At 42.3% G+C, this 144,179-nt stretch overlaps 1 long non-coding RNA gene across 2 annotated transcripts; it reads right to left on the bottom strand.

The window, feature by feature from the left end:
- Positions 1–83,004: 83,004 nt before the first annotated feature.
- Positions 83,005–119,072, bottom strand: LOC142827234 (uncharacterized). Of its 2 annotated transcripts, none has more exons than XR_012901830.1 (4): positions 118,713–119,072; positions 113,137–113,251; positions 96,416–96,490; positions 83,005–83,317 (listed from the first exon to the last, which is right to left on the bottom strand). It is a non-coding gene; the product is annotated as an uncharacterized LOC142827234 (long non-coding RNA). The 2 variants fall into 2 exon arrangements; XR_012901831.1 differs by lacking the exon at positions 83,005–83,317 and adding an exon at positions 92,624–96,286.
- Positions 119,073–144,179: the final 25,107 nt, after the last annotated feature.

Here is a 144,179-nt window from a genome sequence, read left to right as displayed (position 1 = left end):
TCGGGTCTCTACTTATCTGAGGATTGGTCCTTGGAAAAAAAAACTGGTGCTACAGTAGCTGTAATGATAGTTCAAGGAAAGCAAATTCTTAGCCCAGTCAGTTATTCTTTCCAAGGAAATTATATCAAAATTCTCAGTAGCGTGAGCTACTAACATATGAAACTGCTTGATTCATTTGGAGACACAGACTTATAAACATGTTTCCCAGCCACCAGTAGGCTGGTGTTTCACTCATAGAAAAGTAATTTGGTGGTTTTCTTTGCATAAATCTGTTATTTCTATTTTTAAAAACTTGGGTGGCATTTCAGTCTTATAGATACGAAGGCCATATAATTATGTAGAACTCTGTTATGTTCTTCCAGTACTTGTAGTGCTATGCTAATCAGCTAAGATCTTATAAATTCTATTTTTAAAAGGAGTTACTATAGTGACTTCATAATAAATCTGTGAGGTAGTTTTCATTGTGAGCCTGATTTTTGCCCTGCCCTCCTTTTTAAACTTTCTATACCATGTTCCCATGTGAAGTCTTCACTTGGAGGAGAGTTCTGGAAAATTCTACAATGAAGGTAAGAATTGTAAGAACCTTTGGCATATTGAAAACTGACAGTGAGAAGAGAGCATAAAAGAAATGGAACTTTATAGTAAAGAAACATGATAGGGGCTTTTGTACTGTCTGCCCTGCATTATTCATTCTGATATTTATTTAAATAAATATCGTTTTAAAATTTAAATGGAGCTGCAGCGGAATTTGCATTTTGCTGTACTGTATTACCGCAGAGTCCAGAAACTCTGCCAACAGAATGTAGATCCAATTTGTGGTGGAGTCCGTGGGGTTTTGACTACCAGCCGTGATAAACATAGGGTGTGTCTAGACTACTGAGTTTTGTCGACAAAAAGTGTTATTGCCTGTAGGGTTGCGTCTAGACTACAGGGTTCTGTCGACAAAGCAGCTTGCAGCAGATACTGTCGACAAAACTTCTGTCGACAAAACCCGGTAGTCTAGACGTACCCTTAGGTATGACCATATTGCAGTACTAGAAAGATCCTTGACATGTGGATGCATGATATGGAATGTAGAACAGGAACTACAATACATTATTATTGTTATTATTAGTTTTGACTTTAAATTGTTTTTTCCAATAGATGATTATGTGAAATTGATAAAATAAATCTATAATAAAATCTATAATAAAAGTGGATGGCTGGGGAAGAGACTACATGATCACTAGTGCTCATGCTAGAAAAAAAACAACACAATTTCACAGAAATCTTTTAACAAAATAAAGAGACATGGATGTCAAGCTTGATCAAGTTTCATGCTTAAGATCCAAAAAAAGAAAGCGTCAGAGTGGTAGCCGAGTTAGTCTGTAACTGGAAAAACTTAAAAAACAATTAATAGTCTTCCAGTACCTTAGAGACTAACAAAACATATAGATGGTTTCATGAGCTTCGTGTTGTACCCACGGAAGCTCATGATACCATCTACATGTTTTTTTAGTCTTTAAAATGCTGCTAGACATCACTTGTTCACACAACACAAAGGGATGAGCTCCTGTTTACAGGCAATGAATCTAGACACCCTGCAGAACAGGACGTGAGCAAGAGTTCTCAAATGTGGCTGTAGCCAACACCATTTAAGGCTTTAAAAACCAAAACAACCAAATTAAAGTCACCCTGTCACTGTATGTGAAGACAGTAGAGTGGGTGTATTACATTCACTTGCTGCTGCATTCTGAACTCACAGCATTCAATGAAGATCTACCACTCTCAGCTTCACTGGAATGGAATTACAAATCATCAGAGCTCATGTGCCCCTAGGCGGTTTTCCAGATGTCACAGAGGAAATAAGGGTGAAACTCTGTACATTGCAGAACTGAAATCAAACACTTTCAGATCACATATCCAATGCATGGCTTTCCCATGGAACAAGATTGAGGCCAAAACCTTGAAGGGTTCCCTAAGTAAACAGGGATGCAGAGGAAAGGAGAGAATCCTCACAACAATAGCATTTACCTTCTAGCAAGGCTTCTGTTTCACATTATTGAGGCTGTAATAGCTCTGATGCATTCAGCAAACAATATTGTCTAACTATCACTCCAGAGCAGAGACCAACCTTGAAAATTCTACAGAGTAAGGATTGCTACAAGACAATATGGAGGCAAAGAGCTTAGTATAATTTTAAAAAGGGATTAAGCCATCATATGAATAACATCCACAATTACACTAGCTATCTATGAGGGATCCATCAATCCTTATGCTTCAGAGTATAAGCCAACCTTTGATTACCTGGGAGGTAGAACACATTCCCCATATCCGTGTTAGTGTATAATTGTCCATAATAGTGGTTTTTGCAACTTCCTCTGAACCATGTGGCACTGACTACTGCTAGAAATACGACATTAGTCAAAAAGGACCATTGATCTGATCCAGTATGGCAATGCCCATGTTCTTTTTAGTGCTTGATATCTATGTTCATGATTATTTTTTACTGAGTATTTTTATAGGATTGAATTTCTCTAAGTAAAATCTCCGTTGTCATTTTCTGGCCATGTTTTTAATCTCACTAGGCCTTCAGTGAAGTCTGGCAATCTTCTCAAGTGTGGAATCTTCCCAAAGTTGTTGAACTGGAGCTTTTTGGGATAACAAATACTATATTTTAGGCCTGAGACGTGTCTCACCATGTTTCAGTTACACCCACTAAATTAGGCTATCATTGAGTAAAACGGCTAGTTCTTATCTTTGTATAGACAGTTTAATACATTTATACTTTCCTTTTTCTTCAAAATCCTTTCTTTCAGATGCACTTCATTTCCTGTCTAACTTTGTATGTTAGAAATACACACCACATCATCTGAGTTAAACTAAAAAAATCCCCTATTTTTCTTCCGATGCATATAGTTAGAAATTTATGTAAGAAGCCCTTGCCAGTTTTGAAATTGGAAGGTTGTTAATTTTTTTGCTTATGTGGAGACCATTTATTCCAAACTGCTCTCATTACAAAAAGCATTTTGAGCATCATAAATCTAAAACCTTCCCGTACTGACACATTCACCCTTTAGTCTCTATTGCCTCTTCTCTTTTCTTGCACTTCAGCATTTTGATTACTTTTGATCCCATGCTTAGAAATGATCTGTTTCATATATAAACTGAGCACATGAGCACTTGGAAAGCCATTGTGACGACAACAGGTGACCGACACTGCTTTCAAACCAGCATGAGATCCTTTATGGCCATGACAAATGTATTGTCAACTTCACAGGAAGGCCAGAACGGAACCTGCCCAAGGTGTCACGGGTCTAATAATGAAATAATCATTGCCTTCTTAATCATGGTCCCCAAAAGAGGCAAGATATAGACTGAGATGTAATTGTCAAACAGTGCAATGCGGAGACAGAATACCTCTGCATGTCTTAAGATGGTTGGCATCATTGTGGCTTTCAGTGAGGTATGAATACTGACTGCCAATCATCTGTGTAGGTCAGTGTTTCTCAAAGTGGTCCATGAAACCACTTTAAGAAACCTGTTAACTGGCTGCACCAGTTTGTTTACTTACCAGCACCACGGCCATGGAGCTTCGTGGCTCTTATTGGCTCCATTTCGCCATTTGCAGCCAAGAGAAGCCACGAGCCAATAGGGGCTTCGACACTCTGTAGAAACCATTTCATATTTAGCTAGAAGCCATTCTGTATAACAAAAGCCATTTTAGTTTCTTGTGTCTGCACGTATACTAGAGGGAGTGAGCTGGCCTTCACCGAGGTGGGGAGAGGCCAGAAGGATGCGCTGTTGGAATGTGTTAATAAACTATTTGGAGCTGAAGCTCAAACTCCCTCTAAACCTGTTTCTTTCTCTGCTGATAATAATTCCTCTTTAAAGTTCTCTTTAATTTCTTGCCCTAACGTCAAACTTGTTTGGTTAAGAGTATAAAATACTAGGATTGATTGTATTAGCCAGCCTTACCGGGCCCGACTTTTTTGGGACCACGTTTGGCTCACTTTGCTTTTATTGGCCAATAAAACTGTCTGTTTAGCCGCGTAAACTGAGTGAGGCTTTTGCTTCGACAACTCCGTGATTGCAGAGCTGGTAAGTAAACAAACTGGCATGGCCAGTTAACTGGTTTCTCAAAGTGGTTTTGCGGACCACTTTGAGAAACCTGTTGTCTAGGTAGATAACATGGGAAATCTGTTTGGATGCTACATCTCCGTTCTTACTCTCAGTTCTCTTCTGCTGGGAAAATCACAATTTGACTCAGCTACCTTTGGTTCTTATTTAGTAGGTACACTTCTGTGTCTGAAATGTCAGAATTTGGGTGTGTGGTATCATTTAAGTCATCTCCCCTGTGAGGTCTGCACCTTTCATTCATTTATGGCAATGTAGTAATGCAGCTGCCTACTCAGAATGAGGAGGAGATAAAGCTGGCCAAGGGAAGCCTCCGCAGAGCCCTCCAATTAATAAAGGCCTTGTTGGAGGCCAATCAAGAAGTGTCTTGCTGAGGCAGCCAATCAGAGCTGGGGTAGGTGATATTAAAAAGGGCTGCTCAGCAGAATCGGGGGCAGTCTTTCCCTGGAGCTGGAGGGAGATGGCCTGGCTGCCCAGGAGCATCTAGGTAAAATAGTGCTGGGAAGGGCAATAGTAGCTGAGGGAGCACTAGCCTGACAACCACCAGATTGGAACGCTGATGTAGAAGGCCTAGAAGGTGCTGGAGCTACGGGGAAGTGGCCCAAGGGAGAAGGCAGTGGGGGAGAGTAGGAAGAAGGCTGTAGATGGCTGCTGCTAGAGGTTCCCTGGGTCGGGGCCCAGAGGAGTGGGCAGATCTGGACACCTTCCCCCTTTGCCAGGGATAAGAGTGGCCAAATAAGACTTTAGTATGTTCCTGGAGCAAGGGGTTAGACTGGGCACTGCAATGGGCCACTGAGGCAAGTGATTAGGCTAAGTACTGCCAGGCCCAGGAGAGGACACCTCCCATGGAGGGAGTAGCCCAGGGGCTGAAAAAGAGCTAATTCCCAAACCATCATCAGGAGGTGCCGAGGGAGTGAGAACCCGCTGTGCTACAGGCACAATCAAATATTCAGATTTACAACTGCAATTCTGTGTTGCTGGTATAAACATGTGGGTGTAAGATCTGTAGGCTAATTACCCTAGCAGAAAGGAAAAGAACCCTCACCCTGGCTGGAAAGACATTTCTTTATTTCTTCACTTTATGCCTCAGAGTATTTTGCAAGCCACTTCCTTAATGGCCTCCAACAAGCAGGGTCCTCCTGGCCTGCTTTAGCCCCTCCTCCTTTTGAGTGGGCAGCTGCGCCACTGCATTGTCACAAATGAACAACAGGTGCAGACCTTTCTCTTTCACCAAAGGCATGGTTAGCTAGTATGCAGCAAACCCAGGTGTGAGCAGAAGAGCGTACTACCTTGCTGTGCACTAACTAGCTATATGGACCATGCACTGGTACACTGCAAATTCTGATTGAAATGGCATTTGGTTAAAGCGCACCACAGAAAATCTAAATCTGTGCAGTGAGGTCCACGTAGCTGGTTAGTGCATGGTTAACTAGTGCACTGCAGGGTCACGCCCTGGTTTGCCAGGCACTGCCTTGCCGCATAGACAAGCCCTCAGTCAAAGGGAAACAGATCCACAGTTTACAAGTGAGCTGAGACTTAGACTGTTTTTACACCAGCATATCTGCACTGGCTTAATGAGGTTACACCGGACTTCCCCGTTCTGCACGTGTGAGGAGAATCAGGCCTTTGAAACCAAAATAAAAAAATATTTTTCTGTGTAACTATTTGCTGAAGATTGAGACTAGATTACTGTGACTCATAAACTGGATTAAACTGGAAATCTCATCAGAATGCACACCTTGAAATGGCCTCCACCTTTTTTGAACCCCTTTGAAAACAGTGGATGTTGAACTGTATGTACAGAAGAAGGTCAGAAAACAAAATACATATGCTTCAGAAAAAAAGTTGTGGTTCTCAGAGAGGGACAGTCCCTTCTGCTGAAGGGACTCTCAAGGCAGCTGCACACCCAAGCACACCCATTACACTTTGTGTAGGAAGCGTTCATGTTTCCTGTCTGAGGAGCAGAAGGATAATGTGACAAAGCCACAATGACATTTTACATTTTTTTTTCAGTTTCTCTTTTCACGGCCAGACTCTGTGATTCACCAGGGTGCTTTGTGAAAGCAGGAGTGGTGTGAAGAGGAAACACATAAAGCTCAGCATTGAGAGAGTGGCCCTAGGCACTCTTACCCCACAAGTCACCATGGCTCGCAGGCAAAGCGATACAGATGCCGATTAACACACGGATGGCACAAGACTCATGTTGAAGATGATCAGCTATAAAATAAACAGTTTGCTCCATGTTCTCCCCGCCTTGTACCATTCTGCTGCAGTTTCTCCTTTTCCCTGAACCCCAAACTCCTAGCAAAGACAAAATGTGTTTGCACAAGGCATAAGGGATCGGTTGGAAAAGGCGTTCCTTGTCAACCAATCCCCGTCTAGATTGCTGCTTTTTGTTGGCAAAGTGCCATGTCGGCAAAAAGCGGTGTCCATTTCTATTCAAATGAAGTGCGGGATATTTAAATCTCCACTTCATTTGCAATAGCGATGTGCCTAATCTACCTCCCTCTGTCGGCAGAGGGGTGTAGTTTAGACATACCCTAAGGTGCTGCAAGACTATTTGTTGTGTTTTAAGTTTTTCCAGTTACAGACTAACCCCAAACATGTAGATGTCTCAATAAAGACAGTCTCACAGCTGACCACTAGCTAATCCTCCATTCTTGGTTAACGTTACGGCAAGGCAATGGTGAATGCCTCTACCTTCCTTGATTTTTGCCAGGTGGGGACCAACTTGGGTGTGACGCCATCATGCTGTCTCATTATCTTATCCTGACAATAAATAGAGATCAATGCCCTGTTTCTCTGTTCTGATCCAACTGTTCTTTGGCTGTCTGGTTCAACGAGTAAGTTACAACAACCTCCAGCTATGCTCCCTTCCTTCCAAACCCTAAAATATGGTGATGCCAGGCAAAGTTGTGGCTGAAGGAAGAAATGGCAATATTTCTTCCTGGATCCAGGTGGTAAATGCTCACACCAGTGCCCTTTTTCACATATGAAACTGCAAAGCGGAGACAGGTAGTGCTGCTCATATAGCCGTAGTGGACACTCTCTTCAAAGAGCCAAAGAGAGACTACAAGATTGGTCGCACATGTACTGGAGAGATGAAAGATGCTTACAAGCATTACACACAGTGTTTCTGAAGTCACAAATAATACGTTGACATGTGTGACAAACTTCAATTAGCTCTGGCCTATTATGAAATTAAACCATAATCTGAGCACAGAGCTCAGATGTTATGATGATGAGGATCACGTAAATGCCTAGATAAAGGGCATTTCAAACATTTTTTTAAAAGCTATTCAAGATTGCCATTCACCTATCATACATTTTCAATTTATTTATGTTTTAATAGGCTAAGGGATAGACATTAAGATGTTACAAGTGAGTGATACAAGTCATGCATGTCTGGAAACGAGCATATATCTTGTCCAGAAAGCTTTGAAACTGCCATGCTGTATTTACAAGTAATATTGCCCCAGAAAGCTGTATGTAAGTGCTGTAGAAAGCACTCATTGATGAGACTATGTGCAAGCAACGTACCATCCCAGTTACTTGTCGTTTAGTATTGGGCCACTAGCTTTTTCTTCCTATACTCTGCCCTTTGAAAATCATCTCTTCCACAAGACTATGAATCAATGGATCTGTCAACTCTATGGGCAGGTATAAAGCCCTAATCACCATGGTGGTATATCAAAGCATTGTACAGGGATTAAAAAAAACCAACAAACCAAACAACAACAACAAAACCAAACCAAAAAACCGACAACAACCACCCAACAGAGAAGCTGCCAAATCTGCCTATAAAATTTTACTGCTGTTTTGAGTTTTGTGACTGAATGTAAATGTATTGTGCTGACAGAGAGGCACAAAGAAATGTCAGACTTCTTACAAAAATTTCAAATATATCAGTTAAAGCATTTAGGTTTAAAATGTATTTCATTTACTTGTACTATATTCTTGTTTTCAGTGAGAGCTAGCCTTAAATGTTTGGAGGTCAGTATAGGGCACAACGGGAGTCCTACATGTTCTGCTTTCATGTTGTCCCCTTCTCCCCCCCAGAAGCAGCATCCCAAAACAGGATCCCATGAACTTTTGGATTGGCATCTGATTAATACCCCATCTCCAGGCCAGTTCAGAAGTCTGAATCTTCCATCCATATGATCAAGTTGTGTGAAAAAAAACCTGTAGTTTTGCCACATCTCTAACAGGAAGCAATAAAAATGTATTAGGGTTAGCATTTAGGGAAATTATATAACTTCTTTAGATGTCTGTGATCAGATGATTGCAACTAAGTAACAGTAAAACAATAGCCCTTCAAAGCCCAGAGCCTCTAGAGTCTTTGGGTGTGTCTAGACTACATGCCTCCTTCGACGGAGGCATGTAGATTAGCCAGATCGGAAGAGGGAAATGAAGCCGCGATTAAAATAATCGCGGCTTCATTTAAATTTAAATGGCTGCCCCGATCTGCCGATCAGCTGTTTGTCGGCAGATCGGGGCAGTCTGGACGCGATGCGCCGACAAAGAAGCCTTTCTTGATCGACACAGGTAAACCTGGTTTCACGAGGCTTACCTGTGCCGATGAAGAAAGGCTTCTTTGTCGGCGCGTCGCGTCCAGACTGCCCCGATCTGCCGACAAACAGCTGATCGGCAGATCGGGGCAGCCATTTAAATTTAAATGAAGCCGCGATTATTTTAATCGCGGCTTCATTTCCCTCTTCCGATCTGGCTAATCTACATGCCTCCGTCGAAGGAGGCATGTAGTCTAGACACACCCTATGTCTATACGGGGCAATTTAGCAGCAGAAAGATACTGGCATAACTATACTTCTGTGGTTTTACCAGTACAACTGCCAGTGTGGAGGTTTTATTCTGGTATAAGAGGGCCATTTTTGTATCGCTTACAACATGACATAAGCCACATCAGGAAAAAGGAACTTTTATTCCCAAATAAGAGTGTTTCCATGTGGGCAGTTATACTGCCATAACCAGAGCGGGGTGATTATACCAGTAGGCTACGTCTACACTGGCCCCTTCTCCGGAAGAGGCATGCTAATTTCGAACTTTGGAATAGGGAAATCCGCGGGGGATTTAAATATCCCCCGCGGGATTTAAATAATGTTTATTTAAACATTTATTTAAACATTTAAACATTATTTAAATCCCGCGGGGGATATTTAAATCCCCCGCGGATTTCCCTATTCCAAAGTTCGAAATTAGCATGCCTCTTCCGGAGAAGGGGCCAGTGTAGACGTAGCCTACTGGTATAATCACCCCGCTCTGGTTATGGCAGTATAACTGCCCACATGGAAACACTTGAAAGTAAGGAATAAGAGATCCTCCGGAAAAGGGCTTTATTCCAGAGGATCGCGCCAGTCTAGACGCTCTTTTCCGGCTTTTCCCCAAGCCGGAAAAAAGCCGCGGCCATGTTTATTTAAATCCCGCGGGGGATATTTAAATCCCCCGCGGATTTCCCTATTCCAAAGTTCGAAATTAGCATGCCTCTTCCGGAGAAGGGGCCAGTGTAGACGTAGCCATAGAGTTTGGTCTGTAAATGTTCCCGTGAAGACCAGCCTGAGAGTTTTTCTCTGACCATATAGTGGGCAAGTGTGAAGGGAGCTTCCCACAGTTTTCAGTTGTAAAGGACTGAAAGAAGGAAGTGGATTGTTTAATGTGTCCCTTGTTATCTCAGTACCCAGAATGCTCCTCTAGATCAGCCATTTTATAACAGTGCTGGGGAGTTCATTCCAAGGTTTGGATGGGCTTGTAGGAATGCAGAGTCCTGCTCTCTCTTGTTTGCTCAAAACCAAAACCTGTTTTGTGGGTGAGAAAAGCAACCCAGAGTTGGTTAACAGGTTTATTATTAAATAATATTTAAATATAAACACTAATGTCTGAAGTTGGCAAATGAGATTTTCAGACTAAGTGTGTTTCTAAGTTGGAATTGATCTGCATAAGGAATCATAGCTCTTACACAATAGTGGGAAAAAGGAATTACTGCCCTGAATCTCTTTCACATTGAGATCTATTGTCAGTTTATTAAATTCAGATTTATTGCTGACTTCCTAGCCAAAAAATAGCTGTTAGCACACTATAACATGGAGCATAAATTTGAGTTCACTGAATCAAAGACATTATTAAAGAAAAAATGACTTAATGACCTGTCTGTTCTAATAAATCTTGCTGTCTACATAAAACAAGACAAGAATTTATGTCTACTAAATGTGTAGGACTAATGCAGTCATGGTGGTTAGCAGCTAAAGTGATTTCTTTAACAATCTGGTACTTAACCACAGGCTCTCATAATTATTTTAATTACCAATAAAGTATCTACATAAGAAAATATTTGCACAGAAATACTTTCTTATATGGAATTAAAAATTAAAGTAGCCAGATGGTATGAGATGTCTGAAATTGTAATTAAACTACCAGATTTCACAACTGGTAGATGGAATGTCCTTGGAATAAGGATCTGTATTTAAGCTGCAAGCTTGCAATGCAAAGGAAAACTATACTTTGTCTGTGTTAGAAAAGTCCCTGTTGTAACTTTCTTAGGGTACATCTACACTAGCTCCCTAGTTCAAACTAGGGAGGCTAATGAGGGCTACTGAAATTGAAAATGAAGCGCAGGATTTAAATATCCTGTGCTTCATTAGCATATTCCTGGCCAGTCGCCATTTTGGAAATTGACTAGCCCAGAAGAACTGCCCACGTCTACATGCGGCAGAGAAGCGCGATTCCGAGATAAACCCCTTAGTTCGAATTAACAGTTAAACCACCATGGAATGGTGTGTTTCATTTTCAATTTCAGTCACCCTCATTAGCCTCCCTAGTTCTAACTAGTGGGCTAGTGTAGACATACCCTTAGGGTACATCTACACTACAGCATTCTTTTGAAATAGTTAATTAGAAATAAAATATTTTGAAATAATGCATCTGCACACAAAATGCATTTTGAAATAGTGTTTTACTATTTCGAAATAGCATATCTACACTGATTGGACGCTGAGTCACATTTAAGGGCAGCTGAAACTGATTCCAGCAGGGCATCAGGTCAGTCGTTGCTTTGTGCGGCTGAGGCTTGTGCTTATATGGACCCCTCTGGACAGCTGGTTCTCAACTTTCCCTGCTTGTTTGCCTACCTTGCTGAGGGACAGCAAAGCATTTTTGTCTCTGTCTGCTTTGGTTGCCCTGACTCAGGATACCACAGCACTCGGCACCATGGAGCCAGATCTGCTCCTGGGCACTCTGGTGCTCATTTTGGATGTCTTGCTGCAAGACTGGCAGCAATTGCTGGAGACTGCCTGGCAGCATCTGCTGCAGCCCAACCCCCAGGCCCTCTTCCAGACTGCCCTGTGGGCCATGGAGGAGTAGCAGAAGCACTTGGATGCCAGCATGCCCCGCCGCATCTGGCATCTGGACACCAGCAGAGACTGGTGGGACCACATCATCCTGGAGCGCTGGGGAGACCAAAAATGGACTCAGAACTTCAGGATGAAGAAGGACACCTTCCTTGAGCGCTGTGAATGGCTCGCCCCTGCTCTGCAGTGACGGGACATGCACATGAGGCCCGCCATTCCCCTCCACAAGCGTGTGGCCATCGCCCTCTGGAAGCTCTCCACGTCGGATAGCTACCGATCTGTGGCAAACAAGTTCGGCATGTGGAGATCCACTGTCGGAGCAGTGCTCATGCAGGTATGGCAGTCTCCAGCCACTGTGCCAGGCGGGGCGGGGGGGGGGGGCGGGGAGAGAGCGTGCAAGGAGGGAATGGGCTGCCCTAGGGAAAAGGAGGGGAGAGGGTGCAAGTCCCCTCCCTTGGAGGGTTTGTTCTGTCCAAGCCACATTACAGACTGCCCGTGGTGGCCAGGATTGCAAGGGGGTTGCTCCTGAGGAGTGGGGGTGCGGGGCAGTGGCAGGGAAAGAGCACTCTCAGCCACCCTGGCACCCCAGTGACTCTCGGTTTTGTGTGTCCCTCTGCAGGTGGTCAAGGCCATCAACAGAGTGCTGCTCCACAGAGTCATCCGCCTTACTGATTTGGATGCGGTGATTGAGGGGTTTGGCGCCCTGGGCTTCCCCAACTGCGGGGGGCAATCAATGGGACGCACATCCCCATCCGTGCCCTGGAACACCAGGCCTCCCTGTACATCAACTGGAAGGGGTACTTTTCAGTCATCCTGCAGGTTGTGTCTGACCACCGGGGCCAGTTCATGGACATTAATGTGGGATGGTCTGGCAAAGCACACGACGCGCGGGTGTACCGCAACTCCTCCGTGCACCAAAGGCTGCATGCCGGGATTTTCTTCCCCGACCTGTGTGCCTGGTGGGGGATGCGGCCTATCTCCTGCAACCCTGGCTGATGAAACCCTACACGGGACACCTCAACCCCTCCTGACAGGCCTTTAATGCCAAGCTCAGCAGGGCCCGCACCATCATGGAGGGGGCATTCAGCTGGTTGAAGGCCCTTTTTAGATGCCTCTTCACCCGCCTGGACTTATCTGAGCAGAATAATCCACACGTGGTGGCAGCGTATTGTGTGCTGCATAATTTGTGCAAGAGGAAGGGGGAGGCTTTCCTGCCAGCCTGGATAGCAGAGGCCGACCACTTGGCTGGCCTCTATGAGCAGCCCCGCATGGCTGCCAGCCGGGAAGCCCATCGGGGGGCTGGCCGTATCTGGGATGCCCTGTGGGAGAGCTTCCACCCAGAGGAGGAGTGAAGTCTCCCTGGCATGCCCCACTGGGGCCTTGTGCCTTATCCACCTGTCCTTTCCACCCTGGGTTCCCTCTCCCTCCACCCCCTGCCCCCATAAAGGGACAGTGATGGCACTCACATGTCGAGGCCTCCCTGGCCTCGAAAGACAGTGGTGACATGGCTGCTGAGATGGCTCGGGGGTCCTGGTTGAGTGCCATGCTCCCTCCAGGCTTCTACGACTCCTGACCATCATCGTTGTCCTCCTTCTCCTCCTCCGTGCCCTGGTCAGGGCCCTCTGCCCCAGGGGTTGATGACCACCTAGGGGGCATGGACCATTTGGCCCCCCCAGGATACAGTCCAGAGCATCAAAATAGGGACAAGGGTCTGGGTCTGCCCCTAGTTGGGAGCTGCCCCTTGTGGCCCTGGCATAGGCCTACCTCAGCTCCTGGGTGCGCATGTGGCCTTTGGTGGCCAGGCTGTCAGCCATCTCTCTGTAGATAGCCGTGTTCTTCCATCTAGTTGCAGAGATCATAGACGTTGGAGGATTCCCCCCAAACCTGAATGAGGTCCATGATCTCTGCACTGGACCAGGAAGGTGCCCACCTTTTCTGGCCCCTGGCAGGCTCCTGGGAGCTTCCAGACTTCTCCTGGGGAGTGGTGGAGGGCTGGCTGGCACTGCCTGGCTGGATCATGCTGGCAACTGGGTCGGGGCAGTGCCTGCGGGCTCTGAGCTGGCAGGCCTGGAGCTGGCACAGGCCCTGTGGCCAAACAGACTCTACCCCTTTAATGGCTCCAGGGCTGAGAGGGAGGAGAGGAGTTTTCCTGGTTTGGCCAGAGTGGCCACCAGGGCACCCTGAGAAGGGTTGGAGGCCCCCTATTTTGAAATAAGCATCTACACAGCACTTAATTTGATGTAGCTATTTCGAATTTGGCATTATTCCTCATAGAATGAGGTTTACCAAATTCAAAATAAGCGCTCCGCTATTTCGAATTAATTTCAAAATAGCGGTTTGGCTATATAGACGCTAGGAAAGTTATTTCGAAATAACTTTGCTGTGTAGACATACCCTTAGACTTCCTGAATAGTAGTTCCAAATTCTAGAGAAGCTGTAAAGTGATATCTCTGGGTATGTCTACACTACCCCCCTAGTTCAAACTAGGGGGGTAGTGTATGCATACCGAACTTGCTAATGAAGCCCGAGGCGTACAGATAGTTCGGATTAGAAGCCTAATCCGAACTATCTAGTCCATGCCGCGTGTAGCCACGCAGCACGGGGTTCGCACTAGCCGGCTTTTAAAAATGGCGGCGCCGGCTTTATGCTAATGAAGCCCGGGAAATTCAAATCCCGGGCTTCATTAGCAAGTTCGGTATGCATACATTACCCCCCTAGTTCGAACTAGGGGGGTAGTGTAGACATACCTTCTCTATCTAAGGGTGGGTCTACTCTGTACCATTATTTCAAGATAACTACAGGCAGTCCCCGGGTTACGTACAAGATAGGGACTGTAGGTTTGTTCTTAAGTTGAATCTGTATGTAAGTCGGAACTGGCATCCAGATTCAGCCGCTGAATCTGGACACCAGTTCTGACTTACATACAGATTCAACTTAAGAACCCCAGGCGTTCCCAAGTCAGCTGCTGCTGAAACTGATCAGCAGCTGATTCCAGGAAGCCCGGGGCAGAGCAACTCTGCCTCGGGCTTCCTGTAGTCAGCCGCTGGTCAGTTTCAGCAGCGGCTAACCTGGAGACGCCTGGGGCAGAGCAGCTCGGGTGCTGCTGGGTTGGTCCAGTAGCGCGGCCACTCCTCGGCGCTACTGGACCAACCCAGCAGCACCCCAGCTGCTCTGCCCCAGGCGTCCTGATTCAGCCACTGCTGAAACTGATCAGCAGCGGCTGAATCAGGACTCCTGGGGCAGAGTAGCTGGGGTGCTGCCAGGTTGGTCCAGTAGCGCCAAGGAGCGGTGCTGCGGGACCAACTGGCAGCGCCCCACCTGCTCTACCACAGGCCCCGGGCTTTGCTCCACATCTTCCTGGTCTGCTGAGGGGGGCACTAGCTGCATCCCCCCCAGCAGACCAGAGACACGCGGAGCAAAGCGGCGGAGGACCCAGGCCGGACCCGCGTGGCCACTTCCAGATTAGCTGGAAGCGCCGGGTCCGGCCAGTCCTCCGCGGCTTTGCTCAGCGTCTCCCTGCTCTGCAGACCAGGGAGACGCTGAGCAAAGCCGCGGAGGACCCGGACCGGACCCGCGGCGCTTCCAGATCAGCTGGAAGCGCCGCGGTCCGGCCCGGGTCCTGCGCCGCTTTGCTCAGCGTCTCCCTGGTCTGCAGACCAGAGAGACGCTGAGCAAAGCGGCGCAGGACCCGGGGCGCTTCCAGATCAGCTGGAAGCGCCGCGGGTCCAGCCCCGGGTCCTGCGCCGCTTTGCTCCCGTCTCCCTGGTCTGCTGGCTCCCGCAGCAGACCAGGGAGACGGGGAGCAGCTTTTCTCGCCCCGGAGAAGAAAATCCCTGTTCCTCCGGGGCGAGAAAATCCCTGTTCGTATCTGCGGAAAGTCGGATCCGCGTAACTCGGGGACTGCCTGTAGTGTTATTTCAGTATAACTCGAGCATCTAAACAGCTTTTATGTTATTTCAAAATAATGGGCAGCTTATTTCAAAATCTGTAAATCTCATTCTAGGAGGAATAACACCTATTCCAAAATACCTATTTCAAAATAAGGTGTGTGTAGATGCTCCACTGCTGCTATTTTGAAATAGTCCCTCACCAGAGCCATTCTAAGTTATTCCTTCACAGTGCCCTCTGGGGCTCTAAATCGAGATAGCACATCTACATTAGGGAAGCCTGCCTTGGACTCATTTTGAGGCTTCCCTGCAGTGTAGACATGCTATTTTGAAATAAGCTATTTTGGAATAACTATTCTGGAATAGTTTATTTCAAAATAGCCGTGCAGTGTAGATGTATCCTAATATCCCGCATGAGTCCCAGAAATATCCTCTCTCTGAACACTGTCCAACTCAAATGTATCCACCGAGTTGCTGGGTCATGTCTGGCAAAATGGACCCTTTCAAGTGACTATTACTAGAGTAATTTAATGTCTGACTGAAGATTTTAGTGTTGCACAGTTCCGATGACCACCAAACACAAGTTCCATAAGCTTTGCAGTTCCTACTTGTCCCTAATGAGGTCTCTCATTTTTCATGGACCCTGAGTCTGTCCAGTGGAATGAACAGTGGGGTGTATGCATAAAACCTTCACCTGCGCTGCACACTTAAAGTAACTCTCATTAGCAACTATTGTGACATACACAACAGTTCCTTCCAGATGTGTTACTGACATGGATAATGATGCTCTCCTCTTAGCATATGTGCAACGGGCCTCTGGTTGCATGTGGCCAGGATTCAGGTTCATATAATCATGAATAGAGTTGGTCAAAAAACAAGTTTTTGACTTTTTGTAAAAACTAGAGATACTCTCCCTCCAACAACAATTTTTATTTCAGTTTTTGGCAACAAAAATAGAAAAAAGTGGTCTGAAAACTTTTCTATTATGAAGTCCAAACAAGAGAATGCCTCTGCATCTGTCAGATTCTTTCACCGTTTGTAGGTCAAATGATAACTATATTTTTAGAGTTTCACTATGAATTTTTGTTTATGTGGAGATGATATTGACACTCTTTTTAAAAAAAACTGCTGTTAAAGGTTTGTGATCTGTTTCTGTTTTGAATACAAAGCGTTAAGTGTGGCTGTGAAATTTCACACATGCATGGGACACACCTAAACATTCTTTTTGAACTGTGCATATTTTTGCTCTGGCTCAGTTATCAATCTTGCAACATATGCAAGAGAAAACCAATGCCTGTATTCCCATCTCTTGAAGCAACACTGCCCCCAAGGCCATTCTTAAAGGCAGCAGCAGAAATTCAGGTGTTTTTATCTCAATTATAAAGTATCAGCAGTGGTTAATTGATTAGCATATGCTTCAGTTCCGTTCACTTACACTCATGTTCTCAAGCTTAAAGGGGTAACCGAGTTAGCCTGTTACAGAAAAAAACAACAACAAACGGTCTGTTCCCTTATGGCTATGCCTTGTAATGGCAACTTGGGCACCACAGTCTTTGCTGTCACATCTGCATGAATTTTCCCAGTGCCATAAACATTCATAAATGGACTTCCTAGCACAACTTCAAACCGGGCCTTCCCATGACACTCTTTCAAAACTCTTTTCTTTTCATATTCTGTCCCTTTCCTGAGAAGCACAATCACCTTCACCTTTACCCCGGTATAATATTTGCTCGCTGTCTGTGCTCATCTGTCAAACCCCAGGAATCAATCCCTACCCAGTTTCCTCCATTATCTTTATGAAGTCATAATCCACTATTGCTGCTGTTGCCTAATACAGGTGCAGTGGCTCCTAAAGGGAAGAACTGAACAGGATGCTGAGGTGATCTTGCAGCTTTATGATAGGGTTGAAATTAATTCTCATTTACAACTGCCCTCCATAAATACGAGTGCAATATTTGGGGGGCTATGTACCTGAGGCCAAAGCAACACCCCCCTATTTTGAGTCACTGTGTCAGTGATCCCACATGGCAAGATGATGTTCGTTTCCCAAGATTAAAGAAAAATGCTCCCCAGCATCTAAGGTGTAGTCATAGAAAATGTTTTATTCCTCACCTAAGTTAACTGAGCACTGAGCTTTCCAAGGTAAGATTTCACAATTCACACGGTAATGTAGAGCTATGTAACTGAAAAATTATTAGCTTGCTTTGATATTTGCACGTACACAGGTTCCACAATTCTCAGTAAAGAGCGGGCAAGAAGACAAAATGGGGCTTGTAAGCCAAAATAAGACATGAAATGCAAGTGCAATATGAATAAATCAGGGGTCACCGTCTTTAGGTCACTAGTATCGGGCCCTATTGTTACATGCCACACACAATGAGAAATCACAAAACTTTCAGTGAGAATGACTTATTTAATGAAGAAACCACAAAACCAAATGGAACAAAAGTTTCCAGGAAAGAGTGCATAGCGTGCATCTCCACTTCCAGTCTGCACTCAACCCTGAGAACAAAGATGGTTGTTGAACACTGGGAGAAGGCTGAGAAATGTGTAAGGTACAGTACACCAAAACCAATGGCATATCAGTTTCTCAGTTAGATTAGGTCTACCCAGCAGAGCTAAAGTTGAATTAAGCTACACAACTTCAGCTACTCTTCCTCTGACTTCCCTTACTTCTCATGAAATGAGGGTTGCCGTGAGTTGGAGTAAGAAGTCCTCCAGCTTGACATTATTTCGAAATAAAGGCCTGTAGTGTAGATGCACGCTATCTTAATTCTGAATAATGCTGCTGTGTAAACCTCCCCTTCATACCTGACACCTACCTTCTCCAACGTGTATATTTTGTATGCTATATTGTGCTAGCAAAATCACCCGTGTAAGAAAGTTATATTCTCACGATTTATTCAAAGCACTGTCTCCTGCCACAGCCCCTTATCCATATTTCAACCTGATTGGTCTTCTGTAAACTCTTCTTTGTATTTCTTATTGCTTCTTTTTAAAATATTAGAATATTATTATTTTCAAATGATCCATATAAAACATTAGATGAGGAGCAGATTCTTATCATGTTGAGTCTGGTTGGCAAGTGATGCCTATGGGATACTGCAAGGTGGCCAAATATTATGCAACATTTTTTAGGTGACTCTTCACTTACTGTGTCTCTCAGATCCAGACAGACAACTAATCAGGGGTTACCTATGTCATACCCCAACAAGAACTGCAGACATTCCGTACACAAGAATAAGCAGTAAACATTGCATGAAAGGTCAGATGGGGGAGCAGGGAACAGAGCAGCAGGAGCTAAACAAACATTCTTGTTGCAGGTCCCCAAATCTCTTGTGTGACTGCAGTTTGATCTGTGAAATTCAGGTCACTTGCCAGGTTTGTGTTGGTACATTAAACAGCATTACCGTAGGAACAACATTACAATGTACAAGGCTTCAAATGAAGCAGTTGCATTATGAGTGTTACAGCCAAGAAAGGAAGAAAAAAGAGGCACCAATGATTCAAAACACATTGACTGGTCAATGCTGAATTGAAAATGAAACCAAATGGGAGGTGAGTTTAAATGTGGTACTTCCCTGTGACAAATTATAATAGCTGATTGAAAGTGAGGTACAAATGTGGGGAGGTAAGTGATCATGGGCTAACTGGGAGTAGGATACCAACAAGGGTCAATCATAAAATAGTCATGGAATTTGTAAAAAGCTAAACAGAAATTAAAAGTAGGCTGTCTCTCCTGGAGACAGTACTAAAAAAGAGAGGTTGTGAAATCAGGAGATTCAAATGATCATCTATGAAAATAGACAGGACTCAATTTTCAAAGGGGCCTCAAACTGGATATTGAGTCTGTAATTTTGTTCCTGCAAACAAATGTGAATGCAGTTCTCTGGGTGCAATCAAATGTGAGTACAAAGTAAAGAATGTAGATGTCTAACCATGTGATTATGTGAAAGCTATCTAATTTTTAATGTAGCCAATGCAATTGTGCATTTGAGGCACAAAATCTGGCCAATAATCCCAGAGGCAGAAAACTGCAAATATCATAACTCATTACTCAAAGTGGGACTATTCTAGGAATTAAGACTTGAAAATATATATAAGCTAGAATTTAAAAAAGGAAGTGAAAACAGCTACCAAAACAGAGGCTGTTCTACCTAACATCTTCCTTCATGTGGGCTAACCAAGAAACATTTGAAAATACCATAATGTGGATCTATTAACCTCTCACTCTGGTTAAGAAAGGCTGCTGTAAAAACTGAGACACCGCACAAAAGATCCGTTAAGGATACTGATAATGAATCATTTCTGGGGTATATGTTAGAGGAGCTGGGATGGTCTTTCACCTGTTTTTCTCAAGGATACACTATACCAAATCAGTTTTTCCTTACCTCTAAGCAAATTTGTCACTTTTTATTTTCTTAGGATCCCAATGAATATTCATTGAGAGTTTATTTAATCCACTGTTTTGTGCCAAATGCCTGACTATTCACTGTAACTCAAATTTTTCTATTGGAGCTTCATGTTTCACTATCATACTTCTTTTAGACACATTTATTCACAGTTTAATATTTCTGAAAGACTAAACCTCTTTTTTAAACTTTCTAAGCCACAGTACTTCTGGAGTAAAGCCTAACAGGAGATTTGTCATCTCTGGATGAATTTAAGATAATTGCAAACAGAATTTAACAATATTTCCAATAAATGTGATTATTGTTTGTTTTGCAAAGTTTCCTGTGTGCCCCACCATTTCTTCTGATCTTAATTCTATACAAGGTATTTTTATACAAGGTAAGACTACAGTTAACTTCCTTGTAGAGATTATGCTTAATATATAGGACTCTAAATTATTTGATCAGCACTTTTAATTCATGCTACCAGCAATAGCAGAACATTTTATTTTTGGAGACTTCCTCCTAAAAGAAAATATTTTAAGGATTGTCTCAAAAGTGAACACAATAAAAGATTTCAGTAGAGTTTTACCTCAAATAGACTCTTCAATTCTGTCATATGTCCACAGCTCAAATTAGACTCGTTCACAAGTAGCTTGATAAACTGCAATTTCTTCCTGATGGCAGCCATATTGGGTTAAATCCTGGCCCAACTGAAATCAATACTTTTGCCATTGACTAATCAGCGCAGACAAAATTTCATGCATTGTCTTCTGACTCTGAATTTTATCCCCACCGCCACCACACACACACAATATTAACGAAGTGTAGCCAGGGCAGTAGTGTCTGCATCAGCCTATGGACAATTTAAAACAATATTTCTGAAAGAAGACTGTCTCTTTTCAATCCAGTGGAGCACTGATGCTCAAATATATTGACAACTGAAATGTCAGGAGTGTTTGGGACAAATATCACTGCTTATTTTTCCAATCCCTGCAACCCCAAGATAGCAATAAGGAAGAAAGCAGAATAGACATAAGAGTCCAACCAGGAGGGTGCTGAGCCCAAAGTTATAAGCAGAGCATGCCTACTTATCTTTAGAAGGCCTCTATAATCTACTGTGAACTGTGTCACATTCTAGCAGCTCAAGCGTGCTCCAATTCATCTTGCTGCATTAGTCAGTAGAGTCTCATGCTCAGGTTTGATTGCAGCAACCAAAGTTTAAACGTACACTTTTAAGAATTTTCACCTTCAGATCTTATGTGCTCATGCAAGCACCACACCAGAAGTGCATTTAGGTTCATGTATCAACTTCAATGGGACTACTCATGTACTTAGAGCAGAGTTTGCTCTTTGCTGCATCACATCCCCAATCAGGGAACAGAAGGAGTACCATGTGACTGAGCTGACCAATCAGCGCTGAGCAGTATATCTTAACTTTAAAATATTTTCATTCAATCTATGAGGGAACAATCCAAGAAACTGTTTCCAGATAGCTTCAAACAATGAAAATGCTTGAAGAGGCATTGATCTGATATTCAGCAAACAGAAAAAGAGCCTGATTGCACTGGACACCTTATTAACTCTCTGTCACTAGGACACACAGATTGCAAAGATTGTTTAGAGATGTGGTTTTATAATCTTCAGCAACAAGCTAATGAAATATTTAAAACAAATTTTAAACTAAGGTCCTGTAGGTATAATGCACAACTCTTTTTGTCAGTAAATTCAGGGTTGGCACTTGCCTGTTAAATGGCTTCATTACCACTTAATGTCTGCTTCACAGGTTCAGTGTTCTGCTAATAGGTCTGGCAAGCTGGAAAGCTTTTCATTTTAAGTTAACAGATCCACTTTGGGGAGGAGAAGAGCCATCAGTCTTCAAGAGCCTGCTGTGGGTGCCCACAGGAATGGTCAGAATAGGGATAGGAAGTGGGGAGGGGTTCAGCACTAAGAGGACATGGTCTCCCCTTATCTCTTATATCTGCTATCCATGCTCACCTACTAAGAGTTATCTTGTCACACCCATTAAATTCCATTTCACGTTGCTCCCTGTCAAGATCAGTGACATCACTTGGAAGTTTGGGCTAGTGTCTTTCCTGAAGCCATCCAGAGATCTTCTCTGACATGAAGTCGTTTTCATATATTTTTAAACATGTATTTAAATACGTCTTTTAAAAACTTTAAATACATATTTTAGCAGATTCTTGCAAATGGCCCTTTTAAGCTTCTTTGACAGGTCAGAGCACACCCCCATGGATTATTAATGAGACAGGAAAGCAAAGTCTTTTAAAAGAATACAATCCTTTAAAAATTCTTCCCCAGTGGAGCACATATAGTTCCTGCCAGGTCCCAAAACACTCATATCCAAGCTGAACTCTGTTATCTGAAATAATCCAATCTATATATTCTATGTAATCAAATGTAGTTAAGCGTGCCAAACAGTTTCAGTAACACTGTAGCAATTCCTAGAGATTTTTGCTCCTTTAAAATGTACCTAAGGGAACTCTTATTAACAGAACTAATCAACAACTTGAACAATTGTAAAATGAAATAGCTTTAGAGAGTTTTAATAATCACCCATAAATCACAATGAAATGTGACCATTACTTTTTCTTCTCAGGAATGTGTTATCCAATAAATGTAATTTGCTAATCTGGGTGTATGACTGTAACTGCTTCTGAACTATTCAGAGCTGGAAGTCATGCAATAAGCCAATCCTCATGTAGATTTGCAGTAAGGTCTTAAACTTGATCTGTGACCTCAAGGACAAGATAATTTGCTCATTCTTAATTACATGTACTTTATGCCAGATGCCAGTAAATTGATGTTACACCCAGTCTTCCATGGTTTTTTTGCTTTTTTTGTTGTCCTTAGCATATAAGATAATGGGTCCCTCTTGGAAAGACATGCAGTCTCGGAAAGATGTGTTGTTTGTTTGATTATGCAAGAATCAGCAAGAAGGTTTGCTCTCTGATAGAATCCTTCTTGCTGCAGAGCTGCTATGGGAGAACTGGACATTCAGTGTTGGACTTAGATTTCTGGAAGAAGGGATTGTCCTGCAAGTTCTTTGTGAGCACCACTGCTCAAGGATGGGTGTATATGCACAAATAGGCAGAGTTTGGTCAAAGATTTCTCCTCCACTAAGAAGTTCAGTTGCAAAAGGGCTTGAGACGTCTACTATTGCTTGGCAGAGGGGTGAAATGGGCAGTGGGTATGTAGGCAAAGGAAGGCACTGCCTTCACAAAAAGACAGGGTGGCCCTGCCAGTGCTCCATCTGATCCGATAGGCTGGGGCCACATGGCTACCGGGCTGGCACAGAAGACTGGGGCCATGGAACAGCTGCCCAGCTGCTCTGGGGGCTGGGGCTGCAGTGTGGCTGCCCAGCTGTTCCAGGGAAGCTGAAGGTAGGGAGGTACTAGCTTTGTACAGGGGCTAGAGGCTGTAATGGGGAGTTCTGGGGCTCAGGGCAGGAACCAGTGGCTACAATGAGGCATGGGCCGCAATGGTCATGGAAGGGGCGAGGCCTGGGGTGGAAAGAGTGGAGCCAGCCATTCACCCACTACCCATGGTGACCTTGATGTTAGCAACAAGGCACTAGTGTCAAAAGAGATGGCTCACTCCCAGCCCTTTCTTTGAAAAGCTGGATGCCATGCTTACACGGTGCCCCCTTTCAAAGGGTTAACACAGTTTCTAAGAATCATCATAGCTAGGTACAAGAAGTCCTAGCAGCGGTTTCTCTTCCCAGCACTGATTTGCAGGTTGGGTTTGGTTACAACTTTGAGTTATACCCTCTGTGGAGTGGCTCACTTCAGGTACTCTTGTTTCTTCAGGGTCAGATTTTGTGTCACTGAAGGATGACATAAGGATCCTGCCTAACCCTTGTGAACTCTAACTTAGGAGCAGGCAGAATTGCAGACCTTGAAACCAAAGCTTTGCACTACCAAACACATCATCAGGATGGAGGTGTGTAGCTCGGAGCAATGCAAGCAGATGTAACTACAGGCAGTCCCCGGGTTACGTACAAGATAGGGACTGTAGGTTTGTTCTTAAGTTGAATTTGTATGTAAGTCGGAATTGGTACATATTGCAGGGGAAACTCTAGCCAAACATTTCTCCAGAGCTCAGTTTTATTCTCCCACACCTCACTTCCCTCAGTCCTTTATTCTCAAGCTGAGGTGTCTGTTGAGAAAAGCCGCTCCGCGTCTCCCTGGTCTGCTGGGGGGGGGGGGGCGCGCTAGCTTCGCGTCTCCCTGGTCTGCTGGGGGGAAGCAGCTAGTGCAGAGTTGCCTCACCCCATTTGTAAGTAGGGATCCGATGTAAGTCGGATCCATGTAACCCGGGGACATGCCTGTACTGGAATGGAATAGAATTAAGACAGGTAAAAGAAATTTGACTAACTTCCTGACAATAAAGCCTATTGGACTGTGTGTTATAATTATCCCTCACAGGAAGTGACAGACACCCCAACATATGAGTATTTTAAAACTGGACTGCTTGTAGTAGTTGATAATATTGAAGGGAATAATCCTCTACTGAGAGTGAGAAGGTGGACAAGGTGACCTGATTTATCATTCCCATCTCTGGTGTGTCTCTCTGAAAGACAAAAGAGCAAATTCTGTTCCTGGAAAAGAATCTGTAAGTTGCATTTGTATTTAAAAAGGTTGGTGTGATATAGGAGCATTGTGTAGTTCCTGATTGTTTAAATACAGATCTAACCAGAGTAGGCTTGTAATGTTCCACTAGATTTGTTTTTGTGCATTGTCAGACATGGACGAGGTAACCTTGTTATGGGTCAATTTTCATACGTGGAATATTATCCCTGAAGATCCTAAGAGCCCTCATTCAGTTACTCCTGCCATTAGGGACATTTTACTAACTGTCCTGAATGACTCAAGTGGTAATAGACTATATCTGTTGTATCTACAGAGATAAGAATTTGTCTACTGCTATTTTGCCACTTAAAATTAAATGACAGTACACTGTTCCCTCTATTCCTTTTTATGTTTATACATTAGCTACTTCCTATAAAGGTATGTTAAAGTACCTAACAAGGGCCCTACCATATTCACAGTCCATTTTGGTCAATTTCACGGTCATAGGCTTTTAAACACCATACATTTCAGGATTTCAACTATTTAAATCTGAAATTTCATGCTGTTATAATTTTAGGAGTCCTGACCCAGAAAGGAGTTGGGTGGGGAGGATCACAAGGTTATTGCAGGGGGAAGCTGTGCTACTGCAATCCTTACTTCTGCACTGCTACTGGTGGGGGTGCTTCCTTCAGAGCTGGGCAGTGGTATCTGCTGGCCAGGAGCCGAGCTCTGAAGGCAGAGGCAGCACCACCAGCTGCAGTGCAGAAGTAAGGATTGCGTGGGATGGTGTTTCCAGCCTGACTTCTGTGCTGCTGCCTGCAACGCTGAGCCCTCACTCAGCGGCCACCACTACCTAGCTCTGAAGGTAGCACGGAGGTGTGGCAATACCACGATTCCCTCTACAATAACCTGGTGATGCCCACCCCCTTTTTGGATCAGGACCCCCAGTTTAAGAAATGCTGGTTTCCTCTGTAATCTGTGTTATACTGGGTATAAAAGACCAGATTACATGCGAGAAGACCAGATTTTTATGGTCCGTGACACATTTTTCACAGGCATGAATTTGGTAGGGCCCTGTGCATAACACAAGGCCCTGGGTAGCACAGTGGAATCAAGATGCAGAGTCAGAGACAAGTTCAAACTTCTTATACTTGATCATGGAGCTTCTCTTTGGTGCACACTTACTATGTGTGCTGTAGTATATTCAAGGTTGCTAGTCGGGGCCCAGATACCCCAAGGGGAGAACAGAAGGCTTAACCCCCAGAAATGAGTAGGTACAGGAATCAGTTTTGTACTCTATTATTGTTCTATAGAGCTGTATTGAGCACGGTCTTTTCTAAAGCTTGTATTGCTCTGATCTTGATTGTCATTATGAGATGTATACAGGCCACAGTTAGGAGTCTATATATTTGTGTGTAAAAGAAAACTGCTTATAATCTGTGCTGCAATTTCAGCTCCATCTCACAGAAGGGCAGTGAGTATACTGTACTGGGAGAGGCTCCTCCCCAGCCAGTAGTTTACCCAAAACTGACTTCCAGTTACCATCCATTTTCCAACTCAGGACAAAGACCATGGGGAACCATAAGTGTTAATAAGAAGAAACTGAGACAATTCAAAACTGGTTCTCAAACATGAAGGCAGGAGGGAATTTTCCCTGTGAGTCACTAGGGACTAAGGCAAAAACCCCTTAAAAACCAGGCTTGGAACTGAGATTTTTATCCAGAACTTGGAGGACAGTTTCTAAGGGTACGTCTAGACTACATGCCTCTGTCACCAGAGGCATGTAGTCTAGACGTACCCTCAGTGGGAGGCTGCCTGTGAATGCTGGATCCCAACTGTGGCTAGGGGGTGTGCCAGGAAACTGCTTTGAGGCAAGCAGCAACTTACTATAAAATGGATTTTATCAACATGAAAGTATAGAGCCCAAAACTGCACCTTTGTAACTTGAGCATTTGCTCTCCCTTACTATTGTGTCTTCAAATCTGTGGGGGTATGTCTACACTACCCCGCTAGTTCGAACTAGGAGGGTAATGTATGCATACCGCACTTGCTAATGAAGCCCGGGATTTGAATTTCCCGGGCTTCATTAGCATAAGCGGGGAGCCGCCATTTTTAAATCCCCGCTGCTTCGAACCCCGTGTAGCGCGGCTACACGGGGCTCGAACTAGGTAGTTCGGACTAGGGTCCTATTCCGAACTACCGGTACTCCTCGTGAAATGAGGAGTAACGGTAGTTCGGAATAGGACCCTAGTCCGAACTACCTAGTTCGAGCCCCGTGTAGCCGCGCTACACGGGGTTCGAAGCAGCGGGGATTTAAAAATGGCGGCTCCCCGCTTATGCTAATGAAGCCCGGGAAATTCAAATCCCGGGCTTCATTAGCAAGTGCGGTATGCATACATTACCCTCCTAGTTCGAACTAGGAGGGTAGTGTAGACATACCCTGGGTTTTCTATTAAATAGACTTTTTTATTTTTATCCCAACCAGGTCTCTAGGGGGCAAACTCTTTGGAGTGTCTGCATCAAAGTGAGCTGATCAGTGGGAGTGCAGGGTGCGGGGGGGGGAGGAGGAAGGGGAGACTGGTTTCACACCCTCAGGGGTGTTGAGCCAGAAGGGAATGTCCAAATGCCCAATAATTAAGAACTTGAGTCATGGAGGACAGATTTGAGGAGACTTGAGAGTAAAAGGGCTATTGATGTCATCCTGCAAAGAACTAGGCTGGTGAAAGCCAGAGTGAGAACTTATCCATGTGGGCAGACTATTGGTGGCAGGGACAGGAACCATAGTGACATACCACCTACGATGGTCCAGTGCTGGGAATGCTGGTTCCATACTGCCAGCCTCTCAGTGTTCTGGGGGAGGAAGCTAGCTTGAGGCAGGGGCCAGTTGCTTCAATGTGGTGGCAGGCACTGGCCTGGCTTAGAGGCCAATGGTCACAATGTGGTGGGGGGGCTTTTCTCTGGGTGTTTTGCAATTTTCATAATACAACCCACAGATCTTGTTATGAGACAGATAAAAGGAAGATAGGCAATGCCCTTGGACACAAAGAGAGATGGAAATAACCACAGATGTGCAGACTACTCCAGCAACCTGTCTTGAATAGTGGCCAATATCAGAGAAGTATGTGACACTTCCATAATGCACAACTGTACTGATAGGGAAAGCTTGTTCCGAATCCCAGGCCACTAATTGTCGTCATATGTCCTGAACTATGAAGGCTGATCTCCCATGCAAATTTAAACTGATTGAAATGTAATACAGACATTAAAATTTGAATCAGCCTAAATCAGATTATAACATGCACAGATTTATGAATGGAAATCAAATCTCAATTTTGGAAAATATCCCACAGAAGTCCTCGTCAAGTGGCCAACAGTGGAATTCAGGTGAATCATTTTCTAATGAAATAAAATGCACTAAGTGTTTTGTTGCTTACTGAAATATTGCTTGGTGGCACTGAGACATCTCTTTGCAATTCCTGTGAAGGAACAAAATCATGGTCCAAAGGACATCTGTCTCACCATGTTCATCCCAGTTTCTCCTTTCACCACACCTCTGCCCCTTCTTCCTCCCAAGAAAGCCATAAAGGTCCCTTTTTTTGCACAGCAACAAAAAATAAAAGTACGGACCTAAATGATCAATAAAACACACACCAATGTGTAACTTATTACATTGCATGTTGCACCCTGAAAACATTATAAAAGTCCTCCCAACATTTTGGCAGTCATTTCTAGAAAGCTGCTCTGTATCTAAGAGGCAGCATATGCACCATGTGATGTGGCAGCTGCCATGGGAAGTAAGATTTTAATTGAATACTTGAGGAAATAAACATGTAAAACCTGTGTAACTTGATGTTAAATAATTTATTGCTGCCCCAAGGGCTCTTGATTTTTTCCATTTTTAATTTTTGGCAGGAAGTTTGCAAATACTGTACACATTAGAGTCAGGAGCACTTTATACACAATGCTATAGCCACACAGAAAATGGAACATCACATTATGAACTGGAGAACAGATCCCCCAAATCTTTGTAGCTATCAAATGGTATTCAGGTTCCCACCTTAATGGTCCAGCTGATATTCAATTGTATATGCATTGAGCACATAAAGAAAGGCAGGAAATTGAGACATATTCAATTGGCTACCGTAGCAGTACTAACAAGGAACATCTTTTTTGCATTACTTCTCTGGTCCTTTTCACTTCTGTGATCTTTTCCACTAGAAATGTGTTCTCTGATGCCAAACATACACAAATCATAGAAAATTCAAGCAGAAGAGAAAGGGGGTTAAGTGGTCATCTCTCTCCACGAAGGACTACCCCCAGACCCTTGCTCAGCTACAAAATGTGAGCTGTGTTTCGTGGTTGGAGAGTGGGCATGACCGGATGGGCTGGGAGAGGAGTCGAGGAACAGCATTTTCAGGCAGTGTGGCAGGTTTTCCTCTCTCAGCCATTTGCCTTTATTTACACTACAATGTGCTGGCATCTGTCACCATTAGCTGTGTTTCAGCACTAATGTATTCCAGTGGCTCCTCTGGGAAGTACTGTCCTTACACTCCACTGAAGGAGTTGTCAGCTGGAATCCTGTGAGTAGGGCCAGTTTCTCCTGCTTATTACAGATCTGAAAATGTATGGCCAAAGCCTGCAACTGTTACTCAACTGAGTAGTCTGTACACACACAACCTCATACTGACATTGATGGGACTCCACCCTGTGCTACCACAGAGAGTAAGGGCTGCAGGATTAGGGTCTGAAAATACTGTTTAACCTCTCTTCAGATCATCAGTAAAGATATAAACAGGATAATGCCTGCAGCACTTCACTAGACACTTCCCTTTCACTTGTTACTCTGCTTGTTAGCACAACATCCACCAAGAAGTTTTAATCCATGTCACAGTTCCCCTACCCAAGCCAATTTGAATTATTTTTTCAAATACGATTGAGACACAGTTATCAGACGCTTTCCGAAAATCCTGGGCCCCGGGTCTCTTTAGCCTGATTCTCATCTCACACTGTTTTTATTTTGGGGTATTTCACTTAGACCAGGTTCTGATCTCATTTAAGTGGTAAGTCAGAGTAACCCTACTGTGCCATGGATTTATCCCAGGTGAGATAAAAGCAGGGCCAAGTTTTCCCTACTGCTTTTCCTTTACTCACACATTTGGGGTTTCTTTTAAAAAAAAAAAAAAAAAAAAAAAAAAAAAAAAAAGTAAAAGTGCTAACCCTTATTTGGCATGAGTTATTCTTTACAGTCCTGTGCTGCTTATTGCTCTTGGCAGTAGCCGTCTAGTCTATGGTTACAGATTCTTCTCTTTGTCTCCTAATAATTATTCCAATATTTTGCTGGGGCTTCAAGTGCAAGTTACCCAGAGGCTGTGAAAGCTCCCTTTGCATGGGGTTGATGGAACAGAGGTGCTCTCTATGGGGGGGGCGGGGTCAGGGGATGATGGATAGGAAAGGGAGCAGGAGGATGCTGTTCATGGAGTGTAAAAGAAGTTACTGACACTACGGTGATGGAGATGGTGATTCCTACCTGCTCCCTGGCTTGATCCCAGGTGCTAGAGGGGCTGTGCCAGCTCCTTCCTGTACCCACTTCTCAGTGCATGTATGCAATTTCCAGTGAACAATGCACAAGTCAGAAACAGATTAGCCTGCACAGTATTTCCATTGTAGGGACACTAAGTTCTTCTTGGTGCTCCCACTACTGCTGCTCCTTCAGTTGCCAAACACACATCACAGTGGTTGGCTGTGCAGTACAAATGAAAGCATCGAATCCTGGGCCCCAGGTCTCTTTAACCTAACTCTCATCTCTCACAGGTTTTATTTTGGGGTAATTCACTTGGATTCACCTGTGGCTCATATGCCATGCCAAGAACCCCAGTTAGTGGACAATCTCTTCTCCTCCACTGAAAGCTTGACCTTTGTCCGGCAGCGAGATTGCTGCATTCTACGGTGCTTTTGTGCAGCAAGCTGGAGATTGTGTAGCAACTTCAGGCTCATTAAAAAAAATAATAGAAGCTTTGATTGAATAAGATATGAAAATGAATTGCATGATTGTTAGAGCCTCCTGCTGTTCTTTAGTTGGATATGAAATTCAGGGTTTTTTAATTGTACTCTACATGTATCATTTTCAGTGTGCTGCAGAATTTTGGACAGAAAATGTGTTCTGTGGAATTTGTCAGCAGAAACTGGAGGTTTTGGCAATTAGGTAGGAGACAGTTGGAGCATTTAGCAAATGGAAGTGGAGGGGGAAAGACTTTGATTGGTGGAATGAGTCCACTAACTGGATGTGCACAGGATCACCTCTGATATAGGTGTCCATGAAATATACATCTTTAGACTTCACAGCTAATTCCCTGTTGAGATGAGTGGTGGGTGCCCACACTGACCTGAGCAATTGCTTCAGGCGGGCTGAAGACTTAGGCAGGCATCGTTGACACATTCAGAATGTTTTCCTGGCCTCCATAAGGGCTAGAAACGTCTTTAAACCTCCCCCACCCCAAAAGCTTGGATTCTAGAACAGTTCTGCAGCAAGGTGTGGCTCCTGGGACTCACTGGACCCTAAGGCTATGTAGACACATTACAAGATTTTTGCGCAAAAAACGGCGAAGCATCCACATCTCAAGCACATTTTTGTGCAAGAAAATCAACAGAACGGAGAGCTTTTCCTCTCCCCACAGAGGCCTCCTCTCCCCATGAGGAATAACTTCTTTTTGCGCTACAGCTGCTGTGCAACAAGGCAGGCGTGGACGCTCCGGAGGAGTTTTTGCACAAGAAATCCCTATCGGCAAAAGCATAGGTGCTCTGATGGCCATTCTGTGAGTTGTCATCAGAGCTTTCTTGTGCAAGAGTGTCCATGCGCTTTGAAGTGTTGACGCGCTTTTGCGCAAGAAGTTTTTGCGCGAGCTCTCTTCTGCAAAAAACTTCTTGCGCAAAAACCCTGCAGTGTAGACTAAGCCTAAATGTGTTGCATTTCTCCACCCCCCCTGCAGTTTGAAATGTTCTTTTGCCAAGCAACCCCAAACCAGTGAACACACTCTATGCGAGAGCTCCACTAACAAAGAAGGACAACAATCTGCTTTCTGCAGGTGGCCTCTGCTTCCCCATGTGGCTGCAGGGCAGGATTGCACAAAGGTGAACGCAAGGTTGAGCACCTGACTCCCACACCACTACAGGAATACAATATACGGCAGCAGGGGGGTGCAGTCAGGGCTCAGATCCCTCTGTAATTATAGCACAGTTGGCAGGGAGTGTGCTTCGCTCCTTTACGGGGTGCTGGTGTATGGTCTGCTCCATTAGGCTGGAACCATTCTACCAGGGGAGGGTGGATGCATGCAGAAGATTTCCAAGGTGCTTTTGTTCAGGCTATATCCAAAAGCTAATGGCAAGGGGGGAGGCTGGCAGAGGGGTTCTGCCATTGTCATGGCCATGCCTTCACTCCTTTGGGGTAGCCCGTGTCAGTGTGAGTGTTACCAGTGACAGCCATGCTGTGCTCAGGGACCACAAGCCCTAGGAGTCTACCTGTTGTCTGTGCAGACACTGCCCGTGTCCGCTCTGTCTTTGTGCACCTACATGTGACTGGCCCCACCTTTTTAGCCCACTGCAAGTTTCAAAGAGCAGGATTACTTTTATAATGAAAAAACTGTGATCTTCAGGGTAGGCGACAGCAAAGCCAGCAGACCCTAACAAGAGCAATGTACCAGAGGCGGCTGGGATCCAAAAGAAAGAGCCGCGTCAGTAACGTTTGCTTGGATTTTCTGGTTAGCAAAGCACACAATTAGAAAGTATATTTATATTGATTGTATAGTCAGTCTGTGCTGTCCTCCTCCTTGAGGAGATCAATGTTAAAGATGACATAGGCAAGTCCCTAGGGATTAAATTATCCACTCTATTGGCTGGTGGCGTTGCAAACATTTCAGATGCAAAAACTCAACCCCCAAATTTCAGGGTTTTTCATAAATTGTTTAGTCAAGTGTGCATCTGGCTGGAGTTTCTTTGGACACTATCATCTGTTTATTGATGGGGACTTCAAACAGATATATTTCAGCAGGAGGCAGTGAGCATGGCCTAAGTGCATCATAAGCGGAACAAACAAACAAAGAACTCCAACACTTTGTCTCAACTTTTAGGAAAATATTCAAATAAACAAAACATAAAAGGTATATAGTGGAAACTGCTGATACCCTGATCCCAAAACAAAACCCCACTCCTCAGGTAGATTTAAAATATGCTTGAAAATATTCTCTCTCTCTCTCTCTCTCGGTCTCTCTTTCAAATATAGGATCTAGCACCACAGGGTTTTAGTGCTAATATTCTCATGGGTCTTCTTTCCTGCCCATCTGAACAAATGCTGGAAGGGTTACAGATGGCTCTCTGAAGAACAAGTAGCCTTGCCCATCTTTATTTTCAGAGCCAGTAGGATGAAAAAATCCTCTTGTCTCATCCACTTGCAGTTCTTCATTTTTCAAAAAATATTTTCTGTTTGGAGACCTCTAAGCCTGAGAGTCATCTATGCAGAATTCATGGGTTTGTTATAGAGCCATCTCCCCAGGATTGGGTGATGGTGCCCAGCTTTTTAAAATGAAAAATGAGGTCACGTTTTAGGGGGAGGTTTCTGTCTTCATGCACAGACCACTAACTTTGTAGTGGGGACTGTATTTTTTCAGGGCCTATTAAATACAAGATGCCACACTGAAAATGTGACCCTTGCAGAATCTGAACGTGGTTAGATTTGTGCTCATTCTTTGCTCTTTTGGAAGGGAGTTCTAAATGACAATCCTGCTTCTGAGAGTGCTAGCTAGCCACCCCCTGACACAGCTCACCCTTGTTGTGGACAGTTCCATTAGATCAATTGGGCCCAGTTACTGTGGGACAACATGGCCACAGAGAGCACCAAGGGCCATCCCAATAAAGACCCAGAGATCAAAATCAATACATAAATTTGGATCCCATATTCAATATGCAGCAGCATGGCCAAAGCTACCTCAGGCCTTGGGGCAAGGTGTGTGTATGTGAGCCCAGCTCTGTGCCCTTAGAAGTGGCAGGAACTTGAGCGGAAGGAAAGGGGCTAAGAACACCCAGAACGCACTCAACCTCTGGAACTCCTTGCCAGAGGATGTGGTGAAGACTAGGACTTTAACAGAGTTCAAAAAAAAGCTTGATAGATTCATGGAGTTTAGGTCTATCAATGGCTATTAGCCAGGATGGGTAGGAATGGTGTCCCCAGCCTCTGTTTGTCTGGAAATGGGTGACAGGAGAGGGATCATGTGAGGATTACCTGTTGTGATCCTTCCCTCTGGGGCTTCTGGTATTGGCCACTGTCGGCAGACAGGATACTGGGCTAGATACACCTTTGGTCTGACCCAGAATGGCCGTTCTTATGTTTTTGTGAGGCTGCGGTGGCTCTGCCCCGCCCCCTGCCCTCAGAGCAACACAGAGCAGTGCTCTGGCAATAATCCAAGGGTTCCGGAGCTCCAACCCCTGCTGCTGTCACAGTAGCAGCCGCCAGTAGCTCTGGGCCCCTTTGAATCTCCAGGACCTGTGGCAATTGCCCTCTTTCCCTCCCCCTCCATTAGCAGGCCTGGTAGGGATCCAGTTTAATGTCTGGCTCGTTGTCAGGGTGTGCTATGTTTACTATGGCCTCTGCTTCTTTACTAATGCAGGACTCTGCATGTTGCATGAGCTGGAGTGTCTTTAAGACTCTTGTGTTGGATTTAAAGTACCCTAATCAAGCCTGTAGTTCATAAACATGGGTTCACTGTTGCCATGTCCTTGTGAGTTGGGGTGGCGCAAAGCCTCATAGCTAAGTGAAGACGGAAGAAGGCATTTCTAGCTGTTGTAGCAACTTGGGTCCAAAAGCTAGGAGGAGGCTGACTTTTCATACAGATGGGAAGGTGTCTTTAGAGGTTGCTTGCCAGTTCTTGGAACCATTTTCCTCTTTTCCCAAACATCACCCTTATCTCCCTTTTAGGTTTGTTTCCCCCTGCTGCTGCTCAATCAGATGCTAGTTTTAATTAGGTACTGGAAGAGCTAGGAGGAGGCGCTGTTAGCTTTTGAGAGACTTACAATTAAGAACATAAGAACGGCCGTACTGGGTCAGACCAAAGATCCATCTAGCCCAGTAGCCTGTCTGCCGACAGTGGCCAGTACCAGGTGCCCCAGAGAGGGTGGACCGAAGTCAATGATCAAGTGATTTGTCTCCTGCCATCCTTCTCCAGCCTCTGACAAACAAGAGGCCAGGGACACCATTTCTATCCCCTGGCTAATAGCCTTTTATGGACATAACCTCCACGAAATTATCTAGCTTCTCTTTAAACTCTGTTATAGTCCTAGCCTTCACAGCCTCCTCTGGCAAGGAGTTCCACAGGTTGACTACACGCTGTGTGAAGAATAACTTTCTTTTATTAGATTTAAACCTGCTACCCATTAATTTCATTTGGTGTCCTCTAGTTCTTCTATTATGGGAACTAATAAATAACTTTTCTTTATTCACCCTCTCTACACCACGCATGCTTTTATAGACCTCTATCATATACCCCCTCAGTCTCCTCTTTTCTAAACTGAAAAGTCCCAGTCGCTTTAACCTCTCTTCATATGGGACCCGTATGAACGGCATCTATCTTCTCTTGGGATGTCTCACAGTCTCCCCAAACACCTCTACTTCAGTGATGGATAACATCTGGGAGGGAGGGATATTTGTGGTATTCCCCACTGATAGCTCTGGAGGTGAAAGTGCAGCTGCCAATTGCCGTTCTTGCAGATTAGTGCAAGGAGAGGATCTGAGCCAGCTCAGAGGATTTCCACTTGTCCCTGTTAGATCTTTAAGACAGCAGCAACGTCACGTTGAATAATGCCGAGAGATCCAATAGCATGAGTGTGGGTATCTTCTCTTGTCCACAGCTTTGAAGAGATTATCTGGTGTAACCAACCACCTCACTGTATGTATTGTCCTGGCAGGTAATTCAGATGTAAGTTGCTTGGGAAGAATTGGAATCCACTATTTCTTAACATTTTGTTTTCTTCAGGCAAATTTTTCATGAAGGTAGCCCAGAATGCAGCCTGGTTTTAGGTGAGCTGTGACTCATAGGAGACATTGAGGATTTGTTACTAATAGGCCCAACCATTAATCTCTCACCAGCCTGGAAAAGCAATTAATTTCTTTTAGTGCTTTAAGAAATCCCTGTTGTGTGAAGGATTCTGTGAATGGGTGACTCTATGGTTGCTCAAAAGATGCTCCTGCCTTTGACTCATGGGCTCTCAAGAGTCTGCCCTGATTCTGGCTTCTTTATTCTTGAAGCAGGTTAACAGTTCTTTGCTGCAAGGATGATGGTGTCTGGAGACAAGTAGCAGCTTTCTGGCTGACAGTTCTGTTGGGCATGATTTGAAACGGTCCACATGGGGAAATGTACATTGGTATAATTTCTGTTGCTCTGCACATGGAAAGACTTGGAGTCACTGGGTGGTGACTCCTGCCTCCCTCCCCAAACCTAACAACGCAGGTTGTTAGCTGCATTGGGGACAATTTATGCGTCCCTTAGGGCCAGAGTAGTGGTTTGTGCACTACGCTACACACTAAGTTACTCAAAAAGTCAGCCTGACAAATGGCTTTGGTGCTTTCCCTGGCTAGTCCAGCTCCACACCACCCCCAGTGTGGAACAGCTCCTGAGTGACACAATCTTGCCCGCCACAAACAATAATAATGTTGCAGAAAGGACACTTTGATGTCAACATGTATGAAAGTGACTGTATTAGTGACATCAGAAATTAGCAACTTAATACTGTGAGACATTGCTTTCCTTGCACTGTAGGCCACAGAAAAATAATGATACTTAAAGCGAGGCCAATTGCAAGATATAAACTAGTTCTTTTAAAAAAAAAAGTTAGAATCCAAGCCAGAACCACAGAAACAGTGTGCTCAACAAGATTTTCCTATGAATAATGCACCTAATTACCAGCTGCTTTTTTTCATAACATGGATAAAAATCTGATCACATATAAAATTCTCCCCGTGTTTCCTAGGATACAAGGTGATCCTAATTTCAAACTAGCTTGAAAATGGCAAATGAGCAAACTTAATTTTAATAAAAACAAGGAAAATCATACATGTGAAATATAATAAAATCTAATTTGGGCAATTTTGATCTCATGAAATGGAGTCTTTGTTTGCATTTCATATAAAATAGAGCAAGTAACTTGATTAAACAATAACCCGTAACAAGGGCTTGTACATCAATGTTTTATTCTGTGCAAGTGGAGAATTGCAGCACCCATGTCAATGGTCAATACTAAAATGTTGTGAGGAAATTTCCATATAAAACAATGTCTACCAAAAATCGGATTTTTCACCCATTAGATGCAAAGGAAAACATAAAACTATTCTTTTTTTAAAATTATTGCCGTTAAGAGTTAGCTTGCCTTTTACGTAGTGGGACCAACAGCAGTGCTGTTCAGGGGAGGGACAGGCTGCAGTTACCCTCGTGTGAGTGTTAGTCTGCCATATCCTGACCCTTTCAGTAAAAAATGACATGCCTCCAAGTAAAGATTGATAGGGGGGAGGGAGGCTTCGCTGGCACTTCGGAGTATTACCTCTAGCGGGCCAGCAGTTTCCTGGGTGCTACAGATGACAAAGAGGAAATGACTTTGCCCTCCAGGAGCTTTCATTCCAAGGTCCTGGAAACTTGGCTCTGAAGGTAGTGCCAAATGCCCATTGATTCCAGATAGGGTTGCCAGCTTTCTAATTGCATAAAACCAAATGCCCTAGCCCCGTCCCTTCCCTGAGGCCATGCCCCCCGCCCTGCCTCTTCCCTAAGACCCTGATCATTATATTCCCCTTCCCCTCAGTGTCTTGTGCTCTCCCAGACTTAGTCACTTTCTGTGGGCTGGGGCAGGAGGCTGGGGTCTGGCAGGGCATGAGGGCTCTAACTGAGGGTGCAGGCACTGGGGAGGGGGTGGATATGAGGTGTTTGGAGGGCAGGAGGGGACTCTAGATATGGGGGGTGAAGGGCTGGGGTAGGAGATGGGGCATGAGCTTACCTCAGGCGGCTCCTGGCCAGCAGTACAGTGAGGCTAAGGCAGGCTCCCTGCCAGTCCTGGCTCCACACTGCATCCTGGAAGCAGCCAGCGGATCCAGCACCTAGTAGGGGAAGGGGAAGGAGGCTCCACATGCTGCCCTTGCCCACAGGCATTTCCCCCCAGCTCCCACTGGCTAGTAACTGGCCAATGGGAGTGCAGCGTTGGTGCTCTACCCTGGGATGTCCACCCTCACCTCAGTGCCACTTCTGGGTCACAGCGCAGGACCAGGACAGTGAGGTCTAACCTGCCTTACCTCTGTAGCACAGTCACCTGATTTTTAATGGCCTGGTCAGCAATGCTGACCAGATCCACCAGAGTCCCTTTTTGACCAGGTGTTCTGGTCAAAACCAGACACCTGGTCACCCTAACTCCGAAAGGGTTATTCACATGGCTCAATTTACACCCGTGTATATTTGTAGGAGGAGCAGAAGAACTGTGGTTCAAGGACTGATCCTGCCACCCTTGACTGAGTCGCACTTTCCGCATGTGAGATGTCCCACTGAGCAACCCACATGAGTAAGCTACAACCATTGGATGTGAGTAAAGGGGGCAGACACAGGTCCTTGGAGGGGGCTTAGAAGTCAAAGGTGGAGGTTTAAATACGGCAAATGCTGCGGGCTCGCTTATTTGAAGCCTAGGGTCATGCACAGCTGTAGGGGGAGCACCAGAGTGATTTCCCTTGGAGCTAGCTCTGGGGAGTGAAGGGCTGAGCACATGCTGAACATGCATCTCTAAAGATGTCTCTGGCTCTTGTACAGAGTGAGAGCTCACAGGGAGAGAGTGCAAAGAACTTTCCCCATCTTTTGCGCAGAGGGAGCAAGAGAAAGGGAAAGTTCTTTGTGCTCTCCCCCCAGCCTCACACACCTGTGGAAGACACGATCACAGTCAAGTCATTTAGTTCCCAAACAATGCTGCAAATAGGCCACAGCTGAAAATCAAATCTTGCAGCTGACGCTGCGGGGTCAGAGGGTATTTGTCGCGTTAGCTGTTCGGTGTAGAAAGTTACAACTGCAGAAGTGTTTTGCTCTTGAAATTTTTGTGGTTGTGACTGTGGGAGAGAAGGGGGTGGGGGCTGCTAGACAGGAATTGTTTTCAAGCTTCACATGTGCAAAAAGGAAATAGAGAGAGGCATAATGAAAGAGAGCTAACCAGCAGAGCCAAACAAGGAACAAAGAAGGGACACGATGAAGCATTAAACAAGCTGCCCCCCAAAGAGCTAGAGGCAATGCCTCAGGTACGTGCAGAGATGGCAGCAGTTCAGGCTACAGAGCAGATGCAGAATTACATAAGTGGTAGCATTTCCTTCCCACATGCACCCAGGCAGCCACCAGCACAGCTTCTCTCAGTCAGCAACTAAGCAGAGTACTGCTAATATCCCTATGGAGGATGACGTGGATGGCACTGCTAATGAATCTGGTAGGGAGGATTTGGTATGATCATGAGACTTCGGCTGCTATCATCACCCAGTTGCTGTGTGTTGCTCTAGGCTCTGGGCATGCTACTTCCTAGTACTAATTTTAGTTTAGTTCATCCCTTTGGGTCACATCACTTATTTACCACGACTAAAAATACTGGTTTAAAAATATGATTTTAATGGGGGCTGTGGCAAGACTTAACATCGAAAGCTCCAGCTGCTTCCTTTTGTTATCACTTCATTATCATTCAGACATTTGCATGTTATAGTCCTGATTTTTAAACTTCATTGTTGGTGTGCTGGCAATAGGTAGAGCAGAAGCCTTTATCTGTGGTTAGGCAGCGGCCTACGGTCTCTATTTTATGCAAAACATTTCACACATATTAGACAATAAGCTGAAAGAACAAGTCAGCATAAGTATGCACTATCAGTCACCTTAGAGAAGGGTTGGTTAATTTAATAGCACATACATTTCGAGAATTAAAAAAAAATCTATTCACCTCAGCTGAGCCAAAATGCCCCTCCCAGAACTACATAGTCTCTGCTCTCATATACCTGCATTATTCTACTCCTCTTATGTGCATGGGGTCCCTTTTTCTGAAAGATCTTTTTTTCTCTATTGAAAAGTTGCAGAGGGGTAGCTATATTAGTCTGTTTCGTCAAAAATGATGAGGAGTCTGTGGCTCCTTAAAAACTAACACATTTATTTGGGCATAATAGACAAAAGCGTATGTCCTAATAAATTTTTTAGTCTTTAAGGTGCCACAGGATGCCTCGTTTTTTCTTTATTGTTTTTCAATACCTCAGTACGTGGTGCTGCCAACCCATCTTTATTCAGAGGTAGTTGCAGTGAAATATAGCACCAACTTGTTTGAACCAGGAGGTTTCAGACTAACATGCACTTCTGCAAATCCAGGTGCAGCTACACTAAAGGTAGGGGCTGGACAGAAATTGCTGTGAACTGGCACAGTACATGCTTTCAATGCCATCATTTGGGTAACTGTACTTAACACCTACCTAATTATAATACATGAATGAGGAGACCACATGCACACGAAAGAGTCCAGCTCAAAATTCCTCAGTAATTAGGCTACGTCTAGACTGCAAGTCTCTTTCGAAAAAGAATGTCTAGACTACAATCAGTACTTTTGAAAAAGCAAGCCGCAGTCTGGATGCTCCCTTTCGAAAAAGCACAGTTTGCATTACATAGCGCCTTTTTTCGAAGCACTTTCAAAAAAAGGCATTCTTCCTCGTAAAATGAGGTTTTCTGCTGTAGAAAAAACTGCTGCATTCTTTTGGTTTACTTTTGAAAGAACATGGCAGCAGTCTAGACACAGGGGAAGTTTTTTAGAAAAAAAGGCCACTTTTTTCAAAAAAACCCTGTAGTCTAGACACACCCTAAGTCTGCTGGTAAAGCAGGCCTGGTTAAATATAGAGATCTAGGGTACATCTACACAGCATGGCTATTTCAGGATACCAGAGGTATCCCAAAATAGCTACCCCGTGTCTACACATGCTGCCCATTATTTCAAAATATTTTTCAAAATAATGGGCATGCTATGTTGGCATTCCGGTAACCCTCGTTCCACAAGGGCTAAGGAATGTCTTGAAATAGAATGTTATTTTGAATTTTAGCGCTGTATAAATACTCCACATTTCAAAATAAGCTATTTTGAAATAGATTTGAACAAAAATAAGCAATTGTATCTTATTTTGAGTTTAGGGTGCTATGTAAATGCACTCCTAGGCTGTGTCTAGACTGGCAAGTTTTTCCGCAAAAGCAGCTGCTTTTGCAGAAAAACTTGCCAGCTGCCTACACTTGCCACTTGAATTTCCGCAAGAACACTGACTTCCTACTGTCTGAAATCAGTGCTTCTTGTGGAAATGCTATGCTGCTCCCGTTCGGGCAAAAGCCCTCTTGCGCAAATGCTTTTGTGCAAGAGGGCCAGTGTAGACAACGCAGTATTGTTTTGCACAAAAAAGCCCCGATGGCGAAAATGTCGATCGGGGCTTTCTTGTGCAAAACCACGTCTAGATTGGCATGGACGCTTTTCTGCAAAAAGTGCTTTTGCGGAAAAGCGTCTGTACCAATCTAGATGCTCTTTTCCACAAATGCTTTTAACGGAAAACTTTTCCTTTAAAAGAATGTGCGGAAAATCATGCCAGTCTAGACGTAGCCCTAGTGTTTAGAGGTGAGTGAATTATGAAGTTTTCAGGTTGCTATTGATTCCTCCTCCCTTTCTCCCGCCCCCCAAAAAAGCAGGGAAAATAGTCATTTTGGTTTGAACCAAAACCAAAAAACTTTTAATACATTTTGATGAATCAATAAAATTTAACCCCAAACAATGTTTTTTCCAATAAAACATTTTGTTTCAATTTTCTTGCACTTTTTAATTTTGTAAAATAATATTAAAGAAAATTTCAAAACAAAAATCCATTCTGATGTTTCTACTCAAAATGTTTCATTTCAAAAATGTTGCAACAAAATGTTTCAGAATAATTGGTAAACTTCCCTAGTCGCTGCCATCAAAACAATTCAGCAAATGCAACATACATTTGCAGACTGTTTCAGTGTTGCCAAATCTTCATTTTTTACTGAGGGAAAAAAAGGGGTTGGTTGAAAAATTATCCCTCTCTATTAACAATTTGTTCATAAAAGGTCTTACAAAGAACCAGAACTCAACTAGTCACTTTGGCTATGTCTATACTGAAGTGCTCTTTTGGGATACCGGAAGTATCCCAAAATAGCTATTCTGCATCCTTAAAGCAGCCCATTATTTTGAAATAACAGGCACGCTATTCCGTCATGTTTGTAACCCTTGTCCCATGAGGGGTAAGGGACATTTCGGAAAAATGGTATTTTTAAAAAAAATTTGGTGCTGTGCAGACAGTGCCAAATTTCAAAATAATCTATTTTGAAATTACCTGGAAATAAGCTACATAATTTGTGTTGTACATATTGTGTATCTTATTTCGAGGTAATGGTGCAGTGCAGATGCATCCCTTGAGACTGTTACTACAGGAGCATCCAAAATATGCTGAATGCCTACAGATGTTTAGAAAGGTTTACCCCTTACCCCAAAGAGCTCACTTTTAAGAGATAATATAAACCAAATAAAAATTCCCTTATATTACCCAATTGTCTTCTAATTTACCCCCATGCAAGTCATGAGTAACTCTATGGAAGTCAATGGAGTTCCACTGGTAGTAGAATGTAAACAAGTATGTGATAAAAATCAGGCTCTGTAAATTTACATATCAGTTTTATGTAACAATAGAGAGAAGGATGAGCAAATTCTATGATATACTGTGATTTATGGGTGCCCATCTTGCTGCCATTGCAGTCAATAGTAGATTTACCATGACTCCAGTGAGAGCAGGATTGGGCTGCATAAGGACTCATTTACTCTATTTCATTCCTGCTCGACCAATGGTACTTTGCCTATACTTTAAATGCAGTGAGCTAGGGGAGGGGCTCCATTTTGGTTTATAAAATATTGTTGCATGAGAGTTTATTTCTCATAAAAAGAAAAGCAAGATGATCCTTGTGGGATTCCCCAGCTCCCCCATATCCTAATTACCAGTAGGGTCAAATCACCCCTTACAAGGCTGTTTCTGTACAGAGCACGGGAAACTGCAGCTCTGAATTAACTGACTGTCCTTCTGTGCTGAGAGACTGGGGGTGCAGATTTTCCCTGAAGAACTGTAGGAAGGTTAGCTCTAAAATCCAGAGATCCTGAAAGATCACACAGAAGTCAAGAGAGATTCTACAGACCCATATCATCTATAACTTCCCCAGTAGGCTGTTGTCCCTCCTCAAGCCCTTCCTCACCCCCGAGAGGACACGGGGATTGAACATGATATTTGGGTTCTGGAGCAAGTTAATGTCTGCAGGTCCAGGAATAATTGACCCCCCCAGAAACTGTATGAGGCTGAGGGAATTGGGGGTAATGCTGTCAGTGATGGCTCCCCATCCTCCTCCTCCTATCTCCTTACACTACGTGACACCTGAATCTCCGTCATGAACCACTTATGAAGGGGGCATGAAGTTGAGGGTAAGGGGACGCATAACATGGAAGACCTACCCTACAACAAAGGAAATAGGCTACATTTCACTACCCTCTCTTCAGGGAATCAAGGGTTGGAGAAGAGGAACAGGGGGAAATGGGAGCTGTACTTTGTAAAACTATAGGAGGAAGGAAAGAGTCACATGTATACTTGTGTCCTCTTTAGACGCTCCTTTAGGCCAGTGACTGTGTATTTTTTTTAGTTCCAGAAGTTTGTGACTGAAAACAGCTGCAGAATGTGTGGAAAATCATCACCTAAAAATAGCTCCCGTCCCAGAGCACAAATGTATTGATTTTACTATGAGGAGTGTACAACCAGGGAGGTGATAAGCTGGTATTTTCTAGTATGTCTAGCCCTGCCATATTTAGAATAAATGTAGTAGGCCAGATGGCCACTTCAACATACACAGGTACTTGACTGCTTCGGATGGGATCCAGAAAGAGCTGCTCCAACTATAACAACTGGACACAGTATGTCCATAACGTGACTGTGACAGAATCACTGCAGAGACTGCCATGTTCTGCAGAGCACAGAGGGTACCTAGCTGCTGAATAAGGAAGACAAATCTCCTGCCGATTGTTTCCATTGAAAACATTTTCCCAAAATAAACTATTGAAGAAAGAGTATCTATTCTACTGGCCCTCACCATGCTGGAAAGGATAGGGATGTGTTTCACAGACCCTGGTGAACTGGTTTTGAATGCATTTTGATCACCCCATGTAAAGGAGACCAATATACTCCAGGGAAGTTTTAAAGAATAAAAAAAAAATCCCTCAAACAGTCCAACTGTGTTGGAAACCTCAGCTCACATTCACCATCACTGCACAAGAGGGTGCCATTTGCACCTCACTGCCCTGCAAGAACAGATCAGTCAGAGAGGGATACATCCCCAGGAGGCAATTGATTGTGACAGGATTCCGGGGGTTTCCCTATAAGAGAGCCGCTTTAAAAGCTGGATGAGGATGATGTGCAAACATTGAATCAGCAGGTAGCTGTCTTCCAGCCAGCCTGTCCCTAGCTCACCCACTCCTTAGCCTAACTTTAATCCTTTCTGGCTTGGACCTTCCTATTATTCACACTGCACCAATCTTCTCCATGCCCCCAGGAGAGAGAGGGTTGTGGATTGACAGCTCCACTGTGTCCCAAATCCAGACAGAGCCCAGTCCAATTAGTGACTTGAACCCCAATTTTAGTGATGGATGCTGACTTCAGTCCCTGACTCTGAGTTGGCAAGGGCTTTACTTCTGTCTTCAGCCTCATTTCCTTTTACATTCCTTGGAAATGCAAAGAACTCATTAACTGAAGAGTGGAACCTGCAGCAGAGTGGCCCTGGCATGAGTTTCCTCTCGTTTCTATGCCAACTATCACTTGGATATCAGATTTGTCTCTCAGCAGCAGAGGGGGTTTCTGCCTGAGAAGCAAGGCAAGAGGATGGCTTGTCCAAAGAGCTGCTAGAGAAAGAGCCCACAACAAGAAATATCTCTGCCCTCTCCCTTGAACAATTCTGAGAAGCCCAGTATTTGTTAAACTTCTAACAGATTGTACCTTTATTACAGCTTTGCTCTGGAATATTCCAGTGATAAAGAACAATTAAGGCTTGAAGAGATATCATGCATTAAAAGACTTTTTATCAAAACCCTTTTGCAATACCTGGACTTCATTCTGCAAGGTGTGTGGCATCCTAAACTCCCATTCACTTCACTGGGTATCAAAGTTATTGAATAACTCACAGGAGGTGCTCAGCACCTTTTGGGATCTGTTCACTATGTCTGTGTATTTTTAAAATGTGCTGTTTGCCCTCAGAACAAGTATCTCAAAGCCAACCTCCTTCTCCCTCTTTATAAGCACAAAAAATCATTTCTCCTACTGGAGAAACTTCCTTTTTATTCTTATGTAAACTGACAACTGCCAGGGTTTAGTCTGTCGAGAGTGCATTGTCCCAGATCAAGGAAATATTCTGACTAATGCACTATGAGTGACACCCTTTAGTTCCCCAGTTATGATTTCTAAGAAATCCTGTAGAGTTCACTAACCAGTTCAGAAATTACCAGAGTTGTTGACTCGAGTCCCATGACTTGGACTCGAGTCCGACTGAAGTCACCTAGGTGACTCGACTTGAGACTCGACTCAGGTTCATTGTTTGTGACTTGAGACTTGACTTGAGACTTGCTAATTTTGTTAAATCAACTTGGTGGAAAAAATTGTCTGAAAATGCCAATATTGATGGCTTGTACAAAAGTGACTTAACATTTTTAAAATTAAGACTGAGACTCGACTTGGGACTTGACGAATATCCTCCACTCCCATCAAAACACACACTGGTTGAAAGAGTTAAACAAAGCACAAACCACTGGCCAGTAAAAACCATTGTTCAAAAGTTCTCTGAAAACTGTGCCCAGCATTTGAAAAATATCTTAGTAACTTTAACAAAAAGACGCTTTCAAATGAGGCAAGTTGTTTTCACAAGCATTTTAGGATTTTAAAACAAATTCACTTTCACTAGGTTCATTACCCCCTTTTTTTGTTTGCTTTCTGCAAACATTCAAGAGCAGCCCACTTTCCTGGCATTATTACTTGTCAAAAATGAATTTCTAAGCCAAGAGTGATTGTCTGCTTGTCAGATCAGGGAGCAGAACAATACCAGGTGACCTAGCTGACTAATTAGAACTAAGCAACACAATTTGAATTTAGAATGGGTATAATTAAGCCATATATGAAAAAAAAATGAATAGATCTATGCTGAATGAGTATGAACAATGCATAAATTAAAGTAGCTGCAATCTACTCAGGGATTTTTTTGTGCAAAGAAAAAGAAGATAGTGTTTGAGATGAATTATTTGATCAGCTCTACCATTTTGTTAAAATATTCTTTGCTGAGAGCAAAATGAAATAAAACAGAGATGTCTGCATGGTAAATGAGTCAGGCATAAGTGAGACAGTTTACTGAAAGTGCTGACTGTGAAAGAAACACCAAAAATGGCAAAATCTGTGCACACAGCAGATAAAACAAAACCATGTGACCAAATTGGTACTGTAAAAGTGATATCCCATAAGTGGCGACACTACAGGGAAATACATGTCATAAACTTTAAATTAATTATTGTAGCTAATACAGACTTGAGACTAGAGATATGCAAATCTTAGGGCATGTCTACCCTGGGAAATTATTTTGAAATAACTTATTTGGAAATAATAACTCTCAAAATAACTATTTCGAAATAGTGTGTCCACACTACACGGAAGCAGACGCTCCCTATTTCAAAATAAGCTACGCGATTGATGTAGCTCAATTTGCAGAGTTTATTTCGAGTTAAGCCCTGCAGTGTAGATGGACCGTTAGAGCCCCAGGAAGCACTGGGGAGTAATTATTTTGAATGACTCTGGGGAATAGTTATTTTGAAATAGCAGCAGTGGAGCGTCCACACTACTGCTATTTCAAAACAACTATTTTAAAATAAGCATTATTTCTTGTGGAAAGCAGGAGTTATTTCAAAATAACCAGACCCTTAGTTTGAAATAACAGCCTTGGTAGGTGTGGATGCTCTGCTTCTTATTTTGAAATAACTCCCCAGTGTAGACCAGAGCTTGGGACACATCTACACAGCAGGGCTTAACCCGAAATAAGCTACACAAATTGAGCTACATCAATTGCATAGCTTATTTCAAAATAGCTTATTTTGAAATTGGGAGCGTCTACACAGCACTTATTTCGAAATAATGTTGCTATGTAGATTTAACCATAGGCTACGTCTACATTGGCATCCCTTTCCGGAAAAGGGATGCTAATGAGACGAGTCGCAATTGCAAATCCGCGGGGGATTTAAATATCCCCCGCGGCATTTGCATTTACATGGCTGCCGCTTTTTTCTGGCTTGGGGATAAGCCGGAGAAAAGTGCCAGTCTAGACGCGATTCTCCGGAAAATAAGCCCTTTTCTGGAGGATTTCTTATTCCTACTTTCAATAGCCTTAGATTCTTGTGAAACCTGGACAAGTTTTTCCCAAAGTAGATCCAAGCCTTAGCAAACCTTTCAATGCACTTCTGGTGACTTTTGAGTTTGGGGTGACACCCAAAGCAGCTGCAGTATCACATCACACCTCCAGTAGAGCCCCACATAGAACAGTCTAAAACATAAGTGCTGTTGGAGAGAAGATCTTTCACACTGGCTCCCTACCACCAGTGGTTCCCAAACTTTTTCAAACCGCATACCGGCAAACTCATTCAAAAACTATTGGCAGACCGGCACTGAAATATGTGCATATTCATTGTGGTAATTAATTTATTTGCATATTTTCATATTCATTATGGTAATTTTAGCCCATGATATATCAGGCAAATTAAAGGAGGTTAACAATATGGTTAACATGATGGTTAACAAGAATTTGAAAAACTGCTGCTTACGTGCATTTTAAAAAACCAATAAAATAGTTGCTCATACTTGTTAAAGGGTATTCTCCAGTCCAAACCTTTTGCTTCAATTGCACCAGAATTAAAGAGGCAGTAGTTAACTGGTCTGACAGTGCTGACACATTCTGCACACGCATATTTTCCTATGCACTTAACATGCGTAATAATAATAATGTGTGTACCCCTGGCTGGGAGCAGCTGGAGGCCAGGGGGAGACGTCCACTGAGCAGGGAGGGAGGAGAATGGGGATAGCAGGGGCAGCCACCCATCTCGGGGTGCTTGGCCCCGGCAGCTAAGCAGCTCAATAGGGATAGCTTTATGCGGTGCTGGCTCCAGCAGCAGCACACCTGGCGGCCATCCCACTCACCCTGCTGCTGCATGGGGAAGAGGGCGGGAAGGGAATTCCCTGGGAACCCCAGTGGGCAGGGGCTAAATAGAAGCTGGGGGTGTGGCCTGGCAATGTGCCGTGGCCTGGCAGACAGGAATTCACGGCCCATTGCAGGTCCACGGACCAGCAGTTGGGAACTGCTGCCCCGCACCATACCTCTCTTCAGGCTGTGAGGTAGAAATGGTAAGAAATGGAGACAGAGAGGGAGAGAGGTAAGTGGGCCAAAGAAAGACAGTAATAAAAAGGGTCAGGTAAGATAGAAATAGATGGAACTATAATATCTAAACTCAGCATTTAACCAAACTGAACCAAACCCTCAAACTTCTGGACCCACTATTGAGATTTTTGGTGAGAAAAGAACTGTATCTCTATTCTCTTATTTGCAGTACAATAACAAGCATTTCTCCAACTGTGCACTAGACATCACATTACCCTGAATGCTGAGTAACAGAGTTAATTAAGTGCATATACAACATGGAAAACAGACTTTTCTTTCCATGTTTTGAATTTTATGCAGTGAAGTCTCCAGAGGCTGGCCTTCTGGCAGCTGTAATCAGGCACCTAATTTTGTAATTTGCCCCTGCTTAATCTGCATAGAGTATGCTGGAAAACGGGTGTCCCTGGGGCTTCTGAGTATTGCTGTAACTAGTAAAAAGAGGCCAGGACAATAGCCATAGAATAAATCTGACACTCCAGTGTGGGAATTTTTATTCCATGTCACCCTAGACAACTCTGTGTCTTAATACATGTTGGAGAGGTTGAATAGGGTTATACAAAGGAATACTCACAATTTTCAAAGCTCTGTCCATGGACACAGAAATGGCCAGTGAGGGATTTCTAAGCTTTTTTTCTCATTTGTTTGTCCCACTATGCAGAATCACCCCAGCCCTCCCCCACCCCTGTAAAAAAGGCACTGGGCTGCTGTTCCTGCGCCTTCCCTCTGCTCCAGCTGGAATTCCATGATGCAATTTACAAGATGAAACAGGGCTTTGATTTTAAATACTTTCAGCCAGGAAAACTGAGTTCCTGTTTATAACAAGGGCCATGTCTGATCGGCTTTCTCTAATTAATTCTCACAAATTACAGATTCCAAATAAATGGTTAAATTGATCAATTTGGAAATAAAAAAAGATGCACAAAAATCAAAGCAGTGAGGGCTGCGGAGAGTCACGGGATCGGTAACACGGGCCTGTTTGTAGGAGTCACAAATTGGGTCCTGATTTTATTGTTTGCATAGGCTGGAGCAATGTCAGCTCTCTGCAAGTTCATTTGGAGCCTGGCTTGTGCCACTTGTAAGGCACTGCTCTCCCTACTAAATGCATGGGAGCTAACCAGCCCTTATTTCCAATCTCCCAGCATTTGCAACAGATGCAGATGCCTATGGGGAAAGGAGGCACGCCACACCACTGCCTGAAGTCAGAAAGAAAGCACCAAGTTACAAGATGTGGGTAGCTGCTATCTAGTCACCAGAAAACTCTGAGGAGACCTTGTCTGGGGGAATGATCCTGGGCCACCATAGTTTTGGGTTGGTTCTGGGTTTGAATCAAAACTTGCACACAGTCATTATGAAGGAGTGTTGAAAGGGATTCACATATATAGTGTGTCTAAATTACAACCCAAACCCCTGGGTTGAGTCTTGTAACTGTCCACGAATATTTGAAAGGGGAAGCGTGTGCAAGAATGTTGCAAAACTGAGCAGTAACTAGGTGTAACAGGATGAAGATAAGAAAGGAACATTTCTTTGGATATTTAAAATTATCCTGAACAATGTGCTAGTGACTTGTAAATAGAATACAATGGGGATACTGGTTATGATTTCATAATTAAGGTGGCATTGAGTTTTCCCCTTAAAGCAGTGATTCAGCCTCTTTACTGTGTATGAAGAATACAGTGGATCTTGCCCACACTGACAGCACATCATCTGTAGGCAAAGTTTGAATTTTCTGAGGATTTCCAAGTAAGTCTGCTAACTGGTTTATGAGGTCAACATAATTTTAAAAGAGGTTTTCTTCTGAAATTTTGTACAGATGTCACTTTTTTTTCCATTCAATAAAAGTCCTCAGGCCTCCCTCTCGAACACTATATTTACAATGCTCACCCAATCTGAGAACTTAAGACACCGCTCAGATATTATACTTTAAAAATAATTGAAAAGTTATTCCCTCTGTATTCCTCCTAGTTCTTTCTCTGTTGAGATGTTCCCTGGTTACATTGGCTGATATGGTCAGATGGAAGTTCTGGATTCTCTCTCACTTAACATACAGGTTCTAATCTTCAGAGACGAGAAGAAAACGTTTAGCACATGAAATGAGTTGTCATTCACTTGCATATGCCCACTACACAGCTGGCTACACCTCCCACTGCCCGTTCCAGTTAATTCTGGATTCCCACCTGGGCTGCTGTGGATGTGGAGTTAAGCAAACATGTGACAGGATGCTAAAATAAGGCTCACTGCTCTGTAATAACCAGAATTAAACCTAGCTCCTTTTCAAATGATACATTCAACATTTTCTATCATCCAGTATAGTAGCTGATATTAATGAAATATGAAATATTTTTATTAGCAATTCCAGGTTCTTAACGCCTTCACAGCCCTCTGATTGATACTCTATCAACCTGGTGTCTTACTGCTCTTTATTTTATCAGATTGTTTTCAGCAACTACTCTCTTTCCACCTCAATCCCTGAAACAGTCCCTCAACTTTAGCATCTGAAAAGCCTACATCTGGGCCACATAGCTTCCCACCAGAGACTGATAAAATACATCACTAGTGTCTCTGTGCTGTACTTTCCATACTCTTTAATTGCTCTCTTTATCCCTGGGAATGCAGAGGAACCACTGAATCCCTCACAGGCTCTGTGCCTGCATCTGATAGAGAGAAAGAATAGTTGTTATTTGTGTTTATGTCTTTGAGCATTAGCTCATCAAATTCCCTCCTCCTCCTCCTTCCTCTTCATTGCCACCTTTTTTAGGATGTACTCTTCTCCCTAGACTTCTCTCGGGTTGGATTTCCATTTTCCACCTATTTGACTGAAATAACCTCTTGCACTTTGATATTTTTTTAACAATAGTGGATGTGTTGAATGGTGTCCCTGCTTCTTAAGAGGAATGCATATTTTGTGATTCTATCAGAGTATCTTTCATTAGCTTCCATCTCTTTTCAGAGGAGTTGTAGCCATGTTGGGCCCAGGATATGAGATCAGGAAAAGTAAGTGAGATTGTATCTTTATTGATTGGTACCTGCTGATGGTGGAAGGCAAAGCTTCTGAGCTCCATAAAGCTCCTCTTCAGGTGGAGGGAAAGGTATCATAGCTTCTGAGCTAAGTGCAAGTTGGGACAAACACGCCATGGACAAGGACATACCAAGTCAAAGGAGAATGAAACCTAGCCAGCATAGCCTACAAGCCTGCTGATGGTGGAAGGGGAAGGAGAGGCAAAAGGGGCAATTTCCCCATAGCCTGGTTACTCAAAGGGGTCCAGGGCTCCGGTCACCACTGCGGCAATTATGTATAGCATGTAGTTATGTATAATATCTCTTATAAATACCATATGACCCCAGCTCACCCGTGTGATATTATGCTAGCTAATGGAGATAAATCAAAGGAGGCTGTAAAAGAGATGTGCAGAGAAAAAGAAACAACAGCAAAGATAAGGGGCTAGGAGAGGGTACAGCAAGCCTGCAGCTAGTTCGGCAAGGGGTATTCTTCTCAGACCAAAAAAATCCACAATCCCAGGAAATATTAAGCCATTACAATAAGGCCTAAAGATGAAGGCTGTTTGCTCAAGACAGTCAGTGAAAGTTAAGAGTCATACAAGGAGATAGCAAGCCAGACAAAGCATGCTGAAAGCAGAACAATCAGTTTCGCCCACTCAGAGAGAGTGGCACATACAAAAGGAAAGACGAAGTGCTCGATAAGGGGAAGTATGCACCTAGTCCTTTACTGGTTTTGCCTTTGCTCTGTCTGCTATGTATCTTTAGGTAGATGAATAAATAGTCATTTCATTTGAAAGGAACTGGTTTTGAGTCATCAATTAGCTGCTGTCACAAGGTCGTGGAGGAAAAGGTGCCAAACCCAGGCTTGTCAGGTTAACGCAGTTGGGAAACAGGCCATGCTGAAGCAGTCTAACAGTGGTTGGACCACATGGTTCCACCCACAATCTGGTGCAATAAGCCCTACATTAGCAATTCTATCCTTCTAGCATCCCTGGAGAATGTTAAACAGCAGCTACTATTTGTGGACATTTTAAAGTCACCAGGTCTAGATAATTATATTCAAGAATGTCAAAAAAGAGAAGAAACTCACTGGACCATTAATGTTGATTTGCAGTAAGTCTTGGAACACTGGGGAAATTCTAGAAGATGGGAAGAAAGCTAATTTTGAGCCAAGTTCTTTAAAAAAAAAGGATACATGGGATTACTTTGGTAATTATGGGTCTGTCAGGCTGATACAGATTCCAGGCAAGATAATGGAATGCCGATATGAAACCATGAAAGAAGGGTAATAAAATAAATGCTAATAAATATGGGTTTATGGAAAATATCCTGTCAAACTGGCTTTAAATCTTTTTGATGAGATCACAAATTTTGTTGGTAAAGTAATCCTGTTGATGTAATGCACTTAGACTTTCTATAAGGCATTTAACTTGGTACCACATGACATTTTGATTATAGAACTAGAGAGATGAAGAAATGAACATGGCACACATTAAATGGATTTAAGGTTGGGTAACTAATAGGTCTCAAAATGAAACCATAAATGGAGAATCATCACTGCATTGGTGTATTTCTGGTGGGGTTCCTGGCCCTGTTATTTAACATTCTTGTTAATGCCTTGGAAGAAAACATAATCACTGAAAGTTTACAGATGAAACACTTTTAGGGGAGTGGTACATAATGCAGAGAATAGGTCTCTTATATAGAGCACCCTGGATTGCTTGGGAAGTGAGGTTTTAGTAAGACTGCATGTAAAATATATAAACCTAGGAACAAAGAATGTTGGCCATACCTATAGGAGGAGAGACTTATCCTGCGAAGCAGTGACTCTGAGAAAGATTTTGGGATTGTGGTGGATGATCAGCAGACCAAGAGTTTTTAGTATGTGGCCACAAAGACTAAAGCTCTTTCGAAAAAAGGTGTTCTTCCTTGTAAAATAAGGTTTACCACTGTCAAAAAAACCTGCCGCGTTCTTTCGATTTAATTTCAAAAGAACATGACGGCAGTGATGTTTTTTTGAAAAAAGGCTGCTTTTTTCAAAAAAACTGTGTAGTCTAGACATAACCTTTTTCAAAAAAAGTCACCTATGTCTAGACTGCCATCCTGTTCTTTCAAAATTAAATTGAAAGAATGCGGCAGTTCTTTTGACAGCAGTAAACCTCATTTTATGAGGAAGAACGCCTTTTTTTTTTTATAGAGCTCTTTTGAAAAAAAGTGTTCTTGAACACAAACAGAGCATCCAGATTGCCCGGGTGCTCTCTTTCGAAACAGCGGATCACTTTTTCGCAAGTCTTGTAGATGTCTAGACTTCTCTTTCAAAAGAGGCTTGTAGTCTAGATGTAGCCTAGATGTACTTATGGAGCCCAAAAGTAAGAGAAAGAGTAAGAGTAAGTATTTGGCATTAGAGTGACTGCTGCTGGAATACTGTATCCAGTTGTGATATCCAAAATTCAAGAAGGATGTTAATAGACTGGAGGGGATACAGAGAAAAGCCATGAGAAGAAGGATTAGAAACTCTGTTTTAAAGTGATAAGCTCCTTGAGTGTGGCAAAGAGAAGATACAGGGGTAACTAGATTACAAACTGTAAGTACCCAAGGGGGTGAGGAGAATTATGTAATAATGGACTCTTCAGTCTCACAGAGAAAGGGGTAACATGGAAGGTGGAACTTCACACACATTCAGACTGGAAATGACACATAGGTTTTTAACGGAGAGTAACCACTGGAACAACTTAACAAGGGGTCATGGTGGATTCCCCATCACTAACAATTTTAAAGTCCAGATTGAATGGGGCTTTTTTTAAAGATCTTTTCTAGGAATCTTTTTGAGGATGTTCTAGTGCCTGTCTTACAGAGGGGGTCAGACAAGTGAGCACACTGGTCCCTTCCGGCCTTGGAATTCATGAAAGAGATGAGAGGGCTTAAAAGGGCTGTAAAGCATGGCTCACCCCATAACCATGGCAACTGCTCATATAGATGAGAACACAGAAAAATTAAAGTACGTTTCAAAGGGTTCTATTGTCACCTTAGTCCTGTGGTTCTCAACTGGTGGTCCATGGATGACTGGTGGTCCATGGTGACTTTTTCAGTGGTTCACAGGAACATTGTCCAAAGTCACATGGTGTGGGCAGACACCAAAAATCTGTTAGTAAGAAATAAATTTCAAACCAAAATGTTCGTTGTCTGCTCTTTTTTATCATGTCTCCAAAAGGAGGTGGTCCACGAACATTTTTTTATTGGCCTGGTGATACATGGACTGAAACGAGTTGAGAATCACTGCCTTAGTCCGTGACCTTGTTTAATCCCATCAGGTGAACAAGACCATGCCTCACCAATGTTTTCATGGAAGACCTCCAAGGAAAACAGATTCCTACAAATTATATAGCCCTCTAGTGACAGAGCCAGTTGCCTCATTAGGTCAGTCATTGCCAACCAGGTGTCAGTAATCCCTAAGAGAAACTAGTGAATTGCTTCCAATTAAACCTGAAGACATTTCTGTGCTGCAGCAACTTGAGTGACCAGGGTACTACAGCCAGCTCTCTGTCACCCTTTCAATTAGTGCTGAAGCAATGCCCCAGAGAATAGCCAAAAACCTTTGAGCGCCACATTGTCTTTTGGGTGAGATGTACAATTCATCTCCTTAGCCATTTGGGTTCATTAAGGAACCCAAGACAGTTTTTGAATGAGACAGATTCTTAGCTTTAATGTCCTGGAGACTTTCTAATTTTATTAATTACATGCTCCTTACTTAAAATCCCTTTGCAATTTCAGACTGAGACTTCTATCCCAATCAGTTGCCTAATGTTTCTGTGCACTACTAAATAGCTGCTAGGCTTCCCAGTAGCAGGTGGTTGGATAACAATTTGTAAGGCAATCTGGGATTGGTTGTGATTAAATGTATTATAAAAGTAAAAGGTTTTTTTTTTTTTTTGCTCTTATGTTGAGCACTATGGTGTTGTTTCATAGCATCATGTCCTTGGGAAAAATCATCTGAAAAATATATTCTACTGTTGTTTGAGACACATACAAAGGAAATACCAAATAAATACCACAACGTTGGCCTAGGCATAGTTCAGTCTATCACAGAAGCAGCCCTAGATGAGCTGCCAGCAACTTGCGCCCTGAGCAAAATGCGTGATCGGAGCCCCCACCTTCAAAGCCCTCAATGGCCATTTATCTTGGCGCCCTAGGTGACTGTCTAGTTTTCCTGTATTGACGGGCTGCCACTGGTCTATCATAATAAGCAAAATTAACCAATTAAACCCTTATTGTAGCTACAGGAAGAAAACACACTTCTAATATACCATGAATAGATGTCTCACCAAATAGGGGTTTGACTTTGCCTAACCATTCATAGAAGTACAAAGGTTGTGAAGGCATTCAAGAGATTTTCCTCTCAAGACTTCTTTTGACTTCAATGAACTTTAGTGTGACTCCTGCAGTGATTGAGCATAATCTTGGTGGAGAACGGTTAGCAATGCTCCAGGATAGCACTGCTGGAGTGGCTTGCCTCACACAATGGGATAGTCATAGAGAGGTAGCCATGTTAGTCTGATCTATATGGCAGGTGTGGGTTGGTACAGAGGAGATTGCATGCTGCTCCTTGCATGAAGTCCTTCTGGTGCATGCTCCCCAGAACGGCCATCCTTACCCATATGCAGAATATGCAGTTGTGTATAGGGCACCCAAAAATCTGGGGCTGCTCTGGGTCCCACCTACCCTCTTCCTCTCCCTGTTCTGTGGTTAGGCTTACTACAGAGTGGCTATAGTTAACTTAAAAGTGATAAAACCTGCCAGGCCTATTATCAGAATGTTGAATGTGTGAAAGAGCCATTCAAGTGGTAATGAAGCATTTAACAATCATCTGCCAACCCCAGGTATATTCTGACAGTTTCTGAATTTACTGTGTTAGTCTACAAGGTCTTGCTTTAAAAATATTTCATTGGTGTGTTGCTGAAGATAATAAAATCACATCTTTAAAACATGAAACAAAATACAGGACTATGTATCACTTTAAAGACTAACAAGATGGTTTATTAGATGATGAGCTTTCGTGGGCCAGACCCACTTCCTCAGATCAAATAGTGGAAGTTGATCTGAGGAAGTGGGTCTGGCCCACGAAAGCTCATCATCTAATAAACCATCTTGTTAGTCTTTAAAGTGATACATAGTCCTGTATTTTGTTTCAGCTACACCAGACTAACACGGCTACATTTCTATCACATCTTTAAAACATGGCTCCCCTATCCCCTGGCTGTTGTCAAGCATAGTGGCACCAGTTTAATAGTACTGCATAGGAACCCATAAATCCTAAGGATGCCCCTGCATCCCTTAGCTCCAGCTGGAATTCTGGCTGAGACAACTAGATTTCTTCTTGGGCATTCCAGTACAGTATACTCCCATGGTAAGGGAGTATACTTAAAAGCTACCATCAGAGACCCTTAGAAAATAATAATGTGCATGAAGGCTATGTACAAATTCACTGTTGCTATAACAAGGAGGAACATTTTTCTAGCTGTACTCAGCTTTGTCATTTTCTTCCCATAAGCTGTCGTCAGTTGAAAGTAAGTATGTGCTAATACACCACTAAGACTAGAAAAATACTGCAGTCTCTCAGATGTTTCTGTGGTAATGGTTGGCAAATGGGGTCTTTGAATGGAAACTAGTGGCAGAAAAAAATGTGCAGCAGTATTGCAGGGTAGGTGGGACATGAGGTTTGGGTTCTGGTTTATGTCCTGCTGCTGAGCGCAATGTTGCATCGATTTCCCAGAAATTTCTGAATCTCAGCGGGAGCTTCTTGAAACATGAGAGAAATTAAAGTTTTACAAAAAGGGGATGGGACAAAATGAGGACTTGCTCCCTGAACCACGTGAAATCTTGAGAGAGCTCAACTCTGAATCACACCTGCTCCCATGGTTTTACTTTTAGCTTGGACTCATATCTGGAAGTGGCTTACTGTCTGCTTGCATCTGAATGGGAGCAATATTCATGAGAAAAGTTGATCTTGTGCTATCTCTGTCATTCAAAGTGACAAATTTCTCATGCTCAGCTGACTCCATGACACATTCTGCTATTTAGCACCAGATTCCCAGGATAGTAGCTCGGGTGCTTTCAGTACCACTGTATTTGAATCTGAAACTGATTTAGCTTGTTTCCAAACCCATTTGAACCTAATACAGATCCAAATGCTTCCTCAATCTAGTTTAAAGTAACACTAAAGCAATTAGAAATGAAGAAACAATAAATAATGCAGCATTTCAAGAGTCTATTTCACAGAGCATGTTCAGCTCTGAAGAGGTATTAGTTTGAACATATTTTGTTGGGAGCCAGTAAAAGGCACCTGCTTATTTTAACTCCCTGCTGCTGCTCTACCCAATGCTTTTTGCAACCCACATGTAAATTCACACACACAGGAAGTCAACAGCAGTATATATTTGTTAGAGTCTGATCCTTTTGTCTTAATAATATTCAGTTCTGAGATCTCAAACTAAGAGGCTCCTGAAAATATGATGGGGGAATAGACTTTCCATATAGAGTTGGGTGAATACCTATAAATTGTTCTCTAATGTTTGGTCAAATAAACACTTTACATTCACTTTGCCTGTGTGTATACACTTATGCTTTCTTTCTGCGAATCATTTGCTAGCAGAAATGAATGGAGACAGCACATTAAGCAAATAATTGTAGGACGAGAATTTCAAAATTGAACACTTAGCATCAGGTGTCTAGTGTAATAGAAACTCTCATCCAGTTAGGGAACAGAAGCAATGCCATGTGACTTGTGTCTAATCAAAGACTGCCAACGTCCTTTGAATTTGGATAATCACATAACTAATGCAGGACAATGTAGCACTTTAAAGACTAACAAGATGGTTTATTAGGTGATGAGCTTTCGTGGGCCAGACCCACTTCCTCAGATCAAATAATGGAAGAAAACAGTCACAACCATATATACCAAAGGATACAATTTAAAAAAATGAACACACATGAAAAGAACATGTGTGTTCATTTTTTTAAATTGTATCCTTTGGTATATATGGTTGTGACTGTTTTCTTCCATTATTTGATCTGAGGAAGTGGGTCTGGCCCACGAAAGCTCATCATCTAATAAACCATCTTGTTAGTCTTTAAAGTGCTACATTGTCCTGCATTTTGCTTCAGCTACCCCAGACTAACACGGTTACATCTCTACCACTATTCCACATAACTAATGTGATGCTTCTGAGTGATCTACATAATACAAGTTATTAAATAGCTAATTCTGAATACTAGGTAAACTTGCACCAATTGCAAGCTCTTTGGAGATAATTTGTGAACAAAAAAGTTTGTAAAATTCATTATTTGCCAGGAATAGTATGCTCAGCTCATTTCTAATCCTGAAGTGATACTGTAAAGATGACAATGCAGAGAGACCGGAGTTTACTTCTGCTGTGTCAGTGAGACCAAAGCATTTCTAGGATTTTTTCTAGCAGTCTCAGGCTAAATATTTTAGGCCAATTCCTTAAGAACATAAGAATGACCCTACTGGGTCAGACCAAAGGTCTATCTAGACCAGTATCCTGTCTGCCGACAGTGGCCAATACCAGATGCCCCAGAGGGAGGGAACACAACAGGTAATCATCATGTGATCCCTCTCCTGTCATCCACTTCCAGACAAACAGAGGCTAGGGACACCATTCCTACCCATCCTGGCTAATAGCCATTGATGGACTTACCCTCCATGAATCTATCTAGCTCTTTTGTGAACACCGTTAAAATCCTAGCCTTCACCACATCCTCTGGCAGGCAATTCCACAGATTGACTGTGCACTGTGTGAAGAAAAAATTCCTTTTGTTTGTTTAAACCTGCTGCCTATTAATATCATTTGGTGACCCCTTAGTTCTTATGGGAACAAGTAAATAACTTTTCCTTATTTACTTTTTCCACACTAGTCGTGATTTTATAGACCACTATCATAGCCTGAGCAGTTTGGTATCAACTGCAAATTTTGCCACCTCACCGTTTATCCCTTTCTCCAGATCATTTATAAATAATTTGAATAGGATGGGTCCCAGGACAGACCCTTGGGGGACACCACTAGTTACCTCTCTACATTCTAAAAACTGACCATTTATTCCTACCCTTTGTTTCCTGTCTTTTAACCAGTTATCAATCCATGAAAGGACCTTCCCTCTTATCCCATGACAATTTACGTTACTTAAGAGCCTTTGGTGAGGGATCTTTTCAAAGGCTTCCTAGAAATCTGAGTACACTATATTCACTGGATCCCCATTGTCTACATGCTATTTGACCCTCTCAAAGAATTCTAGCGGATTAGTAAGGCATGATTTTCCTTTACAGAAACCATTGATTTTCCCCCCAACAAATTATGTTCATCTGTGTGTCTGACAATTTTATTCTTTATTCTGGTTTCAACTAATTTGCCCGGAACTGACATTATATTTACCAATCTGTAATTGCTAAGATCACCTCTAGAGCCCTTTTTAAATATTGGCATCACATTAGCTATCTTCCAGTCATTAGTTACAGAAGCTGATTTAAAGGGTATGTTACAAACCACAGTTAATAGTTCCTCAATTTCACATTTGAGTTTTTTCAGAACTCTTGGGTGAAAGCCATCTGGTCCCAATGACTTGTTACTGTTAAGTTTATCAATTTGTTCTAAAACTTCCTCTAATGACACTTCAATCTGGGACAATTTCTCAGCTTTGTCACCTAAAAAGAATGGCTCAGATGGGAATCTCCCTAACATCCTCAGCCATGAAGACTGAAACAAAGAATTCATTTAGTTTCTGCGCAATGACTTTATCATCTTTGAGTGCTCCTTTAGCATTTCAGTCGTCCAAGGACTCTACTGGTTGTTTAGCAGACTTCTGCTTCTGATGTACTTAAAAACATTTTGCTATTACTTTTTGAGTTTTTAGCTAGCTGTTCTTCAAACTCCTTTTTGGCTTTTTTTTATACTTTTACACTTAATTTGATAGAGTTTATGCTTCCTTCTATTTTCCTCACTAGGATTTGATTTCCACTTTTTTAAAAGAAGTCTTCTTATCTCTTACTGCTTCTTTTACTTGGATGTTAAGCCATAGTGGCACTTTTTTGGTTCTCCTACTGTATTTTTTGAATTTGGGGTATACATTTAAGTGCTTGATTTCTATTTAAAAAATCTTGACCTTTGCCAGGCGTGAGATAATCTCAATAATTTTAAGTGATGACTATAGTTATAATCAAGGCATAAAAGTCATTTTGCACCCATGATAAATTCTGCCACAAAATATCCACTCAACTCAAAAGACTGAAAAATTGTATTTTCTCACTGGAAAAAAAAAGACATGACTTGGCTCATGAATAAACACTAGGTTGGTGGTTTCTCTCATAATGAAGATAATGAGCCTTCAGAAAAAAACCCTCAAAAACAAACAAAAAACAAAAACAAAAAAAAACCCCACATTGGAATTTAAGTTACTTGTGTGTTATAACACCTACAAGTGTTTTCAGTGTGTAGAGGCTGCCGAATACCTTCTGCTGTTTTAAACTTTTCTGCATGTAGGAAGCACTGCCCTGCTTAAGTCGTATTCCCTTACCTTGAATGTTGTGTTAATTCTACCTCAAAAAGAGATAAGAGCCCAAGAGGGCAAAGTTACTAAAGGCACGGAGAGATTTCCATATGAGTAGAGACTACAAAGATTAGAACCAATCAGAAAGAGCAAGTGAGAGGAAGCTTGACAAAGAGAGAGCAAATAATGAATGGTAAAGTGAAGGTGAATTGGGGGCTTCTAATTCCCCCTTACCACAATACAAGAAGTGTGGGACACCTAGTGAAAGTAAAAGGGAAGCAGTTTCAAACGGGTAAGAGAGTGTGAAAGAGCCAGCCTTTGTATTTCTGCTTCTTTGAAGGTATTGTCTCAGGGTATGTCTACACTACCCTCCTAGTTCGAACTAGGAGGGTAATGTATGCATACCGCACTTGCTAATGAAGCCCGGGATTTGAATTTCCCGGGCTTCATTAGCATAAGCGGGGAGCCGCCATTTTTAAATCCCCGCTGCTTCGAACCCCGTGTAGCGCGGCTACACGGGGCTCGAACTAGGTAGTTCGGACTAGGGTGCCTATTCCGAACTACCGGTACACCTCGTTTCACGAGGAGTACCGGTAGTTCGGAATAGGACCCTAGTCCGAACTACCTAGTTCGAGCCCCGTGTAGCCGCGCTACACGGGGTTCGAAGCAGCGGGATTTAAAAATGGCGGCTCCCCGCTTATGCTAATGAAGCCCGGGAAATTCAAATCCCGGGCTTCATTAGCAAGTGCGGTATGCATACATTACCCCGCTAGTTCGAACTAGCGGGGTAGTGTAGACATACCCTCATTGGCTACAGTGCCCCACAGTGAATGTTCTGGACTGCTGCACTCAATTCACATCCATGTAGAATATTCTCAGCCTGCTACAAGATAGATGGGGCCTACTAGTGCCTTCAGTTATCTGTTTCTGTAAGTACTTGCACAGGTGAGGACATGCAGCCTACAAGTTTTTGAGCCAGTAGTCTCTTGGTGGAGTCTTCAGACCCAAGAGTGAGAAACCTTGGATGGTATCACTGAAGAAATATTTTTAACGCAACTCACAATTCACCTATAGTACTCACTGTCAATATCTTGGAGGCCAGGAGCTCAGAAGGCTTAAAAGATTATATATATAACTGTGTTTTCATTATGTAAGTCTAACAGTCCCGCCTCCCCCACCATCTAATGTAAGGGGAAGAAACCCTCATGCCACAGGGCATAAGCCATCCACTAAAGGGCAGGGTTAGGAAGAAACTTTTCCTGCAGGGAGGTTATTCCATAATTGCTGACTATGATATATGTGTGTGCCTTTTCCCCTGAAGTCACTGTTTCCAGTCACTGTCAGAGACAGGATATTGAACTAATGGATTAGGGGGTGTGATCGAATATGGCAAGTCTGGTGTTTGGTAGCTTCTCTTTCATCAGCAGGGATGTACGCAGATATAAAATTGGTATCTGCATCTGAATCTGCAGATGTAGATACCCATGGATATAAAGCAGATATCTGTAAATTTGCGGGGCTCTAGACATAAAATTTGTATCCACGTCCTCATCCACATCTGCAAAAATGAACTGCAGATATTCACAGTCACATCCGCGAATGCGTATACACCCTCGGATATAAAGTGGATACGTGCAAGGCTCTATGAACAATTGCTGCTGCTGATAGAGGAAGTGACATGACTATGAAGAGGGATCAATACATCTGAAAAGGAAAAATGGGAGGGTGAGGGGTCTGGCAGGTCATGTATGCCTGTACATATGTTGTGTAAGTAAAAATAAAAAACATACAGCACGTGACATAGGAGATACAGGAAAGAGATTGGGGGAACTGGGAGACTAGGAGAAAAACATTTGGGCTGTGTCTAGACTGGCCAGTTTTTCCGGAAAATCAGCCGCTTTTCCGGAAAAACTTGCCAGCTGTCTACACTGGCCACTTGAATTTCCGCAAAAGCACTGACTTCCTACTGTAAGAAATCAGTGCTTCTTGCGGAAATACTATGCTGCTCCCGTTCAGGCAAAAGTCCCTTTTGCGCAAAGCTTTTGCGCAAAAGGGCCAGTGTAGACAGCTCAGATTTGTTTTCTGCAAAAAAGCCCCGATTGCGAAAATGGCCATCAGGGCTTTTTTGCGGAAAAGCATGTCTAGATTGACACGGACGCTTTTCCGCAAAAAGTGCTTTTCCGTTAAAAGCATATCCGGAAAATCATGCCAATCTAGACGCAGCCTTGGAGATGTGAGCTGATGCATATTGGGGGTCCATTGAAAACTGAACCCACAGGAAGCCCCCCAGAATCCTAACGCTGTTCCTGAAGAGGACCAGCATTCCAATAAAGATTATCTATATGCAATAACACCTTTTTATTTCCCTTGAAGATGTGCACTCAATTCTGCAGATCAGGCAGAGTGCTCTTTCAGTCCTATGGGGAACTAAGCCTGAAAACTAGAGATGAATGAACCAGTTTGTATAAAGCAAGCACCATTGCAAACCTTTGTCATTCCTCATATTTAACCACTCAATCCTGTTAGAAGTTTGGAAGATTTTTCTGAAAATATCCAGTGTGTGTACCTCCACATATCCTGGTTGGACCAAAATATGGCTGGAGGCTAGCCTGATGGCACTTCTTACCAACTGAGATTAGAAAGTGCTAGAAATGTTGCGGGACAGCTTTTGCTCTCATGATTTCCAAAACTTTTTCTGCTGTTTAGGTCTTATGCTACTCACAGTGAAGTCAATGTGAAAGCTCACACTGACTTCAACAGGATCAGGACTGGGTCCTCTGTAATAGAGTTTTAATAGATGCAAATCTTATTAGAAATACCTTCTTTTATAACAAGCATCAAGCTGTGCAAAGCTCCAGGGCTAAGCAAATTATACCTTAGAATACTGGCTGAAATGGCAGAAGAGATTACTTGCCCAGTAATATAGGTTTTTAATTACTGCTTGCAAATGTGGTAGCATTGAGGGACTGGTGAGAAGTAAAAAATAATCCCAGTATTGAAAAACTCCGTTTAAATCATGTTATAAAAATTCTTTTCTACTCAGCATTATTAATCACCCAGCACAAACTGTTTAAACAAATGTTAATTGAGTTCTGGTATAGGATGCCAGTAGCAATCCGGAAACAGATGCACTCCATTTATCCATAGAATGGGTCCACAAGTAGTATCAATGGTAGAAACTTCCCACATTGTCCAGCCTTTGTGCTCAATTTTGACCTAAGAGACTATGTCTAGCAAGAAGCAAAATGCAGGACAATGTAGCACTTTAAAGACTAACAAGATGGTTTATTAGATGATGAGCTTTCGTGGGCCAGACCCACTTCCTCAGATCAAATAGTGGAAGAAAATAGTCACAACCATATATACCAAAGGATACAATTTAAAAAAATGAACACAAGGAGCAAGGAGATTAATATTTCTAGTGTCCACTCAAACAGCTAATTGCGGGGAATTTAACACCATTTTGTGTGAGTTTTTCCCTGCAGATACATCTGCAAAAATTCAGCCCAGCGAGCAAAGTATTCTAGCAACACTGAAATAGTTGTATAGATCCAATGGCTTGCAGTTGGTGTTGGTGAGTGAAATGAGGATAAGTCCTTCCTTTTTGGGGCATGAATGAACAAAGTGATGAGAATGGCTGTAGTTAGATCTATCATAAACAGATTTTGATAGTAAAAGTTGTAGTTAGATATATGATGAACAGTAAGAGTTAAAGGACTATATAACATCACCATTTCTTAGAGGATGGCTAATCTGGTGCAGACAAAATGAGAACCAACCTAAACTTTTTTTCAATACTTAAGGTGAATTCAAACAAACTTGTTTGAGGTTTGAATCTGGTTAATTTTCTTTTCTTTTTTCTGTATTTCTGCTGGAACTGGAAACATCAGAACAAGAAAATCTGTTCTCAGACTGTTTATAATTTAGGTGGAATCAACAAGTATCCATTTTTCTTATAATAATATTATGATAGCACCTTAAGGTAACAATAAAAAATACTGATTTCTACTCTACACATATGCCAGTTCACAGGAGAGCAGGAAGTGCCCCAGTGTTTGATAGTTACTAAACCAGAAACTAATATCCATGTTATTAACAAGAACAGCCACTAAAATGGTAACTGGTTCAGACATGACAGATTTAACTGGCTTCTCATTTCACAGTAATTCTTGTCCTATTACACGACAGAGCATTTTGTTTGGCTGAGACTCCTTGATGATCGTATAGCTATATATAACTGACAGATGCATCCAATATTTTACCTGAAAGTAAATATTTTACCAAAGCAATAAGACTAATCACCTAGAAGAGAATTGCTGCTATTTTGTCACCATTAAAAAGAAGAAGTGAAATACCAGTTCTGTATATCCACTAAAAAGGGGCTGAAACCAGATGTCCGATCCAAACGCCTCGTGCTTTGAGAAAATCTGACACGAATCCAAATCCAAACATTAGTTCAAGCCATTGTAGTACAGTCTACTGAATCTAAGCACCCCTGAACTACAAGGAAAGTCAGACCAGGATCCAGACCTGAACTTGTATCTCATGTCCATATTAAGTATGTCCACACTTGTAGATTCACTGAGTGGGGCTCAAGCTCACTACACTAGAAACCACACAGGCACTGCTCTGAGTGATGCAGTAATATACAGGAAAAGTACTGTATGACTGCAATTAAAGGACCAGATTCTGCCCTGCTATAGGGCAGGTTTGCTTTGCAATGCAAGCACAAAAATACCCCAAAATGCAGCTTAATCAAAGGAGGAGCCACCACAGTGAAGAGAGCTCTGACTTTGTACAGAGTTGCCATGCTGGCTCCTCTATCCACCTGATCATCCAGCCTTTCCCCTAGCAAGCATGGGTTGGGGGAGAGCGATAGCTAGAGAAAAAGGAACATGGTGGTCATCACTGTTGCTTGAGTAACAGCCGTTCTTACTTTTGCAGAGTGGCTGCTGCTATGCAGACTGGCTCCATGATCACTGGAACATAAAGACTCCTAGGCTGTGTCCAGACTCAGGGGTTTTTTCGGGAAAAGTAGCCTTCCCCTGTGTCCAGACTCAAGCCGCGTTCTTTCGAAATAATTTCGAAAGAACGCGGCTTTTCTTTCGATGGCGGTAAACCTCGTTTCACGAGGAAGAACGCCTTCTTTCGAAAGTTCCTCTTTCGAAAGAAGGCGTTCTTCAATGTAAATAGGGCTTCCTCGAAAGAGAGCATCCAGACTCGCTGGGTGCTCTCTTTCGAAAAAGCGGATTGCTCTTTCGAAAGATCCGCCTGCAGTCTAGACGTGATCTTTCGAAAGAGGCTCTTTTGAAAGATGCTTTCGAAAGAGCCTCTTTCGAAAGAAGCCTGCAGTCTAGACATAGCCCTAGAGAGGTATGCCCGGGGATACTTTTCTGGAGAAGAGGCCAGGAGGATTTGGGTGAGGGGGAAAAAAGGGCAAAAGGCATAGCTTTTTGTGATCTCCTTCTGCTCAGCCTATAGAGATCCTGGAGGGGGCTGCCTGCCCCTTCAAGCAGAAGAATCTAGTCAGAAGATCTCCATCCCTAGAGGTGTTTAAGTCTCGGCTTGACAAAGCCCTGGCTGGGTTGATTTAGTTGGGATTGGTCCTGCCTTGGGCAGGGGGCTGGACTTGATGACCTCCTGAGGTCTCTTCCAGCTCTATGGTTCTATGATTCTGTGATAAAAAAGTAGCTCAAGTAGCATCTGATCAGTATCACTCTAGGTGGAGTGCTGGCCAGACACTGCACTGATTTCAGTGGAGCCCTTGCTGGCCCTTCCCAGGGTCAGCTGCTGGCACAGCTGCTGTTTTCACTGAAGCAGATTATTTTTTAAAGTGAAAACCCGGAAAAGCTGTGAAGTGCTAATACCCAAACTGAGAAAGCCCAGATCAGCCATTCTCAGTTACAGATCCATTTCTTTGAAAAATGGAAACTGCAAAATCCTGGCTCAAGTACCAGCTAAGAGAATGACACCTGTGTGCATCTGACCTAACAATACATTCTCAGCTGCTGGCAAGCAGCCGCAGGAAGTAACCTAACATCTCGCCACAGACTTAAACATTGTCTTCATCTTGTGGAGACCTCTGAGGCAGAAATGCCTAGGTCCGTGTTGATGGGGATTTTCTGACTGCGTCCTTGGCGAAGTCTGGAAGAAGAGATCCTTGTGCAGGATGGATGAGGGTGGTATCAGCAGGAGCTGAGGCTAGGTCTCAGCATGCCAAATCAAGCTACAAGGCACTTCACTGCATCTCGACTCAGAAAAAGGCCGGGCTCCACTAGGACATTAGCCAAGCCCAAACTGTCCAGTTTTCCTAGGCAAGATAAACTCAGACACCGAGGGCAGGGAAAGGGGAACAAATAAATTGGTTGTTCCACTCCCTTGCCACCATAGGTCCCGTCATGGCTAAGGTACCTGTATCCTGCCCTGCCTTTTATTCTCGCCCTTAAAACCCTTTATAGAAACTCCACAATTCTCTCAGCCACTCACCTCCCTACCTGGGATGATTCAGACAAATAGTGCTTAAAAGTAAAACTCAAAGTCCCCTCACATCCATCCCAAAGAATGGCTCTTACCTCAGAGTCTGGGCAAGACTCTTCCTCAAGTCCTTAAGGGTGATCTCCAAAATATCATACAAAATACAAGAGAGTCCTCAAAGGTGACCCATCCTGACGTTCAGCTTGAAGCTGTCTTGCATGGAACTGACTGCCCTGTAGCCATCCCAGAATCAGCCCTCTCATCTCAAACAACAGCTTGATATTCCCTCCCCACATGAGAGGTCTCTGTTTGGCTCATTTAGCAAGCCTGCTCCTGCCTTCATGCCCCCTGCTCTCTCATTGTCCCCCTGGTGATTAGCCACATCCTGATAACACAACATTTTAACAACAGGTTCTTTTAGTGGATGCTGTAGGGCCTGCTCTAATATCCCTGCAGCCCTGCCATTGTCATTATCATTTGTATGATATCTTGTATGATAAGAAACCGGAAGCAGAGAAACCTGATTTCCCCTGGTTGAATGGTCAGCTCCATCAACTGCCAGAGAAGGAAATAGATGATCTGTGTTCTGCTTTGTATAAAATAACCTAAAAACCAGGGAAGAAAACATTCTACTGCACTGTCCCATGGAAAACTGTTATGGGATACAGGAAACTGCGTATTTCCCTTCATGGAGCTTCCAACAGAGTCTTCTGCTGGAGGGGCCTGTGCAGCCTTACTCTCCCCTCAGAAGGAGCAGGGATTTAAGTTTCCTGAAGCTTCTAACTTCAAGCCAGCAGCTAGTGGGCAGAGGCATCTGGGGGGAATTTTCTGTGCCCTCTTTGCCCCTTGCCACCATCTTCTAGAAACTTTGTCTCCCTCCGCCATCAGATGCTCCCAGAGCTCCCCATAAAGGGCTGAGGTCCATATTCCTTCCCCATCTGTCCCCAGTTCGTGCATGGATTCTCCCGCCTTCACACCCTCTGATCTCTCATTGTCCCCGTGGTCCACACTGTCCCCTTCCACACAGGCATAACGAAATTCCATTGGAAAGGAATCCAGTGCATGGAAAATCCAATTGCACAATCTAGGCCAATGCCTGGAAAGGCTTAGGATCCACTCCTCACCAGACAAGTATCTTGGATGCACAGAACGTTTACTGCATGCATTATCTGAATGGTGTCACACAATTTTATTGTTGTGTGCGTTTCCATTTGAAATGTTAAAAGTCAATAAACAGACAGCTATAAAAGTGCCTCTGCCACATTTTATTTTACTACTTGCACTGAAAATTTTCATGACTGCTTCTTTTACTGCTTTCGTTTACTAAATGCTTTGAAGAATCCCGAGCTGCTGGGTTACTTTTGTCTGTAGTTGTGTGGCTTGTTACAACATGGTTCTTATAACTGGACTGCATTTTAAAACATTGGTATTTTATCTGGTTACTGTCCCTTCAAGCAATATTAATTTGCAAATGAAGGCATGTAGACCATAGCACTGTCAGACTTTATTAGTTTCACAACATGTACTGAAAAAGAAGTTAGCGTCTAAACTCAGCAAGTTTATTTGTTCATTTATTTATTTTTAAATTCTAATTAGAGAAAGAAAAAGGGTGTCAGGAGTCTTTAGTGATTCACATTTTAACAGCCAGGTTATAATTTATTAATTCTCACCTTATAAAATTTTCATCGCCCTTTTCCACAGGAGTCCAAGAGCAACTCAAATTTATTTATTGTTTCTAGGTAGGGTGTCATTAAATATTTGTTATCTCCTAAAGTTTGTTAGGAAATGGGATTATTTTCCACATGAAACCACACCAAATCTGGTGAGAAAAGGCATTAAAAGTGGATCCAGCAAATGACATTCTAAAGCACTAGCTACTAATATAATTGTGTATAGACATTTACAGTGCTGCCCATTAAAATGATCTTAAAGCAATCCTACTGCATTGAGTTACGCCTTTCAAAGAACTATTCCCATAGAAGGTATGTGAATATGAGTGTATAGGAGGAGAAACATTGAAACTATTCAAGTGGCTCTAACTTATCTTTGGGAATTTCCCGAGTAGTGTCCTTTGGATTACAAGGGACCACCTGTGGTTATCTAGATAATAAATACAGAGTTGTGGATTTTTCATTTTGGGGTTTTGTTGTTGTTGTCGAAGCAGAATAAGATTCTATTCAGTTTTCAAATAAAATAATACCACCACTTTCACATGCATATCCCACTTTCCAGAATTTTGCTATATGCTCTACACTTCTAACTCCTGTGAGTTTATTTTATTCTCTCAATGATCAGGGCCAAATAATAGTCTGAACAGAAAAAAATCTTGTAGAAGAGACAGGGAAATTTGTGAACTCCCTTGAAACCATGGGGCTTCTCTGGCATCATTCCTAAGCATGGACTGAGTACTTGGTTTGCCTTTATAGGACCTCCTGCAGGGAATGTCTTTTCAAACAGAAGTTGTGAGATATATGGGTAACCCTGGGCTTGAGATCTCTACAAAGGGCTGGGGGATTTGTTCAGAGATCTTGCACAAGAAGCCTGCAGTGTAGACATAGCCCATATGTCTATGAACTCCTTCATGGAAGTTGACCCTTCCAATCCAAGGACCAGTGCTGACCCTTAAAATAGCTTAGTCGCTCCCTCCCCAGAACTTTGATCTTGTGTACCCTTTGGTTTGCAGTTTCTCTCTTCAGGCATGTGTGAAGTCAATAGAGCCAGACTTTGCAACCACTCCTCATCATTGTAAACAGCCTAAGAGACACAACAATGTGGAAAACCAACAGATCCCTGCCTCCATTTCTTTCCTACCCTGAAATGCTCTTTAGGATTTGATCAGTCATCTTAGGCATCCAGGCTCCTTCCTCTCCCCCATCCCTCCTATATATTGCTTCTTCTTCAGAACATGGAGTCAGTCAGTCTCTCCCCCTCTCACCCAACATTGAGAATCCATCATATCCTGTGGGCTCCTGTAATCAAAAAGTTTTCCCCGTTCCAGAAACCTGCCCCTTTGTTAGTCCTCCCCAACTTAGCAGCCTATGTTATACTACACACAGCCACAGAAGGGGTACACCTTCAAGAGGCAGTGCAAGAATTCTTCAACTGACTTTGTGGTGTCTATCTTGGGGTTTTGGTTGGCTTAACTACCTTTTTCAGGGGTGTGAAGTTTTCACTCCTCTAAGCGAAGTAGCTAGATTGACTTATGTTTTAGGTGTAGACCAGGCATCAGCCTTTGTGTTTTAAAAGGGCTATACAGTCTCTTTGTTTCCCTCCTGGGGAATTTCTATTCCATTTAGGTTCTTATCATTGTAGAACCTGAGTGGCTTCCAGTAGTGTGTTAAGCAACGGTGATTACACATTTGTCACATGTTTTTTTGTCTCTCATCCTTTCCCCATGGGTAGCAGCACATGCAATGGAATGTCTTCATTCAGCAGGCTTTTAGGTTTTTCATTTTGTTGCTGTTGCTTTTTCGTTTTTGATTGTGCTTTGCTGTTGCTTGCTTCTTTAAATATACATATTGCTATAAATATCCTGGTTGTTAGAGAAGGCAGGTTACAGACATGCACCTTGGAAGGTGGTGAGGTTTGTGACAGTCCCTGGGGGAATTTAGTTAGGAGTTTCTGTTTCCTGCACAGAGTAGCTTTGCCTTTATTGTAGAGAGTTCCTTTGTGTCAGAGGAGTGAAGTTATTTACCAGCGTCTTCAGCCTGGAGCCTTTTCCACTCCTTCGCCTCTAGAGCTTTGGAGAAAGCTGGTTTTCCTAGCTTCAGCCATCCCACTGTTCTGTTCAGACATGTCCTATTCACTTGTTGACAGCTCTTAACAACTGTCTTGTTCCAAGATGGACATACAGGCATCACTTCCCTGCTCCTAGCATATGGGGTCTGAGGCCTGGTCTACATCTAAAACTTAGTTCCAGCTACTGATATCACTCAGAGCCGGAAAAAAAAATCAGAATTAGGTTAATCTTACCCTTGGTGAGGTCAACTGAAGGATTTTTCCATTAACCTACCAGCTAGAGCTAAAGGTGCGTTAACTACAGGGACCAGAAAAAAACCCTTCCATTGACATAGGGAGTGTATTCACTATAGGGTTACAAAGTCTATTGCAGCTGTGCCACTGCAGTATGGACATAATCTAAAGGTATGTGATAAGTATACAGTAAATATGGTCATAAGGGCTTACCCATATGCAGCATTCATAATACTAAATGGAATTTATAAGTTTTACATTGACAAGATTTCCTAAATCACTGCAGGACCATAATAGACCATAATAAAAGGTTAGATAGATTTTCAGAATTTCTTGGACAGTGTTTATGCTCACAATTAAACACTGACTATACGTACAGCATGCCTTAAAATTAGCCCAGAATAACAATTAAATAGAGCACCATGATGATGTTCCAGTTGGTTAAGCATTAGCGGTCAAAGAGGAAATACAGTAACAAAGAATCCAGTTCAATGTGTGTGTGCCTGAACCTAGTTATGCCTGGAATGCAGCTGGTTGAATTTTTTCCAGTGAAATCTTTTTTCAACCAGATGATGGATATATGACCAAAATGAAAAAAAAAATGGTTGGAATGTTTTGGGCTTTGATTTTAATTGGCTTTGGTGAGGAAATAAAATAATCTATCTTATTTTTAGTGAAAATGTTTGTGTTAATGTGCATTTTCTTGTCTTTATATCTAACTTTTTTGATCAGCTCTAGTCTGGAGACAATAGAATGGTAAGCTTTCAATAGCAGATTGGTTTCCAAGTTGTTTAGATGGTTATACTGATGTCTATATTGCAGTAAAAGCTCTGGTTTCTGGCTTATTGGGAGAATGGGGGGGAGGTGCCAGTTGATCAAATATTCTGATTAACTGAGAGTTATACATTACCAATGGCATGCCAATTTTCAAAGAATTAGAATATAATAAAATGAATAAAGTATAAAATAGTATGCAGGCACTCGCCAATCCAATAGTAATACTCACTGCAGAGTGGTTGGTTTCTTGAAGCACTTACGTGCATACAGGTAATGTTTTCTATGCAGTAGATATATTACATATCACTATGGATAGAGCATGGTGTACACCCAGATCATGTATATGTATGTGAACATAATTTAATCTTTCCTTATGATTCAGAAGGCATTTCTGGATCTTGCAGTGCCTGAGGGTCATCATTATCAACATCAGTTATCACTGTAAATGTAGAACATGTAGCTGATTGGGCTGAATCTGTAATGATCCTATGACACTCCCCGCAAGCTCCTTTTTTGAATAAATCTGATACCAGTTTTCTTATTTGTCTTCTGCCTCTTTTGCATAAAAGTAAAGTTCAGAATATGCAACTGCATAACCTCCTTGGCAATATACTAGTCCTGATTATGAGATTGAAGATTTGCATTGGGAGATACCAGAATTTCAGGTTAATTGAATGCTGGATAACAGAGCATCTACTGTATTTCTGTGTTTAAACACTTAAGAAATTTTAAGACAGTGTTTCATGATTCTTCAATGTAAAACAGCTGAGTTTGGACTACTTAAAAGGCTTCTAAACTGTTTCCTAGTAAAGCAGTAAGGTTCAAACCAACCAGATAAAAAAATCAATATCTGAAGAACTAGAAAATGGTGTGGAACTTCCGCTTTAATGACTATGAGCAGCACTTCAATGCTATCTGAGATCTCCTTGAAAATTATTTTCTGTTAATAGCACTACTAAGAATCTATGAGTGCAGTGACAAGAAAACGCTCATAAAGAACATCACACCAAAATCTAACACAAAAGGATATTCGAGACTTAACAGAGATTTAAGGGACTATCATGTTCCCAGAACAAAATTCATGCTGAACATTCTGAGCTACATCAGTTAGAAAGGGAAATATCCAACCGTCTGGAAAACTAGAAATTAGCAAGAATACATTATTTTCATACATGCCTACAGGAAGGCATTGCATGACATTTGTTTGTGACATGCAAAGTTCAGAGCTAAAAGATGTTACAAGCTGCACATAAAATGATTCACTGCCCTATTCGCTTTGGTCATGCACATAGGCCAGATTTTGGCAATGATATATATTTGCTACAGTTTCAAAATGTATTTTATAGCCCCTTCGGTAAAACTGACAAGCGAGTCTAAAAGTCCCATCCTGTATAGATGCTTTGGAAACAGGAATGTTTTGAGTTTCTTTCAAGAGCAGTGCTGCTGAGTTTATGAGCACATTTTGAGAGCTTGCCACAGAACATAATTGTCACAGCAGACCACTCCCTAGGGATCACAGAGGAATCTGTCAGGTATGTCACAGCAGAACGTGAGGACAAAGAAGACAGAAAGCACAAGAGTTGCCAGATGTGAGTGAACTGCATACAGGCTGCCATGGGGAAAAAGCTCTCTATGCTTTGCATGATCAAGTTACTGAAAAGGAAGAATGCACTCTGGGGTAAACTCAAGGTGAAAGATAAATATCAAAGTCAACAGTGCAATCCTTGTAGCAGAGGGATCAGGTCCATCTATCCTGGGTCATGTCTAATTAAAACACATATGCCTAAATTGGTCCATGGTACCTGAGCATCCACTGTTCTGGGAACCTTAATTGAATTATATGCTCAAGTATTTGCAACTGTGTTGAAGTTGGTTGAGTACATGCTGGCTGAACTACACATGGCTAACAATTCTTTGTAGGTCCTTGTGCCGATCCCATAGTAGCTGGAGCACCATAGTGCATTAAGCAACATGACTAATGGCTCTGATGCGGTTCTTTTCTCTTGCTCTCATCTTCTCCCCAAGGGGAGACTGATGTGTGCAGTGGAGACTATTGTTTTAAACACACTGCTGCTTAAAACCCCTCCAGAGGAGAGGATTCCACCTCATGGCCCTTATACTGAATGACAGCACTTGTTCCCTTGAGCCACTGTAGAAATGTATATAACACTGTAATGTCCCCACTTTGCAAGACTAGACCTGTGCCATGCGGCACACAGGTGCCTTTTGAACAATGATCAGAGGAATTGGTCAGCCAAAAGGGCTTTTCACCTGTGGATTTTTTTTAAATGTATTGTACCCTAGGTAGTATATTTTCTAACCACTGGCTCCATTTCCCAGTATTGGTAGCAACAGTGGGAGCGTTAGTGTAGGCCTACTGTCCCAGTCTAGCTGTTATATTGTATAAGGCCAGGTCTACACTAGACCCAAAAGGTTAGGTTAAGGTACACAATTTGGCTACGTCTACACTGGCCCCTTTTCCGGAAGGGGCATGTAAATTTCACCTATCGTAGTAGGGAAATCCGCGGGGGATTTAAATATCCCCCGCGGCATTTAAATAAAAATGTCCGCCGCTTTTTTCCGGCTTTTAAAAAAGCCGGAAAAGAGCGTCTACACTGGCCCCGATCCTCCGGAAAAAGCGCCCTTTTCCGGAGGCTCTTATTCCTACTTTGAAGTAGGATCGGGGCCAGTGTAGACGCTCTTTTCCGGCTTTTTTAAAAGCCGGAAAAAAGCGGCGGACATTTTTATTTAAATGCCGCGGGGGATATTTAAATCCCCCGCGGATTTCCCTACTACGATAGGTGAAATTTACATGCCCCTTCCGGAAAAGGGGCCAGTGTAGACGTAGCCTTCCAGTTACGCAAATAACGTAGCTAGAGTCTGCTAACCTTAAACTGAGCTTGGCACCATCTTCTCAGTGGGAAGTCAATGGGAGCAAATGCTCCCTTCAGCTTTCCTTACTCCTCACAACTGCGAGGGGTACCGGTGCCGAATGGGGGGGTGCCCTAGCATTTAATTTAGAGGGTCTATACTAGACCACTAAATTGGATGCCAGAAGATTGATCTTCAGCACAGCAAATGGAGATGTGGTCTTAGACTGCTTTGAGCAGATCCAGGTGACATACCTGTTAAAATGACATTGGCTTCATAAGCGAGGGGTTTAAGAGACCTATGAAGGCGTCTTATACCTCACTGGAGCAGGAAAAGGTTCCAACAGCAGGGAGCTGGCAAAGCCTTTCCTCACTGCTTCTCCCACTTGAGACTTTCCCTGCAGTGTGGAGGTAACCAGGCTTTCCCCCTTCCAGAGACTTTCTCTGCTGTGTGAATCTTTTTTCTGTTGAGGGGAAAGCCTTCAGCAGCTGAGAGGCAGGATGCTCAGGGAGCCATGGGAGACAAGAGCGATTAGGGTGTGTCCTCGCATTTATACCCATACCCTTCTGGCATATTTTTACTTGCCTAAACCACGACTCACTGGCTACGCTGCTATTAATATCTGTGCTATGCTGATATGTACTCTACACTCGCCCCCCCCCCAAAAAAAGAAGACTTCAGCCTAGACATATCCTTATGCATTTCTAAGGTTGGTTGTGGTGATATGAAGTTGTTTTCAAATTTTCTATCACTTTGTTTTAAAGGAAATTTTTAAAAAATGACAATGTTTTGTAAATATCAAATATCTCCCTAAGGCATATCTAGACTACAAAACTATCAACCACATTTACAGTGGCCTACAGCCATGACAACAATTAAATCACTTGTGCATGTCTATGCTTTGCACCTTGCCTTGATGGTGCACATCCTCTCCAGGAGCATTTGACCAGCTGACCTGTCAGCGTGGGGCATTGTGGGATGACTTCTGAAAGCCAGCAATAATTGATATAAGCAATGCGGTGTTTCCAGGGATTCTGCATCTATCTAACTACATCAGCACTGGCTCTGTGCCTTTCATGGAAATGGAGTTGTTAAGTAGGCATATTATGTGGCGGGTCTGAAATTTTAGTAGAGACACTAAGGCTGTGTCTACATTGGCAAGATTTTGTGCAAAAGTGATTGCTTTTGCGCAAAATCTTGCCACCTGTCTACACTGGCCGCGAGTATTTGACGTTCTAATGTACGAAATCTTCTTGTGCCAATAGTCTGACGCTCCCGCTCAGGGATAAGCCCTCTTGCGCAAGTATTCTTGCACAAGAGGCCAGTGTAGACAGGCAACGTTAATTTCTTGCACAAGAAAGCCCAGTGGCTAAAATGGCCATCGGAACTTTCTTGCACAAGAGAGTGTCTACACCGGCAAGGATGCTTTTGCGCACATCTTTTGTGCAAAAGCTCATGCCAATGTAGATGCTCTCTTGCGCAAATACTTTTAACGGAAAAACTTTTCCGTTAAAAGTATTTGCGCAAAATCATGCCAGTGTAGACGCAGCCTAAGAGTACATCCACACAGCAACATTATTTTGAAATAACTAGTGTTATTTTGAAATAACTTAGTTCACGTCTACACAGCAGCCAGTTATTTCACAATAATGACGAAATACTGTCAAGCTGGAAAACTTCTTACTTCAACTCTGTAACCCTCATTGTCGAGGAGTAAGGGAAGCTGGAGGAAGAGTGCTCTATTTCAAAATAAGTGTTGTGCAGATGTTCCCAATTTCAATTTCAAAATAAGCTACACAATTGATGTAGCTCAATTTGTGTAGCTTATTTTGCATTAAGCCCTGCTGTGTAGATGCACCCTAACAGACATAAACTGCCTTGAGTTGACTGAAATCTTGCCCAGTGCTACATAAGCAGGGATTTCAGATATAGGAAGTCTCTTTCACACACACAGCCATCTCCAGCAGTTCAGACAAACCCTCTAAAATATCTTGGGTTTGTGTGTGTGCTAAGGGACCAGCTTCCATGCTACATGGTGCTTTAGCATGGCCATACTCAAGCCATGTAGCATATATCCTTTTATTGGCTGCTTGTGCGAGTCACCTCTTTTTATAGAAGCAACAAGTTCTCCCCTGAATTTTCCTGATCAACAAAATGACTATAGTGTCTAGCAGTGCTCTGCTTTTCCAGATGTTGCCGTATCTGTTTTCCACAATTCCAAAATTTTCAACATACCACTATACAGTTTACACCCAGAGTCTGTTGAAAATTCACATGCATCCTTAAATAGGGCTTCTTGCTACTTGGGCGAACAGTAGGTGTGAAATGTGTACTGCTTCCTATTGAAAAAGTAAGTGTGGGCATACTGTACCTATTTCTTAGTTCTGAAAGCCACTCATTTTGATGGTGCAAAGTCAAAGGAAGCTTTCTGAAATGTACTCAGGTGCTTTTCTCTAAATGGTGATGTAAATATTGTAACAAGGACCCCAAGGCCTAGATCTTTCCATAGCAAGACACACCTTTTATGAAATGTGTCTTGTTCCTTATTTGGAGAGGTGAATTGTTTTCTGTGTATCAAAAGTTCAAACATGTATTTTTTGTCTCTTTCTTCAGTACAAAATATATCCATACTTTAAAAAGAGCCATTGCTTATGGCAGGGAGTAATGCTACTTCTTGTTTTTCAGTTTCTAGCTGCATGAGCTATTATAAGATCTGGTATAAATTTCTGCTGAAAAGGTATGCCATCAGCCTGAACCAGTCAGCTTCAAAAAATGAGGTAAAAGTAGTTGTGGGCACTTCACCTGCCCCTGAATCCCCCTGCCAATTTTTATGGTTTTAAATCCTGTTTTCCTATTCTTTAAAATGTCTTTCTTTCCCCTGTTGATATGTGAGCGAGTCAAACAAACAACAAGGGGAAGTGATTGACCACACAGGGGAAACGGAGATACTGACTATAAGTGAAATTCTGTCACCTGCACAAAGTAAACAAACTGGAAAAAAAACCCAGGGGTGGAGAGAACTCTATTTTTCTCTAATCTCTTACAGCTATAGTAATCTTGGGTATATCTTGCAATGCTGTCAGGGAAAAAGATTTTGGACAGAAGTGATTTTTGGAGTTGACAATGTCCCTCTGGAAGCTTTCCAAACACAATCCATACAATATGGATGGAGTTATAGTAGAAGTTTGTTTGCATACATAGAAGCCCAGATACCTTATGCTGCACCATGATGGATTTTCTTCTTTTTTTATTCAAAAAATACCTCTGGTACCGTGTAAATATTAGTTATCAGTCAGAACAGCAGGTGTACCAAGAGTCTGTGGTTCAGGCAACAGAGCACTTTTCATCAGCCCAATACTGCAGTACCCTTTGAGCACCATAGAATAGATCCCACGATCACACTATGTACAGCTTCTTAGTGAGGTGCTCCACACACTCCAGCTGCTCATCCAAGGACCTGCTAGACTTCTAGCTAGTGTGTATATGTGTGACACTGTAACTTGGGCTGGGACTCTGATGATTGGGATCCTTGCCAGAACAATTTAAGAAAAGAAACATAAATAACATACTTTTTAAATATCCCTCACGCCAGACAGGTGCTTGCAGGGGGACTGTGTCTTTAACAACCAACTGGAGTTGGGGTAAGTGGGACCTGTCCTCTTGCCCCCACCAGACAGACAACTGGGGAAACAGATGGGATGGATCCCAGACTTGGTGCATGAGTGGGAGCAGGAGGAAGCAGCCTGGGCTTCTAGGAGTATTTTAATTATTGTTTTAATTCTGCACAGTCTCCCAGATGTTCACAACAGGTGCTTTAGGCATTATAAAAGCAAAGAAGCAAGCAAATTAGCATTGCAACATATCATTACATCAAGCACTTCACTTAAAGAAATTGATAAAAAAGTTCTTTATATAATACTGCCTGGTATGCAGCATGTTCAGCCTGGATCACAGCATTTTGACGGGGAATGAAAATATATTACCCAGCCCCCATTTGTAAATCTATTTATCATGGATGTCTAGATCCAAAGGAATCTTTCCCAGAAATAGCACTTTTACTGAGAAACAGACTCAATGTCAGATTAGTGATCAGCCTGACATGTCAAGACACAGTTGTGCTGCCTGACACATCGCCTGCATGTGTGTCACTTGGCCTCATGGCTTATACCACCTGCCCTGGACTGTGTCCCTCTCCCTGTCAACCACACTGCTGCTCTTGGACATGAGCAGCAATGTGGATAGGACAGAGTTAGAGGAGTTTAAAAGAAATCACTTGTAAAAATAGCTTGGCAGGCACCTCACTCCACAGATGGCAGGAGTTCAGGAAGAACCTCCCATATTGGTTCTGAGGGCTTTACACCTGGGTTGCGGGGGGAAGAGGGTGACCCATGGAAAGACAGTTCTGGAGTCTTGCATTGCATTTCAGCTAGGTTAGTCCAGGCTAGGTGAAGTAGTAACTGTTCTCCCACTGACACTGCACACGACCTAGGCACATTGCAAGCTGATCAAATCACCCAGCTAATGCTCCCAGTGAAGAGGGTGAGACTCATCCCTTGTTGTGGTTTATATGAGAGAGAAACATTCAGAAAGGAAAGAGTGGGTTGTGTCTTTATGTCTCAGACCGATGAAAAGAAGATAGCAAAATAGTGAAAAATAACAGAATACAAGATAGGCTGATATGAAAGGAGATGTGGAGAGTCTAAAATGATGTACATACTGTACATTAGTCTGATCTGAGTGACAGCAGCCCAGCATACCTGGTGAAATTCAGATTCCAATCTCTATAGGAAACAAGCATAAGTCTGAATTCATTGCAGAAGGGCTTGTCATTTCTGTCTCTGGCTCCTTAAGAGAAACAAAGTAATTTTTGTAATTTGATATGTCAGAGGAGTATTTTTGTGTGGTTTACAAGGAGGGATTAACTACTTTCAGGGATACTGACTATCTCAAGACTGTGGATGAGTGATTTTTATGTTTTCAATATTGGCACAAGTTAGAGGGAACACTATTGGGTAGGGATTTTAATGGGTATATTGAGTTACACATCGTTGAAACTCTTTTTTTTTTTTTTTTTTTTTTTGTAGCTTCAGAAAATACATGCAAGTGCCAGGGTCTCTCATTATTCAGCCGTTGCTTTGGCATGATGCCAACAGGAATGCGTGCCACCAAACAGGGCTTACAAAATGCAGAGTGAAAAAGCAGTTGAGATTTTATAGTGTTTCAGATCTCTTGGAAACCTAAAAATATCCAAGAATATGTGCACAGCTGTGCGACTTTAACAACCAGAACATCTGGGGGAATTCTCACATGTTCCCCTTTTTATGTTGCCTACGATTTTACTGGAATTTGGTGAAAAAGTGGTGATTTTTATAGCATTCCTTACTACAGATATAAAGACATTCAACGATTTAAAGAGGGAAACTAAGTTATATCTGCTTACAAGCCTCTTTTACTGTAACCTTAGAAAATTTGTACCTGTGCGAGTGCAGCCTGACTGCTTTTTGGCCATGTAGGTGCCTGCCATTCTAGACTGTAAAATACTTGCCACCTTTTTGTCCAATAGTGCTGTTTATCTGAGAACTGCATGGCACTCTGCAAACACATATTGAGCCTCGCACTATGCCTGTGAGGAGGGGAAGGGAATGTATAATAATCACATCACTCGTCACTGAAATACAGCCATCTCTCTTGATAGAAAGAAGCCTGCTTTTTCTCCCACTGGAATCCAAAATTTCCAGAAACTCAGTGGGAGTGAGGTCAGCTCCATAAGAAACAAAAAGTAAAATCCTGCCTCCTACCCTTAAGTTGATGGGAGCTTTGCCATTGATTTCAGTGAGGTGAGGACTTCACCCAGAAAATCAGCAACTGTGATAACTAATTGCATAACTGCATGGATATATACTTTACGTTCTCACAGAGAGGCAACCCGTTCCTGCAGAGGAGGAAGGCAGATTGAGCACACCTGGCTTCAGCAATTAAAATCGGCGGGGGAGAGGGAGAGGATATGACCAGGGTTCCCTCTAAACTGTGGTCGTGCACAACAAATTTTAGGCCCACACACCTCACCTGCAGTGTTGCATAGCAGCACTCAGCACCACTCACTTTCTGGCTGGGCCGGAAGGTGAGTGGTGGTGGTAGTCTGGTGTGGCTGCATGACAGCAGAAACCCTGCTTTTCTCCCATAAAGAGCTGCGGGCTGGCTAGGGGGGGTCCGCCTTTCCCACTCCAGCAAGCAGCTTCCTGGGGGGAGGCGGGAGGGATGAGCAGCCCAGTCCTGGACCCAGCCCTTACAAGGAACCACCGAAAGAATGGACAGTCCAGCTCCATCCTCCCCAGCAAGGAGCTGCCATCTCCCCGACCTCTCAGCCCCACATCCTGAGCTTCCCCTTGCCCTGAATCCTGTGCCCCTTGGCCTGAGCCCCCACCTTACCTCCTTCCCCCTGCCCTGATTCCTGTGCCGCTGGCACATGCACCTTGTTAATTATTCCTTGGAATTTTTTCATTTAGAACTGTGTGTGTGTGTGTGTGTGTGTGTGTGTGTGTGTGTGTGGCCGCATTGGTGCACATACGAATAAGCACACATAATGTCAATCTTGGTGCACAAGACAAAACTCACTCTGCTCATGGATGGGAAATCTTAGAGGGAACACTGGACATGACCCCGCATGCCCCCCACATCAGCTGTGTTCTCACAGAATTTTAATGAAACACAAATCACAAAAAGGTGACTAGAAGTGCACTTCTGCTGATGAAGTGTATTATATGTGGCACACTGGTGTCAAAGGGTATGTCTATACTACCACCCTAGTTTGAACTAGGGTGGTAATGTAGTCAACCAGAGTTGCAAATGAAGCCCGGGATTTGAATTTCCCAGGCTTCATTTGCATGTTGCCGGGTGCCGCCATTTTTAAATGTCCGCTAGTTCGGACTCCGTGCCTGCGGCTACACGCGGCACGAACTAGGTAGTTCGGATTAGGCTTCCTATTCCACGAGGAGTACAGGTAGTTCAGAATAGGAAGCCTAATCCGAACTACCTAGTTCGTGCCATGTGTAGGCGCAGGCACGGAGTCCGAACTAGCGGACATTTAAAAATGGCGGCGCCCAGCAACATGCAAATGAAGCCTGGGAAATTCAAATCCCAGGCTTCATTTGCAACTCCGGTTGACTACATTACCACCCGAGTTCGAACTAGGTTGGTAGTGTAGATATACCCATAGATAGCAGAGTGAAACCTCACAGGACTGTTTCCCTTGTATTAGAAAACTGATAGTATTTCAGGAAATAACTGCTGGAATTATACTTTCCCTAAATAATAGACAAGTTTAGGATAAATGAAAATTAATTAGGCAATAAAGGATTCCATCCAAATTACACACATTGTAATTCTTTTCATTCTTTTTCCTCTTTTCCCCTTTTTTTTTCTTTAGGTTCATGCGCTTTCTTATACAGTTTCATATATAGATATAGAAGGATTGAAGTGGTTAATTTATCAGGGAAAAATCTCGAGGCCAGAATGGTTCAAAAAGGCAGGAAAAGGGGCCCAGATCTGGCACACAAATAATATCAATCAGTGTGTTAAGTCTGATGTTTTCAACTGTTAACAGTATTAAATTGGAAGGACCCAAAGAAATATAAACCAGTTAAAAAAACTAAAATTGGTCATTTTATATGGATCTCACTGTTAACTTATTCAATGGAACAACATATTTTCAGGAAAAAAAATACATCTATTTTCAGAAAAAATAGATCTCTGATATTAAGTGGTGTCTAGGTGGAAAGGATATATGTTGTTCAGACAAAACCAGTTGGGGTAGTTTTCTTCTTTGACTTTACTTTTCAATACATCCTTAGCTATGAAATCAGAATGATCACCTCCATAATATAAACTTCCCTAGGATCTCTTAAAGAGACAACAGTTATAGGATCTCTCAGCACAAAATCACAGACTTCGTTCCACAGGGGACTGTACATATATTGAGCAGTGAAGAGGTTAACAGAAGGATTTTTTTTCCATTCACGCCACCACAAGCTCATTAAGTAGCTCAGACATCTCTCCAAGAATGTGTTAAAAACAGTCACTATGTTTCAACCCAGAAGTGTCTACGAACCTCTAGGGGGAGGTGACAAGGTGAGATGATTAGATGGAATCCCATTCGTCAAGTGCTTTGGGTTTCCTTGGAATGAAAGGTGCAGCAGAAATATCATTATCTTACAGGGCAGCCACAACCTACAATAGAAAGAATTAGGCTGTTGAACACTAGCCACATAAATGAAGTTGGAGCTGCTCAGAAGATGATTCAAATTCTTTCTAAGCTATACTTAGATCCTGGGCTACAAATATTGTTTATTACCATATATTCATTTCACCTCTGCAACACACTTCCTTGCTCACTGGGCACCTTGTTTAAACTTTTCAATGGGCCACCATTTAGTGTACACTCCAAATTTGCAGTGTGCCAACAATCTGGTATACACACACACCTATTCCCACACACAAATGCAGCTTTTGTTTCTGAAAAAATGGTGCATGTGCATCTTTTATGAAATCCTATCAGAGACCAAATGAACATTTGGCTAATCCTTAGGGTACATTACTTCTACATTAATATGTCAACTAGCACATGATAATCCACCAGGGAAGACTGCATGGGCAATATTTTTTGGAATTCAGCTTCTTCCTCAGGTTCATCTTCTTGTTCTCATCATCCTGTCTTCTCAGAACTGCCCTTCACCTTCCAGCTCGTGCACATTCTGAACAATTCATTCTCTAAGAGAAAACAAGCATTCAGATCCAAAATGACCATTTATCCATGTAGTGTAGGTCTAGGGAACCACCTTCACATATCTAGATCATGTGAAAGCCTAAGGGACTCCCACTTTCCCCTTTTGCCTCTGTGTATAATTAAGACACAAGCATATCACTCTCCCACCTGTAATTTCTAGAGATTTCACACAAGGTGGGAGAAGCTGATACTCACACCTGCCGTTCAGTCAATATTATTATGATGGGAAATTTTATATCATAAGTTTCAAAATATCTCACAATTTTCATTGTTTCTGTAAATATCACCTGCAGTTGACTGTTGCAGGTACATAAAATTCACCTCTTTCTTGTAATATTGGCTTTGTGCCCGTTGGAATGTGTGCTGAAAGTTAATAGAAAAGACTGCATTAACCATTCTCATTCACCTGGGCCAGAAAGATATTCAGCAACCAGGCCCCACACAGACTCTCCCTGTGACTCTCCACCCAATAGCACTCTGAAGCCTAATATATCCTTGACACAGAACCTCCCCCCACCACCCACAGTTTCCCTACTCCAAAAGTAAAATAAAGCTCATACAAAAGGCAAAACGTTTGGTATAAAACAGGGGTGTGATGGGTTTGGAGCTGCTCTATCATGATTTATGAATAGCGTATGGTGGCTTGCCTATTGGGATGTTCATTGTATGAATATGTTGGGTTAAGTAGAGGGCTGCCCCGATAAAATAGGAAAGAAGGAAAAGAATGGCACAAGATAAGCCACCTCTCAGCAAATATTTAAGAGGGACAAAGCTAGAGCTGGTCAGACCTGTAGGATAATCATGGCTGACACACAGGTTACCATAGTCCAGATCCTGGTCTAGAGGTGTAAAAACTGTGAAATCCCATCTCCAGATAGGTAAAGGCAGGAAGCCTGACGGCTGAAGGGGTACTCTGGGACAAGAGGCGGCACTAGCCCTGTAACCATGAGACGAGGCTGAAATAAAGTGTGCCGAAGAGAAGGATAAAGTAGATGTCCATGGTTGATAGTATGTCTAACACATTTCAGGAGGGCCAAAACATCAACTGGCATATCTGTCTAGGGATGCCTGTCAGTCTTTTGGGCACCTTCAGCCCCTTTTGAAACCAAACGAAACTGTGGATGCTCAATTGCTCCACAGGATCAGTGTCTTTGTGACTAATCAAATGAATCCAGACAGGTCAAAGGGTACGTAAGTCCTTGCCCATGGAGTATGCCAGCTGTTTATTTCATTAGCAGGTGTTAAAAATTCATTACACTTTCAAACCACAAGCAATGAGGCAATGAAATGAAAAAAAAAATCATTGTGGTCACAGATAAGCAGCACAATCCACCCCGCATCACAGCCACCATGGGAAAAGGAACCCAGAAAATTTTGCACCGAGAAGATAACCTTTTACCATTTGAGACAATAGAAGGCCCTAAAATAGCTAGAACCAATAAGAAACAGAGTCAGGCTCATAGATCTATGTTCTGCAAGTGCTGCAAACATACAAATAAAATACCTGACTCAAACATAACAGTATCTATCGGCTATGGGTGGGCTCGTAAAGGATTTTTAGAATATTTTTAAAATAGCAGTCCTGTCTCCATGTTCACGCAAGGATCAGGTGTTTTGAACTCCAGAAAAATATCCATTAATGAAAAAAAAAATTCAGCCTGAGGATACATACAGCAATACATATCAAGCTGCAAGTAGAGCCAGATCACGGGATTTGTAATTAGAGTGAGTACATAGTGCTTCCTAGCTGAACAAAATCTGATGGGCACCTGTTTCTGCAATGCCAGAGTTTGAGAGGACTCCCAATGAAATCAGATACCCCTATGAGGGGAAAGTGAGTGCCTCCTATCAGGCGGGGATGTGTCACAGCTAGTTCAAGAGAAATGGCTTCTAGACAGTTAAGCTTCCCCTGAAACCTCAGCATATCTATTAATAAGGGAGAATGAAAGTAAGGCTAGAAAATAAACTAGAAGGCACAAGCAGAAGTCACCTGAGGCTGCACATGATTAACTTCACCAAAGTGCACTATGTGGCTGTAAAAGGAGAAAATACCTAGAAATCCCTTGTTAGGTTAGATAATGTTAAAAATAAAACGCATGCTGCTTCCAGAACTCTGCTTGACAGAACCAAGAGTCAGTTTGTCATCTGTGGTCTAATTCTGACCTTACACTAGTTTTACGTGGTAAACACCAATGCTTTCAATGGAGTTACTGCATATTTACCTCAGAGTAAGTGAAATCAGAACCAGGGCCTTTGGCTAAGATGCCAAAAACTAGTCATGGCCTTCTAAAAAGATAATAGTCTTAACAGTTTTATCCTACACAAAGTAGGCATTATTTTATAATCACAATAATCTGTCTCTTATCAGAGCACTCACAATAGTTAGTTGGGAGCGTATTTCATGGCAAGGTAGTGCAGCCTTGAGTAACTGATACTCAGAAAATACTCTGAATTCATTCTGGAGTGAAAGAAAATGGCCCTAACCCTCTCTGTGGATATACCCGAGTGCCATGGACAGAGAAACTGAGGAATCTTTACCAAGTGCAACTGTTAGTGTCTCTGCGCTTCTGTGATTTTCTGAACAATATTATGAAACATAAAAAGAGACCCACTTTCTGAATGAAACTGAGTCTCATTTCAACTGCTTCAGCAAACGGGTAAGTGAGAAGGCAGACTTGCAAAATTATCTAGATCTGTCACGCAAGATGCTTTTATTTTTCCTCAGTGTTGAAGCAAAATTGCCTACTGTATTAAGTCTCTTTCTTGGCCCTGCAGACTCCAGAAGCAGTGAACAAAGCCTGTCCATCCTCTCCCTGGGGGCACAAACCACTAGCTATGCAGCAAAGCTGAAGGAATTCTGCTGTGCGGGAGGCAAGAAGTAGTTAATCTGAACCCCCCCCCCCAAAGATCTATTCTCCATGAGATTTCACTCCATCAACCCCAAAGTGCAGAGTGGGATGGTGTGTGGGGCTGGCCAATGGATTTACAAGCCATCCCCTTTGTCTGACCTTTTAGGGGGCATGTTACTGTGCAGGCATCTGCCTCACAGAAGTAGAATGAGCATTACCAAGTGAGTGGCCCTGCTGTCATACATCAGCCCACAAACATACATATAGGGTTACGTCTACACTGCAGAGCTTTTCCAGGATACCGCTCTGCCGCATCCAAGGAATGTGTCTGCTTTTCCGAAAAAAAATTTGGAAAAGCAGACATGTTTTTTCAGCATCCCTGCAAAGCTCATTCTACAAGGAAAAAGGGATTTCCAAAAGAGGGTTTTTTCTCCCCAACATTTGGCCCCGTGTAGATGGGCCAAATGTCGGGAAAGCCTCTTTCGGAAGAAAAGTGGGAAAAGATACACATCTTTTTCTGACTTTTCTTTGTACTGTAGACATAGCCTAGTACTAACTACCAAATTGAGACAAGCCTAATAAGTGTGTCTAGGATGCACAAAATACCAAGATCAAAAAGTGGATTAGCAGGTATATCAGACCACTGTAATTATACAACAGCAGATTATGGAAGTGGCAGTCATGACCCCATAGTTCAGGCTGAATCTAGACTTGTATTGTTAACAGATCAGAGGAGCACTTTTATCTGAAAATTGGTTTGTTGACAGAGGTTGGGTGCTGAATTTTTCTAGCGATATGAATTACTAATTAACTAAAAATTACAATGTTATAAACGTATCCTCTGCAATTCATGAATTTTAGGTCCATATATTTTCAGGGTGCACTGCAAACACTCCACATTTCTCAAAAGAGACAATTATCTTCAAACAAACTTAGGAAAAGACCTATTTTCACAGCAACCTTAACACACTGTCCCTTAAAACAAACCCAAGTGTTGAGATTTTCTGTCTCTACTACCCAAACCATAATTCTGCCTGAGTAGTAATACAGCCCTCCAACCTGTACTTCTTGTCTTACATACCAACCACAGGATCCTGCAAACTTTTTATATAGACAATTAAGAATTTGCAGAATGAGGTCCTAAATTATAGAATGAATTACTTTAAGTTTGAGAGAGTTTCCCCCCTCCTCTATGAAACTAAAACCCAACTCTACAAATCAAGGGGGCAGTCTGGTGTTCTAGTTTCCCCTCTGCAGTGCACTTATTAAAGATTTCTCACAAAATATTAAAACATTTGAAAGTATAAAAGAATACTATAAATGCGTACTAATGATAGGCAGGCCCATTGTAGATTGTCAGATTTTGTGAAGTGATGAGTATGTAAAAAAGCCACAAAGATACTATATTAAAGTATTGTTAAAGATACTGAGGTATGTTTTGTTACAGCAAGGAATTGTTGTCATAACAGAGTTAATTATAGCATCAGCATAGGGTCAGAAAAGCACGTAATTATGTGCTTAACTTCATTGGAATACATGTACCTTAGCACGTGCTTAAGTAATTTGCTAATTCTCTTACAGGTACACTGTGGGTAATGGACATTGCTGCAAATCAGTGACAGAAATGGGAGGTGCATTCCCTCAGCACTTTAGGTGATCATATCCTACCTGAGAAATCCTACCAAACTTTCTTTGGTGACAATTATGGTGTTAGCAAGTTAATGAACTGAAGTAATTGCATTCCCTTGCCAGGCAACAATTTTTACAGAGCTCTTATGTGAGCCCATGTCAGAAAACACTAGATTATTCACATTACAAAAAAGAGTTAATTTTGTATTTCTGGAGCTTAAACTTGTTCTCGGTAGAACAGAAGATCATCAAGATGAACAGAAAAAATGATTGTGAGGAAGACAAGCAAGATACACACCCAAATGCAAAATACGACCTATGAGAGGAAATAAAGTTCTAGGTAACATATGAAGGGAGAAGTTTGTATAAAAGATTCTAAGACGATTACCTTGTTCTCTAAAAGACACTAACGGCACTTCTACACAGCAGGGCAAAAATTGAATTAAGCTATACAACTTGAGCTACTTCAATAGCATAGCTTAAGTCGAAATAGCTTATTTTGGCTTTTGACGCTGTCTACACAGCAGGAAGTCAAAGTAAGAACATTCTTCCTTTGACTTCCCATCTCCAGGTAAAATGAGGGTTACAAGAGTCGGAGTAAGAAGTCCACCGCCTCTCCATTATTTCAAAATAATGGCTTGCAGTGTAGATACGCTCTTTGTTATTTTGGAATAACGTCAGTTATTCAAAAATAATGCTGCTGTGTAGACGTACCCAAACAGAGACAGTGCAATCAAGGGGAAACCCTTCTTGCATACATCTGAGTGCATGGTTTTCCCACTGTCCATTGAAACATAAGCATATTGCAAAAGTAGACCAAATAATTATTTAAAGAATATGTGATTGTTTATCTTTCTTCCTGCTTCTTAATTAACATCCTGTTTATTTAATGGGGAAAATACATATTGATGCATTCAGAAGTGAAGTTCTAGGGCATTCAAATGTTTACTTTAGCAATTCAAAAGATACATAAAATAAGCAACATTGGAACGAAAGCACAGTAATAAAAAATAGCAGGTGTATTTAAATATAATGCTCATTATATTTTAATTGTGTAAATATATTTTTCATGGTAAATAATGATGGTAAGAGAATTTTGCATTTAAGGAGAGTACTGGAAATGTTCTATACACTGCTGCATTTCCATTTGCATTGAATCCAGTTATTCAATTAAAATACAATTTTAAAAAGTGAGGCTGAGCCCATCCTTATATATGGGACTTCCTCCAGCTTTATCCACTGCATTGTCAAAACTCAAACAGATGGAACAGAAGGAGTGCATTCAGTTCTGAAACTGAAGCCAGAACAACAACCAGAAGATCCAGGCAATCTGCTGTGTTCCTCACAAGGAGAATTTACAAATAGTGGGAATGTTTTTTAATTGTCCATCTCTCACAAAAGAGAAGGAAAATAGCTTAATGACAACACAAACTTTTAAAGTCTGACACACCTGGGAGGAACGTGTTACTATTCTGCATGAAAACAACAGGTGTAAAATTCTAGTACCAATATCTAACGTATGGTTTTTTTTAAATTGAGGAAAAAGAAATGAGGGCAAGTCAAACAAGTGAAAGCACAATGGTCTCCGAGCATAATTCATGTATGGGGCCTGAATTCAGGCACCATCCATTGTCACAGCTCTATGGACCAGCATTTAAAATGGTATCGCATGTTCCATTAGGGACTGACCTTCAACTGGGAGCCAGGTCTGACTGAGGCAAGGTACTCAGAGTGGAAATGCTTCTTGGGCAATCCAGGGTTCAATAGCCACCACTGTTGACTCTGCAGTCAGTGCATCTTGCTGAGTAACAAAATACAGGACTACAGGCAGTCCCCGGGTTACGTACAAGATAGGGACTGTAGGTTTGTTCTTAAGTTGAATTTGTATGCAAGTCGGAACTGGCTCCAGATTCAGCCGCTGCTGAAACTGATCAGCGGCTGACTACAGGAAGCCCGAGGCAGAGTTGCTCTGCCCTGGGCTTCCTGGAATCAGCCGCTGATCAGTTTCAACAGCGGCTGAATCTGGACGCCCGTGGCAGAGCAGCTGGGGCGCTGTCGGGTAGGTCCCCGCAGCGCTGCACCTCAGCGCTGCGGGGACCAACCCAGCAGCACCCCAGCAGCTCTACCCCAGGTGTCCCCAAGTCAGCCGCTGCTGAAACTGATCAGCGGCTGATTCCAGGAAGCCCAGGGCAGAGCAACTCTGCCCTGGGCTTCCTGTAGTCAGCCGCTGGTCAGTTTCAGCAGCGGCTGACTTGGGGACGCCTGAGGCAGAGCAGCTGGGGTGCTGCCGGGTTGGTCCAGTAGCGCCGAGGAGCGACGCTGCAGGACCAACCCGGCAGCGCCCCAGCTGCTCTGCCACAGGTGGTCGTCGTCGAGAAAAGCCTGGTCTGCTGGGGGGGGGGGGGCGCGCACTAGCTGCGCCCCTCCCCCCCAGCAGACCAGGGAGACGTGGGTGGCGGGACCGCCGAGACGCGCCCCGGTCCCGCCCGCATCCTCCACGGCTTTGCTCCCCATCTCCCTGGTCTGCTGCGGCGCGTCTGGGCTGTCCCGCTGCCTGCGTCCTCCGCGGCTTTGCTCCGCGTCTCCCTGGTCTGCTGGGCCCCGGAGGACGCAGGCAGCGGGACTGCGGTGCATCTGGGCGTTCCGCTGCTCCCGTCCTCCGGGGTGAGAAAACCCCCGTTCGTAACTGCGGATCCGACATAAGTCAGATCCGCGTAACTCGGGGACTGCCTGTATGTAGCACTTTAAAGACTAACAAGATGGTTTATTAGATGATGAGCTTTTATGGGCCAGACCCACTTCCTCAGATCAAATAGTGGAAGAAAATAGTCACAACCATATATACCAAAGGATACAATTAAAAAAAAAGAACACATATGAAAAGGACAAATCAAATTTCAGAACAGATGGAGGAAGCGGGGGGGGAGATAAATGTCTGTGAGCTGATGGTATTAGAGGTGATAATTAGGGAAGCTATCTTTGTAATGGGTAAGATAGCTGGGGTCTTTGTTGAGTCCCACGCATAGAGTGTCAAATTTTAGCATGAATGACAGTTCAGAGGATTCCCTTTCAAGTGCAGATTTAAAAGGCCAAATTCTCCATGTAACTGTTGTCAATGCACTGGCTGTACACCCAACCCTGCCTTGTTTGCTCCTGCACCAGCTGCTCATCCCTACCCTCAAACCTAGATTCTGAACTGAGGTGTCATGACCATTGAGGGGTTGTCAATATTTTGTAGTCGGAAACAACCACTCTCCTTTGTTTATGGTTACATAGGAAGGCTTCCTGAAATGGTAGTTTGTTATAAAACTGGCGCCTGGCTTGTAAAAGATGGGGATCCACTGCTCTTGAGGACAGAATTCTGCAGACCACTACTCTGAGGCCAGCTATGACTATAGGCTATCTCTACATGGAGTCCACATAGCTCCTCAAAAAGGACACAGTAGAATCATCTCAGATGCGTTCCTGAGACATTCTGGAACAGCTTTCCCATAGCAGTAGCGGGAGCAAACAACCTAGTTTTAAGATTGAGCTGATAGGTGTATGGATAGGGTTATATGGTGCTGTGATAGCAGGGGATGGGATTTGATGGCCAAGGTGGTCCCTTCCTCTCCCACGAAGCTTTGCACACCTGCAGTAATTGGGCAGTCCTTATTTGCCAGGGTTTCGGAGTTTATAGCTATGCTTAGCAAAATCCTACACATATTAGTAGGTTTGAAACCAACCCAGCATTCCTAAACATTAAAAATGTCAAATACAAAAGGAGATTCAATGTGTCTGTAATAGTAGTAGCCTGGGAATGCTTAGCAAACAGGAGACATGCACCCTTCCCCCTGCACCCTATTTTTCAAGTTTCATTTTTTTCAAAACATTCACATACAAGCCAAATATTATACATACGAACATTGCCAAAGAGTAGTATCAATATATGCAGCTAGTAGATACGTACCTAGAAGAGGTTAAAATGATAATTTTTGCATCCAAGTATCAATGCATATTAAAATAAATATCCTCAAAGCATCATTTTAAGTCTGTAAGATCATGTTTATAATTACGATTTTCCCTCACTTGTTTATAAGAACCCTCTAGGAGACTGAAACATCAGTTTCCCTTTCCCTCAATCAGACATGCCCTGTTCTGTTTTCATAAGGCTCAGCTGAAAGGTTTGAATTTCTGGCCTTTGGAGGAATAGAAAGGGTCTTCCTTTTAGCAGACATAAGCATTGACACATTTATTTTTAAAAGACTTATAAAAGGTTTTTAGGACTTTGGATCTGACTCTAAGAAGGAATGGGGAAGGGTCATTCCCATTTATCAAATTTCGGGCCTACAAATCTTGATTGTGTCCCTTTAAGCAGATTCCAAATGGCATTTTGCTTTCTCTAGAAATGCCAATATTTGAAACACGGATGTGAGCACTGAGGGAAGAATGGCTTTTCACCATATGAAGTGTATGCATAATTTCCAGACAAGAAATGGCATGCCACCTTATTCATTTATCACATGAAATGGATTCCACATTCTAAGCAATGATTGACATCAGGTATGAAGAGTTAGTCTGAAAAAAGCAGAGGCTTATTACATTATGACTGCTGGGAAGCAAGGAAGATATTCATGAACATGTTTCTTTTCTTCCTCCAGTGAATGGCATGCCAAAGCCTCGATACAAAAGTGACAATACATGATAGCAGCCACTCATTCTCCACCATGCCAAGTGCACAGCATTGCAGAAATGGTTTCCATGCACCTCAGAATCGGAAGCATAGCAAATTTAAACTTCATATATTTTGCACAAATGAAAGTAACGGCCACACATACTAACGTGTTACATTTATTTGGCAGCAAAACACATGTTACCTGGAAATAATTTCATTTAACGACCTGAATGTTGTCTAAAACAACAACAACCCTGAAATGATTAAGTGGCTCTAGAACTCTTTGTTAGAGTGCATACAACTTTTGTGTTTGCTTTATATAATCATTCCCACAATTCAGGTTTACTAGAGTGAATGATGGTAGAAATCAAATTTTAATCTCACATGCTTAAGTACGCATGTAAAGAGAATTTTTCTTGAGCATTTTGCATCAGAAACAAGATTACAGGCATTCCGTACAATCAACTCTATTATATTTTATTCCTTTTAGTTTGTCATACGACCATCCCCAGGAAATAATGTTCTGCCCACAGACATTCTGTGAACAGAAAAAGAGGATACATTCATCATCTGAATTATCTGTTGCAATATATGCGGGCCAGTTACTGAATTTCTTATAACAGTGGCGGAATACAAGCTTTTTATTCATAACATCTGGAGCCTGACAACTGGCTATCCTATTTTTCCATGACGAAGGGGGTTACAAAATAGGTTGTTGGCTGATAAAATTAATGCACTAGTTTCCCATTGCTGAGACAGGCTATGTTTATGCTACAGATCTGAAGTGTGGTAGTGATTGTTCCTTCCCCCTCTGCGTCAGAGGGAGACCACAACACCTCACTACAGCAACAGGAAGACTGTCAAATAGCAGGAGGAATTAGAAAACAATTGTTAGCATCTGACGCTCTCAGTGGGCAGGGCACCAAACAGTCTGTTGGCTCTGACCCTCAAGTGAGATAGAGCTAAGGAGTAGTCCAAAGCTTTCAGCCCTCTGCCAGGGCAGAGCAATTAAGCAGGTGGTGGGCCCTTATCTTCAAGGAGGGCAGAACACCCAAGCAGTTTATGGGCCCTGTCCTTCGGGCAGGGGCAGAGCACACAGGTAGTTTATGGATTCTGGCCTGCAGGTCCAAAGGCAGGCAATGCAAGCTTTTTGGCTTGTGGTGGGAAAGCTGCCACCCTGAGACTGGAGTTGGCAGGAGAGGAGTAGGCGGGATATGGACCCATCGGACTCCACCATATCCGAGCCTAGGGCAATAACAATGGCAGTGTTTGCCACTGGGTTAGCAGGGAATCCAGCTGCAACACACTGATCTGCATGACCTAGATCCTGGGGTCATCCTCTGCCTCTCTGGGATATGAGGCCAGTGGCAGTCTCCACAGCTCTGTGGTGTCTGAGGTGGCAGGTAGCTCTGGAAGCAGAGATCATCAGGGGGAAACATGTCTGGCTCCTTCGGCAACTTCCCTTCAGAAGCAGTCTCCTCCTGGCCCAGGGTGTTGCTGGCTAGCATCAGCAACCCAGGCCTGTAGTGATTCGTTCACGTCTGTCTCCTTCCCTCGATGGGCTCCAGCTGAGCTGCAAGCTCTGCTTTTTGTACTTCCTGCCCTGCCTCTCAGCTTCTGGTGGGAGGAGCAAGCCCAGGCTGACTTTGCCCACCCATGGCACAGAAGTTGGTGCCTCCCCCTCTAGCTCACAGGGAGGCCACTGCACTACAAGGCCTTACCATGGCACAGCTGAGTAGATCTCCCACCAGCATTGTTAAACCAAGCCCATAATGTGGCAGTAGTTATGGCAACAGGAGAGTGTCTCCCACCAACACAGCACTGTGCACACCAGTGCTCTTGTTGATGAAACTTGTGGCAGCCTTCACTCCACTCACCAACAAAAGTTTTCATGAAAAAAGTGCTAGTGTAGACAAAGCCTAAGGGTAAAAATCCGCCTCAGTATGAGTTGTCCCATAATCAGGCTCCTGATTGTGGAAGGTGGTCAGTTGTATAACACAGTAATAGAAGAGTAGTGTGTATAGACTAAATTATATTACAGATGTCAAGTGCTGAAGCTCCCAGAGAGGATGGCAGATAACTTGTGGAGTTATAGGATAAAAGTGGTGGCTTCAGAGGAAGGAATACATTTCCAGACAACGCAAGGGGTTGGGGAAAGCAATGTCAGAAAAAGTGGGGCAATTGATCCAAATGGCTTGTGACTCATTATCACTGTGGCCCTGGGTAGGTGACTGAGATGTGTTCTTTCGAAAAAAAGAAAAGTGAGCAATTTCATGCCCCCAAAAATATGGCTGAGAGGCAGGAGAGAAGTCTAGTGAGCCAATGTCATATTGAATATAGAATGACACAAGCTGAGCCAGTGTCTTGCTGGTGGCAGGAAGGATCCCAGATGTCTAGAAACCCAATAAATTGGACATCCCTTTAGCACCATGATCTTCAATTATTCCTTTTTTATTTGAAAACTAAAAAAAAATTATGCTTCTTTCAGAAAACATTACAATGTTAATGAAGCTATGAAGAAAGGTTATCACGGTTGATGTTAAGTCTGTAGCTTTCTGGAACATACCTGTTTTTACTGTGAAGTTGTTGTGAGTGGTGCAGTCAGATTGCAAATGTCTTCTTCAGTGATGCCTGGAAGAACTAAGGACATTGGTAGAGTGGCCACATGGGGGAGATTCTGGCCCCCTGTGAGTTGTATGGAAGTTCTGCTAGTAGGCTGACAAAGAGTGAGGCTATGGAGGAGAGTCTAGTGACCCACAATTATGTGGGTCACATGCCTTCACGTCCATATGGCCTGAGTGGTATTGAGGTCTGGTAACAGCAATGCCAACCCTTATGCTTGAGTGGCAATGGAGAAGACGTTGTGTGGTAGCATTATTGTTCCCTGGCTCTGGAGTGTGGGTTGGATTTGGCTATTATTCTCTCCAGAAGGTTTTGATTTAATAAGAACAGAATTAAGCAAGATTTTTTTAGAAGTAAATCAGTGACGCCTTGTACAACTTGATTTAACTAATTAAAGTTGGCCCGTGGCCATACCATCTTGGGCTGTGCGTGTATCAGCTTTTATTAGCGAAGGAACATCAGGATGGATCCGCACTTGGACGGGGGACTTTGACATAAATCCCGGGTACTACAAGAGAGGCTCTAACTGAGTCAGTAAAAAAGGAAGCTCCCCCCAACTCTGCATCCACACTGCACTGGGATAAGATGACACCCTGCAAGGGATCAGCTGTGCTCTGTAGCCAGCTGCTTTCAGAGGAGATGTTATTACAATCCTCACAGACATGCTGGTGTTTCAAAAGGGGGAGAAGAAGACATGATCCTTGCTTCAAGCACCTTAGGAAGGCATTTCAGACATGACAAAATAAAGGGGAGGTAAAAAGACAGCTGGGAGGTGTCAAGGGGAGAAGGGCAGCAGGAACATCAAGATTCTCCTGCTCCTCAATGAAACGAGGAGCAGTGTATGAGGGAGTACTTGCCTGCTCCCTGGTAACTAGTAGAAATAAATGGGGTTAGTTGGCTATAATATCCTTCATCTTTGTTCCAAGACTCTGCTGTGTCTAACCCATGATTATATTGTGTATTTCTCTGTCTCCCTCAAGTGACTGAACCGAAAGACATGTATAATTTGATCAGAACCTTGAAGCAGACACTGGGTCTTCTTGCTGAGACAGAAGACGTTTCTGCTTATAGAGTCAGTGTTCCCAGTTTCAGTCCCTACTACTAGTCTCTCATGCAGGGGATTTGTGTTACATATGAACATAAGAACAGCCATAATGCCGAGTATCCTGTCCTCTGACATTGGCCAGTGTCAGGTGCCCCTAAGGGAATAAACAGAACAGGGAATATTTGATGATTACATTTCCAGTCACCCATTCCCAGCTTCTGGGAGACCATTCTTGCCCATCCTGGCTAATAGCCACTGATGGACCTGTCCTCCATGAACTTACCTAGATCTTTTTTGAACCTTGTTATAGACTTGGCCTTCACATCCTCTGACAAGGAGTTCCACGAGTTGACTGTGCCTTGTGTGAAAAAAAAATCTTATTATTCAGGTTGTCACACCCAGCCCCAGAAATGGCTGCATTTCACTCGTGGAGAAGTGAACTTTGCAAACCAAATCCTGAGTAGCAGACAAACCCACACAGGTCACATCTCTTGTAAATACTTACAGAGTCCTCTGCTTTGCTACATGCCCCACTAGCCCATCTCTGTTGTTTATTCCTAGAGTGTGTCACCATAAGTTAGTTTAGGAGCTAAACCTCTAGTTGTAGTTTGGGTTTGTTGCTTTAAAAAATAGGATTTGTTTATAGAACACATTCATTCTTTAAAAAAAAAAGTTTTCAAAGTTTTTGATAACTCTTAGGGAACAGTATACATATTCTGCAGTTGTACTGAGCATACTGAATCAAATCCTCAGTTCTTATTTGAACAAAATCCCCACTGAGTTTAATAGCAATGTTTCCATTGCTCGTGATTTTCTCATATAAGCCTAATGATAGCTGGAGTTTTAATTCAAGCCCCGTCTCCTGGAGTTGATCTTGTAAGAAGCTCAGTTTTCATCTTTAAGTGAATTTCTATCCTTCAGAATTGCAGAGAAAAGCTTGAAAACATGACTCAATAAGACTCAAATACGGGAAGGCAAATAATCCAACACTTATTATTTAAAAAAAAAATCCTGTGATTCTTCAGCCATTCTCATGATTTTGGAATGCTTATTGCTGGCAGCGCTACAATTGGAATTCAGCCTGAATAAGGACTAAAATTGTGAGCCAAATCATATCCTTCTTGAGGAAAAACAAAACAAAGACAGGACTGAAAAACAGGGGCCTGATTCAAAACTCCAGGTTCAAGATGATGTCTTTCCTTGACTATAAATATGGATCTAAATATTACTGAATTGGGCAGGTGGCAGTATTCCTATCGGATTCAGCCCCAAACTGGCTAAATAGGCTCTTTCTTTAAAATGAACTGAATTGAAACAGAAACCGCAGATCCCAAGTCTGAATCCAAATCTGCCTGGTTCACTAAGGTTTATTCGTGCATTTAAAAGTTAAAACTTAATTTGTTCCTATTTTCAGACTACCTGTAAATGTGGATAAATATTGATTTTACCACACACATAAATATTGATTTTACCACGCACACAAATAAACCTATGTACCATCCACAATTTTACAGAGATATATTACTACTAACACCACAGTTCAGAAGTGACTGCAGCACACTGCCTGGTCTCTTTGTGCATGGAAACACACAAATGCTTCAGGACTCAAATACTCATCTACAATTTGCTGCTGGCATTCCTCACAGTCAGCGCGTATTAACAATTCATTAACAAGGAAAACTGGTCTTTCTTTCCAAAAATGTCAGGAGGATCTTAGGCTAAAGTCACATGGGGCACATATATGTCTGATTCTAAAAGCTGTTTAATCTATTTAATTGACCTGGGTACAAGTTGGCCATTGCTGTTCTCAGAGGTGCCACTTACACAGGCTTTACTGGCACAAATGAGGCTTTCAGTAGGGAAACACAATATCCCAACTGCTGCTGCCACTAGCGGTGTTTGTGTCACTGAAATACTTTCCACTAAAGGGAAATCTTGAGCAAAACAACACAGCCAACCTAAGCAGTCATACTACTGAAAACCCCCACTGATGGCTTTGCCCCTCTTTAGAGTGATTGCTCCCCCCCACACATACACACACATTCCTATCACGCCTGTCAACATAGTACCTAAGTGCCTGCAAGCATTTGGTACTATGAAAAAACAAATATACTTACAGAGAGTAGCATAACCACCACAACCTGTTTAATTTATTTTTCTGTAACGTGCTCAGTGTGTATAGGGGGCAGTGTTGGCCAGGGGCTAGCTCCCTGGGCTAGGACTCAGGAGAATTGGGGTCTATTCTCAGCTCTGCTAATAGCCTCTTGGATGACCTAAGGAAAGTCACTTTACTTCTCCATGACTCAGTTTCCCCAGCCATAAAATGAAGATACCGAGTGACCTCCTTTGTAAATAGCTGATGAAAAAAGAGCTGGACCTTGTTATGACCATAATGAATAAATCTAATTCCTCCTGCAATTACAGTATCTCTCTGTTTCTGGAGAAAAGAAAGAAAAACCTGATAGTATTGAGAGAAAGGATGTCCCATATGCCCCCAAACAAAATCCTATGGAATCAAAGCACTTGCATTCTACTGCACCACAAGTCTCCCCTGGTGCAGACAGGAGCAAATGAATCACATCCCATGTGATATAGAAGTTAGTCGAGTTACATAATGCACTACTTGCAGGCATTCAATTACTATAGTAAGAGGTGTGGTATAAGAGTAGAATTTAAGGGCCTAGCTTTAGAATTACACATTTGAAGACATTCATCTTAGAAACAAAACACAGAATCTCCATTTTTCAATGTCATCTGAAGGCCTTAAGGGCCATCTGATCATCTAGTAGTCAGGCTTCCTATGTACCTAGGCTTGAAAGGATCAGATTTTTATCTGTAAAGATAGATAAATATTGACCACACACACAAACAACCCGAAATATTTAAATTGATAATAATCAAATATACAGCGAGGCAAAGGGTGAAACATAGTACCTGAGAACTTAGTAGAATTTGAATTAAGGACATTTACTTTGTTTAGACGTGTATGATCATTTCTGTTTGAACGGTTATAAAGCTGTAACTTTTTGAGTCTCAGCATCTACTGTCATTAAATAATTACCCGACCCCGCCTCACCTGTTTTTCCCACATCTATGAAAATTTACATTGCTAAAAAATGCTTAAAGTCCACAGTTTTGCACCATTCTGAACATTTAAATAGATACAAATAAAAAGAATGATTAAGAATAAAAATTGATACAATTTATCAAAATTATATACAAATAAAAATAGAATTCTGCTAAGCCACCAACTCAGACCATTAACACTGCCCAGCCATCTTCACACTTAGTCCTGCCATCAGAATTGGTTCAAAGTATCACTGCCCTCGGGAAACTAAACTTTTGACAGTAGAAGCAGGTTTGGATACTTGGGTTTACATTAGCACTTTTATATTACAGGCATGCCAAAATATTTAAAACCCTAAGAAGTTTTCCAAAAGATTTCAAGCTTTAAAAAAAAATCCAGTTGGTTCTAACTTAGCTCTTCATCCCTACCTTTATCTTCCTATGTCTATCTATAACTTCCCACTATATGTTCTTATTGTACAGTAAGGCATTAAATGTTTTCTCTTTAACTTTGCCCTCCTCCACCCCCCAACCCTGATTGCTACTCTGTGTAAATAAAGATGGTGTTGGCATGTGTGTAATGACCCTAATCATTGCAGAAGCATATGAGTATCTAGAAATTCAAGGCACATGATGCAGGTGATATCCAATGAATCAGGCATCCCGAGTCAGCTTGCAGCATGAATTACTTCTAACCCTCAGAAAGGGTAGTTATGCTAGGTCAAGTTGAGGTCATTAGAGCAACCCAGGGAAGTTTACACTGCGAATGTTTGTACTATTCCTGGCTGGCAGAGTGTTTTTATTGTTTACGTCTTTCCTGCTTTAGATCAGTTTCCAGCATTTTTCAGAATACTTTTTACATTTAAAATATAGCTACCTGAAAATATAATTTATTTTATTTTAGGCTCAGAAGCATGCAGCTGCTTACAAAGAAAAAAAACACACAGAGAGAAAACAATACATTATTTGTACATCATTTACTTTAACTACAGCCAGACAGTGATGGTGTCATGTTAATTTCTCAATACCTTTAGATGCTGCATCATGCTCACAGGAATAATGGCTGCTACAAGTGATACAAGAATAACAAACACTCGGAAACAGCTTCCCCTTAAACAAACGCGGTGATAATAAGAAAACAGCTTTGTGACTAGACTCATGGAAAAGAAAAAGAAGAAGCCAAGCATTAGAAACAGGTTTGCCAAATGTACCGCTGAGTTGTCTTTTCTTTCCTAATCTGTGTATCTGCTGTTATACAAAAGAGCTTTCAAGGGCTGGCCTGGTAAAGCACTCTCAATTCTTTCTTCCTTTAAAAAAGGCAGAGCTGGCACAGGCACAGTAAATAAAAATAACAAGCATATGATGCCCGAGATGCATGTGAACATAAAGTGACGTTGGCAGCCCCCGCAAATAGAACTCCAGTTAAAAATAGCCTTTGTCTAAATGTGGAAAGTGTGTAAATATAGTAGCAGTTTCAACTTACTATAGAGGCTCACAAGCTCCAAGGAACAGAAGCTTATTATAGAGCATGTGCGTCAGAGGAGGGGAAAAAAAGGAAAAAAGAAAGACAAACTACTCTGCAATTAGTAGCTACAATGAGACGTAAATTAATTTTTTCCCCATTCATTTTAGCATTGTTTGGAAAGTGGACAAGGGTAAAGTCACTGGCAGATGCAAATGTCTGCATGTTGCAATAGAGCTAAAAAGGAAAAAGAGGAAATTACAGGCAAGAGGAAAGATAACTCTAGATCCAAGAAAGACAAACTCAGAGGGCTTTTTGGGAAAAGAATGGTTGCACAGAAAATGGAATATGGAGACAGTAGGGGTGATTTTGATCTCAGTTACGCTGTAGTAAACAAGGCCTACTGTAACTTCCTTGACTTCAATGGCGCTATTCTGGATTTACATACACTGGTGTAACTGAGATCAGACTTTAAGCCGAGGAAATGGGAGGCTGTTTTTTTGCTGATGAAAAGAACAAGAGGGGCAGTGATCTGTCTCAAGAGAAATGTACATACTGGATTCTGGTGACAGCAAAATAGACTTAACTTTTTTCCCCTCATACTTGACCTGCTATTTCATCCCACATATTCAACAAGATGTGAAATAAGGAAACTTGGAAGACTTTTAACAGGCATGACAGAAGGCCACAAAGGACGAGCGAGTTACATTAAATCCCAACAACATCTTTCCCAGGCATTATTAGCCGTGGCATGCACATCATCCTTTAAAAAAAAAAAAAAAAAAAAAAAAAAAAACCTTTAATTGTATTTATAAAAAGGAAGGAATGATCCGTGTACTGGTGTCTCTACTGTATGATTGAAGATTTCTTCAAGAGGGCCTTTAAATATATTCAGATTAACAAAAAAGGGTATTTTATTTATTTCAGTTTATAATGACATAAAGCACCCATTTGCTCCTCTGAGTGCAATCACAATTATTGTTAAACAGAAAAAAATACAACTAAAAGTAACACCAAATTCCCAGGAAAACTCTAACTATGACGCGTGCGCGCACACACACACACACACACACACACAGAAAAAGAATTTTCTCATAGTCCACAATGTCTCTTTTTCAGTAGACCCTTTTCTATTATCTAGCTCTTATTTTTTGCTTGACTAACATGGAATGGCATGTGTAATCAAAAACAGAACAATTGTGGACTGATAAATGACATGACTTGCGACATCAAGTTGTGACCCTGGTAAAAGTTTTTCATAAAAGTTGCCTTTTTAAAATGACATGGTAAATTGATGCTATAAGTTCCGATGTATATTTTAAATTAACCTTCGATACTGTGCATCACTAAAAACAAGTTAATTTTAGTACTCCAAGAAATAGACTTATATGGTTCACTCAAGTAATCATGCCAAATGAATGTTTAAATGAGAACAGTTTGCCAAATACAAAGCAAGAACCATATATAACCTCTTATACAACTACATAACACAGCACTGCTGGCTGCTTTACAAAGTTCTGGCTTATGTACAAATTCTAGCTGTTAACTCCCACCACTACCGGACCAAAAAGGGACTTCCTGGAAAATATCACCCTGGCTATCTGGGATTAATAGTTTAGCTGTTATTGTGGGTTGCTTTATCCCCTCAAAATGAAAGGTATTTTTCAAGTTCAAAATATTGCAAAGCAGATGGATTTTACTCCTGCTCAGTTTTCAGTCAGACTCCCCACAATATTGGCAACCTCCTTCATTTTCACTGTTTTACTAAAAAAGCAGGAATGAGAGAAGAAAGAGAAAAAGGAAACTGATATGCTAAAAGCTCCTGTTCCTATCTTGAGAGTAATTCTACCTTTCTCTAGTCTAATGCATCATTGTCCTAGTATTTGTGATCTATCCAGTGAGCTGTTGTATCAGACCCATCGAGGTCCTACAAAAATATTCAGGAAGAGTTTCTCTAACATAAGAGGTGAAAGGCTAAAACGGATTGTTATTTTCAGCACTTGCATTTCCCACCACCTACAAACAAAACAAGTTAGTGTAACTAGGTAACTTTTAAAAAGTTAGAACAAACTTTCTGATGCCTACTAACCTTTATTCATAGCCATGTTCTATACTTGGGAGTTATTTCGAAAAAACCCTCCTTATTTCAAAATAATAAGCAGAGTGTCCACACTATCGCACCTATTATTTCGAAATTTGTACTCCTGCTTTCCTTGGGAAATAACACTTATTTCAAAATACAGTAGTTACTTTGAAATAGCATTAGTGTGTATACTCTGCTGCTGCTATTTCAAAATAACTGTGCCCCAAAGTCATTCACAGTAATGACTCCTCAGGGTTTCCTGAGGCTGTTAGTCAAGATAGCACATCCACAACAATGGAGCTTGCCTCGGATTAACTTCGAGGCTCCCCAGTATTGGGGACATGCTATTTCGATTTCATTATTTTGAATTTAGTTATTTCAAAATAATTTCCTAGTATAGTCATGCCCATACAGAGTAACAAATAATCCACTATAGAGACTGTTTTCCTTTTTGCTTATAAGTGCTACATAGTTTCTGCGTTCGCAATAAATCTGTTTGGACGACTGCCCTAAAAGTGTTACCATGGTGATTATTTTGTTGCTAGAAGAACTGAAGCACTTACTGGTCACAGGAGAAAATCTTATCTTTTTGAAAAATCAGCAGGTGGCATTTGTCAGAATCTCTCTACTTTTTCATTTTTGGGGGGCGAGGAGTTCAGCAGTTTATGAAATTCCTTCACATTCAGTGTTACCTCAGGTTAGGAGACAGCAGATGTTAAGTAGTAGTGAAAACCTCCAGGATATTTTTCTCAAAAAACTGTTGAGTAAATAATCGTTATCTACATATTACTCAGATAAGGGGAAAATGCCATTCACCTGCAGAGTGAAACATTACAAGTTGACAAAGTATGCTAATCTCCTGCTGCACTCCATAGTTCAAGTATCACAAATATTTTTTTTTCTATGGAATATTTAAAAGTAAGGAAGAGAAATGGTGCAAAAGAAACTAAATATGTGTCCTTTTGTTTTGGAAAAGTGCAAACACAGCACTAAGCTTTCAGACTAAGGCCTTGTCTATATAGAAAAAAATGCATTATTTTAACCTAAACTGTGAATTTAAACTGACTTAGTTAAAGCAGTGCAAACCCTCGTGGGGACATTCTTATTTCAGTTTAACAATAGCTTTATTTTATTTTACTTAAGTTGATAAGGACATAAGAATGGCCATACTGGGTCAGACCAAAGAATACTAGCCCAGCATCCTGTCTGCAACAGTGGCCAATGCCAGATGCCCCAGAGACAGTGAACACAACAGGTGATCCTCACATGATCTCTATCCTGTCTTCCATTTCCAGATAAACAGAGGCTAGGCACACCATTCCTGCCTATGCTGGCTAATAGCCATTGATGGACCTAACCTCCATGAATTTATATAACTCTTTTTTTAATCCTGTTAGAGTCCCAGTCATCACAATATCCCCTGGCAAGGAGTTCCTTTTGTTTGTTTTAAACCTGCTGCCTATTAATTTTTCTATTTTTTTCCACCTCCCACTGCCCTCCATCCCCAAAAAAGTTTCAGTTTTCCAAAATCAAATTATTTGGTTTTCCAGTTTTTAGTTCCTCTCTATCCTCTTCCTTATTTCTTGCCCAGTTACCTTTTTTCTGTTCTGCCACTATAAGCATGGGCTGTGGGGGGGAAAGGCAAAAAATGAAAAGATGAGGAAAGAAAGCAATCCTTCCAAATTAAAACATTACTGGTTTTCATTTTTGTTTCCAAAGAATCCTGCCCTCCCCAAAGACATCTTTTCTGGTTTATATTTTGACTGAAAAAAATTCAGAAAGCATTTTTCACATAACACACGTAACTGATTTTTGACCAGTTCTAATATACAGTGGTCTGCCAAACAGCAGCCAGAAGGTAACAACTTTGGTTTTTTAGCATTTTAGTATCTTTGCTAATATAGGTCAAGTAAACTCTTCTCACAGACAAATAACAGAAAAAAAGAATCATGCTCTAAAAATTGGAAAATTAGGAGATCCATAGATTAAAAAGAAGGAGATAAGATATGGAACTGCAAAACAAAATGGGGAGCTGAAGACAAAGTCCAAAGAGCGCTTCAGAAGACTATTTAATCCACTTCACAATGAGAAAGGAGTGTAGGAAATTAGATGAAGACACTATAATGAAAGGAATATCAGAACTAGTTTATATTTTAATTCTTCTTTCAATTGAAAGAGAAATGTATTTCAAAATACTTGTCAGGACATATATCTGTAACAATATAGACAATACAATACAAAAATTCCCTCAGAAGCAGAGTAAAAGAAACCCCATACAACAACCCACTCTCTGTGTCTCTGGTAAGCTTTTGTGGAGTGCCTCAGTCTGGGTGTGTCACACCTGCCAGCTGGGCATATGTTGGGGGGAGGGGGGACTGTCATGCTTATATATAGAATACAGTAGAGAAGCAAGTTAGCATATGCTTTAGAAAGACAAACCCACACACACGTCCTGCAGATGGTGCATAGTTACCAGTCCATGATGGCTCAAGTTAGTTTTACTGGCCTGGCCAGGGTGACTGAGTGAGGAGTCAGGGTTCCTCTGAGACTCCTCTGAGGCTTGGCTTGCAGCAGGTAAGTTCCCATTGGGGTTGATGGATATTGCAGTGTCATGCTGCAAACACCCACCCTTAAGAAGTGTTAATAAACCTGTCTCCAAGGTTGTCAATGCTGCTAATTTAATTCATCCTCAAGAAAAAAATGCATGTTTCCTCATTATCTTCAAAATTTCCACTTTTGCTTGATCACCTGGGTATCTGTGATAGCTGTCACACTCACACATACCCTCCACTCACACCATGCAATTGTACAGAGTTTCAGACAAGATCAATAGTTACTAGAAGACGGGACTTAGTTTGTGATGCTAACAGGGAGCAAGGCCTTACAGTAACATTATCTAATCATGAGACAAAGAGAGAAATAGAAGCTACAGAACTTATTAGCGAGTCATTATTATATATGAAATCACTGTGCATCATATTCTTATAATCAATACTAACCAATACTAAAACCTACATTTTTGCTACAGGACTCTGCCCCTCTGGTCTTTTAGTTGATTCTTGGTTTTTCACCCAATTGGAGGGGTGTATAGTTGGTGGGTATTAGAGAAGGTATCCCAGGAGTGCTGAAGAGTGTTGTGTGTGTGTTCTGGGAGGGGATATTTGAAGATGCTGGAGGGGACTGAGCAGAACCCCCCCCCCCCCTCAAGCCCACACATCCACACCCTTCCCCCTCAAAACATGGTTACAGGCTCCATTCCACACAGCTTTGCTAGGCTACATCTACACTGCAGCACTATTTCAAGATACTGGAGGTATCCTGAAACAGCTATTCTGTGTCTTTTGAGTATGCCCATTATTTCAAAATATAACAGGCTCACTAGTCCGATGTCCCGGTAAACCTCATTGCATGAGGAGTAAGGGACATTTTGGAATAGCGATTTATTTCAAAATAAGTGCTGTGTAGACAGCGTCAAATTTCGAAATAAGCTATTCAGAAATAACATCGAAATAAGATACGCAATTTGGGTAGCTCTCATTGCATACCTTATTTCAACCTGCAGTGTAGAAGTACCCCCACTGTCCTGCTAGCACAGATGACCCACATTTCTGATGGCCTCCCCCACTCTCAGCCTACTCTTAGTCTCCCCAACCCTACCCTTAGTCTCCCCTACTGGAAAGCAATGTCCCTTCCCCACAACTCCATCCTATTGCTCCTGCGTCTCCCAGCACTGCACAGTTCACCAGCACTGGCAGCTACTGCACCATATGACTGAACGGGGCTGGAAACCTGGGAACTGTAGTCCACCTGCACCTCCCACACAGGCACACCATGAGCTGGGGAGCTGGGTTCTGCTGAATCCAGTGGCCTAGAGCAGCAGTCAGCAGCTCTGCAGCATCAATTCTGAGGGGGGGGGAATATAATTCTAGGCAGAAAATTAACTCTGCACAAATTCGATTGTGCAGTGGCACAGAATTCCTCCAGAAGTAAAGGATCATTAAACTCTCCACTGAGCTTCAATTCAGAGGCTGAAAAAGTAATGGGACAAAATTCTATTGTTATGTTCCACAACATTGAAATATAGCATTTAGATAAAAACATAAAATACCCTGTCTGGAATGCAGCACTACTTTCTTAGGATTCAGACACACACAAGAATCCCAAAATGGAGAGAAAGGAAACAGTCTCTCTAAAATAGAAGCACAGCTTATCTCCCCTTGCCTAAAGTTGGATCTTTTCATATTGTCACTAATAGAGCACTCTCTACTACAGAGCCCTTTCCTAGCCTGCAAAAAGGTCCAGGAAACATCTGCTCTCCCAACACCATCACTCTGAAAGCAATAGCTGGCAATTCAAATTGCTTGCAGTACACCACATCTATAATCCTAAATCACATGAGTAATCTTTACTTAGGTGATTAGTGCCATTGAGCAAGGTTTTGGCTACTCTTTTGCTCCTGAGGATTTTCAAGGTGGAACTTGGTCTTTGTCATTATCTTCTTTCCATCTTTGTTCTGTCAATGAACTTACACTGACCTATAGAAAACCCTAGGTCTGCTAGCTCATTCCTGGTTTTTTTCCCTCTGAGAAAATCAATACTTATTATCCCAGATTTTTGCATACTAGTAAACTTTCAATATGCTCACATTTTAAACACTGTCAATCTTAATTTCCTTATTCCTTGATGTAAGGTGCTATCTAGTTACTGTATCTCACTATTATCTTGACGGGTCTGGTGAAGATTGATTTCTGGCTTAAGATCATCAGTTGTCTACTGTTTATTTTCTTTTTTCCTGCTTACTGAGTAATGTGGAAACAAAAATATGTCTGTCCAAATTAAAAAATATATGCACTATAATAGTGATCTGACTCGGGAACTGTCACCATCATTACCCCATCATTTTTGTATAAAAGATCTTATTTTAATGTTCAGCAAATCTATATTCCTTTCTCCTCTTTCTTTTACTTTCAAGCTGGTACATTGACTAAAATGGAAGGATTATAAAAGTATTGTCTCAGTAACTGTGAACACTGAGGGACATGAAATAGGAATAAGTCAGTCATAAAAGTGGTGATGATTTTTTAAAACAATATATTGTTAAAGGTTATAGCAGATATCAAGGGCGAAGTCACATATAGTCCTCCAACCTTTTATTGTGTAAGCAAATCTGCAGTCTCACGAGTGTTGAGGTTTTTATCATGCACAGGTCTGTGGAGAGACAGTGGTCCTAAAGATGTGTAGCCAGAGAAAGAATTTACCTTTTGCCTTGGTCTCGGATTAAAGTCAATTTTTGAGGCAGAGATCCTCTCTGGAATCCAGGCATTGAAATTGGACAGAAGTTGCTGAAAGCAGCTGCCCCTGTTCAGATCACCTCTGTTCCAGGACACTGTGTGTGTGTGTGTGTAAATAAAACAATAAACTAAAATATAGCAAGATTTCACCTCGCTGATTTCTCTGTCACCGGGAAGTTGATTTACAAGGCCCTAGACATCTGCTGCTGCTCAGAGGGAGAGGTGATACTGGTAGCAAAACAGAACAGTGGGAATGGAAGAAAAGGCAATAATACAGATACACAGTGAAAGGGTTACATTTACTATAGCACTGTTTACTACAGGTACGTCTACACAGCAGTGTTATTTAGGAATAACTGTCGTTATTCCGAAATAACATAGTCCATGTCTACACTTCATGAAGTTATTTTGATAAAATAATGTCAAGCTGGAGGACTTCTTACTATGACTCATGTAACCTTCATTTTACAAGGAGTAAGGGAAGTTGATGGAAGAGTGCTCTTTTCTCAGATTTTATGTTGTATAGACAACGCCAAAAGCCAAAATAAGCTATTTCAATTTAAGCTATGTAATTGACATAACTCAAGTTGCGTCGCTTATTTTGGCTTTAGCCTTGCTGTGTAGACGTGCCCTATAGCATTGTGCATAGATGTGTTTTTTATCAATATTAAAGTTTTCTGGCTCATCCTTTTAACAAATGTGACTGAGCATCCGAACAAGATTTTGGTATTGGAGTCTTTAACTTTATAGTATTCAGCAACTTCTTAGCAGCATAGTTCCCCAACTGAATCCTGATAGGTTATTTCCATTGGAATTTATTTTTTAGTCTCACAGAACTCCTGGCCATGTTTGATTTACACATGGTCCATGAAACATACTTGGTGGGCACTGTTATTTTTAAATGATAGGGTGACTTACAGATACTTTGAGGGTGGCTTGCTGCATTCTTGGGAGATGGTAAATTGTATTTATAGAATCATTTTTTTGGTGCGTTGGTATTCTTTGGAAGCTGTCTGTTCAGGCCATGAGCATAAGAGAGTCACTTGGCTGGGACACTACTCAGCTATGTACAAGTAAATGACCTCACAATGTTAGCCATGAGATTTGACAAGTGGTGGCTACGTCTACATTGGCATCCCTTCCGGAAAAGGGATGCTAATGTAGACTTTGGAATAGGCAAATCCGCGGGGGATTTAAATATCCCCCGCGGCATTTGCATTAACATGGCTGCCGCTTTTTTCCAGCTTGGGGAAAAGCCGGAGAAAAGCGCCAGTCTAGACATTATTCTCCGGAAAATAAAGCCTTTTCCGGAGGATCTCTTATTCCTACTTTCAAGTAGGGGTGCCAATGTAGACACAGCCGTTGTGTTTCCAAATGAGTATTCCTCAGATGTACTTTGGGTGATGTACTTGCTTTCTTTTTTCAAATGCTTTTAGGTCTATGATTAAAACAGCTACATAGAGCTAAATAGTAGTAAAGGTAATAATATTGGGTGATTTTGTCGATCCTTTCGAGACTAGTTGTTTATATTTCAGGAGAGGGAGGAAAGGGGTATTTATACTATGTCAGTAATTTGAGAGGGTTTTACTTACATTCAGGATGGGCAAGAGTCCCATCTTGAAAGCACTCACAGGAATAGTGACATGGAAATCAGTGACTCCAGCTGCACGAGGAAAGATCTGCTGGAACAGATCCCTCTATTTGTAAATATTTTGTGGTCATCTGCATATACAGGGGAGTCCTTGTAAATACTTTGGGCTTTTTTTAATTGAGTAATACGCTTGGAATGATTAGTTCACAACTAATCACAATGATTAGTTCACAACTTTTAACATTTTATCTACTGACAAATTCATTGCTCATATGACTGTTCATTACTTTATGTGTTATCATTGACTACCAATACTTAAAAATTTCACTCTGTGAATATGAACTATTACTAAAGGCCCAGATCCTGGCCTCCACTCTAATCCCTCTGCACTGGCCCTCCCATGCAAAGCAGAAAACCCAGTGGTTCTCAAGCCAGGAGATGTGTACTCTTGGGGTGCACAGTGGTCTTCCAGGGGGCACATCAATTCATATGCCTAGTTTTGTAACAGGCTATAGAAAAAGTAGTAGCTAAGCCAGTGCAAACTACAATTTCATACAGACAAAATGAGAAAGTGAGCAATTTTGCAGTAACGATGTGCTGTGAGACTTTTCTATTTTTATGTCTGGTTGTGTAAGCAAGTAATTTTCAAGCGAAGGTAAACTTGGAAGTTGGCAAGACAAAGCAGACTCCCATAAAGGGTATAGTAGTCTGGAAAGGTAATAACCACTGGTCTAAACCCACTGGACACTAGAAGATTCCCAACACACAGTGATGTTGGGCTACCATGGTAGCTTCTATACCACATCTATCACAGCCATCAGTGTAAGGGACACATTCATGGAAGAGGGAGCATGACTGGCCTGCTGTTAGGCCTGGCTAATCTATGGCTGCTATCAGGAGCAATGCGTGAGGGCATGAAGGAGCACCTGACACCCCCCAAACACCACGGGCAGGAGGGGCAAAGGGCCCTGGGTGACAGGTGGTGGGGCATTGGGCCCACAGCAGGGGTCAGACCCATTGCACTCACCAGCAGAGGAAGGGGAAAGCAGAGCAGCACAGCCCATAGCCTACACCACCCTCTGGCTGTGTCACTCAGGGAAAGGGATTGGGACCGTTCTCTGCACTCATTGATGGGAAGCAGAGTGGGGGAGCAGAGCAGGCTGGAGAAATGTCACACTGCTTTCCCCTGCAGCTGGCGGTGAGCGCAGGGGGGCCCAACTGCTGTTGCCAAAGCCAGACTCCCGATAGCCCCTGGGCTACATTGCTCAGTTGAGGGGGGTTGGAGAAAGAGACAGAGCAGAGGCATCGAGGGCCATTCCTAGGGGGTCACTTCTGCCCCCCATGCTACTTCCCTTGCTCCTGCCCAAAGCTTATTGGGACTTGAGAGGCTGGGAGGCTCCTCTCTGCCCACCACCTAGTATCAGGGATCCCTCATTAATGGGCTGCTGCTGATTGAGTAGCACATGGGGGAGGGGGCAGGAGAAGCCCTGCAGTAGCTGTGGGGAGAGGAATCAACAGAGCTGGCCCAGGCCCTCCTCAGGTGAGCACACATGGCTGAATGGGGAACCCAAAATTTGATCCCCCAAATTTTGGATGCCCTGTGCAGCCGCGTATTTCACATATGCCTAGAGACGGCCCTGGGGGTAGTGAGAGTGCAGAAAGGTGCAGGGCCTGGGGTGGAGGGAGAGGTCCCTTTTGAACAATACTGAAAGACTCAGCTCAAGCCCTATCCAGTAACCTGGGAAATACACACAGCACCTGCTGGGTGCCTCAGAGGAGCAAGGGGGGGAGGGGATTGACTCAGCATTAACTTGGAAAAACAACACAAACAGGATTAATAATCATAAGGCCATGCACACAACATGCACTCCAGAGCATATTGGACAGTGTCTTTTGCCGCAGGGTCTTAAATCTAAACATCACAAGTTCCTTTAGCATGCCCCTCCTTTTCCCTTCCCACACCCCACTCACAGTTGTTCTTTGTCAGGGTGATCCAGAGTTCTGAGGCGCATATGTCTGTGTCCACCTTCTTCCTGGGGCAAAGGAGGGGCGAAAGCACCATGCTTGCTCTGCCAGCGACTGTTTGCTCTGCACCACTCACTCTGCCCACTACTTGCAACCTCTGGGACCTCTTAGGTCCCACCACTTAGCACAGCTTCCATTGATTTCAGCTCTCAGTAGGGGAGCCTCACTGCTAGTGCAGGCTGGGCAATCTCTTTCATCAAAGACATTGTCCCCAAGCAGGCCTGCCTAACAGCAATTTCAAGCTCTATTGGTCTGCAACAAAAGACTCTCAAATGAGTCTTAATCAACTCTATTATCGCACAATGGAAAAATGGAGGATCAAAAAGTGCCTAGGACTTGTAGGCAGGGTCCACACCACTAGGTACAAACTCCTGTTACTGTCACTATTGTCACCATTTCTCCCCTTCCCCCTGCCCTGCAAAAATCTCTATTGTACATTGGCTTCCCTACTCCTTGCTTAGCGCATGCAGTTCTGTTGAGAGTGAACCCCTCAATCAGAAAATACCACACATATTTCTGCTGTCTGTGATTCACACAACAAAGATAATAACTCTTTATTACCCCTGCACCTAATATCAAAGTGACTTGCAATCCCACACCAGCAGAAAGTGATCATTTGGACAAAGCAGCCCCATCATGCAACATGCCTAGGCAGAGTGGGCCTGTCTATGCAAACAAGAGTTCTCCCTGCTCATCACTAGATGTCAGAGGAGAGCTCATGCAGACCCTGCTTCCACATATATCTATGAGTTTAGGGCCAGGTCATAATATGCCCTGTACACACATGCACAGTGGGAGGAGGGAGAAGGACCCGCTCCCAACCCCTTGCAATCTCAGCTCTTGTACTCTCAAGCAATGCCAAGGGACACAGAAGCTGACTGTAGTGCAGAAAGCTTCCTACGTGCTTGAAGCATCCTCTGTCATATTGTGTCAGGTAATGGTTCTGGGACCCCATCAAGGATGGAAGGAAGTTGTAAACCAGTGTAGTATAAGCTACTACTGGAGACTTCCTCAACAGTCCTGGAGCAATTACACTGAATTATCTGCTAGTGTAAATTGGTACATTTCCATTGAAGTGAGTGTAGCTGCACTAATTCACAACAGCCCAAATATGGACCCAATACATGCCTCTGGCTCCAGACTGACCCCTAGAAATTTAAATAATGGTTAAAGCCTCAGCCCCATCCTTCATCACAGCTGTAAAGCTCAAGAAAACAGGACCACGTTTCTAGCCTAATTTCTATTGTTTCATCCATTTAGTAGGTAATTTTCTTTACGTTTGCCAAGTTTCAAAGGCCAGTTAAACATTTGGCAACACTGAAGATTAGCAGATTTTCATTTATGTAGCTGTAGTCTCTTGGCAATCATATGAGCTTTCAGGAGAACATTTCCTTGCAATTTATTAATGTTATGGATATTTTTTTTTAAATTAAAATAAATATTGATCAGTGATTGGGAATTTATTAGGAGTCACGTTTATTCTTACCTCTTTTGAGAAAAAGTACCCATTCTTCTGGTAGAAATCCCAGCATCTATTTTTCTCTATTTCGTTTGCTTTACAGGGTGAATTCTGAGAGGATATATCAGTGTTCTTGCATACTCTAATGGAAAACGATATAGATAAAAATAAGCAAGTCTTTTTCTCAGCTAATTAGTCAGACAAATTACAGCAAATACATCATGAGCTAAACACCAGAATTATACTCATTAGCAACACAGGAAGAGAAACAAATTCCAGGGCTTGGGGGTGATAATAAAGCAAAGAAATAAATGTCATATATGTGTCAATGGACTTTGCAATCCATTATTTTGGTCATATAGTTTATTCACATTGGAAAGTTTATAGGGAGTCTATATCATTGTATAGTTAACGTTGCAAGGGAGTTGCCATTACAAGCCTAAATTTTGGCCTTCTCTAAAATCCACACACATAAAAAACCCTTTTGGCCTCAATATTGATTGGTTAGATCTGTGGCCAAGAGAGAATTTTTCTACAAAGATTAAACTGAATTTTAAAAAGGATTTCTTGAATTATGACTAAGGTCCTACCAAATTCACAGCCATGAAATGAAAAGCATGTCATCGACCATGAAATCGGGTCTTGTGTGTGCTTTTATCCTATTTCATGGAGGAGACCAGCTTTTCTTAAAGTGGGGGGCCTGACCCACAAGGGAGTTGCAGGAGGGTTGCAAGGTTATTTTAGTTGGGGGTATTGCCATCCTTATTTCCATACTGCCTTCACAGTTGGGCAGCCAGAGAATGGGTGTTCTTGGCCTGGCACCCATTTCTGCAGGCAGCAGTGCAGAAGGAAGGGTGGCAATACCATACCATACCATGCCATGCCATCCTTAGTTCAGTGCTACATCTGTCAGTGGCTTTGCCTTCCAAGCTGGGCTCTTGGCTAAAGCCACCACTCTCCGGCTGCCCAGCTCAGAAGGCAGCACTGTTGCCAGCATCAGTGCAGAAATAAGGGTAGCAGTTCCTCACCCCCTGCTACAATGACCTTGCAACCCCCTCACAACAACTTCTTGGGTCAGGACTCCTGCAATCACAGCACCATGACATTTCAGATTTATATAGCCAAAATCATGCAGTTTACAATTTTTAAAATCATATGACTGTGAAATTGACCAAAGTGCACCATGAATTTGGTAGGGCCCTAATTATGACACTCAAAGTTAGAAGTACTCACCAGAGTTTTAAGAAGTCTTAATATTTGTTGCCACTTTGTAGAACTCCCCATCAAACCAAAAACAGAAAGAAGGAAAAGGATAAAGCTTTGTTAGGACAGCCCTACCTGAAACTTGTAGCCCAGCAGGACCAAAGATTTGGCAATTAAAGTCTAATTTTAAAATACGTAACTTTGACCTCTGAATATTGCTGTGGATTGCCGCGCTGGGTCACGCACAAAAAGACAGTGAAACAGAAACGTTTTCACTTTTACTAAAGTCCTCAGGCCCTTTTTCCCCAGAGATAATCCTTACAATATAATCTAGTCGCCAGAGAGGCTTGCCAATGGGAAAAGGTGAATTTGTCCCCCAAAAGGCTCACGAGGGGTAAGGATAAATGGCCAAAGATCTGCAGGGAAGGGACTTGAGCCTCCTCAAGCTTGGTGTGGGTTCTCCCCTCCTGAAGGCGTGAGATGGGGCACAGGACTGACATGGGGGTTATGTCAGCTTGCTCTCCTCGCTATCCTGTGGCAGGCTTCCTGAGTTCCTTAGAAGGGAGAGGCTGGAGAGAAGAGGAAGCATGGGAAGGAGAGACTGGGGACAATGCCCTCTTTTCTGTAGACTCATTCATGAACAATACGTGGCCTATGGGCAGCCCTTCTTCCCCGGATGGTTGCGGCTCATGACTCCCCTGAGTTTTAGCAACCTTCTCAGTGGCCCTCCCCTCATGAACTTCAGAAGATGTGTTAGCCCTGTTGCGTCTGGTTTGGTTGGCTAGCAGCTGATGAGAGAATTCTGGCTCAACAGAAGTTGACCAAAATATGTTGCGTAGCCACATATCTGGCGGGAGGGTTAAATATTTTGGACCACTCCCGTCCCCGCTGGAGATATGCAGTGCTGCCCTACACCTCTCCATTTCCTGTGCCATGATCTAGCCCTCAATATCTAAGCAAGAATGCAAAGTAAGTGGGCAGTCCAGAAGTGTGGCTATCTTTCCAAGGCTATATCTAGACTGCAGCTCTTTTCCGGGATATCGGAGATATCCCGGAAAAGCACTGCCGCGTCCAAGGAACGCGTCCACTTTTCTGGAAAAAAAATCAGAAAAGCAAATGCGTTCTTTCACCATCCCTGTAAACCTCATTTTGTGAGGAAGAAGAGATGGCTCAAAAGAGAAGGTTTTTCTGAAATTTGACACTGTATAGTCGCATCAAATTTTGGAAAAGCCTCTTTCAAAAGAAAAGCAGAAAAAGGTATGCAAATTGCGGTTCACAGTTTGTGTATCTTTTTCCAACTTTTCTTTGCAGTGTAGACGTAGCCTAAGGGTCTGAGGAGGACAAGAGCCACTGTGGCATGTGCAAAAGGGTGGTGCGCTCTCATCCTACAGTTGTGAGACTGAAAAATAATATAGTCAGAAAGTTAGAAAGGACCACATGGGTCATGTACTCAGCGGCAAGAGAGAACTTTTCTCCATCTTTTTTATTGCAGCCTTTCAAATATTTGAAGACTGCTATCACATCCCCGCCCCAATCTCTTTTCCAAAATAAACAGACCCAGGTCTTTAAGCCTTTGCTCACATGGTTAGCATTCCAGCCTTTTGGTCATCTTTGCTGCTTGCCTCTGGATTTCTTCCAGTTTCTCTACATCCTTTCTATACATTGGTGACTGAAAATGGACACAGTATTCCCTCTGAGGTCTAACCAGAATTGAGCAGACTGAAACTGCATTTGGTTAGTTTGTTTGCTTTTTGTGACAGCCTCACATTGCTGACTCGAGCTAAGACTGTGATCTACCACAGCTTTCAGATCCTTCTCAGCAGCGCTGCTGCCAAACCTGTTTATCCTCCATTTTGTATTTGCGCATTTCTCTTCCCTAAGGCCTTTTCTATGCTATGGCTTTTGCCAGAAGAGGCAATGCAAATGAAGTGCTGATTAGCATTTTGTTGCACTTCATTTACATAATCTATTCTGAGCCGATTTTGCACAAAAACAAGCAGTGTGGAAACCCCTGCTGTATGCCTTGAGGAGACATAAGGATTTTGTGAAAAAAGGGGGTTTTGCACAAAAAGGAAACGTCCACACTGCTTGTTTTTGCACAAAAATCCCTTGCACAAAACCGGCTCAGAATAGATTATTCAAATGAAGTGTGACAAAATGCTAATCAGCTCTTCATTTGCATTGCCTCTTCCGGCAAAAGCCATAGTGTAGACAAAGACTAAGTGTAGCACCTTATATTTGTCTTTGTCAAATTTCATTTTGTTTTCTATAGCAGGGATTTTCAAACTTGGGTCGTGGGCCCACCTGGGTAAGCTGCTGGTGGGTTGAGAGACACTTTGTTTATCTAAAGTGTTTGTAGCCAGGGAGCCTCGCAGATCCCATTGGCCGTGGTTCGCCATTTCCATCCAAGGGGAGCTGCCACCCTCCAAAGTGTTGGTAACCTTGCCCTCCCCAGCTTTGTGTCATCTGCAGATCTGCTCAGTGTGTCCTCTGTTTCTGCATCCAGGTAATTAATAATAATGTGAAACAACCCCGGTCCCAGAACACATCGCTGTGGAACCCCTCTTGAGATCTTCCTTCAATTTAACATCATTCAATTAAATTGTGGTTATTGTTTTACTTTATTTGTGGTTATTTAACCAGTTATGGATCCTCTTAATGTTAATTCCATCAAACCTGCACTTCTCCATTTTATTTATTGGAATGCTGAGGGATGCAAGCCGTACTCTATTTATAGTGATACAGGATAACTGTAGGAGGAACTGTATCTCCTTCCAGAGTTGGTCCAAAAGGGATATAGCTCTACTATCCACAACCAAGGCTATGGCTTCATGCCATCATTTAGCCCTAAGCATGTATGTTCATTTTCAATATAGCTAGTGGCATAAATTGCACTTCTAAGCTATCTGGTGGTTTAGAGAATTATGAATTATTGCAAAGCCCTGTTTTCAATGCTTTCTATTTTGTGCAAATTCAGCAAATGAGAGGGATATTTGATTGTCAACATAATTAAAAAGGGGGAATGTAATTTTTTTTTATTTCCATTACAATCGAGTAGTACAAAGTCAGACCCCTGATTCAGCAAACACTTACAGGTATGCTAAACTTTAAGCAAGTTTGTATTCCCATTTACTTCAATGACACTACCTACATGAGTAAATGTTGGAAGGATCTGGGGATAAATAAATCAAGCACAAAATCCCACAACCAGATATTACTAAAGATGCAGAACAATGGCAAAAACAAACAAAAAATGAGAAATGTAAGATAACAGAGAACAGTGTAAATCATACCTAAGATGTCTGTAATGGAAGTACACCTGAACCCCTAATACATATCCCATCTGGATAACAGATTCCCCATTCTGGGAGAAGGAGCACTGAATTAATTGTACAGCACACTATCCAAGTAAATGGGAATTTGCTGCCAAAGCTACTTGCATAAATCCATGAGATTTCATCATGTGTTCAAAGACGTGTTGCTCGTTAGCACAATGTTGGCTGAGGAAACCCTTCTAAGCATATCACAGAAGGTGAGAAGGATCAGCATGTAGGGTGTACCTGTGACAGTAATAGGGGACAGTGAACACACAAGGGAGTGGAACGGGAGGAATAGAGATACAAGAGGGGATAGAGCCTTCAAACAATTCCAAACAATTGGGAAAGTTGACATTCCAATTCCCATTTCAGAGAAACAGTCCCTCTGACTAAACAAACTAAAGCCGCATGAAGTGGGTCTCAAACTCCTCATGTCTGTGTACAAAATACCGAATCCCAAAAGCTCTGCTCCTCGTCTTAATTCTGTATCAGAGCTACCAACGTGGATGTACTCCGGTGCAGAAGACTCCCACTAATATGGGAAAAGAATGTTGATGTAATAACCAGGCCTAGAAGGCATGAGCTATTGTGAGCTATTCAGTGAAAAGTGGATAAAAGTTCATGAACAGGCACAATGACCTGTTATGTAATATGATTTAAAAAAAGATTTGAGAAGGAGACCGAACCCTGAATTAATTTAAATAAGAACTGTTGTAAGATTATGACTGAGCAAGAACCTGGAAATGTATGAACTAAAACTGGTGCTTTGGAAATTAGGCCCAATTAATGGACAAAATAATGAGAGGATGGACCATTCCTCATAAAGAAAAAAACCAGGAGCTTCTACCACCATGGCAGATATAGCAAAAAGATGTTAACCATGACACCCAGACCTTGTTACTACTACCTTGATGCTTGACCATTCTGGCTGCACCAGCAAAGACATACCCCCCCCCCCCCCACACACACACACACACACACACATGCTCCATCCGAAAAGATTTCCCCATGCATCCTGTTGGTGAAACCCTTTTGTTTCTGGGGGCTAGACAGATCAACCATCTCCTCCTGCAGCTCTCATACCTCTTTCCTGATGTAGTGTCCCTTGCTTGGCTTTTGTTGATGGGGACATGCAGGCTGCATCCCAGGCAAGTCAAGATCAGGGCCTGGACAGAAACATCCTGTGTCAGGACACCTGTATGGTGAGAAGCCCCACGTGTGCTGGCAGAGAATTTGCTTGCAGTGTTGTTGTCAACACATTTCCCCACCATTCTGGGTTTCTCCTAACAGACTTCCCAGCAAGTTAAGGAAACTTTTTTTTAAAGGCACAGAACCCTAACACCTGCACTAGCCAGCTACCTTAGGGTATATCTACACTGCCATAAAACTCTCTCAGCTGAGTCAGGCTCATGGGACTTGGGCTGTGGGGGCTACAATAGTGTACTGTAGGCTCACAAGGGGGAAGGGTCACAGAGATCAAGCTCCAACCAAGCCTGGGCAACTACACTACAATTATATAGCCCAACTCAGCTGACACAGGCCACCCGCAGGTGTTTTACTGCAGTGTAAACATGCCCTTAGTCTCCTACTTACCTTCAGCTCACCTGTGTGGTGTTTTCCCAGCTACTGGGGGCCTGCATGCTTTTTTAAGCCTAGGCCCTTCACACAGCTGGAACAGGTGACTCAACCTTTTCATTCCACTGCTTCTAACCATTGATGTAGCTAATCAAAAACTACACTGCTCTCACTTCAGAGAGTCTGGCTGCAGCCCTTCAAATACTGGGGTCAAACGAATATCATCACTGACACCGAAAGAAAAGACATCAGAAAAATACTTTTCACCTCTTAATAGGCCACACAGCCAAAGAGTTTGTTTTAAGCTCTCTTCGAGGAGCAGTGCTTCAGCACTACCATCCAGTCTGACGAAGTATAATTAACATGTGGTGGGACTGAAAAAAAAGATTTGGAGGGAAATTGTTGATCATTTAAATTAATTAATTTGGTTGCAGCATCATTAGAAATACGCTTTTACTGCTACTAATTTTCTTGATTACAAAAAAAAGTTTGTAAAAGGAGGAAATGGAGCTGTTAGACGCTGTCGACATAGTGCAAATTAGAACACAAATTGGAGTGGGCGCGTATGTCAATGAACAAGAAGGCGCTTGATCAATGCACAGCTGGGAGCATAAAATGTCGTAATGAATTTTTTTGAGATTCCAGTGATAGGTTACTCTTGTAATTGTGAAGTTGAAAAGGAATAACTTAGATGTGCAAAACAGTCCCAGGAAAGAGACATCATCATAATTGCATATGTACTAGGAACTTCCGTTGCTTTTGTGAAAATAATCGTGTGCCTCATGCAAGTCCCTAATCCCATACCTAAAGGGCATTCTTTGGAAATCTAGACAACATGTCTTACATTTTTATTTTATTGCACTGTTTAAAGATGTTAAATTGTGTGCACCATGGTAACAATATATTTTGGTTACAGATTTAGTTTATAAAGTACAATCTGTCCACATTCGTATTTTGAAAATAAGAAAATGAAAATAGGAAAAGAAATAAAACAACTGAATCAAAGTTCAGCAATCAAGGATTTTTTTATTCCTTGTAAGGAACAGTGTATTGAGTAACGAACAGATGGTCCAGATGCAGTAAGGAAAAACATAATTACTACATTTTCACCCCCAAAAGAAAATGTAACTGCAGGAATTTGCATGCAGTTTGTGGCAATAACCTCATTACAGCACTTCAATAGCATAATACTTTTTTGGGGCCAGTAATTCAATAGCTGCTGTTCTCCTAGGACAAGATCCAAGCCCATTGCAGTCAATAGAAATATTCCCATTAATTTCAGTAGACTTCGGATTAGGTGCCTGGTGAACTCTGATGATCTTCCACACTCCTTTCTGCTTCATTGCCTCTTCCAGTCTTATTGTCCTGAACACTTGTGAAAAATACCTCTGAATCAAAAACTTAGTTGGTATCATTTACTAATCAAGCTGCTTAAATAACACAGCTTGCTCTGGTGACTGACCTTTGATGTAGGACACGATTATCATCATTTCCTTCTTCATTGGAAGTGATGTAGGGATACCTTTCAAAGGAAGATAAAATGGTTCAATCATACGTATGCACACTTCAAAGCCATATTTAAACACACAAGTTGGGTAATTGCATGCCTACTCCTCAACTAAAACCACAGTTACCTTATTTGTAACGATGTGAAGATAAATTGATGGCTTCCTGTCTATGCATTCAGCTTTCACAGTAGCTTGTCCTACTGGCCCTGTCTTCACAACTTCATGATTAATCATGAGCCATTAACCATTTTTATATCTGTAGATTGCCAAGCATTTTTACTAGTGATGACTGAATCTCAAAAGGCTTTACAGGTTCAATTTAGTGAAGCATTCAAAAGTACAGAAGATTTGCTGATGTTTAGCCAAACCACTCAGAGCTTTTTAGTCTGCCAATGTGTTGGGAAGTCATATGAAAACAACCTCCAGCCTGAGATTTTTTGCTTCTGGGTGGGCCAGAAATGTCCGAAGAACAATCTTTACTCCAATAATTTGACATTTCTACTGCCAACCTTGTCAGAATCAGGGACTATAGAGGTCTATGAATGTGAATTATAGGGGCAAGACTTGTCAATCTTCAAAATAGTTTGGTTTGATATTTTGTTCCTGATTAGTTCTTACTTTATTCAAATGGACTGGCTTGTTCGTAATGTTCCTTAAAGTGGCAGAAGTCTCATGTTGGACACTTGTATGACTTTTGTAAATGGGTTCAAAATTATTTTTTCTGCCAAATTTTCCATTTCTTACACAATGTTTCAGTACTGTCATTGCTGTGTTACTGATGGATGATTTCTCTGAAGTGGCAAAAGAGTGACATTCTTGGCCATGAAACGAATGTTTTCAGAACTCCTTTTCTTTCAGTTTTGCTTCTACAAGTTCACTGTCAGTGGACAGGGTACTAATTTAGACTTGGTCTATGGAAACAATAAATGAAATGGCAACCAGCTCAATGCTCATTTTTTATTTGCTGCACAGAGAAAAACAAGTGACCCCAACTCGGTGTATGGACAAAGAAGAGAAAAGGAGTTTTCACATCACCAAGATAAGTGTTCTTTTCTCTCTCTCAAGTGTTTTTGTTGATCAGCAGTGAAAAATACTTAGATGCTGTCCTACACAAATGCATGTTACTAGAACTTTCAGGGTTTGGAGACAGTAACACAAAAAGTGAAAACAAAATCAGTGACTTATTTGTTAAATCTTCAGCAAACTGGGAATATTGTCAGGCCAAACTGCTTCAATGAATAGAAGCATTTGCCACTACAAACATTGCACTTCACATCCTGAGTCTTTCGACTACACAAGCATATTTGGAGAGTAATTTAAAACACAGATACAATCCATGGAGCCCAACATCAAAAGAATGCAGAGGTCCCTGCTTGTCCTTTGAGTTTCAACGTCTGAAATCAGTGACAAGCTGAGAACCTGGTTTCCACTTTCTATTGTTTATAATAAATGATTTATTTGGGGGACAGAGATATTTTGAATGTGTGAGTTGTGCTGTGACCAGCTGAGCCTATCCGGGATTACAATTGCGATACACAGATGGAAACCGTTTCTAGACTGCTCGGTTTTAAAATCTGTTACTTTCAAAATAGTTAGAAAAGCAATAAAAGATCATGAGCAATGCTAACAAAGAAGGAGAAAGAGACATTGCTACTTTCACATTTAAGGCAGTTCAGAATGTTCTTTATAGGCTCTGTACATGTGCACGCATGCACACACACATATCACTGGAGAAATGTTGTCATAGGTGACATATATTAATAACATAAATAAATTAATGGAGATTGCCTGTCCCCTAGAACTGGAAGGGACCTTGAAAGGTTATTGAGTCCAATCTGCTGTCTTCACAGCAGGACCAAGTACCATCTTTGACAAATTTTTGCCACAGATCCCTAAATGGCCTCCTCAAGGATTGCGCTCACAACCCTGGGTTTAGAAGGCCAATGCTCAAACCACTGAGCTATCCCTCCCCCTTGTATAAAAGGCATGAATCAGTTTCTACAATGAAACCACAGTGCATGTTTGTTTTTCCTGTCATCATGACAAGATACCTTCAGTTTAGGACTGTGATATTTCACTAGCAACACCCTAAAAATATGAAGAACTAGAGAAAACAGAGAATAGAACTGTTCTAGCAGCCTTACAGTTTTGTCACAATCAGGTTGTCAAGAGCAATCTCATTATGCCCCATCAATTTACATGTAAAAATATGTACATGTTGAATTAGTTCTAGATATTTCTTTGGAGTGCTGTGAGGATGAACTCCATTAACGAATAACTGTTTAAAGCACCATGCTGGTGCTCGTCTGCAACCCTGGGAACTCATGGAGCTCATGGAACTTGAACTCCTAGAATTCATGCTCAGATGTGCTGTCTGCTGAGGTCTGCTCGCCACGCTGGCCACACAGGAAATGAAATTCAAATTTTCCCAGGGTTTTTCCTGTTTACCTGGAGAGCAGTAGAGTTGAAAATCGTGGCCAGACTGGTCATCGTGGGGCATTGCGGGAGGCCAAGAATGTCAGCTTTCACAGTGCTGTATCTGCAGTGTAGTAATTACTCATTTAACACATGCCCACTTAACACGTTTTCACAATAGCACGATTTTTTTTATGGAACTTTTTTTGAATAACGTGACTGTCCCCAAAATAACATGAAAATAATCAAGTGGTGGACTACTTTGTGCAGCAGTATAAGTTGGTGAAAACAGTGGTAATACGCATGAGCGGATGAATACACGTGGTCACAGCGTTCCTCCACTCACTCACGTGTTTATCTTTGTGTTTTAACAAACCGTAACGATTTGTGTTGCTAGATATTTTGTGTTGCTAGACATCTAATGTTGATGTTGATGACCAAGCACCAACAAAAAATTGATTTTGCTGCCACCACCTGAAACGCAACCCTCTCCTTTTCCATTATTTTTAATGGGAAAATTGACCCCGCATAGCACGTTTTCGTTTAGTACGAACATTTTCAGAAATGCATCTTTAGTGTTAAATGAGGAATTACTGTACTGGAAAGTTGGCCCTGTAAGATCAAATTTAGTGTTTTATTTCTGGTGATAGCAGGAGTAGAGAAATCAACTTCAATGACCCTTTAAGTCAATGGAATGGACTTGGTAGTGTGGACTTGTTGCTTAGAAAAAATCAACCTAATGCAGCTAAGTTTGATTTAAATTCCCAGTTTAGACCAGGCCAGAGTCATCTTCTTTCTAGTACATCTACAGAGGAGAAGGAATTTGGCAAACTCAATAAGGCTGATATTATTTTCTTCCTGCAGTCCCCTGGAAATGTTTTAGAGCTTCAACCACTCATAAGACAGTTAATAAAAGTGCAGTAATTTGTGTGTGTACAGAACTATATTTATTACTAAAAATCTTCACTGTGGCAGAGTTAAGAAAGCTTGGCACTTCCTTTATGCCTTTCCAGAATGAGACACTCTAGGTTCAGAACCAGGATATGCACCCAATTCAGCAAAACTGAAATGTTAGAAACATCAAAAAATTCACAGTTCTAGTGATAGCCACCACCCCTCTCTATCCCTTCCCCCATCAGAAAACAAAGCTAAGTATCAACCTCTGAAATCCAGGAATTGCAGAGCTAATGTAATGCCTTTCACACCACAGCCTTCACTCTGCCCTTGGATATGGCAATAGTCAGTTGGGACAAATTGCACAGGCTTTGGTTTGCACCAAGAACAGACCATTTGTCTACTTTTGTGAGCTAGAAAGATTTCTTGGGTCTTTGTGAGTAAAGGGTAGGCCTGGTTATGGACCAGGTGGATTTCTACCAGAAGAACTAACTCTTCACCATATCTATGTAGGCTCTGCTACTCTGAATATTTTATTCCAAAACCACTGGAAGGTGTATCCCATTTGTTGGCCCCAACCATGGTGAGTTATCACCCTGTGGTATAACACCCCGACAAATATTATGGCCCTATATAAAATTACACCAGTGCAATCTAAAGCCACAGGTTTATCAGTCTAGCCATACACAAATTAGTGTCTGAGCTCTGCTCTTGTGCTGCCAGCCTAAATGTCTCTATCTCATGGGGAACAGTTTCATGTTACTTAGGAAACTCAGGAAGCTTCTGAATTCTCTCACACTAATTGCTGCTATCATTTCTTTTAAGAAAAGCAAAAACATATGTTTAATGAATACTTTCACTAACACCAAAAATGTAAGAGTATATTTTAAGGGTTCAGCAATTTCTATGTCACTTACAAATAATTTAAAATTAGTCAGTCCCCTTTCTGACAGAAGTAGAGGGTAAATGGACCTATATGTGTACTGTATCATTATGCTTTTGCCATTCACAAAAAGCAACCACATACTTACAGTCACAATGATTTACTGAGTAAGAGAAACAACAAACCACAAAAGTGAGTTTTCCCCAAGAGAGAGCACCATGTTCAGCTGCCTCATATGGTGTTGCATCAACTTCCTCACAAAATGGCCACTGGTCCTGCAGAGAGGCAGGTTCTCAGAAATGCAAAGTTAGAGCACAGTAACAGTTCATAAAGTAAAGTCATAATCTAAGGAGTACCCTTGCTGGTTTAGTTGTGATTCAACTGTGTTGCATAAAGATGAAGAAAGTTTCTGGCAATGTCAGTGACAGTGTTCTAGTAAGAACCAGACATCTTCACTGATCATATGATTTCAAACCTGAGCAAATATTGCAAAAAGTTCTTTATTAGCTCTGATTTTCTAGCATTCACAGCTATCTTTCCTCTGAGAGATTCAAGGTCCCAGTCAATTCTGCAAGCCCTCTGCTCATAAAAGTTACACTCATACAAACACAGACGATAACATGAAATTTATTGACATACAATAATTAACGAACATGCACCACATTTTGTATACCAGGTATCTCAAAGAAAGTGGTTTGCAGGTACAATACAACAACAAAATAAACAATAAAAACAACCAAAAATCTGAAAAAATTGAATAATGGATAAATCCAAGGAAACTGCAATTGGTTTGTGCACACTGAAAAGGAACTAAATCAACCAAGTCAATCATTTGTGACAAATTATTTGATAAGCTTCATATAATATGCTACAAGACCCAGATGTCATTAAAAATAACTTGTTAGCCACATCACAACATTTTCTCACATTATTTTGTTACAAAACAATATGTAGTGTTATTGTGCTATGACCATTTTAAATTTTCTTCTTGTGTGTAATTACTGTCATATCTGCTGACTTTCCTGGTTAAATAATTCCTTTTTCTCCCACTAGTTGCAGAATCAACACAGCTAGACAACACTGACCTGGAACTATGCCACCTACACCTGTGCAAGACCACGGTGGGCATAATTCGAAGACAAGGAGCCTGATTCTGATTTGACTTAAACCAGTTACAGATTGGTGCAACTCAGTTACCTTCAATGTAGAGTCTCCTGATTCACACTGCCTGTGTTTAGGACTTAATGTCACACAGTATCAGAGTGCCTCACAGAAGTATATTAGTCACTGTGTAATGTACATTCACTTTCATATAAGACAAAATGAGTAAGGGAGAGATTTTAAAAAGTGGGAAAGCCAAGTCAAAGCTGTGAGAGGTGAATTTAGTACTAACGATGGTATGATCTGGGATTGCTTTCATCTGTTCCATGAAGGAGTTCCAGAGTGACTGAGAAAGTGTTGGGTCCTGATCTTGCGCATTTTCACTCTTGCTGTGGATATTTCCACTGGCGCTGGTGTCACAGTGCTCTAAGCCAGCGGCTCTCAACCTTTCCAGATGACTGTACCCCTTTCAGGAATCTGGTTTGTCTTGTGTACCCACAAGACTCACCTCACTTAAAAATGTCTTGCTTACAAAATTAATCATAAAAATACAAAAGTGTCACAGCACATTGTAACTGAGAAATTGCTTCCTGTCTTATTTTTACCATACCGTTATTAAACACAGCGATTGGAATGTAACTATTGTACTTACATAGCTTCACAGGGGAAAGGGGGGTCGCTGTGGCGTGGCGCTCCAGGCAGCTGCCCTGCTTGCCACTCCCTACTGCCAGCCCTACACTTGTGACATCCTGAAACCTGTCCTGTGACATCCCGAAACCTGTCCTGTGACACCTCCCTCCTCCTTGCAGGGCTGCAATCCCCAGGTTGGGAAGCACTGATTTAGATGAAGTTGCATGTGCCTTGAAGACTCTGTGTACCTTCAGGCAGGGGCAACTATTGGGCTGGACATAAATGGGGCACCAGTTGGGGGGGGGACATAACTTCCCCCATGTGACTCCTCATACAACTTGTTCCTACCCACAGCCAAGGGCCCCCCCCCACGCTCTCCCGATCCCTTCCCCATGGTATATTACCTGGCTGGGGCGTGGAATTCTCTGTCCTCTTCCAGGTACTCTCACAGGCAGCCTCTGCCACACTGCCTGCCTGTGATGTTGCTCAGTGTGCCACAGCAGCTGCCTGAGGAAATGCAGGCACTGGGCAGCACTGGGCAGCATCCCAGGCAGGCAACGTGTCCAAAACCAGAAGAGGAAAGGCTCTGTCCCTGCACACACACTTCTCTTCCAACTCTGCCACTGGCCCCTTGTCCCCCCTCAGCATTTTAGGAAGAGGCATGCGACCATGTACGCCCCTCCCATGCATCACTCCTGCTCTCAGGAGTACGTGTACCCCGGTTGAGAATCACTACTCTAAGTAAACGCAGAATCTACATCAATGGAGCTCAATTTGCTCTTCAGAACTTGTACTATTATTCACCATGAGTAATTATATTAATAAATAACTATAGTAACACCAACAATATAGCCAGCCCCTCAGAACCCTGGTCAAGTTTGTAGAAAATGGTAGCCAGAAAAAACATCTGTTGATTTGTAAAAGGGAGTGCATTTGATACAGAAATCATGGAGCCCCATGCTGCAAGGTTTACAGTCGGTTTTCAGTGCAGAACCACATTTTAATTTTTTTCCTCTCTCTCTAGCTGGGCCTATTATATGGCATACATGCCAGATATCTCCATAACAAAAAGCTTTCTAGATGCCAGGAAACAATGGTTTTCACTGAGATTTTAGAGCCAGTTACAATTAGACAGTGAAAGTGTGTGTTTGGGGACACCATGTATACAATATAATCAAACGTCCAAGACAATGGTGTCCAAAATAATGAATCTCCGAAGTACTCTGAAGTACTTCTAAGTTCTTTGTTTCTAGTTTCCTTTTTCCCCCACCATCACACTTGTACAATCCCAGACAAATATTCTCTGACAGGGCCACCCAAACAAAGTAGACTACCTTATTCGTACACACATGCCTTGTCCTCTGAGAAGCTGGGTTTGAGTTAGCACTTTTCACAGCTCAGGCATCAAAGCGTCTAACCTGTCAGATGGAGGAACTGTAAAAATGCAGAATTAACAACCTTTCTCTTCCCTCCTCCCATCCCCCAGCCTCCCATCTCTGACAGGTTCAGAAAGCAAGGAGCAAAAAGTGTGGTTTCTACAAGATTATTCCACTTGGGAGCAGTTAATGTAAATCGAGGTTGCTGGTTGGATTCACGCTGAGCATATCAGTCTTTACCCCAATGTTTTGTCACTTCCTTCCAGTCCTGACACAGGAGACAAAAGTGATACCAATATTATCTGCTTATTTCAGGACAGTCATATGAAAGGCTTGGATTGGTCACATTGACACAGTTATTCCATCCCAGCATCTTCTCTACTGGCCAGCTGCACAATAAGCAGCCAGTCAGTCCAGTTAGTGGTAGAGAGGAGCAAAACAGTCTTAACAGAATGCAAAAGTAGCTGAAATTGAAGAATTTGAACATTTGGCTATGAATTCCAATGAGCTCCATTTTACGGTAAAGGTCACTAAAACAATCACAGTCTTGAGAAGTTTCTCAGTGAAAATAGGCCCATTTTCTATTAAACCCAGTAAAATTGGTTTTAATAGAAAAAGAAATTGATGGAAATTTGGCTCAATGTTGATTGAAAGTAGTTTTCAAGCTAAAAATGTGAACACTTGTGTTAGCTTCTTTTCAGAGAAAAACTAGTTATTTCATCAATGCAAATGAACTAGAAATATTAGAGGATACAAAATCTCTCACATCAAAATTGTTAAAATGGCCAGATGAAATGATGTGAAAACAAAATTTTGAATTTTGTATCTTTGTATGTGCTGGCTAATTCGGGGTGGTGACTGTAAAACTATTAAAGTAAATATCTGATACCAAATATCTCCCCTTTTGCTATCCAAGACCCACAACTTCGGCTAGTTCCACTCAGATATCAGGGATAGACCCTACCTCTTTTAACTTGGAGAGCATTTTGAGATTCTTCTGCATCATCATCTGGACCAGCCACAATATCTAAGCCATCAGAATGACTAAAATTTGAAGTGTCACTATCCTTTAACACCATACTACCCTATGAACATGATCCAAAAACTATTGAAGTCAATGGACGCATGCATTTCTATGAACTTCAACATGCTTGATATTTGGCCTTACACTTGAGCCTCCTAGCTAGCAGGAGAATAATTTTATCCCACCAAATAGAAAAAAATGCAGCTCTTTCCACTGAGAACACACAGATCTTTAAACAGTCAAACAAACCCAAGATAAAGTTGTATTTGCAATTGTTTTGTGAAAGTAATTTAGCCAATCACAAGCTCACTGTTATTCTGTATATCAGAGGTTAATGCAATCTGAATTAAGATTGCTAAATTGGCTTTTTATTATTGAATTATAATCACTTGAGCAATTAAAAAACAGGTGTTGCTGATTGGAATCAATTATTCCTTCACCTGATCACTACTCAGCTGATAAGGACTCAGGATTGCTGCTCAAGCACACTTTCACTGCTGCTGAAGCCTTCTTGAACAGCATTTATTAAGCAAAGATGCTTGAAAAAAAACTCCACTGGAGGGCAAGGACAAAGATTAACATCTTCTGAGAAAAGATGTACAAGCCATGGTACCTACAAATCTTGATTTGATCATTAAGTAGCCTTGATACCTGGTTGATTGTTGAAAAGAGAGATTCTCAATATACCTGCAGGAACTTTCTTGAAGTCTGACTTTCTTAAATGTATACATAGAGTAACATGGATTTTGCTTAGATTTGTCAACCCTTAAAGTGGAGTAATAATATTCATTTTAGCACAATTGCTGTAGTATTTAACATTCTGCTCACACATGAAACCATGGTGAGCCAATTCTTTAGGTATTTTGCTCAATTAAGCACCACACATGAAAGTATTGACTGTTTTATAAATAACTTATCTCAGCATTCCTGAGAGCTGTGGAATTTACTAAACTAACATTGAAGCAAAGTTTTACATCTAGAAAGTGTTACACACAAAGTAATAAAGGAAGTTTTGCAATGCCTGGCATCCTTTAATTGGGAAATTTTATATTACCAACAAAAACATGGGAATTAATATACTAAAACACTAGGCCATGGTTCAACTTTATATAAGAACTGACCTGAGTCTTTGTCCAAAATTTTAACTGAAATATGATTTCCTGGAGCTAAAATATCTATTAGTAACAAAAAGCAATATCAATGATCTAATTTACCCATCCTTCCTGCACATAACCATGACCTATGTAAAATATTGCAGTATTACAGGTCCAGCAATACTTAGTCCATTACCAGTGTAAATCACACTTTCAATCTTGCACTCACTAACACAAAACACAGAGCATATCAGTTACAAGTCCCAAGGAATTTTCCACCTTGTGAGAGGAAAGGAAGGGAAAGCTTACAGGGTGGATGTTGTTTTTAATGCTTAATGCATAACTTTTAGGTACTCAGATACCTTGTTGATTGGATTAATACTCACCCTACTTGAATAAAATAAAAAGTGACAAAAAAACCTCAACTAACCTTTTGCACTAACAGAGTTCCTGTAGAGATGAGTAAATCAAATCTGATGGGGGGGGGGGAAGCAGTGAAAGGAGCAATCTGAGACTGAAAAGAGAGGAATCAATTAATTTATCAAAGGGTGGCTTTCTTCCCTTTTCCTTCTTAGTTTTAGGCTAGGTCTACATGGCAAAGACAAACAAACCCTGAGCTGGGAGTCTCAGAGCTCAGGTCTAGTCTTGGGCTCGTGCTATGGTGCTAAAAACAGCTGTGAATAGGTCAAGCTCAGACTTCAAAACCCACCCAAGCTCCAGCCCAAGCCTGAACATCTACTCAGCTTTTTTTTAGTGCTATAGCATGAGCCCTGTGAGCTCAATTCTCTAGAATTGGGCTCTGAGATTCACCACCACAAGGCTTGTTTTGGTTGTTGACTTTCCATTTTTGCTACTTTTCTCCTGAATTGTTGTCAGGGATAAGAAACCCCCCTCCCTCCCAATAGGGCCTGCTCAGTCTTCTAGCAGCCTAATGAATACAGCTGAACTGTTTCAGCTAGAGCACTTGATGGAATGCCCCACCTGATTGGCTGAGGAAGATAGCAGGCTTGCTCTTATGCCCACAACTGCAGTTGCTCCTGTTCCTGCTTGTTCTCTATCTTGCCTCACTTTGGGTAACACTGGGAAGGCTCTGATGTGGGTGTTTCCCATCCTAGAGAAAGCGAGCCTGCTCTTGAGACAACCTGAGAACTGTGAGTGTACAGCTAAGACTGTCCATCTGGTGTTCTGGCAGGAGTGCCACCATGCTGTGGAGTTCCACTGGTTGGTAGAAGACACCAAGTAGGACAAGGCCGGACGATGTATCATTTTTGCCTCAGATGAGCTGGCACAGGTGGACTCCCTACCTGTTTAGATGCCTTGAGTGAGCTAAGTATAAAGATGAATGACTGCTTGACAGAAGGCCATCTAGAAAAAGTTCTAGACTCCTACTCACATCAGCCATTTTGATCCAGCCCCTCAGTCGCTTTCTCTACAGCCCAAACCTACACAAGTCAGTCAGGCTCATCCCTGCCTCTATGAGAGAAATCTCACCTCTGGGCATCAAACCTAGGCTTATTCTGTGGGAAACTGGAACATATCATGTCTAGTAGTCCTACCAAAGGTCCAATCTACACCCCTGTTGGGAAATGCCAACTCTCAATAAAAGGGTCCAGGCTGGGATAGTGCTCTCTCGTGGGTTCAGCATTCAGCATCAGTATCTGTCCCTGTCCACTGGTACTTTGGCAACAGCTCAGCAGGAACCAATATTCTTCTATGTACCCCTTCAGATCTGAGATGTCACCGTATCCAAGGTCAATTTGGGAGTTCTTGTAGATTCAGCAACTTCTAGCAATGTCACAGATTTGGATTTTGCATGAATACATAGGATTCTCACTCAAAGCAATCATTCTCTAAATGTGGTGGAGTCTATTGATAGCTCACTCCTTTCATCATTCTAGACCATGTACCTACCAGACTGCCCCCTGGGAATTTGTGACCCTTCAGGGTCACCAAGAGACCCTCCAATTTGGCCTTACCATATTTCTGCAAATAATTTCCATGAATAACTGTTGATCTGTATGGTATACATGAATACTTTACTAGGAGTATCTGCTGTGGAAAATGTTACCCCTGTTGGTGGGTTTAAGCTGGATATATAGGTTACATGGTATACGTTTCTTTTCAATGATTAGATGTGAATAAGTCTTTGAATTGTCTTTCTGGGATATAAATACTTAGCTTTATCAATAAAAAATCATTTGCTATGTGTATTCTTTACTATTTATTTTAAAATGCGATGTTTTAGTGAATATTCCACTCTGGGAATATTCCCAGTAGGCTAGTCTATGACAGCAAATCAGGGGGAACAATTTTAAAAATACGAACAAATATTTTGGTGATGATGGAAACCATGGCAAGATAACACAATTAAGCTAATCTTAGAGCAACACTAGCTAACATGTCTGGAGGGAAATAATCCTAAATAAATGTATTATATGGGTGGAAAATAGTAATGCTTAAAGTTACATGAAGTGATAGTAGACAGGAAATTAAACATGAGTTTGTCATGCAACATTGCTGTAGAAATAAGCCAATGTAGTTGCAAAGACATTGCATCCAAGAGTGAGAAGATAATAACTCCTTTCTGTGTAGCTCTGGGGCTCTCCTGACAGACTGCATTCTGTAATACTTGCTGATAAAAATCGCAGGTTTGATGGAAAACTGCAAGTACCAACTCCAGGACACACAGGCAAGAGTGAACTTCCTGCTAGCTCCCTCTCCTCCCTCCTCCAATCCATTACCACAACACAACACTGAAGACAACAATTTAACACTAAGGTAAAGATACAGCACCATGTACATTGGTGGAAGTGTTATTCACCCTGATCATTAAACTTTTCTCCCCTCTAGTTGAATACAAATTTAAGTCAGTAGTTCCTAGCAAACCAGGCAATTTGCCATACACACAGGTTCCATGTTGATCATCCTGATGGAGACATCACCTTTAATTGATCTAGATTATCAGGATGTGCACAGTTCACCGCCTCCAGGTTACACCTATCCACTACAGTCAGACTGTAGTCTGTGAATACTGCATTGCGTTATGGTCACTCTGGGCAATTCATTCTCCACCACCAGTCCCCCCATTATGAGTTACAGGAAGCTGCATCCCTCTGGGATATTTGTGGAGCATCCCCCAGTGTTTGGCCTTCCCTTTCTGTCAATGACTCTGCTCACCAGTTCTCAATATGCTACAAAGTGTCAAGCTCTTCCTTTTCATATCAGCAAGGATAAATGGTTTAGGTTTTCTTAATTATTGTGTTAGGTCCTTTCCAAAAAGGAGTAAGGTTGGGATTTTTTCCTGTCTATTTCTTCCATTTGCGTAGCCACTCCCTCTCTTTCCTGGATGGGCATGTAATTGTCCTTGTTCCTGGGATCTGGTGCCTGGCCTACTCACCTCCAGCTCTTTTATTCTCCACCTTCTCCAAGACTCTGCTGTGACTAACACCTGTGCAAGTGCAGAGGTGCTTGCTGGTTATTGCTGCCTGAACATCGAGTGATTGAGAAGCAACTGTTTGTTGAGTTCAGAAATAATCTCCATGGGGGAGCAATGGAGAGCTGAGAGCTAGCTGGTGTTATGAGCAACGGTGACACGACGTGCCTTCGTCTCCCAGTTGCATTTGTCTTCACAAAGACTCTAGCCCTAGAACCAAAGGTGTGGTTTGTGGTCTCCATTCCCCTGTTACTTACTGGGTGGGCAATACTGGTCCTCACCTTGGCAAACCTGGTATAATAACTGTGATTTAAATTCCTTCCCCTGTCACTGCAGATGCAGCTTGGTTAGCTAAAATGCAACACACATGTTCCATCAGTGCAGCCATAAGTGCTTCAGTCTTTATCATTAGTGGTTGCACACCACATACTTTGAGAAAGTGTCTGGAACTACCAGCAAATAATGATTCCCAGCTGGGGTTTCTGGTATAGACCTGTCACACTTTTCTGTACAAACTCCCAGGGTTTTATTAGGTTAGGGTATGTTCCCTAAAGGAGTGCTGCCTCTCCTTCCCAGTGCTTTCCTGCTGTGATAGGTGAGAGAGGAAAGACCCCTATCCTTAACATCTGCAGCCACATCCAGCCAATCAAATCTTTCAAATGCCCGACTTGGTATCTTTTCATATGTCAGGTGGCCTGCTCCTTCATTATCATGAGGACACTCTAGTACTAAGATTTCCTTCGTAAACCAGCACGTTTGTAGCTAGATCTATGGACAATGGCTCATGTACTGCTTTGAATCTCCCCAGTCTGGGTCTCCTTTGATAGCTCTGATGGTGCATTAAACTTAACTCAGGCTATGTCTTCATTATGCAGAAAGGTCGAACTAAGATATGCAACTCCAGCAACATTCATTATGTAGCTGTAGTCTATGTACCTTTATTCGAGTTTCTTTGTGGTCTCCACAGCAGTATTCCTCATGAGGAGCAGGAGTATTGGCACCAATGGGGGTGACCTCTCAGTTCACTTTAGCGGGTCTTTACCAAAACTCCAGAAGATGGATGGTGGCAGCAATCTTCTTCGTAGTGAAGACATGGCCTCAGTGTCCAACACAAGTGTAGGCTGAGTCTATTCTCAGGGCTCTCAGCTAGTTGAGAGCATCTGCAGCTACATTTTCCTTTCTAGGCGAATGGTGAACAGTGAATGTTTATTCTGGCAGTTTCTGAATCACCATAGGCAGTCTTCTGCACTGTGCTTCATAAGGAGCCATTACAGGGCAGAGTGGTCTGTGAAAAGTTTGAATTCCATACCCAATAAATAGGGACAATGGACCCTGAGGGACTTCACAGTAGCCAGACACTCTAGTTTTGTAGCCAGATATTGGTTTTGTTGCTCTTTTGCAACCTCCAAAAGCCACTGGTCTACACTTATCAAGTTCATCAATTTGTTCAAGTGCAAATCTGACAGCAACCTTTGAGACATCACAAGTTACCACAAATCAAGAGGATGGATCAATGAATTTAAGCATAGCATAGACTAAAAGTCCTTCCTTTAATGATGCAAACACTGTTTGGTGATGCTCTGTCCAGGCAAAGCCACTCATAATTAGCTGGACTAATGGCACTGCCCTCCCTACAAAATTTATTATAAATCTCCTATAGAATCTGTGGAGGCCTAAAAAACCACTCTTCTCTCTCCAGGTTTGTAAGAACCTGCCAGTCCTTCATACATTCAGTTTCTGAAGTTCAAGTTTCAATCCATCCTCACCATCTTTATGCAATTCCTTGTAAAATGACAATTGTTTCTTGCAAGGTCTCTAGAAAGCTTTAAAACCATTTCCTCTCCTACCAAATATTTCTCCAGTCTTCTGTGGAAGCAAATGAAACCATCTCAATATGTGAGGATGTTTTCAGTTCTCACAGAATGTGGTAGATCATTTATTACCTTCTGAAATGTCCCTGGTGCATTATCATGAGTCCAAACATTCTGGAGAATTGGAACAGTGCACAGGGTGTCACGTAGGCAGTTTTTTCCACTAGTCTTCATGTACCACTTCAATCTTTGATATCAAAACTACTATCATTTTTTGCCCTTGGGGTGTCTGCTCTGTGGGGAAGTGGGTACCTACTTGAACTGTGAATTAATTCTCCTGTAGTCAATGCATATCCTCAATTCACCATTAGATTTTTTCCACAGTTCCAGTTGGGAATGCCCCATGTGATGTGGATCGCTTAACTAGGCCACCCTCCAGCATGCAATTGAGCTTCACTTTCCCTGCAACCTGATCCTCCAGGGGAATGTGATGTGGGGGCTGCCTCACAGGAACACTTCCTGGCTTAAGCACAATCTGATGATGTCCCCGATCATATCTGCCAAGTTCTTCATTATTTTGGAGAATAACTCACACACCATAAGAACAGCTGTTCTAAATATTTCCTTTTATTGCCTTCTAGACTGAAGACTTCTGTCAAATCAACCCCTAGCTCTTCTATTGATTGGGATGCTTCACAGCTGGTGATCTCTGCACCTGTGGTAGCCTTTGAGACACTAGCTGCATTGGCACCGTCTGCATGGTCAGAGTTTTCACTAGCTGCACTTCCTGGTCAGTCATAGTAATCGTTCTTACCCAGAACTCAGCTTTTGGTCCAGCTCAGCACAGAGTTCTGGTAAGCAAAAACCCTGACTGGTAGCTTCAGACGCTTACAGGTTCACTGCAGCTGTCCATTATCCTCAGGGATATTATTGCACAATGACCTGTCTGTACCACACATTTTTTTCTGAGCCACCACAGGCCCCAAAAGTGGCCCCCCAATATCCACACTTCCTCCTCCCCACATCCAGCAGGCATCTTTGAATACTGTCCAGGGATATGTTCACACTATTAATACCCTAGGAATTCCTGTAGTTCCCTTGGATGAAATCCACCGCCAGAACAGCTGTAGAAAAACTGACCACAGCAACCAAAGTCCATTTAATATGCAGGGATCCCAAGTTTAGAGAGTCTTGGATTTCCAGGAGTCCACTTAACTCTTGTCATATAAATCTTCTTCCCCTTCAGGCTTAGGTGTTCTCCATCGATCAGAGTTACTTCAACTCTTCAGTCCCACAACATTGTGGTTTTCCAGTCAGTGATGTCTCTAGACACATAGAAACAGGTATCCGGGCAGCTCTTTGCATACCTTATTCTAACTAGTCACTGATAGTGTTCCTACTGCATCAACAGCTTCTAGTTTACTTTGCTGTGGGGTTTCTGTCTGCTTGGGCAACTTTCTCCCCAGTGGCCTTTATGTCTACATCACAAATGTCATCTGACATGAGACCTATTTGGGATACAGCCCTATTTTCTGCTCTATAGGACATCTGTGACAAGCTTGCTCCTGGACAGCCTCCAATTTTTTTAGCCACTTCCTTAGCAATCATTTCTCAAGGAGCTGCAAAAGAGTCACTTTGGGGCTGGGAATTAACAAATGATGCCTGTATAGAAACAGCAGTTTTTATTCATCCTCGCCTTGAACTCTGCAAATAATCTAAGCAGTAAGTTTCTCCAGCATGTTATCCTCTTTCTCTAGTAAGTTATGATGCTCCTTCATTAAACTGCTTATAAGCTGACTTTTTACACAGGATTCCCACATGGCCTGCCACTGAGCATAGCTCTCTACACTGCCAGAACCAGAATCAGTGCAACAGGTTCTGTTTTATACAGGCCATTTCCCAGGCTGGCAGTGCAAAGCTTGCTCTATTGAACAATCTCTATGATGCTCACAAATGACTATACAGGGGTTACCCTCCCTGACACCTCCTGCCTTGCCATTCCTCTCAGTATATCAATAGGGCCAATCCCTTCCTCAGAGTGACTGTATATGTGCATGGGTGGTTGGTAATGTAGGCAAAGGAAGGCACAGTCTTTCCAAAACTGCCTACACGCCCGACCGTCTGAGACTGTGGCCACTGCCGGGGAAGGTTGGTGCCATGGTGCCGCAGCCCAGCTTCCCCTAGCCACCTGGGAGGGAGGGGCTGGGGCTGCAGCATGGCAGCTCCGGCTCACCACATGGCAAAGAAGGATCAGGCTGGGGGTGGGTGGGACTTGGCTCCAGGGGCAGGGCCTCATTCGGAAGGCGTAGAGCTGGGACTTGCCTGCCCCAGCTGGGCTCTCACCCACCAACCATGTATATGTATTTATATAATTGTCTATAAATGCCATGATTCATGCTAGGCCACTGCTGGTAAAATGCATTAGCATCCAAAGACACTCCTAGGTGCAGTGTGACTGTCTCATCAGCCCATTCAGTCTCAGAGAGCAACAATTCAAAAGTTTGTCAAGGACTCACAGACTCCAGTCTCATCTACATTGTCAGTGAATTTCTCCTCAGCAAAAGGGCTTTGCCATCTTGAAGCTGCTGCCACCAGCTGTAATAATTACTTATAGAATCACAGGGATTTACTAGAATGCTGCAAGTGCCAATTCCAGGAAGCACAGACAGGACTGAACTTCTTGCTAACAGCCCTCTTCCCTCAAGCAGATACGACAGCACAATAGCATACAACACAACTTAACACTAAGGTAAAGATATATACAATTATCTGGTGAAGGTGTCACCTGCACTGATAATTACTATTCATAGCTCAGCACCAAGCCCTGATTCTTTACATCACTGGGGCTCCAGGAAGAGTCAACTGCAAACTTAGGGACAAAGGGCCAGATTTTCAAAGGTATTTGGGCAGATGCAGATAGGTATCTTAAAAATCCCATTAGGCGCCTAAGTACATTAGGGTATGTCTACACTACCCTCCTAGTTCGAACTAGGAGGGTAATGTATGCATACCGCACTTGCTAATGAAGCCCGGGATTTGAATTTCCCGGGCTTCATTAGCATAAGCGGGGAGCCGCCATTTTTAAATCCCCGCTGCTTCGAACCCCGTGCAGCGCGGCTACACAGGGCTCGAACTAGGTAGTTCGGACTAGGTTCCTATTCCGAACTACTGTTACTCCTCGTGAAACGAGGTGTACCGGTAGTTCGGAATAGGCACCCTAGTCCGAACTACCTAGTTCGAGCCCCGTGTAGCCGCGCTGCACGGGGTTCGAAGCAGCGGGGATTTAAAAATGGCGGCTCCCCGCTTATGCTAATGAAGCCCGGGAAATTCAAATCCCGGGCTTCATTAGCAAGTGCGGTATGCATACATTACCCTCCTAGTTCGAACTAGGAGGGTAGTGTAGACATACCCTCTGATATCTACCTCCCATTGACAGTTATTTCAGCATAAGCTGAATAATGAATCTGTTTAGAAAAACTTTTAAAAAAATAATGGTCCCGTAGCACCTTAGAGACTAACAAAAATATATAAATAGTATCAGGAGCTTTTGTGGGCACAACCCACTTCTTCAGATGACAAATGTGGAGCAAGGGGCCCAGATTTTGAAGGAAGGAAGGAAGGAAGCTGTCAATTAAAGTGTCCATGCTAAATGAGGCTAATGGAGTAGGCTATAAGTGCCTGATACTTAGTCATCTGGGTGTTGAATATCCTGGCCCATCCAGTTCATCTCTTTGTTCAAACAGTGCAAGATGGCATCAAATTTGCAAATTCCACAGATTTTCTTGCTAGTTGATTCCCGAAATTGTTTTGTAACAGAAGAGCCACCTTTAAATCCATTATCCGTTCAGGTGCTTTTGAAAATTTTGCTAGAAGCCTGTTTCTTTAGGTGCCCAAATGTCTTTGAAAATTTGGCTCCAAACAACTATAACTACTCTAATTCTGAAATCTCTCCAAATTGTGAAACAACAAAAGATCCAACAAGCTAGTGATGCTAATTTCTAATGAAAGCTTAAAAGACTTCAGGCTAAGTCATGGCTAAGGTGTGGGACTATGAAAACAGTTGATAAATATTTGAAGGCTATGCGAAGCAAGAATAAAAATATATTACTTAGTGTGGTACATGGAAGCATAGCGAGTAATCAAGTGGAGTCTTGCAGGGATCAGTTCTGAGGGGTTCAGTTCTGTTCTATTTCTTCAGCAACAATTTAGATAATGGCATAGAAAATACACTTATAAAGTCCGTGAACCATACCAAATTCAGGTGTGCAAGTGCTTTGGCAGATAGGATTATCATTCAAAATGATCTGGACAAACTGGAGAAATGGTCTGCAGTAAAGAGGAAGAAATTAAATATGAACAAATGCAAAGTACTCTACTAAGGAATAATCAGATGCACACATACAAAATGTGAAACGACTGCCTAGGAAGGAATACTGCAGAAAATGATGTATGGGTGATAGTGAACTACAAGCTAAATATGAATAAATAGTGTAATATTGTTGCAAACAAAAAAGGCAAACATTGTTCTGGAATGTATTAGCCCAAGTGTTGAAAACAAGACAAAAGTAGTAATTCTTCCTCTTCTACTCCATGCTGATTATACCTCAGCTGAAGTATTGTGTTCAGTTCTGACGCCCACATTTCAGGAAAGATGTGGACTAATCGGAGAAATTACAGAGAAGAGCAACAAAAATGATTCAAGGTCTAGAAAACATGGCCTGCAAGAAAAGACTGAAAAAATTGGATGTGTTTAGTCTGGAGAAGATAAGATGACGGAGATAGCATGATAACAATTTTCAAGCATATAAAAAGTTGTTACAAGGAAGAGGGAGAAAAACTGTACTCCTTAACATCTGATGATAGGACAAGAAGCAATAGGCTTAAATTGCAGCAGGGATAGCTTAGACTGGATAACAGGAAATGGCAGCGTTGCTAAGCACTGGAATAAATTGCCTAGAGAAGTAATGGAATCTCCATTATGGAGATTTTTAAAAGTTGGTTAGACAAACACCTGACAAGGATGTTTTAGATAATATTTAATTCTGCCATGAATGCAGAGGATTGCACTAGCTGACCTCCCTAGGTCCCTTACAGTTCTTTGATTCTATGATTAAGTAGATAAAACACTAGAAAATATGCCTTAGGAAACTATCCTTAATAGGCAGGGAAGTGGATTACAGCAGCATTGAATATCTATTTGCCATCTTTAATTTCTATGATTCTCTGAAGTTTTACTCAGACACTTGACTGGGATACCTTAGTACAATCTAATGACTTAGAGCAAGAGAGCAAGTTACTCTCACATTTGAAATTCAAATAGCCATAACAGTCTTTTTATATGATCTCTGATGAAAAATAAATACATTTAAAAAAGGATTACAAGTTATTTGCATAAGTATTGAAATAGAGATTAGCATTTTTGCTTGTTGCTTCTTTTTAAAAACATTTGTACACAGAGATTTTAAATGGTTCAGGTGGTTTAAATGGTTACATTGTCTCCTTCATGCTCATGACCTATTTATCAGTGCAAACTGATGATATACTTTAATACTTGAATCATTATATTGCTCAAACTATTATTAGTTAATGTGAGATTGACTTCACCAGCTATCTAGATCTTTATGAGCTATATGGCAGCGGGAGGAGGGGGGGAGGAGGATAAATAGCTACTATTTGTAATGTGCCATAAAGAAAAGAAAAGAAAAGAAAAGAAAAGAAAAGAAAAGAAAAGAAAAGAAAAGAAAAGAAAAGAAAACCCTAGTTATGTGTGTCCTTTTTTTATACTGAATTATAATCTTTGATTCGTCCTCTCTCATTCTGGAAAAGACTCGTGTTTTGTTGCTGGAGGGGATGTCTTTAAGTTCCTTTGTGTTCATCATATGTAATGCAAACTGACAAGTACTATAGGAGAAAAAGAAGAGAAATAGGAAGATAGATTATTTTAATTTATGTACAAAATAGATTAGAAAGTTATTTTGATCCCACAGTCAGCAACTAGGTAAAAGAAGCTCGCAATAAGCCCTGTGACTTCATGTGTATCTCTATGAAGATGCACAAAAAAACGTACCTACCTCTTCCTCCTCTACAAAGCCCAATCAAGTATATTATTGCTACTTATTGTATTTTAGCCTCTTTAGGCAATTCAGCAATCTTTATCTAATCCCTCTTCTCTGTAAGCATGAGAAAATTCCAACTTGCTCTGTAAAGTATCTGCACAAATATGGTATTTCCTCGGAATTTACCCTTTCTTGGGGTTTGGCCCCAACAAAAGCTAACAAAGTATAAATCTCAGCTCATGTAGATGATTTCTCTCTTTATAGCTACAGTAAAACTCCAATTGTCCAGCATCCAGTGGTCCGGCACTCCCGATAGTCCGGCACCAACTGGAACCCAGAAGTGCTCCGGCCAGCCGGACAATTGGAGCTGCTCCGTGCTGCTTCCCCAAGTCCGCTGCTGCCACTGCTGAAACTGACGAGCGGCAGACTTGGGGAAGCTGCGGAGCAGAGCAGCTGGGGTGCTGCCGGGCGTCGAGCAGGGGGGCAAGGAGCAGCGCTGCGGGACCAACCGGGCAGCACCCCAACTGCTCTGCTCTGCCGGTTCCCCAAGTCTGCTGCTTGTCAGTTTGCGGCAGCGGCGGACTTAGGGAAGTGGTGTGGAGCAGAGCAGCTGGGGTGCTGGGGGATTGGTCCTGCAGTGCCGCCCCTAACCCCCCTGCTCGGGGATAACTACTGCACTTTGGGGGGTGGGGAGCCCACTCTTCCCTACCCTACCCTCCCAGAAACTCTCGGAGGTGGCGCGGGGCTTCCCCCGCCTTCCTGCAAAACGGCGGAGGGTTTGCCCCTTGCCTCGCCATTCTCCGCCCACCCCCCAGACGCAGTGCGGGTCCCGGCAGACCCATCACAGCCACCACCCCCCCCCACCAGAGTACCTCCCGATACTCCAGCATATCTGATAATTCGGCACCACCTAGGTCCCAAAGGTGCCGGATCATCGGAAGTCTACTGTATGTCTTTACTGCCAAAACGGGTTTGTTTTTATAGAGAAATAAATGCGCATTAACTATTCAGTTCTAAAACCCTAATGCAGACAAGGCAGTGTAGTTTTTACCATGATGCACTTAGGTGAGGTCAAACCCAAGTTTGAGGGATATATGTAGAGCTGACTTCATTTTATTTATATTATTACCTTTACATTATTGTAAAAGCTGTCTGTGCCTTGTCTCCACTAGATTTTACAGTCAGATCACTATATTCCCGAATACATATTAGCTAGCTCATACTAAAAACACAATTTTTCTTTGCAGCAAAGACATAGCCTAAGAATGGTGGCCCCAGACCCTACTTCTCTCTGAACAGAAAGCCACTTTTGCCTCCTTGACATCCATGATGGGGTTAATATCTCACAACTGCCATAACTCAGCAGAAAACAGCAGCAGAAAACAGTCACCAACTCTTTGCAAGAGTCTAACTGAGTGGCCAACTGCTAAAGGGTTGAAAGAATGGTCTAGTATATAAAGCACCAGACAGGAAACAATCTGGGGTCAATTTTAGCCACACACTGTTTGACCTCGGCCAAAGTAATTAATCCCCCTGTGACTCAGTTCCCTATCTGTAAAATAGGGTTAGTGCTTCCTATCTCATCATCTTGCCAGTATATTTGAATTTTGGTTGTAATCTCTTTGGGCAGACTTCTCTATCTGTAAAGTGATGCACATAAGTATGTAGCTGAATAAATAGTTCCTTCTTCACCAATTTGAAAAGCTGTGTGGAAAGAGAGTGATGCAAACTGTAAGGTCTGTGCCACATGCTCACCTCTGAGCAGCTTTGGTGTTAGCTTTGAGTTTATGGCAGTCATAGCCCATGCAATCTGGAAAGTATTACCAGATGGGAAAGATTTCCATTCAGGACCAAACTCGGGAATTGCAAAAAAAAAAAAAAAAAAATCTTCTCATAAATTGCCCACAAAAGTAAAATTAGGCAGAAAGAAAATATTCTGAATATATTTTAGTATAAATGCCCCATTTATCCACATTCATTGCATTTGTCATGAAGAGCTTACCAAAAGGACAGCTTAGTCAAGAGTCTCAGTTCTTTTCGTGAACTCATGAAGAACTGGTGTGGCCAACTCAATCTATCAGTCTTTCATCTGTCTGACAAGTATCATTCTGGAAATTTAGATTTCTGTTAAGTTTAAAGGTAAATGAGTTGAAAATACAAATTCTGTTGAGAAAACTGCCCAAACCATTGTCTAAAATTATAATGATCTAGGGCAATGTAAAACGGCAGATGCGAGAAAACTGTGGCAGCTGCAATTTTAAGATAATTTTCCAAGGCTGACTATTTTCTATCATATCAGCTTTTATTTTAAAATATTAAATATTGTACATAAAACGGTTTCCAATCTGATAGGCTTCATAATGTAAATAGATGCACTGTGATCCAGTTAACCAAAATTGCAGGAAATTGTCAAACAACAACAGCAACAGCAAAGGTGTAGCCTCTATCACATACCACCAGTAGTGATAAGAGTTTTATTTATAGCTATTAATCAGTTCCTGGTTTATTGCAGTGGTTTATGTTTACTTAGTGATGGTTGTGCATTGGAGTGATGGTGACAGCTGAAACAACTTTACCAAGACTTATGAGCTGAAAAACTAACCCTTTGCCTCCAGCCAAGCATTTGTTTCTTAGGTTACTATGCTTAGTAATTTTAGCATTTCAGTGGTCCCCACTAAGCTTTGCAATGATCACTCCCAAGTTTAATACATTTTCTTAACACACAATGGAAGCCACAGACCTGTATATTT

Source organism: Pelodiscus sinensis, chromosome 2 (assembly GCF_049634645.1).
Source record: "Pelodiscus sinensis isolate JC-2024 chromosome 2, ASM4963464v1, whole genome shotgun sequence".
NCBI classification, from domain to species: Eukaryota; Metazoa; Chordata; order Testudines; family Trionychidae; genus Pelodiscus; species Pelodiscus sinensis.
Note: the sequence above shows the minus strand (reverse complement) of the source record. Positions and strands in the feature narration are given on the sequence as shown.